Source organism: Halichoeres trimaculatus, unplaced genomic scaffold (assembly GCF_033239565.1).
Source record: "Halichoeres trimaculatus isolate MK-OKI-2021-1 unplaced genomic scaffold, fHalTri1.1 fHalTri1_scaffold_7, whole genome shotgun sequence".
In the NCBI taxonomy this organism is placed as follows: domain Eukaryota; kingdom Metazoa; phylum Chordata; class Actinopteri; order Labriformes; family Labridae; genus Halichoeres; species Halichoeres trimaculatus.
Window position 1 is genome coordinate 15758597 of NW_027437185.1, and position 144179 is coordinate 15902775.

Consider the following 144179-nt stretch of genomic DNA (forward strand, 5'->3'; position numbering starts at 1 on the left):
GTCATTGCAAGCATGAAGTCTTCACACATCAGAGAAAATGTAGTGAGAGAAAACGATGCTCCTTCAAGTCTGACATTGATTCTTTCGGATGCAAGGACTCCTGGTGGGTAGGGTGTCACTAGTGTTCCCATTTATTTGCGGTTTTCATGTTGAGCTCTTGTCACTCACTCATTATTTTAATAGATAATGAGACCTAGAAGTGCAGGGGAAAGTTTTTTTAGTGGCACCTGATTGTAGGAGAATGCATCTTCCACCCTTAAGGGCTTTAAAATTCAAGAGACATTTCTTTCAAAAATAGCTGTGGTTTGAATAATGGATACGACATTGAAGAAAAGCTGATCCACTGATATGCAAAAATCTTGTACGAAATAAAAAATACACAAACTACAAGTGCGACTGAAGTGATGATCCACTTCCCATTACCCTCACGGTAAACAGCACTTTTTTCTCCTCTAAGAGTTCTTGCAAACCTAGAGGGAATTCAGGAAACTGTTGATCAAAGTGTGATGGGTAATTACCCATTAATTATCCAGACTCCCTCTGTACCTGCGAGAGAAAACATCAGTGTGAAAGCCGGTAATGCTTACTTGGATGTGTGTATTCGCTGTGATGCTGCTTGTTGATGTCTCTGAGGAGTGAGATACAACGTTGAAATACTGCAGGACCAGACAGCAATAAACGCCCAGTCGTTGCCAGGGTCCACCACAGTAAACAATCGCCGGGATCTGTCAGCTGGATGTCCAATCAATCATGGGGATGTGTCCACTTTAATGCACTGTCAAGAGAGGTTTATGGATTTCTATTTTGACACGCCAGTGTTGCCAATAACAGGGAATCCCATGCGTCTATTATCAAAATTTCACAATATTTCATGAGCGGGGATATACTCTGGTGAAGGATAAAATCAATGGGTGATATATTCAACTGCATTTTTAATTCACTGATTTTAAAAACAAGCTTCCTCTATTAAAGGAAAGTTGTAGGGTCTTGCATTATTTTTCTTCTCCTCTTTAACAATTATCTCTTAAAGTAAAACATTTTCTTGATTAAATTTCCAGTTTATGCAGCTAAAAGCAAAAACTGCCCATAAAAAACCGGAGAGCCTTTGATGATGTTCTAAATCTTAAAGGTGTCATGAATCTGAGGTGAAAGATCATTTTAAACCTGTATCTCTTGTTTTGCATAATCATTGCAAAACCCCGGCTCTTTAATTTATTATCATAAGAGTTAATTTTTCTTGTTGAAGACACTTGTGAAATTTCGCTAGTATAGCCTCTGTAATGTAACTGCATCATATACTGATTATGAAAGAAGCTGATAAACCACCCCTACTGATTAATTTCTTATAGTCCTGCATACATAGGGGAATCTAAGTTTTCCAGCCCATGACTTCAAAGATAGCTGTGGAAGAGACTGATGACCTTCACTGTCCCTCAACATGGTCAAATGTTCCTCACTGCCTTGAGAATACATCTCTTGTCCAATCCAAAAAATATTAACAGACAAAAATGGAACAAAATAAAAGCCTAAGATACTTTATCTAACCACTGAGAAGTAAATTAGACCATCTGCCCCCATCTAGAGGTGGCCAACCGGTCAGAGACCAAGAGCCACAAAAACTACCGTGGTATTACAAAGAGCCGAAGAGCAGAAAAGACAAAGTTCCATTCATCTATATATCTATCTAGATAGCTATGTGCACATGTGCAATGTAGAGAAAAGAAAATGAAACTTAAGTTTCATTCTCTTCACCCAAGTATTTATCAACACTGATCACAACATCAATATATCAAAAATTTGGATTGATTGGCTCACCACTACTCATTACAATAATGAATGGATCAGAGAACCGCACACCGAAAGACAAAGAGCCGCAGGTTGGCCACCCCTGCTCTATTGTGTACTCAGCTGCCTGGACGTGTGGAAAACAGACTTAAAGCTAGCTATACTGGCCAGTGTTACATCCTGTTTTAGCTCACTGTTAGCTGTCTGCAGGAGAGTGTCCTTTGGCAAACAGCCCATCATAGTTAGAATCTTGGGTGGCACCAAGAGGGACAATCGGATTATATATATATATATATATATATATATATATATATATATATATATATATATATATATATATATGTGTGTGTGTGTGTGTGTGTGTGTGTGTGTGTGTGTGTATATATATATATATATATATATATATATATATATATATACACACACACACACACACCAGTGTTACTATATATATATATATATATATATATATATATATATATATATATATATATATATATATATATATATATATATATATATATATATATATATATATATATATATATATATATGTATATGCACACCTGATTTATACTTGTTCTGCTCTGTAACGGCATATGCCATTGTATGCACTACATAGGTTTATGTTGCTTTGTAATTGTCCACCCACATGCTTTTGGCAGATTTACATGTTCGTCATATCCTGGGTTCCAGGTTTTGCTACATACTCTGCTTGTTGTGCCAAACCAAAAGAACTGAATATGGCTGTTTTTTAGAGGAGCTGGAGCTGAAAAATGTTAAGCAGCAGATTGCACTTATTGCAGAGATTAAAAAGAGGAGACATTGAAAAAGATGGAATGTACAACCACTGAATCAGGAAAATTATGAAAACTCACTCATCCAGTGAGCAGTATCTCAAGGCTTTTGGTCTGAATTGCTTTGACCCATGGCTACATTTTTTATAAACACAAATAATTTCTGAAAGAGTTTGCACCTAAAACTGAAATAGAGTTAATAATCCTGATAAACTGATGACTGACAGAGCTCTCTTCATCAGCTGAAAGGTGTTGATGTGTCAGTGCTTGTTCAAATCTTGTATAACTGGATACACACTCCAGATGAAGAGGAATCATCCATCCGTCCATGAGCAATGCTTGTTAAATAACAAAAAGTTTTAGAAACAGTGGTCAGATATGCAACTTGTATTGTTTAAACTTGAACACAATACATTTAGGTTCAGTGTGGAGGTCCTAACATCAGTTTCTGTCATAAGCTGCCCAGTAATAGAGGTTGCTGCAGAGTGACATTTCATTGAAGGATCTTTACCAGAAAAGTGGTTTAATTACACTTGGATGTGTGTAAATGGCCCAAACTGAAAGACATGGATCTATGTCCAGAAAAGCTGATCACAGCCTGTCAGTTTACATTAAGTGTGACAGAGCTGACATCCACTCTGTTACATCACATCCACAGCAGGACCCGGTACATGGCAGCAAAAACTAATCCCAGGGTTGGACTACAGCTGACTCTGACATGTCTGTGAAGACTGACAAAGACGAGACAATTTGATAACAACAGACATCGTCAGCTTCATCTGTAAAAGAGCTCCTGTTTCTTCATTTTACATGCCAAGGTTATCTCATGACAGGAGACAAGAGTGAAATATACAGCCAGCCTATGACAGATATGACGCAGCTTATCCAAAAAAGTGTCTTGATGTTCTCTTAAGTGTAATGAAACCATTCATCATGAGGCATGGGAAGGTGAGGAGGAACAGTGGAATGAGAAGAATGACCCAGCTGTGTGTGTGAGAGTTTTTTTTTATTATTTAACAGAATCATGGAGAGGAAATGGGTTTGGAGGTGCAGAATAAAAGAAAAACACAATGTGAGAAATGGACCTGCAAAGATTTCAGCGATCAAAGCACAGGAATAAAAAATCTGTTGCCAGGCCGGGTGTTGCAGCGTCAGATCTCTCATTGCATGTGTCAAAGAGCTGTGGTCGGCCCTTTTTTCACATGTAAGACCATGGAGTGCACCTTCAACTCATTTCTTGCTGATTGCTCAGCTTCATTTCACTGATTATGGTAAATTTTTCATACAGTATTGGAGGGGGTATGCCCACAAGGAGGGCTTCCTTATGAAAAATTTATCCCGACAGATGTCTAGGTCTGCCTCCCATGCCATGTAACGCACATCTAAGCCAACAGAGAATTGATTAGAAAGCTATCTTTCTCTTACATAGAGTTGCATTTGAAGAATATGACACTGATTGTCACAAAATGGCTCAATTTTAAGTCAAAAGGATCAAAACTATCCAGCTCTCAATAAAACTGAAATGCAATTTTAAACATGGTGGATTAGAGACTCTCCTTAAATTTCCTTAAACTTTATGAAAGAATACATATTTATGATATTTTCAATGAGGTTTTAAAGGTTTCACCATTGAGTGGTCTTTAATACTAAACTCCTCAGCTCCTAAGTTTTTATGCCACAAAAACTTCAAACCTTACAGAGTGTCTAGTCAAGATACCTCATTAGACTTAACAGAAGCCACTGTGATCTCACAAGTCCAAGGATAAAGCTTATTTTAAGGTTTCACAGCCCAAATGTAGGAAGTTTCTTCAGAGAATTTTCAAGATATAAATGTTATGTGTTGCTTCAAATTCTGTATAAAAGTTGTTTTCATCTGTCTGTTTGATTTTAGGATAATATACTTCTTAATAAGGAAAATGTGCACATTTCAGCCATTGACAAAATTCACAAAACATGAACTCCAATAACGACACCTGTATGATGTGAGTTTGCTCTTGTGTGTGTATATGTGTCTCTGTGTGTGGGCGGGCTTGTGTGGGTGTCTTGAGCTGGTAGTTTGATTTAACACATTTTTCACAATAAGTGCCCTTCATGCTGCAGCAGATGCTGTTTCATATCCAAAGATGAGCTGCTTCCAAATCTCCTGTTGAAGAAAAGCAGAAGGACACTTAATACTCTTGACAGATTATTTATTAACTTCAGCAGTTTTGTCCTTCAAACAACATCTTGAACTTCTGATCATGACATAAACCATGGGAATAGTTCCAAAAGCTTTAAGCATGTTGGTTTTAATCATTTTAACAGCAAGGTGTTATGTTAAGTGAATCAAATACCCTCGTAGTGTCGCAAACTCCTGCTTTACCTTCAATGAATCATTCTGTAAATATCACAGAGATCAGCTCCAATATGGGGCAAAAGTGAGCCATATGGCAAGCAGGATTTTCAGGGTAATTCTTCCTTTGTGGTACATTTATTCACTCACAAAAAAGATCTGTGAGGCACAGAGCCAATTATACACTCACCGGCCACTTTATTAGACACACCTGTCCAACTGCTTGTGAACACAAATGTCTAATCAGCCAATCACATGGCAGCAACTCAATGCACTTAGGCATTTAGACATGGTCAAGACGATCCACTGCAGTTCAAACCGAGCATCAGAATGGGGAAGAAAAGTGATTAAAGTGACTTTGAACGTGGCATGGTTGTTGGTGCCAGATGGGCTGGTCTGAGTATTTCAGAAACTACTGATCTACTGGGATTTTCACGCATAACCATCTCTAGGGTTTACAGAGAATGGCCCAAAAAGAGAAAATATCCAGTGAGCGGCAGTTCTGTGGGCCAAAAAGTGTTTTTTTTGTGTTTTTGTTTTTTTTTGCCAGAGGTCAGAGGAGTATGGACAGACTGGTTCAAGCTGATAGAAAGACAACAAAAACTCAAATAACCACTGGTTACAACCGAGGTCTGCAGAAGAGCAACTCTGATTGCACAACACGTCCAACCTTGGGGCAGATGGGCTACAGCAGCAGAAGACCACACTGGGTGACCCTCCTGTCAGCTAAGAACAGGAAACTGAGGCTACAATTCACACAGCAACACCAAAACTGGACAATAGAAGATTGGAAAAACGTTGCCTGGTCTGATGAGTCTGGATTTCTGCTCCACATTCAGATGGTAGGGTCAGAATTTAGCGTTAAAAACATGAAAGCATGGATCCATCCTGCCCTGTATCAAAGGATCAGGCTGCTGCTGGTGGTGTAATGATGTGGGGGATATTTTCTTGGCACACTTTGGGCCCCTTAGTACCAACTGAGCATGGTTCAAAGTCCACAGTCTACCTGAGTATTGTTGCTGACCATGTCCATCCCTTTATGAGCACAGTGTACCCATCTTCTGATGGCTACTTCCAGCAGGATAACGCTCCATGTCATAAAGCTGGAATCATCTCAGACTGGTTTCTTCAACATGACAATGAATTCCCTGTACTCAAATGGCCTCCACAGTCCCCAGATTCGCAATCCAATAGAGCACCTTTGGGGTGTGGTGGAACGGGAGATTCTCATCATGGACGTTTAGCCGACAAATCTGCATGCTATCATGTCAATATGGACCAAACTCTTTGAGGAATGTTTCCAGTACCTTGTTGAATCTATGCCAAGAAGGATTAAGGCAGCTCTGAAGGCAAAAGGGGGTCCTACCCGGTACTAGCAAGGTGTACCTAATAAAGTGGTCATTGAGTGTATATCACACAGAGAAAACTTTCTATGAAAGGCAGTTTTCACACACAATAGCACAAGTGTTGTGTCATTGAACAGCTATGGAGGTAATGGTATAACTAGGCAGTGAGTTAGACTAGGTCCGATCTAAAGACAGAGTGAACCTCTGTTACATACTGGTTTCAGCCTTTAATCCATACTTTGAGAAATCATTCTTAGATTTCACATCTCGAGTGCTGATGACTCTTGACTTAGTATTCACATTAAGGTGAAGTGTGTCATTGCAACCTCTTCCCTCTGATTTAAGCAAAAGAGATCTAACTAACAGGTTCACAAATATTACACATTTTTCTCTCTGGAAGATTTCTGTGCAGACAGTTTGAATCCCCTCTGGGTGTGTTTTTCTTTAAGATGCCTCCTCCTTTCTTACAAATCAAAAGCACAAAGGTTAGCTTGATACAACGGTGGTGACGTGTCCAGGGGCCTTATGTACAATCCCTGTCTGGAGGTGACATTTAGTTGGAGCATATGACATATAAGGATTTACACCACACTGTGTTACAGATCTCATCCGTGTACTTTGCTATGAATCATGATTGGTGTCAATCAATGCCAGCAGGAAGAGCCTTGCATTAATGTGAAGAATCTGTTGAGATTTAAGAGGCCAGTGCTGCAGATCTCCTCTAAGCCTGGTTAATAATTTCAGCATTTCCACTCTAATGTGGTCAGCTTTCCACAGTTGCTAAGTGTCTCAGTTGCTCATAGTTAGCATAAGGTCAGGTTCCCGCTGATTGGAATCGATTTTGCCTTTTCCTCTTTTCCACTTCTGTGTGTTTCTGTTGATTCAAATTAATGCATGTGGTTGAGTGTGAAAGTGAGTAAAGCAGGAGGCTAAACACGCTGTGTGTGTGTGTGTGTTTGTCTACAAACTCATCATCTATTAATTATGCTGCAATGCTATTAACTTGGGTAGTGTTGTTGGGAACAATGCATAATTAAAAATACATGTTGTAATGATTGAGTAAACTGAAGTAATGCACTTACAGGGTTGCATTAAGCCCTGGAACATTAAATTTAATGTGTAATAAGTAAGTTCTCTTATAAATAGACTTACTATCTGGACTTTTGAACTCTGGACTGCATCTACGCTCTGTTATCTGAGTATTTAATTAACATGTCTGCAGGATTTAATCCTATGAATTTAACACTTTGATTTTTTTATTCATGCAAAACTGGACCATATTCAGTATAATTAAAAGGCAGATAAGCCCGAGCCGCTGCAGAAATCCTGGTTGGCTCTCTGATACACTTGCAGTATGTTCTTGCGCTGACCTTCCTACCTTCACCGCGCTGTAATGCAAAGTTGTCACAGGCAGAGTGGTCAGGAATGTTGAGTAGCAGTGGACCAGAGTTCAATTACAGATACAATAGCCAGAGGTATGAGTGGGAGACAGCATTGCCAATGTCAGCGCTTGTTTGTCAGAAGTGTTAGGACAACAAGTTTTCTGCTTAAGGACTGAAATGATGTGATGCTTGGCAGGAAGTTGATAGACTGCACAAGAAGATAGGTAAATTGTCAATCGGCAAAAAAATAAAAATAAGTCATGACAGGATGTATTTTTTAATAATGGAATCCATCATGTTATGCAAGTGTTACATAAATGTGAAAAACTATTACTGGGGTTTCAGTCAGCAGTTGGCAGGTTGGAAATCTGTCTGGAGCCTGGTATAAAAGTGCTATATTCATCCCACTGTAAAATGTGGCCTGTGAAAATGCTGCAGATCTGATCTGTATGTGTTCTAGCAGAGGAAAGTTTCAGGACATCCTTATTTGCAGCTTCTTTTCACCGCATGGTCACCGCACTTTTAAATGGATTATATCTGAATTTCTTTTTTCAGTCTGAAAATAAATTGAACCTCTTCGCTGGATGTTACATTCAACATCAACACTTGCAAGATCCCACCCCTGAGCAGCAATGCATCAGCAGAGGATCACATATTGCTCAAAAAGGAGTCTCATGACTGCTCACAGCCCTGATTCGCAGTTTGTTTTGCACGTTAGCTGCTGTTTGCCCCTCAACACTGACCAACCTGCAGCGTTAAATGCAACTGAGCAAATCTGTCATCAAAAGGTATTTTGATGGCAAGTCGTCCATCATGCTTGGACACGGAGCTATTGTACTGCAATCATGAATGTGTTTACTGTGCCCCATTGACAGTGGTAGTGAGTTAATGCCAATTGTATATCATGTGCTGCTGTACCTGGAGGTCGTAAATGCATAGGCAATGGGCTGTGCTCATTCGATGAAAGGCAGAGGACATCAGCCGGTTTCAGTTGTGCCATTTACAGTGATGTGCTGGGTTATTAGAAATAAATGACTAGCCTTAGGTGTATGAAACCATTTGGACACAAAGACAAAGAGCACAGGTAAAAGCAATCAGCCAAATGGGTAGAGCTTTGTCTCCCCCTTTTTTCTCCCCCAGTCTTGTTTTCTCACAAACAACTCCGGGATTTGATTGTAATGTTCTGGCTCAACAAAGTAAAGATTGGGATTTATTTCTTTTTCCATTATCTGCCCCTTGATAACAGCTAGGTAAATTATTTGGTGATTATGGTGGATGGGGAAGCTGTGAATCAATCAGCTTCCAAATGGAAAGTGGAGCACACAAACACAAATTGAATATGGAGGATTTGTCTCTGGGGAAGGAGGAGAAAGACAGATGCCTGCTTAACAACTTTTGGATGATTCTAATTCCCCGCTAACCGTCCAATTCAGCTGATGGTATAAATAGCAAAGGTTAAAGCCATACTATACCCTGTGAACCAAAATAGCTGGGGAGAATTCTCATTAAAAAAAAGGAAGAGAAAGCTCACCACTTTGCATGGACCCCGGCTATAGTCGTGGTTGAAATTCCCTCACAAAGCTTTCATCACAATGCTCCACTGACTTTGATAAATTTCATTCCACCCAATGATGCCCCGCCATACTCCACCTCCCCACCCACCCACACACACACATAAAAGTGTAGCATGCATGATAAACACTAAACAGAAAAGGGAAGGAGAGAAATTGAGGCATGAATTCAGTGCCTTTAGGAAGGGGAAAAAGAAAAGGCTTTTTCTCCTCACCATCTCACCGGCAGAGAAACACACTTTCCTGTGGCTTTTTAACGCCACCCTTGGGGACCAGTGTTCCCCTTGTGCTGAATCTCTTCTGTCCTATATTACAGCTTTGTCATATCTGCTAAGTATCTAGGAGGACTGCACTGGGGGATGTGATAAGTTTTCACAATTAGCGTTTTCTTGGGTGAAATCCTACCTTTCATCCAATTTTTCCCCACAAACGAGATTCCTGCATGCCATAACTCACACAGCCATCCATGCTTTGCAGCCGAGCCCAGCAGCTTCCTAGGGAGATTAAAGAAGGAAATTCTGAACGCATGGAGGAACAACCACTACTCCTAACACTCATCTCCAGCGTCAAAGGAAAACACATGCACAATGAAACATCGAGGAGGAGGAATTTGTTCACATGCACGCAAAAGAAAAACACAAATATTGAGCTCTCTGATGCAGTCATCTCTGATGTTGCTAACTGCAGATTTTTGAGACAAAATAAAATACTAAACTTGCAATTTTAGTACATTTCTGATCCATCAACTCTGCTGTTGTGAAGCTACTTCTCCCCATCAGCTTTCACAGTGGAGACAGAGGCCTGCTAAATTAAATCGAGCCAGTTGAGAATAAAGCTATTTTTACCAGCATCATGAGACTGAGAGTCAATCCGAGCTGGAGCTGCCTATAAAAAGGAGAGGCAATCTTGGTTCTGAATGGGTCTGAACGCTCAATCAGCAATACACTGCACTCCAAAGGAAATAAGGAAACCACTTCAATCCTGACATTGATTTCTTTCTCGCCCCTCTTAAACATTGTCTACATGATCACAGACGCTCACATAGCACCACATGGTGCACAGGAAAATGATTGTCTGGGGCATTTTGCTCTGATGAAACACACCGTGCTGTCCATGCACAGACATTTTTGTAACAAATTGCAGATTCTGAAGGATCTCTCAAACCACAATAAGGTTATCAAACCTCTAATGAGCAGGCACAGTTAAGAGCTGCATCTGCACACCAATGTAATAATGCATCAAACCACAAGAGGGGGAGGCACCACCTATTTTATTCCCAGAACATCAGAGCAGATTTAGATGACAGACTTTATGTAAAATGCACAACAAGAACTGCTGGCATGCTTTGTCATGCTTTTGCGACAGAGGAAATTGGCAGCATGGATGAAGGGACACACTGGACTGAATTACACGCGGGACTACCTGAGAACAGAGACACAAATCAATGCAGGCCTGAACCAGTCTGTTTGATAACAGCTATAAACCCCAGAGGCTGCCAGTGATATGCTCCACCGGCTGCAATCTATTCTATAAATATGCTCAAATTTTACATGCATGTCAAGTATCTGCCCAAATCTCTATTATGCAGCAGTAATTTAGATTTGTATCATAAACTAGGAAATAAAAGTGTGAGGGTGATGTGCAGTGTTATCACTTGACCAGTAGGTGGAAATACTTGCATATTAAGTGGCTGAGTCAGTGCCAGACAGCTTTTACTGCAGTGCCAGGGACAAGAAGGCCAAACAGATACTTAAGATTACAGCTCATGTTAACTATTATCAAAATCACAGTTAATTCACAAGATAAAGTAAAAGATACAGTAAAAGATGTAGTAAAAGATGCACCGTTCCTTAACACACATTAAGCTTTTTGACGCTGTGAATGGAGGACTGGATTCTGCTGCACTTAGGTTTTATTTTTTCATTGTTTTGTAAAATGTTTGTTCTGTGACAAAAAACAATGCAAGAGATTTTATCCGGATCACATGTTTTCTTTTCATTTTCTTACAAGTTTCCATGATCTTTGAATTCTTTCATCCGTTTCGACAAAAACAGTGAGCCTGCCCTTGGTTTAAAAAAAAAACAAAAACAAAAAAAACAAACTCAGGGTCCAAATACACAGATCTGGACCCACACCTATCCTCCTACCATTATTCAAAGTGCAGTTATTTGAATTATGTGTAGGCCTACCTCTGTGTTGTGGCTTATTTGTTTTGCAGGATGTATTTTTGAATGTTAAAATCAGTGGAATGGGGAAGTACAGATGCATATTTCATGAAATAACACAAAAGATGGCAGTGAGAATAGAAACTATGGTTCTGAGGGACAGGCTCATAGAATAAACTTGTTAACTTGACCTCTGATTCACCGTCTGTCCGCAAAAATACAAAGTAATTCCCATAGATATCTTGGAGCAGGGGCGATCATTTCAAGGAACTCATATCTTTATTTACGTTTTTAACCAATGTTTTCCCCTGAATTTAACTTCATTTCATCTCCCCATTGGTAAACTTTGCTTTTCATTTTGTCTTCGTGGTGTTCACTCATTTATTTCCTCAGGATGAGGAGCGAGTGGTGCTCTGGTTATTGCAGCTCTAGCAGAGGATGAAGGGCCCGCCTGGGAACAGCAGCCTTGTATGCACGTGTGGGTTTGTTGGCCATAGATTACCTGAAGGTGTGAGTCTGAGCGTGTTTGGCTGTTTGTCTCTGTGTGTCAGCTCAGTGATTGACCGGTGACTAGTCCAGTTTGTACCTCGCCTCTTGCTCGTTGACAGCTGGGATTGGCTCGGGCTCTTAACGTCCCCAGCGGGCCATGTGGTATAAGAAATGTATGGATTGATGGAGGGATGTTACCATATAATCCAGTCACAAGTTGCTACTAAACCCACTCACACACAAGCTTCTGTGCTTTCTATGAAACATCTTCCTCGTTTTCTTTTGCATAAATCAGTAGAAAATTAACATATTTTTGGAATAAACAGAAAAATCTATACACCGGATCTTCAAAGATGAAAATCAGAGGAAACAACAGTAGGAATACCTGAGTGTCAGCCCTGAACAGTCTACCTTCACTCAGAATGATAAAATCAGATGTGCTCTTGATCCTCGGTTCCTCGCTGTAATAATTAAAACTTGTAGACTTAATTCCACACAAGAACTCCTTCACTTCTCTGTGCAGATTTCTCCTCAAATGACTAAAACTCAGCCTGAGTCACATACTGAGTTGAATGAATGAATATCTAACAGAAGATTGTCATTTGTCAGATATAAACCCTTCCCTGCGGGCGTAAAAAAATCTATTATTGATCTCTGCTGCTCCTTAGGCTGAGTGTTTGATTGTGTCTCCGTGGTGGAATCGTTGAGTCCACAGAGCTTTATAACAGCTGCAGGTCAATCTCGCCTGTGACCATTTACACTCAGGCGTACATATCTCTGAAGAGTCATGTTATCCAGGATCACAAGTTATGTGGCATGCTCATTTTTTATCTTAATAGCTTACAGGTAATTTGGGCAGATTTACAAGATTTAATCCTTTGTTCATAAAAACCAAACATGGAGTCGTGTTGCACAGCAAATCAGATAAACCCACTTGACCAGCAGCTCCGTCTGCATCAGCATCTATTCAAATTATTCATTAAATTTTATGACTGGCGGGGAAAAATTTTTGCACAGCCCCTGGTTGATTGGAACGACTGTGTTGGAGCCTGAGTATTACTCGTAAATTTAGCAATAAAGTATAGATCAACAAATGGGCTGGATGTTGAGGTGGGGTGGGCAGGTGGGTGGAGGATACGCCATGAAGTTATTTGCAGACCTGCAGGCATGCATGCTGCATACTGATAATGCTGAGCGCCCTCAGACACTGTGTGAATCCTCAGATGCTGCACAGGGGTGAGAGCTCTGGCTGGGCCGGTGGTGAGCACTAATTCATAAAGCCCAGCAGGCTCGGCAGTCGGCACGATCAATACTGAATACAGGTTCTCTTTTTTTAACACTTTCAAGGTGAGAGTGAGCTGTTTTGTTTATTTTTGGAGAGTAGACTGATGGGCACTTACACACTTTACAAAACCACCAGAAGACCTGCTGCAGATAAACTGCGAGGAGACATTTTAGACGTTGGAGGAAAAACACTTTGGAGAAAACATTCATGCCAACCCTGCAGCTTGGAAAACAGAACAGTTATGCCTTTAAAACCTTAAAATGACATTAAAATTACAGCTCAAAACACAGGCTAGAACAAATCTGTATTTTGCACTCAACATGTGAGAAAAGAACACACAGGCATGGCAGGGAGGCTAATTCATCTTTGCGCTCAGATTGTGTTGACAAGCAAAACAATCGCAGCAAAGACCAGAAAAAACTTTTGCAAACAAGTTAATGGATATAGTTTTGGAGAGTTGAAAAGGCTACCAGTCACAGTTTGCTGCATCAGTGTGGAGTCAACAGACAGACAATCATAAAAGCTCAGACAGGAGGCTTCACAATAAATAGATGAAAGAGGGTTGTTCAGAAGAATAGACATCTGATGTCTCCATCAGGAGCGGCTGCGACACAGCTGTTATTACACAGAGAGTAAAAAAAGTCAAGAGAGACTTCAATGCATATTTCTATTTATCAAAGCAGCTATTTCCCTCAATGCTGACCCATTAGTACTACAGTTATTTAAGTTTGCTTTATGCATCTTTGTGAAAAGACAGTAGCTCAACAACACTGACTGTATGGATATCTAATCCCCTGTAACAACCATAGACTGTACATTTACCATTGTACAGTTATGAAGCCAAAATTCCCCCGTCACAGACGCTGCCATTGAAGCAGCTGTGCAGCCAGAGTCTGTGCAGAAGAGACTGTGAGGGATGCTGGGAGAATCTGAGTGGAGCCAGGAGACAAAAAACAATTATTTTTCATCTTTTGAGAATTTAATCACTTCTTGATTCTACCTCCAGACATAATTTATAATCCCCGAAAAAAATACACAAGAACTGCAGCTGTCAATCATCATTAAACGTGACGTAAAACCTCATTTTTAACTTTGTATAACTAATGAAAACAAAACTTTTCAGAAAAAAGAGGACTTGAATATAGCCGCCAAAATAATATTTTTTATATTTTTTAAAGCCACCTCAACAATCGGTTGGTAGAAACATTTCTATGAGGTGTATTAATTTTTTTAAAGTTTGACCACAGCCCATCTGGAATGGCTGGAGAGCCAGATTTTTTTTTTTTTTTTACCTAAACTGCAGCCAGCCACCAGGGGGAGCAGTTTTCCTGGTGACCTCACTTTGAGCTGAGCAAGATGACCTCCATTTTTTTTTTTTTTTTTTTTTTCTTTTTTACAGTTTATGGTTACAACCCACTCACCAGCATTTTACTATACATTAAGGTCAATGATATATCAGTATGGAGGATTTGTTTTGTTTTGTATTTTGTTGTCTTTTGTTGTTGTTTTTGTTTTTCTTTGTTTCTCTTTTCATGTATCAGTCAACTCTGATTCCCAGCAAAAATGGTCAAAGATTCAACATTAGTAGACTTTGCTGTGCAGAAAGCAACCTGGCTGCCAGATAGATAGTAATCCATTCATTTTCTGTTGAGGGTGGCAGGGCTAGAAAAATATAATATTATTATTATTATTATTATTATTATTATTATTATTATTATTATTATTATTATTATTAATAATAATAATAATAATAATAATAATAATAATAATAATAAAAAACTTTAATTATATGGCACTTAAAAAAAAAAGTTATACAATGGTAATGTGATAATGAACTAAGTTGGAGAACAGACCAATTATAGTAACATCAGCTCAACATACACGTGTGTCTTTTTAAACAGCCGTCATTTGGAAAATTAGCTACCCTGGTTTAAGCTTCCATGCGAAACAAGTTTTTTTTGTTTGTTTATTTATTATCTGACTCTTTCTATTTAATCTTGTCAAAAGAACAACTCAGCCTTTACTCAAACCCATTTCTTTATCCATTTATCTTGGTGAAACATGTTTCTATGGATTTCTTTCATGTTAATTAGGATTCATTTCTTGCATGTTTAGGCAACAAACAAGCACAGCCTGGCCACTGCATAGACAGACATAGATATAAGTTTAATGTGCACAACCTCATATCCTGTATTTCCTTCTGAGTGATCATGCACACAGGTCTGGCTCCTATATTACATCTTGAGCACCAGGCAGAAGACCCTGCAGTCCTGCTTATCTTCACATTTGGTATTCTTCATGGTCTCTCAGTTTATGCAGTGGAAATCTGAGTAAAAGGTTTTTTTTTTATAAAGAAAAAACAGCGGTACGGAGTCAGATCATGCTAATTTGCAAAGGCTTAACTAGTCTCTTGTTTTCCATCCTGTTCTCTATCCTATAGCTGTTATTGAACCTCAAGATTTTTTTTCAGGTCATAATCAACCTAGTGTACTCTGAAACTAACATATCCGCCGAGGTTCATCCATGTGGAATCCCAATCACACCAAAACTGAACACTGGTCACCACAACTGAGCACAGCAGGTAAGTGCGATGCAGGACAGCCACCCTGAACACACAGCTTTGGGTCCAGGTCTGTGTTTCAAAGAAACTACATCTAAATACCACCGGGTTGGATCATCTTGAACTGCACAGCTATTCCTCAATGGTGTAAATGATGTTCATTACCTCAGTGTCTACAATTTGCAACATTGGCTTTCTTCATTATAATCAAGTGGAATAAAGTGTCAGGACTGTCACTAGAGCTCACATTAACTCAGCAGGGGGGTTGGGCCAAAGCAGGAAAAATTAGCTCTAAATATCACTGCATATTATTCTGTCAGTAATACAGTTATTTCTTTACTCCTGTGTAATTGCATCAAACCTCTCATCCTGTAAGGATCAGTTTGTTTCTTTAGTTATTGTGTAGTTGATGTTCTTGTTTTTTGTACAGTATCATTGGAAATACCTGGCACCAGTTTCCCTTTAGATAAACTTGGCATAGTATGTGGTCATCCAAAAGCTGACAGCCAAGTACCCTCTGCACTTACTTTTTCTCCAGAAAACCATTATCATGTTTATTGTCAGGGTGCTTGCTCTGTTTTATATGTGTCTGTCTTTGCTTCTGCTGCTCTCCCTGCATTGGCTTTGTCTGCACGTGGTTTTGATTGGAGGTGTGCTCAGCCTGCCTCAGGCTTTTGCATTTCACATATGCTTGTGGAAGGGCAGGGAGCTCTAAGAACAGAGCCATTTGGAAAGAGCAGTCCTGAATAAGTTAAAATTCTAGTATACTGTACCTCTAGTGTGGCAATCCCTGGTGAAGTTTTTCTAACAAGAAACAAAGCAAAATATAACTTAATACTTTTACTCATATTGGTGTGATTGAGAAGCTTCTTATAACACAAGTAGTTTTTGAAACATACACTGTGGGAATTATTGTACTTCACTTCATTTTGCATCAATGCCAGCGATGTGAAAAAAGTAGGGCTGGGCAACGATTAAAACTTTTAATTGTAATTAATCACATGATTTCCCTGATTAATCATAATTAATCGCATTGTGAAAGTGCCATAACATCTGTCATGCAAACACTAAATCAGTACTTGTTATACAGTAATAGTTAAATCACATATTTAGTGCAAATCAAATTTACAAAATGTAAATACAAAATTAAAGCTTATTGCCACTGTCAGGGCATTAAAGTGATACTCCGGGATGGAACAAGTTGGGTCCTATCACAAGGTTCAGGGCAGAAATTACCCCTACAGCAGTGTTTTTGTGCAGCAGAAGCCCAGGGCGCACGCACCAAACACCCCCTCCCTGCTCGTCAGCCGGTTTCCTCTGCACTCAGACGGGGCCATATTTTACTTGACCAAAAACAGAAATAAACGGACTCCCACCGAAAAACTCTGATATCAGTCTGCATTCACGCTTTATTTAGAGAATTTTCAGCGTGTTACTTTCTCACAAAAACACCGCTAAATAAGGCTCTAGTTCTCATCGTGTCTCCTCGTCCTGGCAGACTACCTGCGTTTGTTTACACCTGGCACGCCGTGCGCACGGACTGATACACCAAGCGGCGGCGCCTTTAAGTTCCGTGGCGTTGCCCCTCTTCTCCATGCTTGTTTTGGTTACTCATCGCGTTTTTCCGGCAATTTCACTTCCGGTTCCACCGCGGTCAACAACAAACATTTACAAAATAAAAGCATGTGAGCAACATGCACTAATGTGCGATAAAATATTCAACGGCGTTAATAGATTGACGGGTTAACGCGAAAATAACGCATTAACTTGCCCAGCACTAGAAAAAAGCTTTGCTCTCGCATGACCACCAGCTGAATGGCCAGTGTCTACACTTGCTTTTTTCCCCTCCCTTCTCTTTGTGAATGCATTGTTTTTTCATGTTTTTCTACTGATTTTGTTGCCAAATGTCTGTGATCCCTGCCACACCCTAATTTCCCAACTGGGACAAATTAGCTCAACTAACTAACTTGACTGTCAGCTGAACTAACAGGGAACAGTGGTGAGGAAAATTAATTTTCATGCTGAAAGAAAGACTTTAGAAACTCAAGAGACATATTTACAGATTTGTCATTCCTGGGTCATCAGCACATCAGAGGAACTGACCCCTCTGTCCACTGGGTTGTCAAGGACAGTTACAGTGACCCCTGCACAAAGCAACTCCAGAAGGGCGGTCTTTGAAGTGCAATCTGAAAAAGGGCTTAATGAAATTATTCAATAACTTCAAAAAGTGCCTCAGACATGAATGGTTCATAGTTAACACAATCTGAGTGTTATTTATTTCTCTTCCCAGAGGCTTAAAGTAAATACTAAGGACTTAAAATACGTTTTGCTTTTAGTTGAGTAAATCCACGTGGTAGTTATTTCTACCAAAGCAGAATTGAATCAAACAAACAACCAGAATAGAACACAAGTCCAAAAAATAGTTACCAAAACAAAGAAGAAGAATACAATTATTACAAGATCTCAGCAAGCAGACAGAGAGTCTCTCTTTTTCTTCTTTGAGCTTTGATTTCTTGTTCAACAAGTAATTTCACCGTGGGAAACCATTATTGAGAAAAGCTGCCTGAGTGAGTTTGCACTGAAAGTTCAAAGGTTAATTTTATGAACGCATGGGTGCCCCCACTCTTCAAACTTCATCCATTATCTGTACTTTTGTCTCTTTCAGATACGCAGAGTAGATAATGGATGGGGAGGGTGAATATGGCACATCCCAGTTATCAAAGGGTGAGATGAGGGGTCCAGCCTGGACAGGCTGCCAACCAATAGACAATTCACACTCACAGTCACATTTAGGGGCAATCAGGTGTCACCTACTATTCTAATGAGCATGTCTCTGCAATGTGGCTATGGAGGAAGGTGAGGTGAGCCAGCAGCCAACAGTCAAACAGAGAGGTTACTGTATGGCTATGGGTTTTTAACCAGGATCATTCACATTGTGATCTCTCTGGGCCATGCAGCCTCTTTGTTGACTTTGAGAAAAAATATTTTATCAATAGTTACATTTTAGTTTTTATGTGCCACTACTTTAATGAAGTTGAGCACTTCTGTTTTTGTTTTTTGTTTTTTGTTGTTTTTTTTTTTCAAAATGGGACATGTTATAAAACTTAGTGGCAAGAGACAGGGTGTCATCAGCCAAACTAGAGATACTTACAAGGTATGAAGTTTTTCTTGTTGTCACACTCTCATTGTCAGTCTGTATTATTCAGGAGGATCAGTGCAAACAATTTATACTTTTACTTTTCTCACTGACTAAGACCGGGGTTGGCTCCAGCTTTGCATCAGCTTAGAGGTTACCAATCATCCATACCACAGCCTTTTTTCTAATTGACACTAACATTGATGGAGGCATTCTGTGCATTATCTACAATGATGCAGATTTATTTTAAGCCACACAGAGCAGCTTTTGACAAGTTTCTCTCTGTCTCTGCTTGCAGGGTTGTTACATGAAGAGCTGACACTGACAGGAAGATATTACATGTTCTTTGGTTTTGTGCTTCCACGCAGAAGTGCAATATTTCACTGTTTAAGAAAAACACAAAAGTCCTCAGAGAAGATACTTTGAAAATAAAGTTAGAAAAAATATTTTTAGGGCTGTCAAAATTGACACGTTAACACCGCGTTAATTCAATTTTGTTTAAAACTCCTCTAACTTATTTGACACGCGATTAACGCGCACGTATCTGACCCGTCCCGTAAGTCGAGAAATCAGGAATCAGTACAGCACTAACAGAACACTGAGGATGACAAGCAGAAATGAGTAAAGGTGGTGTTTTGAAAGGGAAATTTACCTCCAAAGCTCTGCCAGATGGCACATTGGCATTTCCCCACTGGAAAGTACAGCCAGTGGTCATACTACTCCAATATGAACCAGACTTTAGCGGGTATCACCATAGACTGTAAAAAAAAATGGACATCCGCTTGCTCGGCTCGGAATGAGGTCTCCACAAAAAACTGCTCCCCCTGGTGGCTGGCTGCAGTATATGTCTAAAAATCCATTTCTCCAGCCATTCCAGATGGGCTGTGGTCAAACTTTAAAAGAATACTACACCTCGTAGAAATGTTTCTCGGATCCAGTTGTTGTGGTGATTTGAAGATATCATTAGGCTGTGTTGTATTCAAGTCCTCTTTTTTTCTGAAGAGTTTCGTTTTCATTAGTTACATGAGGTTAAAAAATAGGTTTTACATAACGTTTAATGATGATTGACAGCTGACGTTCTTGTGTATTTTTTTGGGGATTGTAAAATATGTCCGGAGGAAGAGTCAAGAAGTGATTAGACTCTCGAAAGAAAAAAAACAGCTATTTTAGTTCCACAAACAGCCAAGACGCTGTTTGTTTAAGTTGCAGAGGATTGTTGCTGTTGGAGTAGTTCAAATTATTAGATATGGTTATGAAACAAGTAAAACAAATACAGGCTTCAATAAATAGCTGCATGAGATTGTTTGAAGTAATAATTTGTGTATCAAAAACAAAAGCAAAAAAAAAGAAGCCAAGATTAATTTAGGTATGTCCTCTAAAAATGTACAACCTGTCTAATTAGTTTTAACTGTAGAAAAATTAGTTTAAGATGTAGGTATTTACAAACTTGTGCAATCAATGTGGCATTTATTTGATTCATTAAATATTATTTATTTCAATTTAGTGATAAGATTAAAAGGGCATTCATAGGTTGTTTTTTTAGATTTACCACATCAAATGTATTTACACAAAGTATCATGGGTTGGTATTGGTGATGCCCGCCTGATTTTTACTCAGTATCAGATCGGGAAGGAAATTGGTGGTATCGAACATCATTACCTCTAAAACCCTGCTATTGTTCAAAATGATTGTTGAGAGGTGCGCTCACAGCAATCATACCTCATGGACCATGGCTGTCTACATGCTTGTGCTTGTGCATGAAGTGAGGTGTGTTGAAGCCCACCTCTGCAAAGCGTGACAAAGCAGGCACACTTGCACTCACACACTTGCCAAACAAGCTGGGCTTTAGGGTTAACTCGTGCCAGTGTGACTATGTCCTTAAATACCACTTGCTGGCCACTGGCCAAGCAAACAGGGGCTGCAGAGAGACACACTGTGAGATGATTTTCTTAAGTGTGAAGTGTCCCGGGAATTATCTTTTTTTTTCCCCACCAAAAGTACTTGTTGGACAATGCGTCTGTTGTTGTGATGCATGAGCTCTAACAGTTTGTGTTGAACTGCCTAAAAAAAAAGTCTGTTAAGTGTAAAAACTTGAAAACTTTCCCCTTTAGGTACACTTGAAAAAACAAAAAAAATGTGCAATCCACTTGAGATTAATCGCCAGTTAACTGAGAACAATCATACATTTAATTGCGATCAAATATTCTAATCGATTAACAGCTCTAATTATTATTTTAAAGTTAGCAACAACCAAAGAGGTTTAGTCAGATATTTATTTAGGAGCTATAGGCTCACTTGCTCAGATTTAAACTGTGTATTATTCAGATCAATTTCTGTCAAGTCAGGTCAAGCCAAATTTGTGTTTTAGAAAACAGCATAAGCTGACCAAAGCTTTGCAAAAAAAGACAAAATGTCAAAATGGAACGGTTAAAAAGAAAAACATGAGGCAGGAACAAAGAAAACAACGTTTAAAAATGAAAAAAAGCTGCTTTTTAGAAACAACAGGACTCAAATAATTTAAAAAGTGAGTTAGAAGGCGAGCCTTGAAAGAGTCAACAGATGGGGACGGACCTGATTGAGGTTGGGAGGCTGTTCCACAGCCGAGGGGCCTGTGGGCAAAAACTGTCAGTGTATAATTCGATCTGGGGACTGCTAGGAGACCCATGTTAGGGGATCTCAGAGGCCTGGAGGTTGTATAACAGCTCAGGAGGTCAGTTATATACAAGAGAGCCAGGCAATTCAGGGCTTGGAAAACAAATAGCAGAACCTTAAAATCAATTCTTAAGCGAAGTGGAAGGAAGCTGGGACTGATGTGATCGCTCTTCCTGGAACCAGTGAGCAGCTTGGCTGCAGCGTTTTGGACCAGCTTCAGACAGGACAAGGGTGTGTGACTGATCCCAGAATACAGCGAGTTATCTATGAAATCATTCTGAGCTGAAAGAAGCTGTTTATCACAAATGTTTTCACCAGTGAGGCAAAGTATCTTTTTCTTATAAGACAAATGAGAGGACGAGATTTCCTGTAATACGAGTAAGTTAAATATATATTATTCTTCAAACTAAAATGTTAAAGCCTATTTAAAGAGTTTGATATTGAAAAACATGCAACAAAACAAGAGTCACAGCAAAACAAAAGAGGGGAATGCAGATAACCTTAAAGTTTATTTTTTCTCTCGTCATAGTGTGTTCAACAAAATACCCTCATCCCCCAAGCCTTACTTTTAAAGTCCTTGTGTCAGTAAGAAGCCAGATCATGTCAAAGCAGTACACTCTGGCCTTTTTTATAGTCATGGTACCAGTTTGTCATAAAAACTCACAAGGCTAACCACCATATTCCATAAAATGTCCTCAATTAACACTACTGTTAAATTTATTATGTCACAAGGGATTACGTTGTCTGATTAAAAATGTGAAACATGTTCACATTTTTCCAGAAATGAATTTTTGGATGGTTGCTAAGGCACTGATTTGGGCAAATGTAATCGATTCTTGTTTCAAGCCAAATCTATGATTAGATAAACATCACAGAAAAACTTTGCTTTCATCTTCTCCGAACAAAATATCCCTTATCAAACAAAGTCCACATCATTCAACTGTCAAATCTGTGTACTTGGAAGCAGAGCACACTACACTGTGTACTCAGCCCTGAATCAATATGCCACACACATGAAAGCATAACAGGGACTAAAAAACACGAATTCAGGACCTCTAAAGCTAAAAACAGACTAGGGAAGAGGAAGCACGGCAAATCTTGCTGTCTCGTGTCAAAACATGCCAGTATGAGGGAAAATGAATGACATACACACCGTAAATTCATTTCAATACATGCACACTACTTACCACGCGCATGAAATCCACACATATCAATACTTAATTGTGCTAAGGGCTAATAAAAGTAACAGTACAGTATACAAATATGTGGGAAATTTAATTCATGGACTCAAGGCAAGATTATTCTTCAATCTTGCATGCTAATGAAGAGCTCCGACCTGAAATGGATGCAACATAACCCATCTTTAAGTCAAGAATTCATCTGGAGCCTGGAGGAGGAAAAACAGCTGTTTTGATCTTTAGTTCACAGAATGATTCACTTGTATAGGGAGACATTGTAACATCTGAGGCGATGTGTGGTTACTTTCATAAAGGACTCAAGTCATTCATTGTTTGAATTAGTCCTGCTCAATCCCCCTTCGGGTAGGTGCAGAGAGAGATCATATGATCATCCAAAGATCCACAAGACCTGTGTCATCCAGCAGCGGCCGGCCAAGAACAAAACAAGCATGTGGGGACAAACGCTACGGCCAGGCTCAATTCAGGGGAGTGCCTGTCAGAGCGCGTGCTGTTTTTGATTGAAATAAACATAAATCTAACTTGAACTGAGTTTCCAATCTGATAATAAACATGATTGGATTAAAAGTTTTTCTGACCTATTGCCAGTTTACATTATACTGGGAGGACTGTAATGCCAGGAGAACGTCGTAATCTGATCAGCCACTGAATCTCATGAAATTATAAATTAGAGAGACAACTTGCATGAGAAGGTAGATACAAAGGATTCAATATCTGTGTTATGAAAGAAGAAAAAACCTAAATACCGTGGTGGTGTTCTGGATTTTTGGACAGAGTACAGGAATTACATTTTGTTCTTTTTTTTTTCTTTGTTTTGTTTTCCTGTGACGCTATCACAATTTCTAACCCAAGAGGACACCAGACAAAAGATGTCCTCTCAGCAAGCAGCATTCCACGGTCAATAAACTGGATGTACTGTACATGTGAGGAGTTACAGGAGTTTTTATGATCAAATAAAAGAAGAGAAGTGAAATAAGGTTCGTACTGAAATACATAGCCGGAGGAGGGATGAGGAAAAAGCTGCAAACCAGAAGAAATCCTTTCTTTGACAGAAAAACACTGCAGGACAAAGTCACCACATCAAACTTCACACAGGGGCTTGGCTTGTTGCGTTCATCCTCAGCCCTCACACTGTTCACACTTTCTTTTCTGGCATTCAATTTAAACTTGACTCTGACTATCCAGTGCAGTTAGCTTTAACATTTCCAAAAGCTCAGAGCATTTACTGAGATGCTAATCTAATCACAACATAGCATCATGTGACACTTCAGACATTTAGTATGAAGTGAGAACCAGGCAGAGCAGGCTCTTGTTTGATTTTTGTTGCTTTATGTTTTCTCTCTGAATTCTTTAACAACAAAAGATGATTTTATCGTGACTCATCTAAACATGCAGCAAACTCAAATATAATCCCTTTAATTGACTGTAACAATGCTCCAATAACATGTCTAGACTTGTCGAAGAAATACTTATTACTTAGATATTTTAATGAGGTCCCATCCTATACTGCACGCAGACACTGTGACAACAGTGACATCTCAGTTCCCATTTTCATAATTTAATCACGGCCCTCAGGCAGACCAGCATCTTTTCAATTAAAGATGGTCTTAGAGAAGTTGGTTAAGCGCTCTTCTATGACCCTATTTGCAGGCAGAACATGGCACTCTCTCTTCTTTTTTTAACACCCATGGTTGAAGAGTGAATTCATGAATGTAAAGCACTGGATGTTCTCTAAACAGGGCTTTCTGATGTTAAAGTATTGATTTGCTGTTGTGAGCCACCCAGCAGTTTTCATGTCTGTCAGTTAAAAATAACCAATCAGTGTTACTCAGTTGGTTAATGGTCCTTCTGTTTACATGATGTCTCGTCTTGAGTTTTTTTAAATTTGAGATTGAATCCTACCTTAACCACACATTTCACACTGTACCTGTTTTGCTCTCCCCCTTTAGTTCCAACGGTGTGATGACCTGCTTGCCATAATATTTTTCACCTCAGTATGTGAGTAGTTAAATCATGCATCACATACTCGTCTGAATACCTTCAGACTGGAATGGATAAATGCCAATTTGGGAAAGGATGCAATCATCCAGCCCCCAGGTAAAGAGTGGCTAAACTGAAGTAGCATTTGACAAAGTTTGCAAATATGAACAAGGCTAGCAAGGAGGTAAATGTTAACATCCTAACATATTTTACTTATACAATATTTTACTTGACCAAAAACACAAATAAACGGACTCCCACCGAAAAACTCTGATATCAGTCTGCATTCACGCTTTATTTAGAGAATTTTCAGCGCCTTACTTTCACACAAAAACACCGCTAAATAAGGCTCTAGTTCTCATCGTGTCTCTTCATCCTGGCAGACTACCTGCGTTTGTTTATATCTGGCACGCCGTGCGCGCGGACTGATACACTAAGAGGCGGGCGCCTTAAAGTTCCATGGCGTTGCTCCTCCCCTCCATGCTTGTTTTGGTTACTCATCGTGTTTTTGTGTGCAATTTCACTTCCGGTCAGCAACAGACATTTACAAAATAAAAGCATGTGAGCAACATGCACTAATGTGCGATAAAATATTCAATGGCGTTAATAGATTGACGGGTTAATGTGAAAATAACTCGTTAACTTGCCCAGTACATACACACACACACACACACATATATATATATACATATATATATAAGTGTGTGTGTGTGTGTGTGTGTGTGTGTGTGTGTAGACTATTGGTAGCGTGCTTTACAATTTACACTTAATAAAGAAAAAAAAGGATTAAGTGGAAAAAAAAAACACAAGCATACTGAAGGGTGACTTTTCTGAGTCTTAAAAGCACATGTGGATTCAGTGATTCAATCCTCGGCCACTTTTCAAGATTGGATCATTTTGTTCTCTGTGAGTTTATTGTGAGTTTCTATTCCAGTACATTTATCCAGAGGTCTTAGAATCCACTGACGTAATTCTGATGATTTAATTGCCTTCAAGGCCTTTCTTTGTGCTTCTGGTGTGGCAAACAGGCAGCCTCATGTTTCAACCCAAGACTCTGTAACATTTGTTGTCCTCATATTGCAGTCCAAGTGGCAAGATGAAAGAGAATTTAGTTTAAGTTTGGAGGTGACGTATCAAAGCAGATCATCAGCTGAACTTGCAGATATTTACTCATACTCTTTGGTTAGCCAGTAAACTGTTATTGGGTTTTATCAGGTGAGGGTTACCAGGGTTCTGGGTTTTCCATACAGCCTGTTTTGCTCTGTATGTGGACTGTTTTCCCACTAACAAGTTTGCACTGACCACAAATAGTAACTGCTTGAATCTAAAATCTAAATTTCATGCCTATATTCTGTAGTTTTGGACAGACCCTAGCTGTGGAGGTCAGACAATAAAAACACTCAAAGGAGCCATATTGTTAAAAGCAGTAACGCTGGATGGATAATGATCCTTCCACAAATCTGTGCAAACTCTTCTATGATCCAGTCAAACACACTATCTCAAGCCTTCATCAGGACTGAGAGGAGAAAAATACAGAGGAGTGGGATGTTCAGTCAGTAAGTGACACAGTCAGAGACGAGCATTTTGACCCTCCGTGGAGAGATGGTGTATTCTCCACACAGAACATCTTTTCTTACATTTGTTGACATTTCTGCTTCATTGAATCAACACTGGATTACTCACTCTGCAAAGCTTGGAGAGGATTTATTTTGGCCTGGAGTGTGTTTATTTGTACAAATGTAAAGGGTAGATGGACAGGTTGGGAACTTCTGTTGCTGCTGGGAAAATTGTTACAGCATGTCACATAGATACGGAGGTTAAGTGATGGAAATGATATGCACTATGTATCACCAGAATACCTTAAAATTTGTTAATCTGAGTCCATACTTCTCTCACCTCTTTCCACACCGATCATTTGATGAAGAAGGATGAGCAGGAGGTGTCCTGGTTCTGAGGTGAATTTAAATTTATTAAGAATAAGTCAAGAATGTGCAGTTACAGAGTCTCTGGGTTCAGTTACGCTTCCCTGACCATAAACATGTGCTGGGTCAGTTCACAAAGCCTTACACCCTTCCTCTCCCTCTAAACCCACATATATAAGGGATAAAATGGTTAACTAAGGGTGGGATGAGTCTCTCTGGGTGTCTGGTCTTTGTCATTAGCTGTTGGCATCCTTCTCTGCCTCCCAGCAGCCTGAGACCTGCATTCCTCTTCTGTTTATCCAGCCCCTCCATGCATCACTGTCTGCAGAGAAACTGTTAAAACCACATCTCCCTCACCTCTATTCATTTCTTCCTACGCCCACTATACACAAGTAAATTCCTGAGCAAAGTTTCTACAATTAAACACAATTAAGTCTTTTCATTATTTGGCATTACCTTCAACTGTGGTCACTTTTCATCCTTTTACTGGGTGATCCTACCAGGAGCTTCTAACCTCTCAACAGGTGTACAAATTTTTTTTTTACTGCTGTAGTCCCTGTAATATCACTCGTCTGAAGCCTTTGATCACAGGGGCCACCTTGGAATAACTGACTCAGGGGGTGGGCTTTGAGCCTCCTCTCTAACAGCTACAGGATGCCAGACCTGTCAGTCATGTTAACTGTGCCTCGATTTAGTAAAATCATGATCTTAATATCTTCCTAAGTGCCAGGTTCAGGGATCTTCAACTCCTACCCTGGAGGGCTGAGAGAGTGCAGGATTTCCTTCCAACTAAAAACACCACCGGCTGATTTCACTGATTAGTCCCTGCTCTGCTTGAAGGTGAGGTGATCAGTGAAATCACCTACTGATTTTGGTTGGAAAGAAAACCACAACCTCTTGGCCAGTGGCGGCTACTGGTCAGTCAAGGAGGGGAAGCTCATTTTTTTACGGCCTACATCATAAATTTGTTTATTTAAATGTAAATTCTACCCTCCATTTCTTTTCGAGTAAATGATCTGTGACCCTGTTGTGCCAACCAGGTGTTTTTCCCAGGGATTTTACCAGTGTTATCTCAACGCTCGTCATTTTTAAGAAAGGTAAACTCGCTGGGGATCGATAAAGCCTCCGGATCAGTCCAGAACAACTCAGAAGGTGCTCCAATGGAGGGTTATACTTCAAGATCGCTGACTGGCTCATTTCACTGTCAATCATAAAGGGATTCAGCCTCAGACAGATCATCCAATCATCATGCAGAAGCCCAGCGTCCAGGCCAGCCCACTGTTTCATAGACCCTCAGAGACGCTGAGCGTCTGAGGGCGGGAAAAAGCCCAGCGTTTATCCAACAACCGTCCAGTTTCCACAGTGGAACAACCCACTCTACGCTTCCCCGCTGAAGTCAGAAGACGCTCAGCGTCAGACTGTGTTGAAGCGCTGAGATGCTGCGAGGATGAATGAGAAGGAGGTGGAGCCAGTTACCTGTGATAGGTAGCTGATTCTGAACAGAAGATGAAGGAATTCTAGTGCATACTTTGTCAATGAAATGTACACACAGCAGTACATATCACCACTTCATGACATTTTAGGGGAAGCTGAGCTTCCCTTGCAGTCTTAGAGCAATTGCCACTACTCTCGGCCCTCCAGGGTAGGAGATGGAGAACCCTGGCCAAGGTCATCCCCTATACAGTGTGTGCTGATGGAGACTTTTTTGTCTCTCTTTTTTTTTTTTTTTTTTTTTTTTTTTTGTGTGTGTGTGTGTGATTTCTGGTCTCTATTTCTGCTGCCAGACTCAAGCAGACACTCATAGCACTACTTTTTAGCACTTCCACAACGGCTTCATATTTTTTAGACCAGAGCTTTCAACTTAAGGAAAACTAGTATCTTATGAGTTTAGATATGTAGTGAGTGGCCACTGGAAATGGGCTGGTTAGAAGATGAAGAATAAAAATTAGACCATGGCTGCGTCTCAAGTCATGATCTTCCGCAGTGCACTTACATGAGGTGCACTGCCAACGTATTGCACTCACTATTGCAGTATTGAAATCTAACGGGGTAGTGTTATCCCAAATCAAACACTTCGAACCGTTCACAGGTGTTTTTCTACTTTTCACTGATTACAACCATCAACCATCCTTTGATCCTTTCTCACCCCTTTCTCTAGTCAATATGGCAGCCATTGAGATGTACAGTGTCCCGTGTTCCTCACTCAACTTTTTTGAACATTTTAAGTGCACCAGCTGAGAAATCAAAGTGCACTAAGAGTCAGGAAAGGATAGTCCAAACACGTGGGTCTGAGAGCTGAGCAAAACAGCTGGGTGTATATGTATCAACAAAGAAGGCAGGTGATAATCAGGGGCTTATGCTGCATTCCAGATAACTCAGAGATTGGGATTTTCTAAATTGAAAACCCTGTCCTCCAACTTCAGAGCATTCCAGACGTACGGTGTGCGGTGCACTTTTCAAGTAGGAAGTTGGGAATTATGAAGGAAAACGGAGTGAGCATGAGGAGACACAGGTGCACAACCCACAACTCAGGAGGGGCTCGCTGATTCACACACACACACACACACACACACACACACACACACACACACACACACACACACACACACACACACACACACACACACACACACACACCTTTTATATTAAGTTTTGCTAACTGGCTACTTGCTGTAGCTACATCACGTCAAGAAATTGATTTTGATCTCCTCATTACCCTCACCCTGGGAGAAATTAACGAGCCAATTCCCAAAAGTAAAAATCTCTGCTTGTAATAAATGTACTTCAGAAAATTCTAATTTGAAGCTAAGAGAGAATATGAGATGAGGGACAGTTTCAGAACAATATTTCAACAGCATCCAAAATTAGACAGTAATTGCACCGTTTCCTTCAAGGACAAAATCTGTTTCAGATCCTTAGTCTATAATGAATGCTTTCAGCGAGCTCAAAACACTTCAAGTTCTCGTCTGCGTCATGAGTGAAAACATGTGAAGGATTCAATAGAGTACAGTTATTCAAAAACTAAGAGCGCCTGAAGTGTGACGTCTTTAAAACTTTAAGTACACTAAGTGAAGCAAATGCAGGTAGGGACTTGTCTATGAACACATCCAGCTCAAACCTGTTTCTTAAAGACTGTTCTGAACAAAGGCTACTGGTGTCCCTGTGCACCATTCATGTTTCCGTTGTCAGAAACAACAGGTTTAAATTCAGGATGAAGCTACTTTTCCTCTGCACGTAAATTTCAACAGTACACCCCATGTCTGTTCTCATTCACAGGATGAAGTCACGTAATTACAAGGCTGAAATTATGTTCCAGCTCAATTTTCACTAACAGGTAGTAAATGCTATTGACATGGTCCCTAACATAAAAAGCCAATTTTCCCTTTTCCTTTGCATCTTTTTAAATATATTCACTCTGTGGCGCTTTTGTCTGCTCTTTTTATGTGTCCTTTTTCTCTCCTCTGATGCCAACATATTGTGCAGCTTCACATAGTTGTTTTCAGTTCTGAAAGCCGCCTCAGGCCAGTCTGCTGTGTCTTTTATCTTGCTAATGAACACTAACAAATAGTCTGTGTTTTTAATTAGGCGGTCTAGGACACCATGTCAAGAAGTGAGTAATCCACCAAAGCTGTCATTCTTTTTCTCCTCTTATTTTGGGGAGCTTGATTGAGAAAATACTCATTCTTGTTTTGTAACGTTGTCCTGCTTCACATTGGCACAGGTGGATACCATCACTATCTGGAGATGACCGAGGTGAGCGTAGTCCTCCGCTGTCTGCCACTGAGCAGATGGGAGATTCAACCCTGCTCACCCGGTCCTGCAGCAGGACTCACTGTGGCAGGTTTTGCAGGAAAGAAAAGATGCATCTCGCATGATCAGACATTTAAAGTGACATAAAGTCCAGTTTTTGAAGGCTTGTGCAACTGCAGTTTAACACATCTCCAACGATAACCACCAGTAGCCTCATAAAGAGATACTAGAGATACTACTTTCATACACAGTATGTAGTAGGCGAATTCGAAAACAGCCTGCGTAGTCCTTGTGACATCACTCATATGTCTTTGCACCAGCGGTTTCCATGTTGATGGTAAATCTCCTTTCATTTAAATGGGAGTGAAATAAAGGAAACTTTTCTTTTCCATTGGTCTGAAACTGCAGAATTTAATAAAGCCAAAAAAATTGTCATAGACCTGAAAAGTCATTTATGCATTGTCCTTTTGAATGGGAAATGGTCAATTAACAAGTGTTGTTGGCGCATAAACATCCACTTTATTGACTTCAGATGTTATCTCTGTGAACTTCAACTGAATATTATTCAATTCATCATGAGCAGAGCTTCCATTTTAACCTTATAGAGACTCTGTAACAAAACAGAAAAAAAATGCCCCAGAAAAGGCAAAAACTACCTCCAAAAAACCCTAAAAAACACCAAAAGTGGCGGCTATCTTGAATTTGAAGGTTGAAATAAGGTCAAATCATTATGTAACCCTCAAATATGTATTACAAAAATAAGGTCTGAAAACATGTATTGTCCATCATTGTAGGTAAAGCTTTTAAAAAGATCATTTCCATACCAGCCATTTTGGATTTTGGACTCCAAAAAATGTTCCCTGTCATTTTAAAAAATACACCCTGGCTAAATTTGTTTTTTAGCTCTTCTAGATGACAAATCCATTGAGAAATGGACCTTCGCTCACCGTGGTCACGTTGGTCCAAAATGCCCCAACTACTATAATGCCTTTCAAACCTGTTTACTCTTTTGTCTTTTTTATGTATGGACTCTCAACAGCCAATGTCTTGCAGCCTCTGAGAAACAGTGGATCACATGCAGTGGGTCAGATCTGCAGCTCTGAAGTTCTCTGAATAAGAGCAAACTCTACTAATAGGAAGACATACAACACTAACTTTAAAATGGTAATGCTATCATTAAGAGTATCAGCATATTAACTGGAGACACGAAGACCTTTAACTAATGACTTTAGCCGATGATAAACATCAGTAGAAAGAAAGAAATAAAGCAAATCTTTTCTGAGTAAAGTCTCGACTTTACTATGTGAAATTATGCCACATTTTCCAGTTAACAGGCTACTGAGGGTGTAAGCTTGTAATAAGTGTGAGTGTGACAGCCTGAGTGTTGTGCACCAGAGACAGTTTAATCTGCTGTCAATGGAGTTCAACATTTGACTACTTTGGCAACCGTCTGAACCCCTTTGGGAGTTTGCATCATTATTCCATCACTTTCTTCTCTGCACTTCACTGAGAAATCTGCATGAACCCTTCCAGGACACGACAGGATGAAAACACCACACGCTGGGCTGTCATTTGTTCCCACAAATTAAACCAAAAACATGGCTGCTCTGGAGAAGTAATAAGCTGCTGACTTCATCTACTTATCATCGTCAGTTTCTACAGAAATAGACTCCCAGGAGTTTGATTACTGTATTAGCTTCACCTGACAGTCGACAATCAATCTTTTATATTTGTTGGTTTGAGAAATATGAACTGAAATAAAAGCTGCAGACTGTGTGCTAAAAGTTTAAGTTGATTTCCATAAATCAGAAAATAATTAAGCATGTCTAATGAATTTAAAACGCCTCACATCCTGGTCTGTTTCGATGATGTCCCCAGGAGCTGTTTCACTATAGTGCTCATACTTTGAAGCTTGTTTTTCACATGCTAACTCATGTGCTGACCATTTAGAAAGGATCCACTTTTATGAGATTTCAAAGTTTGCTGGACACAGTCTGCTTGATGGAAACACACAGTCCTCCAGATGAAGCAGTGCCAAGGTGAAAAGGTTTATTTGAGGACATTTTAGGTGGATTTCTACTATCAGCAGAGTCATACATCAAAGTCTGAAACATGTACTGTATTTTCCTATGACTAGTTGTTGATGCAATGGCAATTATTTTCTAGGGCCTGTTTCCACAAACAGTATTTTTTTTTTTTTTTTAATGGTAGTGCCCATGACCTCGGTTTCAGTGCTATGGACGTTGTTTGGCAACAATTCAAAAGTACAGGCTGTGAAGTCATTTTATTATTCCACTCTATAAGCTTAATATTCTCTATCATTCATGACAGCCATACATTTGAAACAAAAATCCTAGATGTATTAGATAAACTATGAGTAGCTTCATAACTCGAGCTCAGGGGTAGGCAACGTTTCCCATGACTCATGTCACTTTTAAATACACCCATGCCCAAAGTGCCAAGACTTTGTTCTTTCATGAAATCATCGACAGTCTATAGGAAAGTCTCTTTAAATGGTTTCCATGCTTAGTTATGCACTGAGAAATGGTAAAACTTTCTTCTGTTTCCTGGTTTTTAACAGAACAGAAAGTTTTGAATGTGTTGCTTTGTTTCGCTTCCTTTGCTAACACTGTTGCTCAGTGACAGAAACTGAACAATTTCTTCAATAAAGATGTCACAATCTGGCTGTTTGTTAAGTAAAATAAAGGTGAAGTTGATGAGCTATGAAAGCAAAAATTGGCATAGAGAATGATTATTGAAAAAAAGGGTACAGCAAAAAAGTCATGCATCAAAAAGGTACTATAAGGTACATCCTACAGGGGACACCAAAACCCACGCAAATCAAGAGTTGTGCACAGACCCCGAAAATCTTGATTTGCTGGCAACATTTGAATATAGCACTTAGAAAAAAAAACTCTCGGTGTAAGTATGACATTGAAAATGTCACAAACAAACCAACAAGTAAATAAATAACTAAATGTAAGGAGGAAGACAGGTAATGTAGAACTTTCTGTTGGTTCTCACTCATCTGGATTTTGTGGAGAATGCCAACCACACTGATGTATCTGCGCAGGCCATTGGCTTTTATATCTGGGCTCCAACAACTTTAATGTAAGGACAGGACAGAGGATTGAGGAGGAAGCTGGGGGGGGGGGGGGGGGGGGGGGGCACTGGGGAATGAAATGGAGAAAAAAAAAAGCAGTGGGTTTGAACTGAACCAAGTTAGCATGTCAACATTCTGACAGTTGCAATAGTTACATGCACAACTTTTCAACCCCATTCAAAAGACAAGAACAGGGTCATACTGTTCACATCGCCGATAGTGTAAGTGACTTCATTAAAGGGGCTGTGAGGAGCTTGAAAGTGATCTCGAAAAAGTCTCCCTGATTGTAATCTAAAGCTTTAAAATAAAATCAGCGCTAACAAAGGTTATTTCAAAATGCTACTTTGCTTTCTGATCAGGTTGGGTAGGACTGGGTTGTTTCACGACATGTCCAAGTCTCTATGACAACACCACACCAGTTGATGCAGTTTAGAAGTGAGAAGAAAGATCTGTGTTTTTCTCTGCTGAAAATGATTTCTTGGATTAATTTTGTAGTGATGGTGGATACTGGAGCTAGACTGTTCAAAAGAAACAGGATAGAAGAGCAGAAGAAAGTTAAATGGGAGATTGATCAAGCATGAGCTAAAACAGCACAAGGCTAAACTGCTTGTGATCATGTTCATTCCAACCCACAGTCAGCAGTTATTCTGCAGTGGTCTGTTCAAACTTGAGAGACTATCAATAAAATGAAGAGTGAGGTTACGTTAGCTCTGCTTGGTAGATGACTGGCAGGACATAACCAGGATTTACAAAAGCTACACATTACATGTCTCAGGGCACCGGAGTTTCAGCGGTACATGTGGACAGCTACAAAACTACTGTACAACCTGACAGTTTGTTTGTTGTCATGTTAGCCTACAGATTCTTTGTAGCACCAGGATGCTAGTAGTGCTACATGGAGCCGCCTACTGACATACAGTACTAACTCACAACGCTTGCTTGTTGCCATGTGTCATTCAACAGTGCTACACATCTGTACTGATAAATACTTTTCATTGCCACGTTGTATCCAGTAAAAATTTATCTTATACAAAGAAAATGTGTAAGTGGCAACTAAAATACATCCTCCTCACTGTATATTTAAGTATCAAATTTTAATAAAAACATATTATGATGCACAGATTTGTTCCACTGAGCTGGAAATAGCCGTGGAAGTTGTTCCTTTAGCTTGTCCCTGTTGTTAACTGATATTATTGTAATTGTACATGACATCTTCCACATACATATGAAGCAAGGCCTCAGGCAGGTGGCTGGAGCCTGTCCCAGCTGTCTTTTGCCGAGAGGCAGGATACACCCAGGACTGGTCGCCAGTCAATCACAGGACTGACACACAGAGACCGACAACCTTTCACATGAACACTCACGCGTACGGACAATTTATAACCACTGCCCAACAGGCAATGGTGTCAACTGTTGTGCCACTGTGCAGCCGTAATGTGTACATGTTTCTAAGATTGGAGAAGCACTGAAGGGATAACAACCCTGTGCAACATCATCCAACAATCTTTCAAATAGCTGTTAGGGTTCAACAAATATGACCCTAAAGGCAGCATCTGAAAAAGAAAATATGAGGAGAACAGATCTAAAACCCTGACCTGTGTGTGATTTCACAAAATTCATGTTTGAGGCATTCTTTGTGTAAAGCCTTGACCAGTTTTCAAAGCCTGATGGTGAACCAGTTGTGGTGAGAGAATCTCATGATGCTTGATGAATGAAGCTTTGCTGAATAACATTTGTTCTCTGTCATGTGGAAATAAATGATGGTGTTTGAGTTGAAGTATGGTCCCTTTATTCCTCTCCTGTCCTTGAATTCACCATGTCAAAGAAATAAAAACTCAAGGGTGGGGCTGTTTTGGCCTTGCTGGCCTTATTTTCTCTGTCTCTATAGCTGAGAGAGGTTAACAGGAAAATCTTTAGGTCGGGGTGTCCAAACTAAAACATACACTGATCATTTGCACCCCTGAGGAGCTTCAGATCTGCTTGGTGTTCTGAACAGGAGATGTTTCTAAAAGCCACACTGAGTATTTTGTATGTGAAAATAAATATATAATGGTCTGCTGTGAGCTGCAGCTGGAACAGAAAGAAAGGATCACAGGAAATGAAGAAAGGTTGAAGCCAGCAGGAGGAGAGCTCACATTATTCTCCTGCTGACCTGCGGTCAGATCCCAGCAGAGGTCTGTCTGCTGAGCAGCCTCAGATCTCGGATCAGCTGCTGTCCTTAAAGCTGACTGTGGATGACGTCAGAGCTCTGAAGAAAAGAACTTTGGTGTGATGGTTTCAGCCCTCAGGGAGGACTATCTCTGAAAACATTTAACTTTGTCTGATGAACTGGGACAAATGACGATCCAGGAGGATTTAAGGCTTATTGGAAATGTCTGTTTTGACTAAGATAAATCTTTGACATATAATATGGTCCTAAACATTTCAGAAGTACCCTCTAATGAAAAAATCCACCTTCAGTGGTATTTTCTGTCATTTTGGCACATTCTTATTATAGCTTGTCTCCTCTGTGTTTCTGGAAAACAAACATCAAAACAGATTAATAACGGATTGATGTTTTAGGTCGTCGCGTATTGCATACCAAATTCGGTTTCAAGTGTCTTTTTCAGATTTGTTTGTCGTCGGCGAATGATCTTTGGAGGGAGGGAACCCGTCCCCTGAGGCGTGCTCTGCCTTTGCTTAAGCGCGCAACGGAAGCGCACGACAAATAATCACATCATAGTTTGCTCTGGAGATAAATATGCTGCAGAGAGCAGCACAGCTCATGGATTTTTGACTTCGTTAGATTTTCTGTAGTTTGTTTATTTTCTCCTTCAATCGTATCAAGAGTTTATAGGAACCCAGGTCTGGTAGGAGCGCAGTAAACGCGCTTTTGGGCAGCTCCGTGCCTGAAGTTTGGAAAGCTGTCGCCGGCTGGAGCGCGCTCTGTGCGCGCTGAGATCACAACCTCACCGAAGAGCAAGACCAGAAGATGAATGACACGGACACGTATTGCAAAGGCAACCGAACGGGTAACTCTTCTGACCCGTCTTGCCAGAGCTCACCACCTTACAGCTACATCGACATCACCACTTTTATGCACATTTTCCCCACCATCTATGGCATCTTGTGCTCGGTCGGAGTTCTCGCCAACGCGCTGGTCATCTACGCGGTGAAAGCATGCAAGAAGAAAATGGTTTCAGACATCTACGTGCTGAACTTGGCGATAGCAGACATGCTGTTCCTGCTTGTGATGCCCTTTAACATCCACCAGCTGGTCAGAGACAGGCAGTGGGTGTTCGGAAACTTTATGTGTAAGGCGGTCGTGGTGGTGGATGTCAGCAACCAGTTCACCACAGTGGGGATTGTTACTGTGCTCTGCATCGATAGGTAAGTTCTGCACTTATCAGTATCACAGAATTCAAGCTAAGTCTTTCCAATCTTGTTTTTATTTTTATTTTTTAATTTATATAAAACCATGTTGATTGCTTAAAAAACGACCACATTAAGATGACCATACTGGATTGATCTCGGTATTTTAAGTAATAATTTCAGTGGAAATTTAATAAATTCTTTTTTTTTTTTTTTTAATACAAATGTCCTTATTTGAACAGTTTAGAAAAAAAGGTAAAGGTTGGATAACCATCTGTGTGCAACAGCCCATAAAGACAAAATGTTCCCTGCATACATCATATATGTTCCAACTTTATGATCTGAACACAATGAGAACATCTAAATAGGTCTTTAAACCGAGAGTCAGACCATTACACAGCTCCATTTGAAAGTAATCAGAGCTGTGGTACATTCAGAGAATAATATCCATAAAGATGTCTGGAGGGCAGCTCAAGTATAAAACCAAGCTCTGATAAGCTGGAACACCTGAGCAGAAAGAAAGTCCTTCACTGGATTGATAAATCTGCTTTTCTATTTTTCCTTTTTGTTCTGAATAACTAACCTTCATCATCTCCCCCTGATCTAATTAGCGAGCACCGTTTAGAAGACAAAGTTTCTGTAGTTAACAGTTCAATAGTACCTCTACACTCTGCACTTCTGAATACCTAACAGTTGGGTGGTATGAGAAAAAATCCCATCATATTTTTTTTTCACATCAATGGGTATTGATATTTATCAGGATATAAATCAAACTACTATTTTGTCAAGCTTAAATGCTCCATTACTCATGAGTGAGTTGTGAAGACATCAGAAGGTTATTCTTGACTTGGTTTATTTATTTGTCAAAGGCTGAATATGATAGGTGCACCGAAGAACATCATACAACTACTTTACTTTTCTTATTGGTGGGCGTGTTGCAGGTGATCTACTAAGACTGCATGTGCAGTTGATAACAGGTGCAAACCGCCCTCTTAAAATGAGGATTTGAAATGCGCTACCTGCTGTTACCATGGAGAGTGTGGGAGAGCAGAGTGGCCATAAACGAAAAATGAAGTTTGAAGCCATGGAGTTGGAGAACTCAGAAGTATGGGTCAAAGGCTGCTGCACAGGAGGTGAGAGCTGTGTCCAGTGTGGCGCGTCCTCTGTCGTGACCCTTGGGCCTTCGCTGTGCACACGAAGCAGCTGGTCGGTGCTGTGTCTGGTCTGACATTGATCGTAAATGCCCTGGCAACAGTCCAGAGGTCATTCAGTGGCAGTGGTCCTTTAACTGAATGTTTATTACATATGGGCGGAGACCGGCAAAAACACAAAGCCTCAGAAATGGCATTGTTGGATAGACAATATGTCTTCATTATTTTATTTTTAAAAGTCCAACTGTGTTGATATGCACATGGAAGATTTTCCTTCTCCCTCGTCTTTAATGGCACCTCTGCACCGCAATGACCTCAGCACATAGACAGTATAAAACATGGACGTCACCCGTCTGTTCCTGAAACCGTGAAATGAAGCCAATCTGTGGATGCAGCCACATTCTCTATGACGCCAGCTGTAAGTTTCTCTTCGAACAGCGACAGGGTGCCCCCCAGTCACATTACCTGAGCTGTGCCTCTGATTGGAAAATAAAACAATCCCAATAACTTCCAAACTGCTGAGTTAGCAAAAAAAACACACTCACTGTACAGTGTGTGCTGACAGTGAAATCAGTGTTTTAGACCAAAGCCATATTTTGATCCAGGCTGTAAATATGCTTTTTAATGCTGTAAAAGTGTTTTTATAGCTGGGTGTGTACGTGGTCTGGTCTTTCAGCAGCCAGCCTCAAGCGGAGTCTCGATGAACATCAACTTTTAGCACTTTTGCATAGGCTTCTTTGTTCCCCTTTGCCTCAGCTGTTTGTGTGTAACGCTATGCGAGTTTCCACCTGCCTTTCAAATGTTATAAATATAGATGCAAAAACAGTGACTGCTCACAGTTCTACATTTTACAAATCACTCTGTGAGCGCTAAATGATAATATTTGCATCTCCTCCTCCCAGATATGACTGGCTAATCATATGTCTGTCAAAACATGAATGAATGAATTCTGTCAGAATTTCTATTGACCATGTCTCTTTGTGATATTTATCTTTATCGTTCTATCGCCCAGGCCAACCAAACAGCAAACTCTTTCAAACAGACAATTAGATGCTGTCTCCCATACTGGTTTAAAGACTTAACAAACAAACTCACATTACAGACAGGCTGTCTGCTTTCTCCACAACCCTATCTCAGGGCTGATTAAACGTCTCATTAGCCGACCTAATTCAATGAAAAGTTGTGATTAGGATTTCCAATTTGACAACTCCTGTCCCGCCTGTCCTGTGTAATGAAAGCATCACTTACTGTTGAGTCATTCATCAAGGTAATACGGAGCGTTGACCCAGGGAAAAAGTTAACTTCTAAAATCAATCTCAACAAGTTATACCTTTGAACAACGCGTCATATCACAAACTGTGAACAACTTGCTGAGCAAACAAAGATGCGACTGTTGAGTCAGAACAGAGAAATGTTATTCTACTGGTCTCACTTAATTCCAGAGAGCTGCCATATAATTTCATTGCAGTTTTGTGGATATTAAGTCTATCTATAACAGAGGAGTTTGATAAGGTTTAAAACGTATCTCTTTAGAGGGCAAATACACAGAGACCCTTTCAAAAACGCTGCCCAAACAAACTTTTATTGGCTGACTCTGGGTTTTCCCTTCGCCTACAGCAAGCCCCCCAAAATAGTTAATGTGTACAAATCCTGGCATTTTGTAACTGTAGATCTCTTACTTGTCTAATTGGGTCAGTATAAGGCCATGTCCACACATAACAGATATTTGGGAAACCGCATATATTTTTATACATATACGTCTGTTGTCCACATGAAACTGCAATTTTATGTCACTGAAAATTATGTTTTCTGAAAACTCTGGCCAAAGTGAAGATTTTGTAAAACTCAGGTTTCATGGCTTCGTGTGGACACCGGTAAACAGTTTTTGGTTCTCAAATGTCACAGCTGAATGACAGGGGCTCATTTTGATTTGCTGGCATGGGTTTTACATCAGGAAGACACCATAGACTGTATACAGAGTGGCTCAGCCATTTACCATTGTATGGATTTGAAGCCAAAACATGCCTGTCACAGGCGCAGCCATTGGCAGCTGTTGTGCAGCCTGAGTCAGGGCTGTAGAGACTGTGAGGGATTCTGGGAGAATCTGAGTGGAGCCGGGTGACAAAAATGATGTTTTTTTTCTTTTATCCTTTGAGAGTCCAATCACTTTTCACCCTACTCCCTGACATAATTTACAATCCCCGAAAAAAATACACAAGGCAGCTGTCAATCATGGTTAAACATTACGTAAAGCCTCATTTTTAACCTCTTATAACTAATGAAAACAAAACTTTTCAGAGAAAAGAGGACTTGAATACAAAGCAGCCAAATGATATCTTCAAGTAACCACAACAATCGAACGTGAGAAACATTTCTACGAGGTATATTATTTTTTTTTAAGTTTGACAACAGCCCATGTGGAATGACTGGAGGGATGGATTTTTTGACCTATACCTCAGCCAGTCACCAAGAGGAGCAGTTTTTGTGCCAACCTCACTTCAAGCCAAGCAAGATGACGTCCATTTTTTTTTACAGTCTATGGAAAACACTGACAAATATGGGTTTGGCATGCCTCCAGCCACACTTGTTGGTAGATTTGCCTAAGCCTGAGTATTTATTAGGGGTGTAATGATCCATCGATATACATCGATACATCGATTGGTTAAGCAATGATCCAATCACATCGATGGAAAGTCTAAACATCGATCATCATCGTGGTCTTTAATGTACGCCTTTATTTTGAAATCCCGACCGGACACACATGTCCGTCTCCGTCCAACCGCGAGTCGTTCTGAAGTTTCCTCTCAAGCCTCACGCACTCAGCATATGTGACACACATTTGAACCTTTTCACTCTCTGACACGCCACGCCTGATATTTATCACGCTGTAAAATGTACTGTTTAGCGCCCACCGGGTCACACCGCTGTAGGCGAACGTGTAGCAAGACGCTGTTAGCATCAAAGAGCTAAAAGGGAGCCAGACATATCGGCCAATCATAAAATAGCTCTCCTGTATCCGGGTAAGATACGGTCGACCTGACGGCAGAGGATGCATGCTGCACACATGACAGGAGGTCATCATCACACGACTGCAGTGAGTTATCTCATAATTTGATTTTGTAGTGCACTGATTCATGAAATTTCATAAAGTTAAAAAGTAAAACAGTGAGAGCTTAGTGTCATTCCTCCTCCACATTGACTATTACACAGTGAAACAAAGTCTGATCACACTGACATACAAACTGTGGTTATCAGGCACCACAGTAAAAAAAAAAAACTATCCATGTTAAGTTAGTTAAGTTGATAGTTCTAATTTTGAACAATAGAAATGTTTGGGTTTAATTAAAATCAAAGCTTCAAATTTTTGATTTGATAGAAAATGGTCAAATGTTGGAGGTCAATAATAAAGTTTATGTAATCAGTAATTTTTAATTGTAGTGTTGCATCATTACTTGATATAATAATCAAACGTTACAGTATAACAGTAAGTCCCATAAGGTAATTGTGGGGGCAAAAAAGCACCTTACCTGAATTTAACCAGTTTTAATTTTAAAACATAATTAGATCATACAGATGGCTTTAATCCTCTACAAACTGTCATACCCAAAGGTCAGCACATCGTTCCACATTTCAGTAATAAAACTATCAAAATAGTTTTGTATTTCTTTCTTGCCTCAGGTGAAATGTTGCTGATTGTGTTCAGTGAGGACATTATATCGTCTTAAATTGATCGAAGGCTACTGAATCGTATCGTATCGTATCGTATCGTATCGTATCGTATTGTGACAGACTTTGTGATATCGGCAAATATCATGTCGTTGTCCAAAGAATCGATATCGTATCGTATCGTCATGAAACTGGTGATTTACACCCCTAGTATTTATCTGTGCCCAGTTATTTAATTATCAGATAAAAATTAAATGTATTTTAATCCATTCTCTTTTTTTAAATAAGCACATAACTTCATGGTTTACAGTTTAAGGTGCAAATTGTAATTTAGCCAGATGTCCATGAAAACAACAAGGAATACCAGCATCTCTGCAGCTTAAGTAATTGTCAAATGTCAGAAGATGAGGCTGGCTGGACCAAAGATTATATCATTATCATTTTCATGGAGACGTCAGCTAGAAATATTGTATTTGCTCCACTAAACAAACACAAAGTATAATCAGTTAGGAAGAGTTTATTTATTTAGTTTTTGTTGTTTTTCCAAACTCAGCCAATTGGTTAACTCTTTGAAACCACCAAATTTCAACTGTTATTTCAACTTGTCTAAACTACATGGTACATCATTTATCTGTTAAAAAAATGTACTGTGAGTCTATCTGTACTCAGTTTTATCATCAGTTTGTCTGATTTGATCCTGTGAACATGAGAAATGATTAGAGGTAATCTCTGAACGTGATGCTGATTTTCTCTACATGCAACGATGCACAAAACTTCAACTTCCTTCCATTGTCCCAAAATGAGGAAATAAGATGCGATGTGTAACCCTTTCCATCTCATGCATTTATGTAATTGAAAACTGCCAAACATCCCTCAGGTCAGTGCAGCCTGCTGCACAAACCCCTGGTTATGAAACAAGTTATGAAAAGTTCAATGTCTCTTTTGTTTTCTTTCATCATTCCTTGTTTACTTCAACGGTGCACAAAGTGCTACAGGAGCCACATTCATCAACAGAAATGTCATTTGTGGCATCCCACTGTTTGTGTAGCATCAACTTACCGCCAAATGCTAACTGTGTTATAGCAGAAATAGTGTGAAGGAAAGAATGATGCAGCTCCAGAAGCTTTAGTGTCAGACATCTCCCAGTCTTAGTTTTAGTCCAGTACTCCTGCTCTTACACTCTTTCACTTCTTCCTTCAGGTACATTGCGATCGTCCACCCCACCTCAGAGCGGAGGACCATCCAGTGGACCATCATCATCAACCTGCTGGTGTGGCTTGGCAGCTTCCTCCTCACGGTTCCCGTCATGATCTATGCCAAAGTTGTGCGACGACAGCACATGGAGGTGTGTATGATGGACCTGGCCGGACCAGAGGACATGTACTGGTACACTCTCTACCAGTCCATCCTGGGCTTCATCATCCCCCTCATCATCATCTGCACCTTCTACTCACTCACCCTCTACCACGTTTTCAGCTCCATCCGCCGCGTCAAACGCAAGCAGTCTGTTTGGGCCAAAAGAGCCACAAAGATGGTGCTCATGGTTATCGCATTGTTCCTGATCTGCTGGTCACCCTACCACGTCATCCAGGTGATCAACCTGACCAACAACACCCCCACCATCGCCTTCATTTACGCCTACAACATCAGCATCTGTCTCAGCTACTCTCACAGCTGCATCAACCCGCTCATGCTGCTCATCTTTGCGCAGAATTACCGCGAGCGTCTCTGCCACAGAAACATGCTACAAAGCTCCCAGCAGTCGTCCAAGACCACGGTGGTCAAAGCGGACGGCTCGAGCACAACCAATGAACCCAACTACCGCATCACTGTCATCTGATCAGGGAGACGTTTCTCTATGTTTATACATGTGTACATTTTTGATCCTTGCTGAATATGGAAGGTTTTTCCTGAGGGGTATCTTCTCCAGATTTTTCAAATGATTGAGTCGGAAATTGAAACCTCAAAATCCGGAGATGGAGCGTGAGCAACAAAATGAGAAACAACTGAAAACAATTACAGGAAATGCCACAGATTTCAAAAGTACTAACCTTCAGTCTTTGCTGGTTTTGTTCCCCCTCTTTTGTATTTTTTTTTTCTGTTCAACTGTATTTTTTTCCATTACTAACAGCTGCAATCAAAGAAAGTCGTGATTTTAATCTTTCTATTTTTCATTCATTGCAGTAAAACTGAGCACATCTACTTAAGTTTCACCTTCTTGCTCATGGTTCATGTCAAAACATAACCTCCCTTTTTGCTCTTCTGATTATTTCATTTTTTTTCTTTTCATTCAAGACTTACTCTGCCCTCTCACAAAAACAACAACAACAATGCAGAGTCACTCAGCAGCACGCAAAGCTGCAAATCCTGAACAGTTAATGAATTGTGAGCACAATCATCCGAAGATCAAGACAATCAGACAAAACGCCGACAATCACATTATGTTTTCTGATTATTGGGAGCAAAAGTCAGATGTGTCTCGGGAAGGAACAATCATCAGCATAATCAAAACAGCAGAAAATCGACATCTGGAAACGGCTTCTTTAGAGGAAAGTGTGACACTTTACTCTGAGTTTCGCTGAAGCTGAATAACTGGTGTGTTAAACTCCTCATGTGTAACTGAATACCCAAGAAAAATGAATCGAGAGCATGAAAATGAAAAACAGAATCACTAAGGGAATCATACAGAAAGAGTTTCAAAATCCACACACAGGGTCCTGGGTTTTACTGGGGTCAAACTAAGGCACTTTGTTTGTACAAAATTTAATCCTTAAACTGAATGTAGAGATTAGATTAAAAGTACTCTGACAACCTCTGAATATTTCTTTGGTGTTTTAGATGTTGTGATACTTGAGATATTGCACCTTATCTCCTGTGTTGCACATGGAGCCGCTGAGATGCGAAAACCAGTTGTTAGACTTTTTCTGACTATCAAATCAATCAGTCAGCCTGTAAATCAGTCAGTTTTTGTATTGTATAAAACCTGTCATGAGAATTAACTATCACAAGCCTCACCCAAAACTCAGATGACTCAACCTAACTTTGGACAGTGGAGGTGGGGTTGAGATGTGCCTTTAGCCTCCTTTAGAATAGACTTTATTCCATATCTATTCTAAAAGGCTTTAGAATAGAATAGAATAGAATAGAATAGAATAGAATAGAATAGAATAGAATAGAATAGAATAGAAATGTATTGTCAGTGTAACAAGTACAATGAAATTGAAGTCATAGCAGCAATCAAGAAAACAAAAGTAAGAAAGTGTATAGAAAGTGCAAAAAGGTCCATAAGAAAATAGATGATGACAGCTTGTCCATCATTGTCTAGTTCAGCCAGCCTCCACCTCCACAGGGTCCAGGACTGAGCTTCAGTCATGCTCCATCTCTGTCTCCTGGATCCTGTCTGCTCACAGCAGGTGAAGTTCTCCCAATGTGGTGTTGGTGTCTGATGTTAGCTCTGTTAGCCATATCTGTGAATAGCATGATGTTACTCTGCTTCATGGTATTCCCTCTGTTGCTGGGTTAGCACAGCTAACTCGTCCATCTTATTGGAGATAGATCTTATGTTCCCAATAACGATGGATGGAAGGACAGGTCCATGTCATCACTTCTTAGCTCACACCTGAGAACCAGCACATCGTCCTCACCTCCTACTCTTCACCTTGTGGGAAGACATCAGGCCTTACACCAGTTAGCATTGACATGCTACAGGCTGCTAACAGCTGACTTCACATGTAAACAATGCAGCCATGGTTACATGTAGGATCTCCAGACAAACACAGGAGAAAAAGTAGTAAAAATATCGCTGAAGCCACAAAAAGTTTGGTGTCCATGACCAACAAATGAACCATACAAAGTAATGATCTACTCCAAATACAAAGATTATGAAAAAGAGACGAAACAATCACAAGAAACAGACGAAAAAGAGAGAACTGCTGCGAAAGGCAGTCATAACCAAAGGGCAGTGCCCAGCAAACAGCTAGAAAAAGCAGAAAGCTGCCACTTGGTGACCAAAGCTTAGGCAGAGATCAGCTGGTTTGGGCTCACTAATGACACAATTTGTATGTTTCTCAAAACTACTAATTAAATGTCCTTCGTATGTCTGTGTTAATTCCTAGTTGAAAGAAAAGTTTCGGAACGCATTTCCTGTCCCTCTGTGTATTTTCATGGTTTGTCATGATCCCCTCATTTGGTTGTAGATATTACTGAATGTATTGGTTGTTGACTTCATCCCCTCCATCCTTCAGCTTACGTAATTGTTACCTCTGCCCTGTTTGTGTCTGTGTCAGTGTGTTGGCACCAAGATTAAAAATACAACAAAGGTTTTCAAAGAATATCTCAGCAGAAAGAAACAGATTATCGGATTGGAGAAAGGTGAGCTGGGTGGAGTCTTTGTAAGAGTCACTGCTGATACTTCCTGCAAGCCGTGCACAAAGACTCACGGAGGAGAAAGGCACAGAGGAGCGCCTCAGCCAGGCTCTGTTTTGCTTTCAGACTCATTAACCTTTATTAACAAGAGGCTTTGAGCACCACCATGCTGGTGCGCAACAATGCTGCAGTGTGGCCTCTGAGGTCTGTCCAACATAAGTCTTTGAGCCACTTTCCTCAAGGCTCAAGATGAAGTTTGCTCTGTAGTTGAAGATTGTTTGATGGAAAATCCAAGCTCTGCACAGAGCGACACGACACCGTTCATTATACGCAAAAACCGAAAAAACTAAACAAAGAATTATTCAATGCTGAAGTAATTTATCACAGAATGGTTTTTATTGTTTCTCTCTGCAAATGTAAATAAGTGGGAGAAAAGATTTATGTCCCGTTTGTGGTAACGAGTCAATAAAATCTGTTCTCATGGCTCATGACTGATCCATAAAGCCTTTATTAGCCATTAATAACAAAATAACTGTTAATGTCGCATTCATAGCTGTGTAATGAACAGTTCCTCTGTTAGGGTTGTCTTTCTTTTTTTTTATAATGCAACATTAATCAGATTACTGTGGACATTTTGAGACCCTGGCGTTTTTCAATTCTTTTTTTTTTATTTTTTATTTTTTTGTTGTTTATTTTTTTTTCATGATGGACTCAGTTGAGACAGCACAGGTAATGTTCCTGCATCTATGTCAACTCATTTTCCTGGTTACACATTTTCGTAATTGCGAGTCAATGTACGGGAAAATTATGTATGTTTTATGGTTTGTTGTCAGTGTTATTAAGTATGTTGACAGTGTTAGTGGAGCATTAAATGTGATATAATGTGTTTCCTGTGGATAAATCACTGCACTATTTGTCCTGGCATGATGCATCACTCAGACATACTGCAGATGGTTTGTCCTTGTGCTGTGTACAATGATTGTTATTATTTTATTGTGATTAAATGATGTATGCTGATTTTTTAAGAGGGTATCATATATCCATCTAATTTTTAGATTGTTTCTGTAACATGCACATAGCAGAAAAATGTGTTTTTTTAAGCAGCCTCATTTTGATCCACTGTTTCACTACACTAAGACTCACAAGATACTGAATAAATAAAAATGAATAAAGATAAAGAAGACTAAATGAAATAAATTGATGTGGTAGATGTTTAAAAATGTTTTTTGTTTCATCAGTCGAGTTCAAAGATGTTTTCTTTGAGCAGCTCTGTAATTTACAGGAATGAGACTCACTGGAAACATAGTTGTGTAGTGTATGGTATGTCTGCCTCCTCTGCCTTCTGTGTGTGTTTTAATACACTTCATACATTATTATTATTATTGTTATTATGAAGTAGAAAGAGTTATGGGAACTTCTGACAGAAAATATTAATAACTGTTAAAAACTACAACAAAATAAAAAGATGAGGAGCTTTGTATTCTGACAGCTGTAGTAGATGTCCTTCCCTACACTGCAACAAAAAAGGGAAATCTTATCAAGTGTTTTTGTCTTATTTTCAGTGGAAAATGTCTTTTTAGACTTAATATGAGCCACATTTAAGTGACCAGTCCAGAAAAAATGTCTTATTTCAGGTAATTTAAGGTCAAAAATGAGGTCTGAATTGCTTGAAACAAGTAAAAAAAAAAATCTGCCAATGGAGCAAGAGAAAATTTACTTGTATTGAGACACAATTCAAGTTTCAAGCAAATGTCTCTTGTTCCATTGGCAGATTTTTCTTTACTTGTTACAAGCAATTCAGACCTCATTTTTGTCTTTAAATGACTTGAAATAAGACATTTTTCTGGACTGGTCAGTTGAATGTGGCTTATATCAGGTGTAAAAACACATTTTCTTCTGAAAATAAGACAAAATCACTTGATAGGATTTCACTTTTTGCAGTGTAAAAGCTTTTCAGACTCTGATAGTTGCAGCAGCTCCTTAGAACAGCAGTCTCCCCGACTCAAGTCCTGTTATTGAACAAGTTGGGAAGTTTGGCTGGTAGTTGGAGAGATGCCAGATCATTTTCTGAACACCAAACCTCTAACTGTGCTCTGACTTCTCTCTATCGATAAATGCCATAGGATTGTTTTTGCCTCATACACAGAGGCTTCAGTCTCCTCCCAGCCTTGACCCCTTTGCTGACTGTCGTACCCCATCCTCCAGTCCCCACATGCCTTCTCTAAAATGTCCCTAAACTTAATTTTCTTTTCTTTCTTTTTTTATCTGACCAAAGTAAATCAGGATATCAGCTCCGTACTCGTAAACGGCATGTTTTAAGACAAAAGTTTAGTCTTCTCTTTTTTGTCTAAAAACAAACTACTCATTGTAATCAGTTTGGTTTCACACGCAGCTGCACCCTGAAGCAGCAATAGATCAAATAAGTGAGCCACTACTTTCTGTAAAACTTTCCCACTGACGTGTTTAAACGTTGCTTTTAAGAGAGCTGCTTTGTAACCCCTTGGTGGGATCACTATTACATCATCAAGGTTATTTCACAAAATTGACAACGCAAAGCGAGAGGATGAAACAGAAAAAAACATGGTGTTATAAAGATTCTCTTCATAATCAGGTTTGTGAGGTGCAGGGGAGGACACGGCTCATTTTTTGACATGTGAAGTGTTGTGATGTGTTTATTCTGATGTGATCTCTCTCAGTGTTTGTTGTTGTTCTGGTCTTGATAAGTGTCCACTCACTGTGTTGTTATTATAGTCTATGTGTAGCCTTAACATTAGATATAACTAAATGTACATGTGTTAAAGAGATGCTGTTTGTTACTTTTCTACTGTCTGTTGTATCCAAATGTTTTTAATGAAATAAATTCAAAAAATGAGTCCATATAGTTTTAATTTGATAGTCATCACACAAATTGTTGTCAAGAGGCTGCTTTCAGTTTTATTTGATCAACCACTGCTCTTTTTTCTTATCTAACCAACCATAAAGAATATGTGGATAAGATTTGGGCTTTAATCAGTGATTGGTGCAGTGGCAGTATTCAAGATTTATAGTTGATTTCCCCACACACAGCGAACAAAAACACTTGACTTTGCTGTTTACAGTGTTTTTCATAAGCTCTTCATAAGTTATTTACTGCTGTAGCGGGCTGCTGGGGGATGCCAAGTGAGGCAGTGGGAGCAGACTACAAGAAAATAAGAAGTGCTGTCTTTTATGGTGCTGTGGAGGTCTGTTTATCACAACCTGATGTTGTGGGAGATGTGACCTTTACAAAGTAAAAGTCAGGGACAGAAAAACAATCATCCACTTAAGTGACCCTGGTGGGACCCCGAACCAGACCCCGGCTCTTGTTGTTGGCTCATGTCGGCGTCTGCAGACTCAGGCTGCAGAGGATTTCATAATAAACTGTATTGAAATTTCTCTGAAATTGTCATCACAGCACTTTTATGAATGATTGAAACTTTAATTCCCACCATGAAGCCAAATGTCCTGAGAATTATAGATCCTCAGTACGATTTTATCTGACAGTTTTGGACACAGTTGAGCTAAATTATTACAGCAGTGGCCTAAATGGTACCTTTGCAGTCTTTTTTCACACAGTTTTATGAGAAGCTTCTTAAACAGATCTTTGATATTTCTGACTTTTCAGACTCAGTGAGTCTCAGAGAGTATTTGATTCCTTTAGACAGAGAACAGAAAGAACTGAGTGTTTAAATATGATTGTTTTGCTTTTCAACCCAGTTGGTTTGATGTGAGGTCAACTCAGCAGTGTCTTGATCTGGGAATTTTGGGAAGAGTTTGGTTATTTTCTGTGTCTTACAAATCATGTAAGTGTGAAATCGTTGTACACCACAGTGAGGCAAATGACGGGTCTCAACCTAAGAATGTCCCTTAAGCTACGGTCTTCTGCGTTATGTACTGGCCTTCAGTCTTTTTCCAACCACTTGACGAGCACTAGGATTATTTTCTTTGATTTAGTTTTATCGACATGTCTGTGACAATTTGCACACTCTAAAATATGCCCTGCTGACAGCTTTTCATCAGTCAACTGATCTGTGTCTCAATTAAAATGCTCTATTCAGAAGTTCAGTGGTATGGTTTGTTTTGCATCTCAGCAGCAGCAGCAGGAAGCAGGAAGACTGCGGCAGCTGAAGTATGGTTTTCCAAAAGCAAATTATACTGGTCTATACTGTTATTATACTACATTTTAAGATTGTTTAACACTATAACTGTCGTAATGGTCATTTTGACTGTTGTGAGATTTTGGTCATAACATTTCTATACAACCTTGATAGTGCCTGACTTTTCCTGAAAGAGCCTATATTTTAATGTGCAACTGACACTATAGAGATTACACATAAGGAGCATAAAATATCACCCAGTCTTACTATTTTTACCAAAGGTGGTCATAATGACTACACAGTTTTCCCGTGGTTATAGCTTAAAAAATGTAGCTTTTGGTACATTCTCTGAAACTCCTTTAAACGCAGCACATTTCTTTCATGTGACTCTGTTAAGTTTCTAGTTTAAGCTAACGCCGGAGGCCAGGCACATGTTAAGTAATCCCACGAAGACCAGCACTGTTCAAGACCATTTGCTGGGGCTTTTTGACTTTTGAGACAGGAAAGCTCAAGGGGAAGGCAGAAATGCCACATCTCAGTTAGACTGGGACTTAAATCTACAACCAGTAAGACCAGAACTATCGTCTCTGTACATGGGCCGCCAGCTCTGCCAGCTGAGCTGTAACAAGTTATTTTATACATGTTTTTGAGGGTTAGTGTCAGTTTTAGCTTGGCCTCATGACTGCATAATCAAACTAACCACAGGTTACATCTGTCCCCACATCACACTGGTTTCAACTTCCCATCTACTGGCAAGAAAGTGAAGCCTCAGCACTCCTAAAGTGTCCACTTTTACCATCACATAACTTCTGATATGAAAGGCAATTTAATTGAATTGGCAGGATGAGATCAGACGACCAAGGTCCTGCCTCAGTCTTTGGACATCTGTCAGGCTGTACTTTTAAAACACTGTTCAAAACTTTTTTTGTCATCTCTGACTCAGATTACAAAGAATCCACATCCAAACAGCATGTGAGGGGAAATCCAAGCTGTTTCGAGTCCATTCAATGTTTTGATACAAGTGGCGTTCCTGAGAAGATGTGCTCTGAATATGTGAGTTTTCTGTTATGTACTGAAAATGTGTGTAGACAGTCCATTATTTATCTGTTCATTAGTAATTGTTGAACATGTCATCCAGTTTCTTGTCCTCATTCACGGGTACATGCGGCACCTGCTTGGCACCAAAAACCCATTCCAGTCCTGACTCAATAAAAGGTTAGACAGCAGCCTCTTTATAATCCTGAGAAACACATAAATCACATGATTTTCTCCTCACCTTTTCTTCTGTCTGACTTCTTTTTCCTATCTCAGTGAAGCAGATCCCTCGACTGCAGACAACATAAATCAAATCACAGATTCCTTACACTCACGTCTGGAGCCTGGAGAAAAGGAGCTGAACTTATTTTTTCTCTGCACTACAGGAAGAGTCATCATCATGAGATCTTGAAAGATGCTCATGTGACAAATCCTCAGCGTAGCTGATAACACATTAAAAAGATCGCTTCATGTTGAGTAAGTGGGCTGGTTTTACAGCTCCTCACAGGTGCTCAGGTGGAGAGTTATGGCTGGTGAACGGACGATAAACACTTCACTTGTTAAAACTTAAATGCTGCTGCTGCATTGTGCTGCCTGTTGCTGTGGCACTGATATTAGACATAGAGATATATTGCCTTGGAGAGAAAGAGTGGCCTTTTCATTAAATTAAGGAAAGCTGCTCTTTTTTTTCTCAACCCAAATTTCACCCAAATTTCGCATGCCCTCCCCACAACACTGCTATTTCTGTGTCAAATGCGTTACCGAAGATGTCCGCAGGCTTAGTAAAACCACAATGAGATATACTTTGTTCAGAAATAGAATGGCATGGCAGCTAAGTGTGAACTTTTCTCTATATATTTTTTTTCCAATGAATTACAAATGGGAAAAGAAAATCCACTACTGAGTAATGTCTGTAGGCATATGTCTGGTGCATGGGATGACTTCCCCTGAATTACCAAAGAATGGGTCCCAGATTAGGAAGTTACACTTGTACAGATTATTCTGCTGCTCTAAAATCAATGGAAGATCAAAATGAGTCTGATTAACAGCTTATGTGTATCATGAGGTTTGGATTTATGTCATACAGAATCCAAACAGGGTGAGAAAGGACCCCTCTGCTTCTTGTCTGGGGTTTTGTCATGTAAGCATACACTAACCATAAGTTCAGCTGCTTATTAACTACTACGAATGTGCAAAATAAGTAAAAAATAGAATGAAATAAAGATGTTGAGCCTGGATCACGCTACAGGACTTTAAAAAGCTTAAAAAAAGATTGTGAAATCAGGTTGCATCACACACAAAAAATAATCTTTACAATTTATCTTCTCTTAAATCTTTAACACACACTAACCAAAAGTTTGAAACTGATGAAAAGCACACACTACAGGAGTTCATCAAGATTATCGGAGCAGAGATCTGCCCTGTTTAACGCACCCACACACTTTTGATTGGCTGATTGGCTATTGTCATCCTCGGCAAAAGTAAGCAGCATAATCATCCCGATAAATATCAAACATGTTTGGTAATTGATGGAGCAAGTCTGAGTCTGTAAGCCATTCATGGAGTTTAAAGGCTGGTACACTTTACAGGATTCTCCAAAACTTCACATCTTACAGTGTGTGGTCTGCACTCCGACACCACACACTAACAGATTCTTCAGCAGAGCTTCAGCTTCTTCATGCTGAATATTCAAAAACTTGTGTAGTAGAATGTGACTTCAGTGTAAACAAACATGATGGACATACAGGAAAAAGCAAAGATGTTTGTTTTCAGACTCTAGAATTTAAGAAAAAACACAAAAAAGAAAAGGGATGATGGGAAAGGTTGTGGAGACCGCAGGGATATGGGCTGTATGAATAACAATGAGAGTTGAAGGTGAGTAAAGTCGTTTTAAGCATTACAGATAGATTTCTCACTTCCTCTTTGGTCAGTCAGCTGAGTCAGCTCGCGTCTTGATTGGCTTTGCTCCGCGTGACATTACAAGCTGTACCTGCCCAGCTCCTCTCAGAGCACACCACACACTACAGGATTTTTAGTAGCTGATATTAAACATGCTCATTATCTATGATCTCAGAATAAGAGGCCTACCAAGCGGTTCTGACCAGAAGACATCACTCTTGACACACCCCACATCACAGGAAAATCACACATGATATCATCACACTGGCTTTGATTGTAAAGGGTAGATCAGGTGGAAAATCAGCCTGATTATCCTGTAGTGTTTACCCGCCTTAAGACATCTGCTCACACCAGAAATAGAATCTAAGCCAAACATCGAAGCTGACCTGGACCTTGGTCCTGGACCAGAATTCTCTGCCATTTGTCATGACTGAATGAGGGTAAAATCAGCCCGAATATCCTCAGGATTCTTGGGCTGATTGTGATTTGTAGTTGTCAACAGATGAGGTGAGATGATCCGGAGAACGTGTTCGGTTACTGATCTGAAACTCTGGTTTCTGGCAGTGGCATGTGTTTAAAGCCCTTTTCTTGTAACTTTTCTGTTGATGTTTTCTTCTCACTCAACCAGTTCTGTAACATAACCACAAACCATGCTATGGAGGGTTTTGTGGTTGTTTCTTGTCTGTTATCTTTGGCTTCTTGTGTGTTTTCTTTTTTCCATTGTTGACTGGACTGCCATTCACATCATATCTTAAGCTCTGTTTCCTGTCATCATTGGTGTTAAAGCTAAGTCCTGCTCGCTGGTCCTAACTCTACTTCTGTCAATCTAGTGTGTATAACAAAGTCAGGCGCTGACCCTTTTGTGATTGGTTGTCTCTCAACCAGATCACAACCACATGACGTCTGAACCTTGCCAAGATATCCTGAATATCAGTGATAAAGTATGAGTCATGATGTTTCAAACACCTCAGTTGTTTTGTTTGTTTTCATCAGGCCTCTGCAGGCATTAATCAGTGTATTGTGCTGTTATAAATTCAGGCTTACGAAGAAGTTAACATATGTGAATTGCTGAGAGTTCATTGGTTAGTTCATGCTTTTTCATGCTGAAATTCAAGACAATTCCTGTTTTGTTTGTTTGTTTGTTTATTTGTTTTTGCTTGTTTATACAGTGGTTTTTGGGTGGTTTACAGATAGAAGCACCGAGGGCTAAGGCCCACCCTCCACTCGTTGGGCTCTCTGCTTTCCATTGATCAAAGAAACAGTCTGTCAGGTCTTTTGAGCCAAAACAAACTTTTCCTTTGGTTAAATGACACTGATTGGCCAATGGTCAATAAAGTAGGTTGAGGGAGGGCCCAGGCCCACCTCTACTTGCTGTGCCCCTCGACTGTCAGTCAATCAGCTCATCACTCAAATGACCACTGACTGTAAATAAGACAGAGAAGAAATAGACAAGGAGTGTGGAGAAACCTTGTGGAAACCTCTTGGAAAAAAAGAATAGCCCTTCAGGCTGATTCTTGAAATATGCAGAGCTCCCTGACATATTTAGCGCAGCAGCATCCAGACCTTCCTCTTCAGCACAGCCTGGGGCCACACATGGCGTCAGGTGACGATGGAGTTGGCCGTGAGGAGGATGAGGCAAGGCCAGTGATGAGTGGACTTTGGTAAATGAACAAGCGACCAGGACGGAGCGTGTCATTGTTTCTTATCATGATTTTTATTTCTGCAGCAACAAACATGCTGTGCCCAGGTTCAAAACACCCGGCACTTCCTGTTTGATCCGATAAACTCCTTACAAACTGATTATGCTTCACTCCAGGATCTGGTCAAGGTTCCTCTTTGTTCAGCCACCCATGATCCCCAGGGAGTCAGCCAGGAATGAATGAGTTTAGAATCGGAATTCGGAAATATTGATCCCCGAGGGGAAAATACAGTTTAGTTTTATTCCTTCCAAGAGACATAGAAAGGCATTCCACTCGTCCAAAACACTACTCTGCTTTGTAGTGGTTTGGGGAAAAAGTATCATCTCAAAGGGGGCCGCAAGAAAGGTGTACCAATGGGTGGTGTTCAACCAATTGGGAGCTGGTCTGAGCAAAAAAATACAATAAATAATATTAAACAAAAAAAAAAACAGGGGTGTTTTTTTTTTTTTGTGACTAGTTTAAGCACATTGAGCAGTCAGTAGACCTGAGACAGTGTTGTACACACTCCATATATTTGTCCCATTCAGTATTAAAAAGTGTTTTTTGTTTTTTAGCTCTTCTTGGCTTACCAGACCATTCCTTAAGTCTACAAAGAGATTTCTTACACCACACAAAGAAAAAAAAAAAAGAACAGCACTGGGCAACAGTAAAGAGGTTCATGGCAGTGACACCTTCGTTCACTTCTACACCCAGGTACTATGCTCGTTACCAAAGAGGAAGCCTCTTTCCGTGGGCAATTAAGACAAAAAGTGTGATTTTACTACAGCGTCTACTCACACAACCCTTTCCCTCTCTCTTTTCCATGGACCAGACTGGAACAGGGAGGCAGCAGGATGTGTTCAGGCAGACCAGCATGCAGCTTCAGCTGAGGGGAAGTTGCCTGCTGCTCTGGAGATGAGAGGAGAGGGGCTTGCAGAGGCTGCGCAGCGGTTTGTAAAACATAGTGTTGTTGAGGATACGAGGAGGAGCTTTGACAAACATGAGAATGGCTCAATCTCAGAGTTGTGTTTTGTGACATGTAAATTCTGAGAGAAGATAATTGGTCGCAAAGTCCTTTGGCATACTGCGAATGCTCAATGTATCACAAATAATGACAGGATTCCTGTCATTATTTGGATCATACTACACTGCTGAAATCCACCCACATGGCCGGGTGCATGAGATGAGTATCATGAAGCTGGTACAAAACATCAAGTTTGGTATAAGTGCAAATGGAGACATCCCAGATGCAGCCTTGTTGAAAGGACATCAGCACTTCAAGAAAAACAAAAAGGCTCAATTTGAAGTGTTCTGGAAAATAATATAAAAAAGAAAATGACAAGGTCCAACAAAACATGTGAACATCACCAGTAAAGCCAGAAGGTATGTTCATCTCCTTGAGGAGCAAGGGTTGGGAAAAAAAATCAGGCACAGAAGCATTCGAGAAATGACAAACGCTGTATTTGAAACTGCTTACTACATACTACCTACAGGTTTAGTATTTAGTACATACAGCATAAATATATACATACTGCATACATAAAGCATCATGGCACATGGGCAAAACATATGATGGCTATGTGAAAGTTTGTCAGTGTTGCCCTATTTCTTTGTTTGTAGCCATCATGAAAGGTGTGACTAGTAAACACATCTGTTTCCTGTGACCCAAAACTTCATTCTCATGTGAACCCAAATGGCCAAAATGGAAACATTTTGTCTCAAAATTATCTGCATACATGTGGAAAGGACATATAAGAAATTAGAGCAATCAAGGAGCGGCTTGAGCAATCAGCTGAAAGGAACCAATCATGCGGTGGGAGAAGAAGTAGGAATTTAAAGCTTACCACCCAACGACCAACTGAAGCCAAAAAAAAAAAAAAAAAAAAAACAAACAGGAGTGTCTGTGTCCAAGTGGCATGTTGCTCCACAGATGACTCTTATGAAACCACAGCCACAGCAAGGAGACTTTAAGGTTATTATCACTGCGGGGAGATGTACTTTATGACCAACACTATTGATTTTGTAGGAACAGGACAACTTCAATAGTGCTCACAGATTTAGTAGAACAAATAACTATTGCCGTTGAAAATAAAGAATTTTCTGTGGGTGTTTTTCTGGACTTAAAAAAAGCATTTGACACAGTCAACTATGAAATACTGATATCAAAACTACAGAGGTATGGAATAAGAGGACTATCACTCACTTGGCTCACAAGTTATCTAAATAACAGATATCAGTATTTTCAAATCAACCAGGAGTTTAAATCTGAAATGAAGAAGATAAATTGAGGAGTTCCACGGGGATCAGTGTTAGGCCCAATATTGTTTATTCTGTACATTAATGATATCTGTGAAGTCCCTTGCAAACTTAGGACAATTTTGTTTGCTGATTATACAACTTTGCTATGCTGTGGGGACAACTTGGAAGAACTTCTGAACACAGTCCGAGGTGAACTGGCAAAAATGAAATGCTGGTTTGATTCTAATAAACTCACACCATACCTCACTAAACTAAATTCATACTATTTGGGAACCGACCAAATCAAACTAATGCTACAATTATGATCAGTGATGTAGGAATTGATCAATCTTCAGAAATCAAATTTCTTGGAGTGCTGATTGATGAAAAACCAGATTGGAAATCTCATATTGATCATGTTAAGTAAGAAAAAAAAAACGAGATAAACATAAAATGAACAACTGAAACTAGAACATTTTTTTGGGCATAACACAGATTCACTTTTGGTCTTTTGATGTTATTTTTTGATTATATTTGGAGGGTAAATGGTTAATGGACATCGCAGGTGACATTTAGCCATTCACACCCATTCGCCCTCACATTCACTCACCGATGGTTCAGAATTTCTATGTTACTTATCGATCAGTATCTCTAACACATTAACACCCTTTCATGTCCATTTACACACCACTGACACAGCAGCGGGAGCAGCTTGGGGTTAAGAGTCTTGCCCAAGGACACATCGTCATGTGTCACCCAGGGCTTGAACCTGCAATCTCCCAGCACTGACCAAGCGCACTATCCAATTGCACCACCGACGCCCCATGAATATGAAATTGAAATACAGCAGACTTATTTTTTAGAAACTTCTTAGAAACACTCAGCAAATGTGCAGGTGCACTTAAGGACAGCTCTGTCTGTCAGAATAAACGGTGAAAACATTCCTTCCTTTGCTGTATATCACATCGCCAACCTGGGCAAAGAAAGAATTTCTGAGTTTAGAGTATGTGGTGCTTATTTTTGGCGCCTGGCTCCAACCTCAGAAGGGAAGTAGACTCAGCACCTCCAGGTGGATGTTGGAGTGGAGGCGAAGCTTTTAAAATGATGGCAGCAGCCGCGGGTGATATCACGCATTCAGGGGAGCAGTATGGTGACAGGTATGGCAGCAAAAGCAAGCAGGGCACCGCTAGCTGTGTACATCAACATGGCTTAATAAGGGGTTTTGATTTACTGCAGTGAGAGAAGTATGCAGTGTGGAGCGTGGCAGCTTATATTGAAGGCATCTCCTCCCGCCTGGTGTGTGAATATTTCGCTGATTTTTTTGAGCTTGGAGTTAAAAGCAGGGTTTCTTCTTCTTGAGGTGCATGGGGCAGCTGCTCTTGTGTGATTGATTTTCAACAACTGTTTCTGCTCATGTACAAATCAAACATAAGAGCACTCAGGGACTTCAGGGCATGAGCTTAATAACCCTTAGCCCCACACACTGCCAGAAAATAATGAACCAAGTGACTTAAAACACACGGAAGCAAGCTTTGACTCAGGTGCTTATAAAGATTAAGCTCTGAGAGGAAATCAAAGCTGGTGATGTGGAGAGCAAATTAGCAACACTGTTTGTGTGTATGCACAGAAGAGAAAAGACTTCTCATAAAATGAGTTTGAAAACTTTGACAAAAGTACTAACATGCTCTGTGCTTATCCAATCACGTCATTCTAAAACCAAGACGGTAACGGCTGGATTATGCTTAATGCGTCTGCGGGGTCTGCGTGGCTTTGTGCGGATGAATGATGTCATTTTCGCCTCTTGTGTCGTCCCTTTCACACATGCCACGCACGCTCGAAAATTTCTAAACTGCTTGATGGAGACGCACGGACACAATGGTGGATGATGGGGATCTCCTGGTAGTCGAAATTCAGAAATACAGGCACCTGTATGACTCGTCACACAGATATTACCACAATAACCGAGTGGTAAATGATTCATGGCGTGAAATTTCAGCCACTCTCGGCAAAGAAGAGGAATCAGTTTAAAAAACCTGGAAAACTCTCCGTGACACATAAGTCATGTTGTACACAAAGGCAAAATTCTTTGACTCTCGTTTACTACTCTGGTAGACGTATGTTTGTGATACACCGCCCCCTGCAGTTAGGGAATGAACTCCAATGGACGCCGAGGGGGCTGTTAAAAAGCACAAAAGCCTCACGCGTTCTCTCATGCAGATCTTATACGTCTCATTTCTGCGTGGAAAGCATAACAGCCTTCAGTCACCTCAGGGGTATAAAACAAATGAATATAGAAAACATGCAGGGATTTAAAGAAACATTTAAAGGGTCTTTGAGGAGTTTCTAAGTGATCTGGTTAAGTCTCACAACAATTTCTTCAATTCAATTTTGTCGTAATGGTGGATACAGGAGCCTAACTTTCAGACAGAAAAAGGACAGAAGAGCAGAAGAAAGCAGGAGAGTGATACAACCCAAGTGTGATACGTTCCTCGGCTATTGTATGGGAAAGCGTAGGCGTGGTTTAGGGTTAGTGACAGGGACAGACATACATACATGCATACAAATATAAGGTGGGACGTGGTGCAAGGGCTAATTATCAAGGGGATGCACCTGAGGAGAGAAGCCTTGGGCATCAGCATTTTGGCGCTGGCTGGAGAGAAGACACGTTACGGCAGAAGAAACGGAAAAGGAAAACAGAAGCACAGTTGACAACACCCACATACAACAAACTATGCATAACTATGTAAATCTTTTAGAAATCTGAACAAGGATGGTTGAACAGAGCAGGCTGGCCGGTCAAAGGACAGACAAGGCGGCAATGGCGATGGCAACGGCCAGATAGAGACTGGACTGGTTGTGTGAGAGGACGTTAGCTGGGGTGAGTGTCAACACACTCCACCAACACAAATGACTGCACACATTTAGGGAAAGGGAGTCATCACGTTCACTTCCTTTGCAACACAAAGGGAAAAAAAGAGGAGCAGGTAAGGTTATCTGCTTGGCTAGCTGTAGGCTTGTCAGGTTGGGTAAGGCGTGTAGCTTTGGCGATGTTACACCAAGCTAAAGGCAACAAGGGCTAAGCTGTTTACAGCTCATTCCAACCCACAGTCAGCAGTTATTCTGCAGTGGTCTGTTCAAACTTGAGAGTCTATCAATAAAATGGAGAGTGAGGTTACATCAGCTGCTTGGTGGATGACTGGCAGGACATAACTAACCACTATTTACTGATGTTACACATTACGAACATGTCTCACAGCACCAGGCTGCCAGTAGCATTACATATGGATGGTTACTTAAATACTGTACAAACTGACAAAGTTTGCTTGTTGTCACGTTAGCCTAAAGATACAATGTGGTACCAGGCTACTAGCAGCGCTTTACATGGATGGTTACTGACATACAGTACAAATTTACATTTGCTTGTGATCACGTTTAAAACCGTAGCACTACATAACTTAAAGATACCGTACCTTGTTGTATCCAGTAAAAAGTTGTCTTGAACAAAGAAATTTTGTTCCAAAACAAACACTGTTTCAAAGGCACAACAACGTATACATATGAGACTCTGGGCCAGAAGGTGGCGAGGCAGTCCAATTCAAGCTTGGATCAGCCTGGCTTGATTAAGCGTCTCTGAAAATCAGCTGAGCCTCGTTAGTGGAACGAGTTGCAGCTAAGATTAAAGTGGCCGCTTATTCAAGCCACGCTTACCGGGGATTGCCCAACCTTCTTTAGCCACCTTCGTGGAATACCCCCCAGGTCCCAGCAGCTCTGATGATATTGCCCTCCTAACGGCCACCAATGAGGAATATCCACCCCTTCTCTGTAGTCCGAGGTGCTTTAAGCGTGATTTGAGGGTTCCAATAGACATGTGTATGTCTTGATATGTGGAAAGCATTTGTAGAATCACACTATATGTATGTCCCTTATTAAAGTAATGTTCTATCAATGTAACCTCCTCTTCCATCCTGGAAAACACCTGAATTTTCGCAGTGGCTGAGCTTAAACGATAATCCAGCGTAAACAGAAAGTAATGTAAGATCGATTCCTGATGGGCTTCAGTTAAGCCAGTCAGAGACACGTAGCATGGTCCTACCCTTTCCGGTTTCTCGAAATGTTTTTCATGATTCCTCAAATGTATTGCATGATCCCTCAAATGTTTTTGCGCATTGTGAAATGTTTTTGTGCATTCATAAATATTTTTCAGATTGTGAAATGTTTTTTTTTCAGATTGTGAAATGTTTTTCAGATAATGAAATGTTTTTGTGTATTCATAAATGTTTTTTCAGATCATGAAATGTTTTTGCGCATTCATAAATGTTTTTGAGCATTCATAAATGTTTTTGTGTATTTTGAAATGTTTTTTTCGTATTGACCTTCAGGGCCACCATAGTTTTTAAGACCTGCATAATACCATAATACTGCTATAAAAGCATAATACCACGTCTTTAAAATGTTCAATATAGCCTACTGGGAATTTGACTCAAGGTTGCATTAAGTGTTGAAATGCTAAGCAACTTATGTGCCAGACTGAACCCTTCTGCTCCATCTAAAACCAATAAATGGTTAAAAAAAATAAAAATTCTGTGCTATGGGGTACTTTGACTTCACTTTTGTACAGCAGGAGGGGGTAAAGATGCACCATCAATCTTTATTCTCTGTTGACAGTTTCTGCATATTTTGTTCTCAGGTGACAGAGTTTGCTGCTGTCATCTCCAGCTCTATTTTTGTGGTCAGTGGAGGTGAATGTGCTACATCTTGGTTTAAGCTGCAGAACTTTCTGTGAAGGTTTTAATGCTTCCTCACCAAGGTCAGCAGCTTTATTGTGGTCCTTCAAATAAAAATAACACTGCTTTAGACTCTTTGGTGCATCATCACCTTGAAGACACACAATAGAAACAAACAAGCCGAATAGAAAAAAACTTGCTTGCATTTAAAGAAAGGTTAATTGGAACTGTGGAGCCATTCTGTACTCACTCCTATTATTTGTTAACGGCATCTGGTTTACAGTTTTTAGAGCCAACTCTCACATTCATTCGCTTCTTCTGTCATATTTGAATCCCCACATTCCAGCTCTTTCCAGAACATCCCAGAGATGGTCTTGTGATGGTTGATTTTTTTTTCCATCCCAAATACTTCTAAAGAAGTGTAAAGGGGGGTTAAGATCTTGTGACTGTTGATGGAGGGCATAGTGTGTACACATTTGTTGCCATTTCTTGGACTGATCAAATGCATAGAGGGGAGCTCTGTTGGAAGTCAGTTTCCTGGAATACAAATCCTCAGCACGATTTTCAGTCAGGCGTGACTCTGCTGCATGATCCTGCGGGACAGAGCTGTACTATTCTGGTTGGTACAGAGATGCTGCTTGGCAAAACATCAACTCTAAATACCACTTATCAGCCGTTCCCCATAAATACTTCACGTCACGTTACTTGATCTGCAGTCAAACACTGAAAAAACACTCACATTAACCCCAGGGTCAAACAATTTACTCTGGTGGTTTCTTCATATGCTCCATCAAGGCAGTTTTCTCTTTGTTAGCACTTCTTAAGTAGATATGATCACTCTGTTTTTATCTACAGGCTGTTTAATACAGCTCTTTAAAATTGCTGTGACTCTATTTTGTACATCTAATCTTGATTTCAAGTCCTTAGAAAGAAAAAAAAAAGCAGACATGAAAAACCTTCCCTCTAGTTATTTCTGACATGACAGAAATTAATTACTGACTGAATTTTCTTTTGTTGGAATTTGGAGTCCTCAGAGACTAAAAATATACATAATCTTTTTTTATGTTGATTCAGACTGAGAGCTGTTGATTCCTGTATTGTAAAATCTCCAGTGTATATGTGTCCACAAACAGAGCAGTAACAGTCTGGTGGCGAGGTAAAGGGCTGAAAAATGTACAAACTACGGCCACTTGTCAGCTGAAAGTGAGGAATGGCAAATGTGGATGTAGAGCTTGTTGAAATGTCTGCCTGAACTAGCTCACAAGAATCACTCCCTCGAGTTTGCTTTGTTCTTAAAACTCATTACATATTCTTTAAAAGAGGATAAAGTATTCATAGAAAATAAAGACGACAACGGGATTCAAATCACAGTGATAAAAAGGTAGATTATGTTCCAGAAAATGTAGAACAAGAAGAACTTTTACCTTCACAGAGTTTTTTCCCCCAGACCCTATTTTCAGTATTTTAAAAGAAACCTTCATCTCTACATTTGCTTCTTGTAAAACTTTAAAGCTATGGTCTACGATTTGGAAGTTTGGTAATTATTGTTAACACCGTTCACAAGGCCATTATGGTCCGGTGGTAAGAACTGCACAATATAAAAACCAAAAAGAACGGAAAAAAATCCATGCACTCCATCAGCTACAAAATGGCATATTATTTGACCAATCCGAAACCGCCGTTCCCCTCATTTCGGGTTGGTGCGTAAATTCATCCAATCCTCTGTCACCCCTGCTCAGCAGCGTCCTGCCCATTGTCCTGCCTCGTCCTTTCCCATTCCCTCTTACAACAGCTAGCTGTTCAGCTACTGAAGCGTCATGGAGATGGAGAAGACGGAAACCAGGAAGCTGTTACTGTTACCCTTCACAGTGAAGGGGAGAAAACAAGAAAGTTTTGAAGAAAAGGCTGAAGCAAGGAAGAATTATGAGCGATACAGGTGCCGACAGAGGCTGAATATTGGAGAAATGTACGACTGGTGGAAAAAGCTGCAGAGGGATTTGGGACTGACGACTGACGCTGAGACAGCTGAGTTTCTGTTGAACAGGTAATGACTTTGTTTACCACAGTGGGAGATGTCAGCTGAATAACCCTGGTTGGTCTGAGCTAATACTGGTTAATGACTAAGGGTTTCTGGTTGGAACGGGTCAGCTCTGTCAATAGATTTTAGCATAAGTTTGCCACACATCTTTAGCATTGTAAACTGAATTGGTGAAGACACGCCGAGAAAGGTAAAGCCTCACCCAGAGTCAGCTCTGCTCTGATCAGCTGGTAGTGGCAACGCCAGACACTCTTCACCCCACTAATTTATGGTTTTGGGGGGCAGGTTGCATTTTTCCAATGTGTCTCAGCCAAACTGGGTTTCAGATCGTAGGCCATTGCTTTAAATGATGAAATCCTTCTTCCTACTTTCTAAGCCCTTAAAGGCTATCCCCTTGAAAGACTTCAAAAATAAAACAAGGTTTATTTATAAAGCACCTTTAAGAACAGATGTTGATGATGTGCCTACACAATAAAGCAAGGGGGAAAAAAAATCACACACAGAAAAGTCATAAAACTGAATTATGAAGAGGACAAAAAGCTCAACAACAAGGCAATCCAAGCAGCAGGTAAGAAGTCCAACTTAAGAGCCTCATCACAGGAGGACCAAAGCAGCATAATGGATTTAAATGTAAACAATATGATGAAACACAAACCCAAGTGTAAAGAAAACTAGTAGAGTTTTCAAAAAGAATGATCTCAAACTGGCACTAATGGGGCTCAAAGTTTCCAAGATAAGTATGAGAGGCCGTTTTTAAAGGTAGGGTCAGCAGGATTTCCTGAAAAATTAAATGTCAACTTTTAAAGGAATAATCCTGCTCAATCGCCACCCTTGGACCTCCATACAGGTGTGTCAGTGTCTGCCTCAAACCCTCTCCTCGGCCTGTATGTTGATGTTTTGGTTGTATCAGATCATTTCTGGGATGAAAGTAAGCATGATTGGCTGAGGTTACTCAGCAAATCACAGTGCACAAGTGATTTTGTGTGTTAATGATAGGGAGTGGAGAAACTATCCCGAGCGGCTACGATGGTGGAAGTCAGTGACGGCTGCTGGTCAGTCAAGGAGGGGAAGCTCATTTATTCCAGCCTACATCATTAATTTTGAATGTTTATTTAAATGAAAATTCTACCCTCCGTTCCTTTTCAAGAAAAAGATCTGTGACCCTGTCGTACCAACCATGTGTTTTTTCCAGGGATTTTATTGATGTTCTCTCAATGGCCAGCAGAGCGAGACTGCTTAAACGGCCTTGGCCCTTTGTATTGGGGACGAAAGACTTGAGCTGCTTTAAACAGGAGAAGCTCCTCTCTTCACCTGCAGGCTGTAAGTGTGAGTGACGGGGGGAGAAGCTCCGCAGCTGTAGCTGTAGCTGCTTATTGGTGAAAAGAGAGAGAATCTTTAAAAACACCTTTTGTTGTTTTTAAGAAAGGTAAACTTGCTGTGGATCAATAAAGCCTCAGGATCAGTCCAGCACAAGGAAATGTAGAACTCAGAAGTTGCTACGGTGGAGGGTTATACTTCAAGATCACTGACTGGCTCATTTCACTGTCACTCAAAAAGGGATTTGGCCTCAGACAGATCATCCAATCATCATGCAGAAGCCCAACATCCAGGCCAGCCCACTGCCTCATAGACCCCCAGAGACGCTGAGCGTCCAATGGGCGGGACAAAGCCCAGCGTTTATCCAGTGACCGTCCAGTTTCCACAGTGGAACAACCCACTCCATGCTTCCCCACTGAAGTCAGAAGCCGCTCAGCGTCCGACTGTGTTAAAGCGCTGAGACGCTGTGGGGATGAATAAGAAGGAGGTGGAGCCAGTTACCTGTGATAGGAGCTGATTCTGAACAAAACATGAAGGAATTGTAGCGCATATTTTGTCAATGAAATGTACACACAGCAGAACATATCACCACTTTTTTAGGGACACTTTCGGGGAAACTGAGCTTCCCTTGCAGTCTCAGAGCAATCCCAACTGGTGGATGTAGCACAGAGAACGACAAACATAACCAAAGTGAAACAAAACACCAAACAGACAAAGCTATTTCCTAAATGAGGGTAAAGCTTGACTTGACTTTTTACTCACTTTTGGGCACTTGGGGAGCAGCACGGGATGAGAGTTTGCTTTCTGTTGACTCATTCACTGCCAGCCGTTTTAGCGCATTTTGACCTATCTTTCAAGACCCACAGAATATTGAGATCTATGACTCTTTAAACACAGAAACTACAAAATAAAGAGAAGGCTCCCTTCTTTCATCAGAAAAAAAATCTACCCTTTTCTGTTCTTTAGCGGGCAACGTTCCGCACTGAAATGACATCCATTTACGTCAATGGCAGTGAAAGAGGTATGTGTCAAATACCAGTGCGCTTGTGTGAGCGTAGAAACACAATGCTACAGGTGGTTTCTGGACTGGTGAATGTGTTTACGCAGTCACAGTCAGAGGCTGTGGGTGTCTGCTGCAGCTGGCACTGAGCCAAGGAGAAGAAGTCCTGTTTGAATTTATGTTTACTAACAAATAACAAACATTTCTGCAGACCCTACCTTTACAAAAAAGCCTGGTCTTCCTTTTTATTAACAAAGTTTGAAGCTTGGTCTTGCTTGAATAATAAAGCCATCAAGAAGTGTAAACTCTAACAGCACAGAGCTTCTCTCCCCCTCCTCCTCCTGTCTCCCTCATTGTCTCCATGCTTTCGTCTGTCCATGAATCCCACTTTCTATCGTTCACTCTTCACAGATCAATGTAACGGATAATCTTAGAGACCTCTTCTCCTTGAATTTTCTGACTGTGAAATTCATGTTTGTCCTTGCATGTGTCAAGTGCTTGTTCATGGCTGAACTGTTTTTGAATAGCAGTCTGAACCTTCTTCATGTGAAAAAGTCATGAGATATCTTGGGGCTGTTTATATATAAAAGATGATTTATTTCTTTGTCCCTGTAATAAAAGTGTCCTTCCATTAGGCTTTCGCTAAAAGGAGCCTGCTTCAAAGCCAGCCGACCTTGTGACTCTGAGTATTTCAGGTGAATCTTTCATGCAGATGCAGTTCAAGCATCTAACCTAAAAGTTTTGTGCCTTGTACATCAGTATAACCCTCAAACACACTTCGCTCAAATTGATATTGTCTCGTGTTAGCTTTTTGTTGAGTGTTCCTGTGTTTCTTTCTTTTTCAGGATTTATCTGGTGTCTCTGTGTCCTTTGTCTTGTTCTGAGTGATTATTGTCAAAGCCAACCAAAGCCAAAAACAGCCAAAAACATTATTTTTAATTCAGACAGTATTTAGGCTGACACTGCTACTCATCTCCCTCTTGACTCTTGCTTGCTGTGATGTCACTTGCAAACCCTCTTTACATCAGGAAGAGTTTTTGGTTGTAAAAGTCACAGCTGAATGACTAGGGTTTATTGTGATTGGCTGGCATGGGTTTCATATTTGAAAAACACAGCCAAATGTGAGTTTGGCATGCAGAGATCCCACTTGAGATGTTTTCTACACAGCACAGTGAAGAGGTGCCTCATGATCTGGGGCCTTTTTCCTCTAATGGAACAATGAAGCTTCAGGTTGTGCAGGGGTTTCAAACAGTGGCTGGCTGTGGAGATCATGCAGGGGAAATCCCTCATGACTGAGGGCCCTGGTCTGTGTAGTAATGACTGTTTTTTTTTTTTTATGACACAACGCTGCAGGTCACAATGCCCGCCTGACAAAGGACTTCTTCTAGAGGAGTAGTGTCGCTCTTTGGGACCATCCTGCGTGTTCCTCTGATCTAAATCCAGTTAAGAACATTTGATGATGATGGAGAGAGAAGTTTATAAAATGGACCTCTGTTCCAGACAGTGGATGCCCACAATGATGGCATCTTCTCCACTTGGAGCAATGTTCCCACTTATCTTGTATCAAGCATGTAATCATTAAGAACTGTGGAGCTCCCCATTACTGAGTCATTTTTCATTAATTCATTCATTCATTCGCTTTCTGAACCGCGTACCTTGTTCAGGGTCACGGGTAGCTGGAGTCTATACCAGATGTCATTGGGTGAGAGGCGGGGTACACCCTGGACTGATCGCCAGCCAGTCACAGGGCTGACACATAGACATACAACCATTCACACATTCAGACCTAGGGACAATTTGGAGTGCTCAATTAACTTGATGAGCATGTTTTTGGACTGTGGGAGGAAGCCAGAGGACCCGGAGAGAACCCACGCATGCACGAGGAGAACATGCAAACTCCACACAGAAAGGCTCATTGGCCAAGCTGGGATTCGAACCAGTGACCTTCTTGCTGTGAGGCAATAACCGTTAGACACCGTGCAGCAGTCCGTTTCTCACTTCTATTCTATTTATTTCATTTCATTTTATTTAGTATTTGTTTTTTGTTTTGTTTTGTTGTGAACATCCTATTTCAAATTGATTCCATTTTTTTTTAAATTGCTCACTTATGTTTATTTAGGTTTTAATTTATCCATTGATCTCACATTTCCTCTTTTAGCATTTTGAAGCTCTGCTTAGGACATGCTTGATATCTATAAATAAAAAATGAATATTTATGCAATTTTTCAACTGGACTTGATATTTTAATCAGGTGTGTATTTCTGTTAATCTGCACGGTGGGTTCTCAAGATGTTGTGTGTTATTACCAAACTATCACAGGTTTTAAAACAGTGTAAAAGCAATGAAAATCTTGTCAAATGGTAATTCCTTTGTGCCATAACTGGAATTATGACTTTATTTTGTTCTATCATTTTCTTATTGTTATTAGTGAAATTCCTCGAATAAGATGTGTTTATCTATTTTAAGACAAATTATCGATACTGTTTAATCTCTCTCTCTTTCTTAATTGTTTCCTAATATTTGGTAATACAGACATGCTCTTGTGATTTTATTCTGTGTGTGTGTGTGTGTGTGTGTGTGTGTGTGTGTGTGTGTGTGTGTGTGTGTGTGTGTGTGTGTGTGTGTGTGTGATCTGAAACTGTAATATTTAATTTTGAAGTTCAGTAACTCCAACAAGAAGAATGTCTCTGTGTGCACTAAATGATAAAAAGGGGTAAACAGTCTTTTTTGGTGTACGCTGATCTGAGAGCACCAAAGCACCCCCGGAGCAAATGTGTGATCGTTTCCATGAAGTTTATTAAAAACATTATTCTGTGATCAGATATGAAACTTACAAAGCTGCCACTATGATCACCAGCTCACATCCATGATCCACACTGAGAGCAGCACTATGCTTATGAACTGAAAAGCATAACTCATGCCTTTCATTGATTCAGGCATAATGAGTGTCGTTGTACTGATGAACACTCTCCTCCAGGTCATGCCAAAAATCACTCTGCTGTACGGGGAAAAGCCTGTATTCAGATTACACGCTCTCTCAAACAAAAGAATAAATATAGAAACACCATGAAAGAGGGTTTTGTATAGTTACCACATGACTTGAAGATCAATAAAGATGACTTCTGTGTTATAAAGACTTTCACTAAAAAACATACTAAGAGGTGGAACTCCATGCGTCTTACAGAGACACTGTGGAGTCAGCCAAAGTCAACAGAAAGCTGCTGAGCTGTGTTTGCAGCAGAGGTCAGGTGAACAAGAAAACTCTGTGAACCATGGTTGAGAATAAAACCACAAAGTAAACGTAATATGAAACTATTTTGATGCACCTTTTTTTCTTTGCTACACAAACTTTATCCTTCGAAAACTTTCACTATGAAACTTTCATCCTGATTCATGACCACTACACTTTTTGATACAATCTCGAAATCTTTTTTTTTTGTGCCACATCTGCCTTTCCATGGAAGCTGAGCTGAACAGACTCTCAATAAACTAATAAAGAATGAAGAATGATGTAATCTCATGCCACAGAAAATAGTTGAAGAGGGAACATTAGGAAGAAATTTGGTTGAACAACAAATCTTATTTCTCTCTTTTTTTTCCATGGAAAATCTCATTGCAGACAAATTCACCAATTTGAAGTCCCTGTGAGGACTTCATGTCTGGTTTTGAATCAGACTGAAAGTACCACTGTAGTTTCTTTATGGGTCAGAGAAGCAAAGAAGACAACCAGCTATAAGACTGGATAGTTTAAACCATTTTTTATTTTGTTGGTTTCTATCAAACTCAAAAATATAAACTTTGCATATTTAAGGAGCCAATCCAAATTGTCACTATTCCTCTCCCCCTTAGCCCTCTGTTTTATGGGACAAGGGGAACAAAAACACGTCTTAGAAATGAGAAGCCAAAAGTAGTGAAAATATAACTGACGCCACAAAAAGTTTAGTGTCCATGACCAACAAATGAGCCATACAAAGTAATAGTCCACTCCAAATACAAAGATTACGTAAAAGGGACGAAAAAGTTACAAGAAACGGACAAAGAAGAGAGAGCTGCTGTAAAAGGCAGCCATAGCACAACAGGGCGGCGCCTAGCCTATTAGCTATAACTGTCGCTAGCAGAGTTAGGTAGATTGTTTTAATGAGCAATTTCAAATTAATAATTGGAACACCCTCTTTACTAGACGTGCATGTGCAAAACCAAGGGCAAGGAGTAAAACAAGGGCTTAGAAGTAGAATTGGGACTGGCCCTTAGTTTTCTCACTAATGACTCTCACTTACTACATACTTGATTCTGATTTCGAAAAAATAAAAAATTATAATAAAAAACAACATGACCATGGTGATGAGTCACATTGACTGTAAAGGTTTTGAACTCACAGGCTTTATTATCTTTACGTGGTTTCTGAGTCGAAAACATATCAGAGACTCAGACACTTGATGTTTCGAACACTACTTATGGCCCAGCTGATTTTACCATCCTCTTTCCTTTTATCAAAAATAACAATGTTAATTTGATTCTATTTCAGGGATAAGTTAGTTTCATCAGACTACCTCTCAAGTTTAACCAAGTCACTCACCATACGTGGTATCTATTTCACCTCAAATGAGTGTCATTCACAAACAAAAGAAATCCCAGAATGCCTGTAACATTGCATGTATCACAGGCTGGTCTGAATCATTAATGATGGTCAGTCAGCACAGATTTGAGAGCAGCTTAAAAAAACTTACAGGACCCCTACAATCTCTGATAGGGAAATTTAGAGCAAATCAAGACTGTACTTCAGGCTACAGCAGCAGAGCTGGTGAGCACGACTCAAACATGTTGATTGCATGGAGGTTTAAACCTTAAAAGGTAGTCTGGGTGGAAAAGGTTCAAAGTTTCTACATTTGAGTTTTATAAAAAGTTGTTACCTGTAAAGCTCTGAGATGGAAAGCTAAATGAGGACAGAAATGTTAAACCTATTATCCCTGCAGGAGTCCTCTACCTTATCAAATGTGAATTATTGTATATAAGCAGGCTGAACGATAAGAATCTGATCGTGGAACAACAGGAACTATCTTTTAGCGAATTAAATCAATATTTGTGTGGTTTCTTTCTCATGGTGAACAGGTGATCGTGGCCTGTGAACAACGGCTAAGTCCCACCCTCAAAGGAGATGAGCAATCACAGTGCAAAACAGCCATTTTCATACACTAAGACATCTCTGCACATTAATATGTTCAAATGCATAGCACGAAGTCAGTCCTAGGTTTTATGAGTTTTTTTGAGATTTTAAGAGAATGGTCAAACAATGTTTATTTGGTACATGCAAGTCCAGCACAAGGTATCCTGAGGGGCTGGGTGAGAGGGTGTATTTTTAACCCACTTTTCAACAGAGAAAAGGTTTTTTTTTGGATAAATTTGTGCAGTAAACAATATCAATTTAACCTGAATAAAATGAACCAGGATGTCTACATGTGGTCCGTTGTAAAGTTTTCTTTAACATCTCTAACATTAGCTCAGGAGGATAATGTTAGCTAACATTAGGCTAACATTAGCTCCTAGCTGTGTTGTTGATCATGTCTCTTTGTTCATTGGGAGTTCATTGGCTTATAATGCTCTAGCCTTTTCTAGTTTTCGTTCCTTGGTGACAGTATATCATTGTTTGCCGTTGTCCAAAGGGCTCTAGTTAAACTATCGTTAACTTGTGGAGCTAAGCTTCATCAGTTTATCTGTAATAGTAATCTGTTGCTAGGCGCTGCCCTGTTGGCTATGGCTGCCTTTTGCCGCAGTTCTCTCTTCTTTGTCTGTTTCTTGTAATTTTTTCATCTCTTTTTTCGTAATTTTTGCATTTGGAGTGGATCATTACTTTGTTTGGCTCTTTTGTCATGGACACCAAACTTTTTGTGGCTTCAGTGATATTTTTACTACTTTTTCTCCTGTGTTTGTCTGGAGATCCTACATGTAACCATGGCTGCATGGTTTACATGTGAACTCAGCTGTTGGCAGCCTGTAGCATGTCAATGCTAACTGGTGTAAGGCCTGATGTCTTCCCACAAGATGAGGAGAAGGAGGCGAGGACAACGTGCTGGTTGTCAGGTTTGAGCTTAAAAGTGACAATATCGACCTGTCCTTCCATCCATTGTTATTGGGAACGTAAGATCTATCTCCAATAAGATGGATGAGCTAGCTGTGCTAACCCAGCAACAGAGGGAATACCAGAGAGGAGAGTAACATCATGCTATTCATAGACATGGCTAACAGAGCTAACACCAGACACCAACGCCACATTGGAAGAGCTTCACCTGCTGTGAGCAGACAGGATCTAGGAGACAGAGATGGAGCATGACTGAAGAAGCTCAGTCCTGGACCCTGTGGAGGTGGAGGCTGGCTGAACTGGAGAATGATGGACAAGCTGTCATCATCTGTTTTCTTATGGACCTTTTTGCACTGTACACTTTCTTGCTTTCTTACTTTTGTTGTCTTGTTTGCTGCTGTGACTTTAATTTCGTTGTACTTGTTACAATGACAATACATTTCTACTCTATTCTATTCTAATAGCTGAGATAATAAAGGTTGGAAAATGTTAAACTGAATGATTCAGTGAAAATACTGTAGCACCATACTAACAGAGACACACTTTTGACAAAGGTGGTAAAAAAAAGACATTTTAATGTCTCATGACCAATGCTGATCCTCTATCTAGTTGTCTGAGATGGTGGTGATGAGATTTGGTTAAACTTGATAACTTTTGCTGGTAACTGAGGCTTCTTATCGACTCAACATATATCCCTTTAATGCATCATTTAGACTCTTTTGGTGACTTATAAATAATATGTGATCTTTCTGTCTCCAAAAATCATCAATGGCCAGCAAAATGTGTCCTACTTTGACACCTCAAAAGGCCTGTCAGTGAATGTTAAGTGATTGTCTGAGTATGTGGATGGAGGCGTGACTTAGCCATAGCATCCAGATTTAAATCACCTATTTATTTCACATTGTCTCAGATGATTGGAGTTCAAAAGAAAATCTTTAACACCCATCACTGAGTCAGATGGGGAAGTTGACAAAAATCAGCAGAGGCAGGAGGGACTGTTTTGTTCACAGGGTAAGCAAATGTTCACGCAATTTAGAAATTCTTCATGGGAGCTTTTAGATTATTTATGTAAACTCAGGTGTATCTAATACTAAAAAATGACTGATTGCAAGACTTTTGAAGTATTTTATGGTTTATTAAAGACTATGGCCTGTATGCATGACAAGCCATTAGCAGGGAAAACGGACTGTTTGTACTAATGGCAAAAAAAATGATGGGTAAGCTGTGTGCATGAGCCAGGTTAAAGGGCCAAAAGAGCGTTAGATTCAAGATCACCAAACTTTCTCTTTCTCTTTATGTTCATGATTGACTCACGGATAACAGCTGTTCGCCTGTGTGTATCCTTGACATGAAATGCCCATTTCTTCCTCTGTAAAATATTTTTCCTGATCTTATCTCAGTCACACCATCACCGCTCACCAGGTTTATCACCGTTTATGGGTGGTAGACATGCGCAGTTCGACTTTGTTGGATGTTTTTTTCAGCAGGTTCCCCTCAATTATGATGTAATTTTCACCTGAGTCTCTTTCAAGGTGTAAGTTGAAGGTCCCATATTCTGCTCCTTTTCTGCAGTTTAATATTGATCATTGATGTCTTCATGAAATGGCAGTAACATGTTTTGTTCCAAAAAGCCAGTAAATCAAGCACAGCAGCATTGTTTCCAGGCTCTCATAGCCCCTCTGTTCAGAACGCTCTGATTTAGTGGGCGTGACCTTCATATGTAAATGAGCCACCGCTGATCCCGCCCCACTCTTCCGCATCGCTGAGAGCGGTGTCACGAGCTCTGAGTGCACAATGTTTAGAAAACAGCTAAGCTCGTTTACCGTAACATTACAGGCTAAAACAACAGGATAACCATAGCTAAAGTTAGCATCCTGAAGGTAACAAAGAGACAGGGGGGGCACTGAGGAAAAGCTCTTACATCTGCTCCACAGCACACAGCATTTAAAATACTCACATTTCCAGGGTCCGAGGTTTGTTGGTGGATGGTTGGTGATGTGCCTGGATTCAGGACCAGTCTATTCACTAGCCCTCTGTTGTACTGTCCAAAGTTGGAAAAGCAGTCTGCTGTGAAGTGACTAGCACACACATGCACAGTTTTACTGAGTGTAGCTGGCACATTTCCTTGATAAATGAACTCTAGCCACTTAGTCTTGTCTTCTTCTGAGATCGGAAGCTTGTGCATGATGGAGCTATGTGACTGTTTACAGCCTAAAACAGCAACACTCCTCTCTCCAGCAGGAGAAAGGAGTGGGTGGGGAAGGGGTTCGGGGGTATCTGCTCCGGTGGACCAATCAGGTCTGACAGGGAATCGCTGACGTCAGCAAATCCCCAAAATCCCAACAGCTCATTTTAGGTCAGGATTTTACAGGAATGTTAGGACTAATGGTATTGTTTGTTTAATGACTGAACATGAATACAGGCCAATGTTTTTAACCCTAAGTTGTCTTGTCTCCGATGTTTATCATGATGAAGAAACTATCTGTGTCTTCCATCCAACCCTCTATCGACTAAACTTATCTGAAAACCAGCTAACAGCTCTCTGATGTATTATTACACATCCACCCCTATAAACAAACACTGGCACATCCACTGAAAATGATTTGCCTCATGTCCCTGAGGTGCTGGAGGAGTCCTCGTCAATTTGTCATCCAGCTTCAAAGGCTCACCAGAATATCTCCACCTGCTTTAAACACATTAGCTTACATGCACGTATTGATGCTGCTGAATCTAGTTACTCTCTCTGATTGAGTGATTCACAGACTTAGGGAGCAGCGGTGGGCCTTCCAGTCATCAAGCAGCCCTGTGTGGGATGGAAATGTGGGGTGAAATAACTGAGATTGAATATTGATTAGGTGCCTGTGTACAGCCCTGAGGCACCTCGATATAATCACTTCCACACTTGTTCGGTCTCCTTCTGAGCGCGGCTGATGGAGTGATGACAGTGGATGCAACTTCGCTGTACAAGGTGTGATTTGTCATAATGCAGTGGACACACACACAAACACGGACTCACAGAGAGCGGTAATGAGAGTGTGATTAGGTTACACTCAAGTGCTGATCCTGATGCATCATAACTTAATAGTTTTGATCATCAGTTTTAAGAAAGTACGAGACGTAGATTAAATAGGAAGGAGGGAAAAGTTTGAGTGCTCTGAAATTTAAATGAGTTAGACCCAGTTCCTTCCACTCAACCCAGACTTTTTTTCTCTGCGGTACAAGTTTAATTGAACTGTGTCAGCAGTGTTGGGAAAGAAAAAAAAAGTGGTGCTTGGGCTGAAAAAGAGTGTGTCTGTGAGGCATATTGATTAGCTGCTCCTGGAGGAAAGGATCCTTCTCATCACACTTCCTTTGCAACACCTCCCACAGGGCATCCATCTAAATGTGATATGACAACCCTCTGCCATATCAAAACTAAATCTGGACATCGATTTCGACATTCAATTCCAGTACTGAAAAACACTTTTCCGCTTTCATACGCACAGCCGGGCGCTGAGGTGTTTGTTTTGCTGAGAGGGACTCCTGCTGAGGCCTTACACAGTCCCACACTAGAGGAAGAGGCCTTGCAGGCCAATAAATGTGTTGTTTTTTTAAGTTTCCTGTTGCTGCTTTTTGAATGCTATTTTTCAATTAACTCTGACCAACACACAGAGCCGAAATAGATTCAGACAAACATACTTTTAAAAGTGCAACAATGAAAAGGTCGACTTCTACTGTCCTCTAGAGCCACCGTGCATACGTGATTAACATTTTTCATGTCCAATTTGAACAATGTTTACCTCATGCAGTATGCTTATCTGCATGAAAAAGCCTAAAGTTGCCTTGGTTGCAGTTGCCAAGAAGCAAACTGTTTGCATTGTGGTGCTTAAAGGTTAGAATATTGTAGCATATAAAACGTTTGGCTCACAGTTCAGGAGGCCATAAAGGCCAGGAGACGAGAGTTTTGGCAGCCATAATCAGCAGACCGGTTTAACAAGTGCAGACCCACAAATCTGCCCCGAAGTTTAAAGGATAAATACATCCAACAGTAATGACACCACCAAGGCTGCTGCACTCATATGGATTACAGTACATCATTTTGTACACAGGTTGTTAAGCACATGTCATTCAGACAGTCCTGGCAAGCTGAGGGTAAGTGTGTGTTGGTTGAGCTGTGTTGAATGTCAGATGCATTTCACATCAGTGGGCGTATTACTCTCATGATGTTTCAGAGACAATTTGAAAGGATTTATGTTTCAACTTTGCACTTTTGAAAGGCCAGCTTTTAAGAGATTTATCTTAAAATGAATGCCAAAAAATCACTCCATCACAACCTGAGAAATGTTGTGAGGTTCAAAGCAGAGGCCACAAGGCTTTGTGAAATCAGGAGGGGTACGTCCAGGCTGTTTTTGAGAAAGGTGGCCAGGCTGGGACATGAAGGGGCCGTTGACATGACAACGGTTTCAGGGTGAAACGCAAAAGTATCATTGTATTTTAGCCTCTCGTTTACACGGAAACAGTGTTTCAGGGCGCGGTCACACTGGCCATCCAAACCGTCCTGTGCTTAGGCGTGATTGCTCCCCAGCAGAGCTGTTTCCCAGTGGTCACACTACCCCTTTATGAACCATACTTTAGCAGGTATCACACACACACATGGCCCGCCTCCGTGGGATCACATCAAAGTTAGCACGGTGAGACGCACTGTGCGCGAGTGCAATTCCAAAAACCGCTCTCTCTATTACAACATGGTAACATCCCACTTCTTGTCATTAAAATAATAAACAAAACAATACAACCAAGGCAAACCGGACCTAAGCGAGAACTCAACTACCCATGAGCGCTGGCACGTGCATACTGCCGTAAAGGTACAGATCTGCTGGTCGCGTGCATTTGTTTTGTAGGCGAATCACAGAAGCCAGGACTTCACTCAAAAGTATTCTTCTGTCTTCAGCGGCTGTTTGCAGGATGGATAGCGACGAGGTAATTTATTTAATTTTGACATAATGACGATGTTTAAAATCGCTAAGTCCAACTGGTTTTATTACCGTGAAGTCGCCCCCTGTGCTCGTCCTGTTAATAAAAGTAAAGACAACCACAAGCTGGCGATATCACCTAGGCAACCTAGGCAGCCGCCTATAGGTCGCCTTTGCCAAGGGCCGGCCCTGCTCAACAGTACCAATTTTTGGTACTTTTTGGTGTTTATGTGGTAAAAAAAATATCAATTTGTTTAATAAAGTCTAAATGTTTAGACACACACAGACATGCAGAAGGTCTTACACAGTCAGCTCAGGGCTCCTACAGTCAGTCGAGTCAAACGGCAGTCGTTCTTTTTGTATGAAATAATGATATTCATAACTTGAAGTAACCCCTATCGTCTAGTTTGGGAATGTTGTTTGAAAGAGTAGAAGTGTGTATGTGTGTGTGTGTGTGTGTGTCTGTGTGTGTGTGTGTGTGTGTCTGTCTGTGTGTGTGTGTGTGTGCAGTACTACATGTGCTTTTTCATCCCCCTCTCTCATTTCTCACACCAACAAAGGTCTCATTCAACAAGGTAGCTTCAGTGTTAGGCTGTCTGTCCAACACAAAGAAAGGGTGATTCAGCGTGCCGCCCTCAGCCCCAAGAGGTTATCAGTGCACAACTTCAGTGAAACACAGCTGAAAAGAAATCTAATCGTCTCTTTGTGAAATAATGTGTGGAACAAACAAATGAGACTGATAAGGAGTTCAAGTCTGGAAGAATCTGCTTTTGTCTAATGGGATCATGTTTGACTCTTTGGCAGCTGTTCACATTATGAAAGCCTGTCCTGACGATTTGTAGTAAAACCATGTGATTATGCACATGAAGCTTTAAGGGTAGAAGTACATATTTCATGTTTAGTAAAACCTGAGCTCTCTTGAACATGGAAAGAAACTCTTATTGTTCTTCCTTGACTGTGAGCTGGTTGCGGGGGGCCATTAGCTGATTTCATGGCGGGTTTTTGAGATGATTAATATTCTTGAAAGGCAGCCATTAGCTTGTTAATTAACACATTTCAAGGCCTTCAGAAAGCTTTACTTTTACTCTTTCATTCCTTTGTGTTACTAAAAGGAAAAAAAGTCTTTTGGGGGGCTCAAAGGGAAGATCTTAATTCCTGTGAGGGATGAGGGCAACCTCTTCAAAGGGACCATCATTCAGAGGTCTAAATGAAGGAACAGTGCCTTTCTTGTTCTTCGTGGAGTGCTTGAATGTCTACATTTGTCACCTTAAATGCACAGACACTTTGGACTGTGTACTTGTATGATTTTTTTTCTTCTCCTGATCTCTGTAACATGCCTCCAGTGATTAAAAGAATAAGGTCAAGGATCTGCTGTGTCGCTAAAATCTGGGTTATGCACCTGAAAATTGAATGTTGCATTGATGAGAAAACTGTCATTAATTAGTAACAGAACTGGATGTAATCTGACCTGTTTTATCACTTTCAAAGAAGTAGTTTTCTTAGACAGACTTAGCACCAAGGACATCCTTCTGTTCGTGCAGAAAACATGAGGGCCGAGCTAGCATGTTGTGAGTTTATGGCAAAAAAAGACTGATAATAGTGAAACGGCGAGCTTCACTCAAGTCACTTAAAGAGTAGATTGGCTCTAATGATGCTAAAAAATCTATAACGCTAGCCATGAGTTCAGGCTGTGCTTGCTAACATCTAAACTACAAATTTACCAACACACTTATGATGGGTAGGACTTATGTTTTCAGTGCATACAACTCCACCCCAGTTGAACCAACAAACAAACATTCTCTACCAGACAGTGCATGAGACCAAGGGTGAAAACTTAAAGTAAACTATTTTAAACCTTCTGTAATAAGTTAAGAAGGTTATGAAACAGCTGTTGCTTGTACTAACGTCTTTTTACGACCAGCAAACCAGAGCAGGATGAGTCCATAGAGCTGTACTTAATGACCTTCATCACTGTAAACGGGTCCATTAGGAAGAAGCAAACACTGACATGCAGATTGAAGGGCCTCTTTTTATGTTTCCAGTGCAGAGTGCAATAAGTGCAAGTTTGCCAAATTAAAAGAAGCAGAAGGAGATTTCTCTTTTGAAAACAGGACAAATACACAAAGCCGAGGACTAGCAACAGAAAAATAGAAAAATAATGACATGGCGATATGGAGAGTTGAAAACACAAGACAGAAATGGACAGAGCCTGAGGGGAGGCTGTGTTTCATGGATCAATGCAGTTCTTTTTTAAAGAAGGGTACTTAATACCCGCGGACTAGAACATAATATTCATGTTTGCCTCACCCAGCAACACACATGATTTTTGTCGTTAAGACAAAATGCTACTGTGATTTGTTTCAAATGTTGCCAACAAAATTTAAATGACTGATAAACTCCTTCACTAGATCTTTGACTTGAAACGCTGTTCATGTGTTTCTCAAACTAAAGTTCATAAAATCCTTGTTTTTATTACTATTATTATTTAGCACTGAGCCATCATGAAAAATTTAATTCAAAAAGAACTATAAAACCAAATTGTCTTTTAGCCCCACTAAAAAAACACAAATGCTTGGAAGGCCAGATTTTAATCTTTACAACTCACAGTCATCTGCTTTAGGGCACAAACACAGCCAAAAGCAGACACAGAGCCAAAGGTCTCCGCTGCTGATGGAACCAAACATCAGTCATTTTTATAACAACTTCCCCAGCCCAATGTTTTGGATTAATTTGACTTGCTCAGAGAATTTCTTCAAAAATCAGGGCCAAGTAGGCTCAGTTTGTAGCTCACCGCATCAGAGTCAGGACTTCATCACTATATTCAGATCTATCAGTCAAAGATAATGACTTCACGTTAGACCAGGGCTCTCAAACTTGGGGCCCATATGACTCACCCCTTGATATCAGTGTATAGTAAAATGCAGCGTACTGCTCATTGCCTGGTCCCTGTTGGGACCTAGGAAGAAATATCTGATTTCAGAGTTGACCTTGAATGCACCCAAACATGTTAAAGTAAAATGTCTCTTTTGAAGGCCAAAGAAAGGTTGATGTTAGGCAAAGAGTTTTTCAGGAAAAGTGAGAGAATGGTTATTCCTGTGGAGTTTAAGGGTAATCACACCTCATCATCTGACATCCAAAGAGAAAGTTACCACCCTTAAAGATGCTATGAGGAGGATCTGTAATAGTTACACTTTCTCGCCACCTTGTGGCCTGGAGTCTCACGCACACTGTTGTAAATTACTTTTAAGTGAGGCCTGTGTTTGTTTTGAAATGAAATGGAGATTGGATTAAAAAAGAAGTTCATTGTTTAAGACAACTTTTTACTGGATACAACCCACCAAGGTAAGAGACTTATCAGTACAGTTACGTAACGCTACCATCTAAAACGTCAACATCAAGCAAATGTTGTAGCTGGATGTACATAGTGTCATCTGCAGCCTGGAGCTCTGACGTATCTGTAAGCTAAAGTGACAACAAGTAAACACTGTCAGTTTGTGAGTAGTTTAATAGCAGTTTATATTTAGCGCAGCTGGCAGCCTGGTGCTCCAAGACATGTCTGTAATGTGTAACATTAGTGAATCCTGGTTTTGTCCCAACAGTCATCTACCAAGCAGAGCTAACGTAACCTCACTCTTCATTTTATTGATGGACTCTAAAGTTTGAACAGACCACTGCAGAATAACTGCTGACTGTGGGTTGGAATGAACATCATCAAAAACAGTTTAGCCCCTGTGTTGTGAAATGATACAGCCCGAGCTAAAGGCTAATTAGCCTCTAGCTCCAGCATCACTCTCCCATTTAGCTTTCTTCTGCTCTTCTGTCCTTTTTCTGTCCGACAGTTAGGCTCCTGTGTCCACCATCACAACAAAATTAGTCACAGAAAATCATTTTCAGCAGAGAAAAACACAGATCTCTCTTATCACTACTAAACTTCATCAGCAGGCGTGGTGTTGTCATAGAGACCTAGACATGCTGTAAATTAATCCGGTCCTAGTCAACCCAAACTGGAAGCTAAGAAATGCAATTTAAAATAACATGTAACCAGCAATATTGGTGCTGATAATCTTATTTTAAAGTGTGGATTATGATCAGGCATATATCTAGAAGGGAGACTTTTTCGATATCACTTTCAAACTCCTCACAGCCCCTTTAAGGAGTGTAACCTCACGCAGCATTATTCAGCTAAACACGAGGAGCAGTATGCAAAGTACCAGGGAGATGAGCGCACACAATGAGCTGCACAGCTAAAGAGGGAGCTGTCAGTGCCACAAAATATATTCTAGAGAGTGAGAAATGAGGCAAATCAATGAACAGGCCCAGACTTAGAAGAAACGTTCTCAGGCGTCTGGCAGCAAGAAAAGCCAAATATGACTGAAATAGTTATGTTGAGAAGTACTGATGTTCAAACATTTTTTTTTTTTTTGTGAGTGGCCTCTTTGTGACAAGACTTTGAGTTTGAGACCCCTGACTTATTTTCCAACCACCTTGTAGCTAGTAGGTTTAACTTCCACCAACAAGGAACCCTGAAGCTCACAGTTTGACAAAATGTCTTTAATTTGTTTTATTCACACCCAACCAAACTGTGAAACCATCACATTTTGGTTTCACAGGGAGTTGTAAGTCTACGGATTCCAGGATATCAGAAAAAGAAAGAAAGAAAATAAGAGAAACTATTCATCATTACGATTCAGTTTGGAGCCTAAACTTTACCAATATGAGTTCACGCAACTCTTTAACCATCGCTTTAACATTAACAAAAGTCTTTGAGTAAACAAATGCTTTTTTAAAACTACTTTCTGGTTTATGTTACTGTTTTTAAGAGTCAGACTCAACAGCTCACTTTGTCCAATTAAAAAGACAAAATGTGTCCCCATAAAGGGCCTTATTCTCTCACACACACACACACACACACACACACACACACACACACACACACACACACACACACATACACACACACACACACACACACACACACACACACACACACACACAAACACACACACACACACACACGTACATCCTGTTCTTCTCGTGGGCTCCCAGAAAGCACTATTAATATATATAGTGCAGATAAATATTCCGGCTAAAAATAGGTGACATGCAATTAGCTCTTGTGCGATTCTGTCTTTAAAGCAGAGCCACTGGGGTGAATTATCGCAGGCTCTCTCTCAACCTAACCCCAAGGCACGCTCCTGTGGTGGAGGTGCCGGCAGATTAAGAGCAGTGCCATGAGTTTTGTGCTTCGGCCATTATCCTTCTTGCCATTAATTAAATTGGGCTCTGATTCGATCACTGTTTTACAGGTAATTACAGAAAGTCATTCGATTACAGCATCAACCAATCAGGGCCTGTAAGGCCACAACAAACAGCACACAGTTCAAACATGACCTCATTTGATGTCTGAGTCCATTTGTCTTGTCTAGGAGGAGACAATCACCTGCTAATGTGGTGATGCTGATCACGTGGAGGTCCACACTTAAGGATTAAAGACAGAAATCACATTGTGTCCTGATGGAAAATAAGTTTGATACGGCATGTGACTTTAAAGATTAAACAAATTGATAGATTTCCAAATGCTTAGATTTATCTTTCCAAGGATTATCTAAATGTCAGTAGCTTCTTCACAGCCCTGTCTCTCTGCCTCAGCTGCCGTGAAAGAGACCTTTTTAACACGCTACAAAAAAAGCAGAAGAGTCATGTGATGTCTGTTTCTCCTAGTTAGCTGACGCAGATGTGACGTCATCTGCTACTGAATGGTCGCCTTTGACTGTTAGCTGAGCATAGTTTGCAACCCAGAACACATCAATAAAATCAATTGCTGCCTTGGCCTGCAGGACTTAAAGCCTGATCTGGAAGCTAATATGGTACATTCTGGTGGAGAGTAGGAAAAAAGTTTTCCCACTGCTCCTCAATAGGTCACTGTTCTCAGACGACTGATGCTTGTAAAAATTGGTGAAATGTTGTGGGTTATTGCATATTTGAACACAAAGCTGAGGGTTTTGCTGGAATGTGAAACCAGCAGGAATCATTTCTCAGCTTCTGGTGATGACCTTTTCAGTGTTATGATGCACTTTGATTTATCAGCAAAAGAAAAAGGGGGAGGGGCTTGGATGTTTCTGTTACAGCATGGATAGATTAATATCAATCAATCTTTATTTATATAGCGCCAAATCATAACAAATGTTATTTCAAGACACTTTACAAAAACATTTACAGGTCTAGACCCGTAAATGTTAATAAAATTTTATTAGCAGAAACCCAACATCAAGACAAGATAAGGAGTCTTATCTTATCTTAATCCACCATGAGTACAGGACTTTGCAGCATTTAGCAAGTTACAATGGCAAGGAAAAACTTCCCTTTAACGGGCAGAAACCTCGGACAGAACCAGACTCATGTTAGACAGACATCTGTCTCGACTGTGTTGGGGTTAGAGAGAGACAGATAGAGGAGAGAGAGTGGGAGAGAGGGGGGGGGGAGAAAAAAGGAGGGGGGGGGTAGGGATACACACACACGCACACAGACACACACACACACACACAAACACACACACACACACACACACACACACACACAGAAAGGGAGAGAGAGAGAAACAGACGCAATAATAGATCATTGAAATGTGTTAGTCATCCATACATAAAAAAAAAGATTAAAAGAAGAAGATGTAATCCTGGTTTTTCCTTTCAATTTTGGAATCAGTCTCAGTGTCCATTAACTGATGGCTGTTGAATTTCTCTCGACTTTCCTCACTTTACCTCAGTGAACCCAGGCTGAGCTGTGAGCGACACACCATTAGGGGAAAAAAAAGGCGTTTTTTCTTTGCGGTGTCAAAGTGGGGCCAGGCAGCTCCTGGAGATAGCAAACAGTGACCTGGCTGTGCTCTTTATTGGGCTAATTACAAACTGTGTGGATTTGACTCAGCTGCTCAGCCAAGGATTAAAACAACTCAGTGAAATCCTGAACACCGGCGTACCAGCTCCTGGGCTCTGGACTGAGTCAGACACTGTAGGCCTGCGAGGAGACGTAACCAGGGCCAATCTCCCGCTGTCATTGGCATGGTCATATCTGGAGAGCAATGAAGTGTGGAATCTCACTAATAATTCTGCAGAGAAAAAAAAAACTCCACAGACTTTAAAAATGTCCAAAGGGACCCAGGATTAAACCCTCCCTGGCAGAGCTGCTAAGTGTTTGCAGGTAGGTAAAAGCTGAGATTCAAAACTTTTTGCATAACAGCAAAAGAAAGTTTGACTCTCTTTCTGGACAGCAAAATAAATCTGTTTCTGATGTTTTATCAAATGTTTGTCAAGCCTGCTTATATTTAAGAAACAAATGGGAAGTTTATGAGGCAGCGCTGGGGTTATTTTGTTAATATTATTATTATTGTTGTTGTTGTTAAGGTGGGTGTCACTGTGCAGATACAACACATGTAAAGATAGTAAAGAGGGATTATTTGTTTATCAACAACAACAGATGCGCACGCAACTTGGGTGCAGAAGCACTGCGGAGTATAATGTGGAGGAGTTAACCACCAAAAAACAAATTTCTAACTCACTGTCGGCACTTTGACAGACGGCAAAATGCTCCCACGTTTGTGAAATAGCAGTGAGTGGACAGAAGAGATCAGCAAGTGGACAGATATCAGGTAGACAGACGTTTTTAGCAGAGAAACCTAGCGTGCACCCAGAGAGAAAACACAACTCTCACTCGATGCTCATGACTGCATTATCTGTGGACACTTATCAGACTGTGACAGACCAGGACATAAACATTGTTTCATAATATTCCCTAATTTTACTTTGGTCATAAAACCATAAGCCTATAGGTTCACTCATTAGGCCTGTTTACTGTCCATATTGAGTCCATGTTTGGTCAGAACCTCAGCCTCAAACCAACTTTATCATTAAATAAGCAAAGTCAAATCTATATTTTGACTATCAGCAGTTATTATTGCTTGTTTGCAGTCAAACCTGGTTAACCGAGGTTGGATAATGAATACACATTTGATTACCCACACACAGAGGTCGCTGGTGTATCAGTGTAAAGTGAGACCCTGTTAACTGGTGACTCTCGGCCGTTAATCAAGGCTGCCGTCGGCTGAAAGTCACCAGTTAGCATGGTCGCTATTAACGGCGAAACACCGGTTGCGCTGTACCGATCGAAACTTGACAGAAGTTGCCTCTATTGTGTAGTATAGCTTTTGACAGCTGTCCACAGAAAAACCGTACATTTTGATGCTTCTAACAGGTTGAATTAAGTGTTTAAAAAACGCTAATTCGTCTCAATGCTAAATGCTGCTTCTTCGGTCGAGATGCGTGCGCATTTTTGTGATGACGTAGACGGATAATCCCTCAATGATTTGTTGGAAAAACTTCAGAAAAGGCCCTGATACAAAAGGAAATACCAACAACTTCATTTATATTCGAATATTCCTAAATCCCGGACACGGGTCACTTCAGAAACATTGCCTTCAAACATTATTTTCAATGTCCTGTAAACAGTCCTCGAAGCAAAATGAAAACCAGCAGTATCAAAATAAGAAAAACTGTTATCTGAAGGATGGTGTGTGATGTGAAAGAGAACGTGTGTAGGAGAGAATGTAAAGCACTTGCGTTTTGAAGCTGTCAGGAGGGAAACATCCAGTGGACACACAGGCTACTCCTCATAGTGGTCGACAGTCCAGGTTATCAACATTTAACCTCTCATGTGAAGCTAATGTGAGGATGAAGGGGTTATTTTCAGCCCGGATGTCCAAAGTGTAAAGAAACTACACTTGTAAAAAGCAAAACTAAAGAAGAAAAAAGAAAGGGCTTGAAAAAAACCTCAGCCCACTCCAGTTACTTAGGCTAACTTTCTTCTTTATTAACTTCTCCACTGAATCTCTTTGTCCTCCACTCCACACACAGGTCACAGGTGTCAGTAATCACCTCAACACACCCACTCCCTGCAGCAGAGTAAAGGAGCCTTCTGACTCTATTTTGGATGACTGCAACAAAAGCAGGCTACATTTCTGCTCTTATAACACCTTCAGGCAGCTAAACCACTTTTTGACCTTGTCTTCTTATAGATGCTTACAAAAACTGTGTCCTGCAGAAAGCTCACCATTCTGTGCACGGGAGAAACATTCAGGATGCAGTAGTTTACTATCTGAAAACTATTGCATCTGGAGAAAAAAATCACAAGGCTACTATTTCAATCAAATGTCAAACAATGTGGGTTGATGATCACATTCAAAAATGTGTGAATACAGTAACATTTCATAAAAGACACAAAGTAACCAGCATAAACAGAAGACCCAGAAGTTGAATTTGAGAAAATTGTAAGGGAACTTCTCTTTCTCAGAAGCTCTGTGATGTATAAGTGATCACCTGAACTGCAGTAACAGCTAAAAAAATGTATTTCATACACTCTGAAAATTTATATGGAGGATTTTAACTCACTGTAAAATCACAGAGTGATTTACAATTCTTCCATGAAGATGCTGTAAGTCATGACTATTACTCGAGATCAACCAGACACCGTGTCACATGGCTGGCAGCCCGCTCTCCATCATGACTGCACTTCATGTTTTAAATTCCCAGACTAAACAGCAATTGTTTTCTAATGGCATATCATGTTAACCTAATCTCCCAGGGAAGACCAGAATGTCTGACTCCAGGATGCAGATAGGAAGGGAAGATACATCAAAGCTGTATTAAAGATGCAGCTTTAAAGTGAGTGATGCTCTCCAGCTGAAAAAAAAGATACGGAAACTGAAAATGTGTACAGGTTAATCTGTCATTCAGTTCATGAATAATCAAAAATAGTTTTCACTTTATGCCATTTTATTTTCATTCATCTTTGTAAGTTAAACTGGATTTCAGAATAAGAGTTCATATCAGAGCCAGGGTACAAAAATATACTGCACCCAAAAAAAGAAGAAAAAAAAACTAGCTACATCAGTGTTTCCATGGCCAGGACTGTACTGTGTCTGACATTAGACTGAGCCCAGAAAATCACATGAGCTGAGGCTTTTGGTCAGCAGGTAAAGCAATACATCAGATTCCTTTGCAGAGCATGTAGTCACATATATTTCACCTCCACTGCACCACCCAGTTCTCTTTGGCAATACTCTCAGAGCATCCGTTTGGCTACCTGTTGCCTATGTGAGGGTATGAAAGACCTACAAGTATCATCATCAGAGACCCAGTTGGGGACTTTTTGATAAGGATTAGCCATTTCAAAGCCAGGAATGAATATTGTTGTGTGTTAATATTTGAAGAACTCATGACGTGTATGTTGTTGTTGTTTGATCTTAGAAAGCCTGACCTGCCGATATCGTTTTTATTTATTTTTTTTATTTTTTTTCTGACAGCATATACCTCCAATGATCCTGTTTTATTGAAAATCATTCAACAATACCTGTGAAACAATAACATCTTTATGTTTTAACTTAAACAACCAATAAAGTGTCCTGAGTTGTAGCTCCCAGAGCAAAAAGCAAAAATGGCTGGCTGTCAGACCTTCCCGGAGGTATTTAAGATCAGTTTCATATGTAAGGATAGGCCGATCACCAGTCCCCCAATATTAAGTAAATCGGCATCAATCGGCCTACTGATCGATCAGTGCATGTCTACGTTTATTGTTTGTTTTTGTTTTGTTTTTGGCTGACAGTGTGTGATTAAAATAACAGTGTATTCCTTAACTTAAATGTCTCATCTTTTCTTAGTTTAACTATTTGTATATTTAAGAAAATTCTCAATTTCCTCAATGGCATTTTATTTCACTTCATTATTCCCTTCTTGAAAGGAAGGAAAAAGTGGTGACCAGAAATTAGTCTAAGATTGTAAATATTAAGACAACTAGATCCTTTCTACCACTGCCTTTTGGTTATCTTATATTATAATTAAACTTGTCCAGTAAACAATTTAACTGTATTTTCTAACGATGATTTGTCAACCATTTATAAAGTCAAGTTCTTATGATGCTGCGGTCGCTTAATCCACATGCTGTGACCACAGAGCTGATTTCAGATAACTGCTGACATTTACCCGTCAGCTCTCCAGCTCAGAGTACATCCTGACTGTGGAACACACTTTTCACTCTGCCTTCAAACTTGTGTCAGACTTCCCTACAATCGCACAGATCTACAAATCCCAGGAAGGCTTTAGATAAAGTGATTTTACAGATGCTGCTGCCATCTCAAAGTACACTGCATTAAATCAACACAATCTCATGTGACATTATTTCTGTCTGTGCATGTAAAGTCAGGAGGTGAACGCATCAGCTGAGCTTTGCAACAAAACACGGTAAGAACTCAGCAGGAGAAGTTCAGCAGCTGTAGATCCAGACGGTCTTTGCAGATCAAAGACGTGATTAAATTTTAAACTTAAAAAGGTAATGGAGTGTGTTTGAGGTAGGGATATAACTTACTGCATACTTTAGATAATTCAAAGGTCTAGTTTGAGTGATGAACTCCTGTGCAGGTCAGTGAAAGCTGATTACTTCCACATATTGCACACAATGTTTCCTGTGCAGCTGCAAAGACAAGGGCGGCCTTTTAACCATGGACAAATAACACAAAGGGTAGCAGCTATTTTCAGTCAGATTCAATTAGAGAGAATCTCAGATGAAGCAGCTGTCCTTGTGGCCGTGAAGCTTAATGTAAACAGATACCACACAACATACGGATAAATTTTCTAAAAGAGCTGTGTTTACAAACTATACAAACTCCAAAAAAGAGGCCACATGGGGGATGGAGCTCAAGTTCAAAAAGACACTAATTCAGGGTCCGTGGAGCACTTTCACATTGTACATCCTGCGGCGGTGGAGGGTTTCATCCCAGGGATGCATAGTAGAAGAAAATGTCAACAGTTTCTGAAGGGGGATTAATTTGATGAATAGTTCCTCTCTTTGATCTGAGCATCTTCAGGCAGAGCAGTAATGGCAGGTAACTGAATGGATTGGGAAAGCTTCAAGCTGTTTTTCCACAAACTACTAACAGCAAGAACATAACTCCCATGCTGCTGCTGTCTGCATGCTTTGTTTTTCATATCTTTTTAATTTTCCTCAGCAGTTTTGGCACCAACTCCGCACTGCCTTACGGGGATCAGGAGATGAAGTCACAGCAGAAGTGTGTCAGCGTCTCCGAGTTTGTCGTCACTGTTTGTCTCCCTCTGTTGGCTGCCTCATCCATCATCTGGTCAATTAGACTATCTTCTAATCAGATGAAACCTCCCAAACAACACTGCATACTTAATGGGGTGATTAGTGCTGCAGTCATCCTTAATTTTAACAGTGCAAAGTTGCTTGATGAGTTTCCCCACAGTTTGGGAGAGGAAGAAGTACTGCCTAGAAAAGTGAGTAAACCAAAGTGTGAAATCATGCTGCCTCAAGTTTGGGTTGTACGTGGGAAATGTAAATGAAAACAATGATATCATCAGCAAAATGTACACAGAAACAAAACTGATACCAGTCAGAGGTGGTATTTTGATACTTCACTTTTACTGGTTGAAATCTGATTAACACAACTGAGAGCCAACCTGATCACTCACTCTTGGATATATTGAGCTACAAAAAGAACATCAGGCCCATTTCACCTTCACCTGTTGACGCTACTATCTTCCTAAATTGGGAGACACTGTGGCCTCAATTTTAGTCTCTGTGTCAAGCTGGTTTTGAAATCTGTGACGGTTTGTGGGCACAGATGTGAAAGCAGTTCTGAAAAGTTGATCACCTCAAAGAGAGAAGAACCACTGCTGATGTTAATGATAATCCGTTCATGTTTCAAGCCCCATCAACTGCTTAGCTCCAAGAAGGAGAGCTGAATGAAAACTAAAATGCTAATGTAAAATAGTGACTGAGGCAGCAGTAGCTCTGACTGAGGTCTTGGCTTTGGACCCTGAAGGCCCTTGGTTCAAGTCCAAGTAGACCAAAGTATGAAGACTGAGCTAGTAGTTGAAGAGAAGTCAGTTCACTTCCAGGGCACTGCAGGTGAGTCCCCTTATTAAGGCACCAAACTCCTAGCTGCTCAGAACACTTGTCTGACACTTCACTCCAACACCTCTGTGCACCTTGACATTACCTTACAGAGATGTTAAGTTTAATGTGAATAATAAGAAGTAGCAGACTAGTGTTTCAACTTGATTGTAAATGGAAACTTCCAGTTTAGCTTTGTTGCTTCTGCAGATCAGATGCCCTGAAAGTACCAATGAGCAAGGAATCAGAGGGACTTTTCTTTAGTTTTATAAGTTAACCATTTTTAAACCAATGAAATCATTTTTATTCAATTCTTTCTCATGTCTTCACTTAGTAATAAGGTAGATAGGCGCCATCCTGTTGGCTATGGCTGCCTTTTGCAGCAGCTCTCTCTTCTTTGTCCGTTTCTTGTAATTTTTTCATCTCTTTTTCGTAATCTTAGTATTTAGAGTGGATCATTACTTTGTATGGCTCATTTGTTGGTCATGGACACCAAACTTTTTGTGGCTTCAGTGAAACTTTTACTACTTTTTGCTCCTGTGCTTGTCTGGAGATCCTACATGTAACCATGGCTGCATTGTTTACATATGAACTCAGCTGTTAGCAGCCTGTAGCATGTCAATGCTAACTGGTGTAAGGCCTGATGTCTTCCCACAAGGTGAGGAGAAGGAGGTGAGGAAGACATGCTGGTTCTCAGGTGTGAGCTAAGAAGTGATGACATTGACCTGATGGACAAGCTGTCATCATCTATTTACTTATGGACCTTTTTGCACTTTCTATACACTTCCTTACTTTGCTTTTCTTGATTGCTGCTGTGACTTCAATTTCAATGTACTTGTTACAATGACAATACATTTCTATTCTATTCTATTCTATTCTATTCTATTCTAGTGAACAGGTGTTTATGCGAGTTAGAATCCCCTTTTGCATCGGCTCCTGCTCACCAGGTTAGTATTCTAATTGGCCTGTTTACATGACCTCATATATTGACACGTGACTGTTATGGCAGGTGTTGATGAGCTGTATGAATAAGCTGACCATGTGGGGATCTTGGAAATAAATAGTTGATAAAGAAAGTTTATCTACTCGTGCTTTATCAGTGATTGTGAGGAAGAAAAACACCAGAAACCCAAGAAAAAAACCAGCCCTCTGTAATCGTAAACCCTTTAATATATGAAAGAGGCATATTTCAACACAATATACAGTGTAACAGACCATGTCCCACAGTTTTCATATACAACATTTCTTTACAAGGCTACCCATCTGAGCAGACAGGTCCAAGCTGAGAGAATGGATAGATAATAAAGTTTTGACTTTTGAGTTCTGCTGCAACAGGAATAAAACAACATACAAACATGAAGTAAATCTAAAAAGAACATCATAATAATATATATCTGTAGTGGTTCCAGCCTGGCCAAAAGATGAGTGTGACCAGGTTCTTCTACTGCAATTAAAACTGTTAAAACCATCTGCAACAGCTCCATGTCAAATCACGTCAGTTTTTCAATTGAATTCCCCCGTTAAGTTGGGAAAATACAGCTCTAAAAGCGTTATATTGCTCTTAATATGTTCACAAACGAGTCAATTCTGCTGCTTGTCTGTGCTCTGATGTGACCTGCGTCTGCACACCATGAGGTAAAACTTGTGAAAGTCTGATGTGCTGAGATATATCAACAAACATGCCTCAAGACATAAACTGACTTCAAAAACAGGGAGAGTATCACAGGACAGATAAACAGTCACGTTGACAGTCAGCTTCGAGTATATGCATAAAGGAATTATTAAAATCTTCAGTCAGATCATTTGTATATGCATATGTCGCAAAGGAATAAACAGATGATCAAACCCTGGAGAAAGTGGATGACTTTAATCTTTTAGGATCATCCACATTGTTTATAGCTACAGAAGAAAGACATCATTGAACTGGTTGCGTCTGGTGATTAAAATGCTTAGTGATTGCATATAAAATGTCCGTGTTGGTCTGCACACGCGCCAGGAAACAGAAAGAAATGGAATGCTCATCTGCTTTCACACTCACTTAAACACATTTAAAAATGTAAATCCAGAATAACATCTTAAAAGCATCACTAAAGACAATTTGTTATTTCACATTCCTTAAGTTCATTTGTCTTGTGCATTGCGTTGCATGAGGGTAACTAGATTTTCTAACAGAGCGTGGAGCTCCGGGTCCATGCTGATAAAGACGTGTACATTCATGGTATGCATAAGGCTCCTCCTCGGGAATGATTTGACTGCCCACGGGGAAAACAGAGAAATTAAGAGGGTGTTTCATGATGCAAGGCCATTATGATAAAGGACAAAGCTAATTAGCATTGTTTTCTCCCTCCTCTTTTCCTCCTAAATTAAAGGAATACAGCCCAGAATAACCCAAAGCTGCTAAAACAAACATGCTCCTTGAGGTCACCTCTATAGAGTCTGCATATTAAAACCCTGCGATGCTGATTAAAATGGTATTATTGTCCTTATTACCAAGGTGACTGTCTGATTTTTGGCATATCAGCAGAGGCTGCAGAACAAGTGAGAGATAGAGAGAGCAGAGGGGCTTTTTATTTAAGAGCTGCAGCTCTGTACTGCAGCAGAACTGACACCCATGGCCTCCATGTGCTGTCAGACAGATCACCAGCATCACTCAAAAGAAACCAGCTCTCCACCTCGCCACATACTACACGCGAATGCAGAGGAGTTCCATCAGCGGCAGGGGTGTTTCATACCCTGAGCAAACACTTCCTATTAAGGGTGATTGAAAAAAAAGTGAAAACTTCAAAGATCTGTTAATTAGTTACACATTATCTCCTTCAACACACTTTATAAAAGATTAAACCAGAAAGTTGTGGAGGGCGGAGAGAAACGGCACTAGTTTGACTCTGATCTTCCAAACTCGAGTAGGATGGATTGATTTACGGCAGAAAGTGAAATCAAAGAAGCCCACACACATTTAGAAAAACAGGATGAAACAAAGTAAAATAAACATAAAAATTATCCCACATCATGGGAACGTGGCAACTTTGGGTGAGGATTTACCAGAGCGCTGTGTTTTTTTCTTCCTGTAAATCTTTTTATATTTGATCCAAAGGGTGGGAAGAAAAACATATGTTCTCTGTGATTGCTCCAGGCTCTCACTCTTTGATTATACCTCGAGAGCTGAAATGAAAAAGCTCCTCCTATGGAGGCTTAGCCATTTTAACTGAGAGAAGTCATTAAGTGCAGATGTGTGATGTGCTGATGGATCTATTCCACTCATGATGCCTCAATTCAAAGATGGTTGTTTGTCTTGCACTTCACCTTTTTTCCCAAATGAGCCCAGAGTATAAAAATACATCTAGAAGTCAGACATAAGAACAGGTGCAGTCAGATCAGGTAGTTTTTGAAGATGGAGCGTGTGGGTGAAAGCAGCATGTGACATGTACGCATATTCAGAGATCATAGGGTGCTGCTGCACAATGATGACTTATGTATATGTATATATATCCAGACTCTGAAGCAGGAAAAGTTTGGTTTCCTGTTCACAGAATATTAATGTTACTCATCTTTCAACCTCTGTGCGCTGCGATTACAAAGATGTTTTTCTTGGCTGTGCATGTATATGCGTATATGAGGCTGTGTGTGGTCAAGTAAATCCCATCCAAAGCCTGCCTGTGCTATACATTTGATGTATGATTTAATAAAGGGAATACCGCTTTAACGCAAAAACATTTTGTGAAGATCATGGACAAGATGAAAAGCTGGGAGAGCTACACGTAATATGTTGAGGGTGTTACATGATGGACATGAAAAGAGAAACATAAGCAAAGTGTAAACTTTGAATATGAACTGAGCCTGGGAACAATAACAACATGAAGAGCTGTTCTAATGCCATAAAGTGAGACTCGTGTTACACAGGTTATTGTTCTATACATCAATTATCTAGTCATTGTTAAAGCAGCATTCATGTTATACTGAGCTGATGCTAATTCAAACAAAGAAAACAGCTTGTATTAACTATTCTATTTTCAAAAAGAGTCCAAACAAAAGACACAACAATGAAATAAAGATACAAAGAGTGTAACATTTTTAATTTTTTGTTGGATTTCTCATCTTAACTGGCACTTCCAACATTAAAGGACGATAAATTCACATTTTGGCTAGCTAGAGATGCTATTTGTACGTCCTAGGCATTCCCAATAAAATCAGAATTGTAGCCAGACAAAACCTTGGCAGTTAGCTGGTGGTCAGCTGATAAATTGGTCTCCATGTGGGACTCCTAACCAAATCAACAATAGGAGGCTTTGTCCCAGCTGACTGATGGGTCAGAGGTAGGAACAGCCGCCTGCTTAAGTCTAACAATATACCAGAATAAAAATCTGTATTTAAAAGGACCAGAAGTATAAGGATGAACAAAGGATATTTCTGACAGAAAAAAAATATTTTAATATGTAAAGGACAAAATATAAGACAAATGTGGTAACATAGTCAAGTAAAAAAGGCCCCAAACCGGCAATCCCATGTGCCTGAGGGATGCTCAGAGGTTAAAACAATCTCAACTATCATTTAACCCTTTTTCCCTGTATAGCATACACCTAGCATCTGAACCACACCAGGCTTTTCCATATACAATATCCTTCAGTAAATCAACAGATAATACAATCACTGCAGGGCAAACAGGACCTCAACTGAGGAACTGTCTGCATTAAGTTAGTCTATCTAAATTCAACAGATAAGGATGGAAATAAAAATATAAATATGCTTTTAACCCAGGGCAGAAAGCATATATCTTTGGGAGGCCCTGAGGTATTGTGGGGGCAGGCTGCAGAAATTCCATGTTAAGAACAAGAAGAATAATGTCACTGGAAATTAATGGCACTTTTTACATTTTGAGTCAAATCTTCTGAAATGATCTGCAACTGCAGATTTGACCAGATGGTATAGGGAGTCTTTTCAGCGGTCGTAAAAAAAGGTCACAATGGAGATATATTACACGCAGAGAATTTGTAGTGTTTGTCCCTCGGCTGTCCAGCCACCCACGCTGCCCTGCAGCAGCGAGTAGGGATAGGAACGCTTTAAAGAAGCTGTTTGTAGGAGGAGATGTTCAACTCCTCTCTGTGTGAAACGAGGTTCTGTGACAATGTAATGCTTGACCTAAACAAGGAGACCTGTTGTCCCTTTTGCTTTGTTTCTTTGTTGTCTCTGATTTTCGTCCATGGCTTCCAATCTCCTGGCTGACAGGAGTCCGTGTGCAACTGCGCCCCCGATAAATACGCTTGTCCAACAACAAATTGAAAGGAAACCGAAATAAAAAAAAAGGACCTAAGTGTAGTAGGCAGGATCGTCCTCGGTATATTTGGGTTAAAATCCCAGCTGAGTGGTAAACATAGAGTCGACTGTTTGGTTTGAGTGGGATTTTGTTCTCCCTCTTCAAGTGTCACTGATCACCAGGCAGGTAAACTCTCTGAGTCTGTGTGTACAAGTGAAAGAGTGTGTGTGCTGCTTAGCTCAGTGGGAAAAAGGTTGAGGGTTTTTCAGCTCTCCATCTCACCCAGACAGAACTTTTAGTGTGCTGTAGTGACCTGGCTGGTCCTTAGGGAACAGCCTCCCTCGCTTCACTCCCTCTCCTGTCACCAGTTGGCTTTGACAGCTTTAACATCGCTCACCAGGTTTTGAGCAAGGCAGATACCAAAAATCTAAAGAGGAAACAATGCAGGAAATTCAACATTAGGTTACAGAAAATTACATCACACTACAGCGTGTTACAGCAGACTTCAGGGATTTGCTTGATGTGGCCTATTGTCACCACTAGATGGCAGAGATGATGCAAAACCAGATCACAGACATTTGTGAGCAAGAGGTAAACATCTCATTTCATATGCAACAGTGGTCCTCAGGTAAATGACTGCAACAAAAAACAGTCTATAAATATTTTTTCCTACCTGTAAAAGTGCAATACCGACAAAGATTCCAGCAACAATGATCAGGTTGTCCTGAAGCCACCTCTCAAACTGTCCCACACAGCCCTTGGTATAGATGTATTTCTGCCGGTCCAGCTCCTTTTAAAAACAAAAGCACATTACAGGCAAATCAAATAAAGAGGGAGTACAATGTTTATTTAGAGTGGGATCAAAAGTGTACTGATCACAGAGCAGTCATTCCTCTTTTGCAAAATGCATCAAATAACCAAACTGTGCCCCATGACTAATGCTGGACAAAACAAACAAAACACAGATAACATTTTGCCTTTTGACTTTTCACCACAGAGGAGGGCATGAGGAGTGAGTGATAGCTGTGTCACTTTGAGATTACAACATGTCAGTGTGTGGACATGATGGAGCATATCAAGGCAGCGTGTTCAGTTTCTCAGAGGACCATGTCAGGACTGAACAAACAGGGAAAAGCTGTTTCCTGTTACCGGACAGATGGCTGTTTGTGTTGTCAGATTCAGCCAATAATGTATGTGCTCCTTTCAGGAGGAAAAAGAGGTGAAATCTAGAGCTGTAGTGACACTAAAAATGGGGGGTGAGAATGGGCGTGAACAGGACTCTTTACAATGCTCTCTTTGTTGCTCTTCAAGACGAGTCAAGCAGTCAAGCCCTTTGTTCTCCTCTGAAACCTGAAAGCCAGCTTTCAACCAATGGGATGTCAAAGGAGCCCTTTGGCAGCCAATAAAATAGCAGGAAACACTCTGTTGTTCTGGCTGTGAACTTCCTCTGAAGCTATTTCAGCACCCCTGCTTTTGTTGTTCTCTGGTCCTCCTCGTGTCTCCTGCTCTTCCTCTTTTCCAGTCCCCACCTCACTAACAAGCTGCACAGGAATTGTGCACGTTGCTGATAGTTTCAGGAAAATGTCAAAGTCTGGGGCATTAGCAGGAGAGCATACAGGGAAAATTAATTCATACCATCTCGGTGGCAGGTGGTTCACTGTATTGCAGTGCGCCTAGCAACAGCAATCTTTCTGACTGCAGTGCAGTGAGTTGTAACCACCACACCCACACACAGAGGAAAAGGGAACGGACTGGCATAACCCACTGAGTCGCCAATTACAGAGTGTAGCATGGCTTCTCTTGGGGCTATAACTGGAACCTAATTATCCCCGTTAGAAGAACAATCTGTTATTAAGGCAAGAGGCATGCAGAGGACCCTGTGTGCTTTTTAACCCTTTGAATCTCCATTTACTCCCTGTGTGTAAAGTGCCACAGCACAGTCATGGGGGGGTTGTTTAAACTGGCAGCATTTTCTCATTGTTGCTAATTAAAACAGTAAAGCAACACACTGTTGAAAATATGAATGGTTTCATTTAAAGTTATTTAAACCAATTGGTAATTAAATTTTAATGAGGGTTAAGACCAGTGATGAAGCTCAATAATAACAGAGGTTACCACACCAACCTCAAACAGCAGCTTGGATTGTTTCAATCAATCTGCTCTGCAGTGTCAATCAGAACGTCCTCAGGAGTAACTCCACTCAGCAGCTTTGTGTCATTTCATCCAGAAGGCTCCCTGTCTTTCTCTGACTCTACGAAATGGTTCTGCTAAAACTGAATTAAACCTTTTTCCCTTTTTTTTCAAAGATTTATCAAGAAGATACTTGTGAGAGCATTGTCCTCTTCCTATCTTGAAGAGAACAACCTGAGAGTGGAGTAAATCATATTCAGGGCTACATCGACATGCAGAGATCATCAGAGGGGGTAAAAATGTGTCGAGAGATACGAACCCCTTGAAGTCGAACATCATAACCGCACTGCGTATTGATGACATCCTCCTGCAAGAGCAACACAAACATGTGAGATTCTCTTCATTTCAGCTTCTCGTCTCAGTTTTTAAAATGTTGAAGGAGTTTGGACTTCTGAAAGAATTTAGAACAAATAAACAGAACTGGCAGCTATGAAGCATTTTTAAGAAGTTACTTACACATTAGGAGTGTTGATAAGTTAAAAAAAGGATTGCAAGATATCATGTTCTTATGTATCTAAACCACTTGAAATGCAGAGAGAAAGAGATCCTTCACTATCTAACCTGCATTATTACCATTAAATAACTTACTGCAGGGTCTTTGACACAGCAGGAGAAGGGGACTCCACAGCGCTCCCTGCTGGGGTTCAGCTCAGTGCAGTTGAAGTAAATGTTTAGGTTCCAATCATCAGGCCCATGAGCTCCACAGCACGACCACTGAGACAGGAGCAATAACAGAGAGAGATTAAACAGCCAACTCCAGTTTAAGAGACAGATTTATTTCCTGTGATCCGGTCTTGAATCAGCTCTTTAGAGCCTGACTCAGGTCAGCTTGGGTGGGCAGCCAGCTTACTGTGTCAGTTAGCAGCGACAGATAGTGAGACACAAATGGCCAGACAACAGCGGATGTAATCGCCTTTACAGTACATCGTGGCAAAGCCTGGTGTTTACACACGGGAGTCAATTATCTAAACCGCTTCATTCATATAATTGGATAATCATTTGAGGGGACTACAATCACATTAATCAAGAGATTTACAACACAATGGCAGAGGATGACTCACTCTCCTGTCTGCCCAGAACTGTGCTGAATTTGAGATCAGTGTTTAGACCCTCTAAAAACACAACCACAAAAGAAGGGAGTGACACCCTCTGGCTGCAAAACAGGGGAATTAGATTAGCTTTAACTGTTAGTGTTACAAAAATTTGAGTCATTAGGGTGGACTCACATATTCTTGGGCAAAGTCAATGAGGTTCTGCAAGTCGATGTCATCGCGGTAGGCTTTGACGTTGTTGTTGATGAAAAAGTTGAGCTGGTCTTTGATCCAGTCTTTGAAGACGAAGGCGAGGATCCCCGCAGTCAGCTCCAAGAAGAAGATCAAACCCAGGAACACAGAAAACTGGGGAGTACATGACGCACACAAACAGAAGACAATAAATCAGTCACTTCAGAGAAGCCGGGCGTGTCAAAGAGAATCCTGTTTGAATCTTATTTTAGGCATTAACAAGAGCCGTGACATAATTTCCCAGTGCAAGTCTGCTGGTAAGGCCACTCCTGATCTGCTGAGTGAATGTGTGGCAACAAAAGCCGCAGTCCCAGAGGTGCTGTTACATCTTCCTTTTACAGTAAATGCAGGAGGAGACGGGGCTAATGATAAATGCACGACAGCCACATTAGCTCCTCCGTCTGACGCCTGACTTACTGCTGCTAATGGACATCGGCTGGAGTTAATAGCTACTCAGAATCACAGCCAGCAACAAGGCGAGTTTGTCTCCATCAGTCACATGCTGTTATCAATAAAGCTGAGCACAAATAAACCTCCCAAAATAGTGCTGGGCTTTGGAGTAACTTAAAGTGAAGAAATAGAGCTACTGGGAAAATCTAACTTGAAAAGGATTTTTCTGATTACTTGAAAAGCATGGATCTGATCATAACATGATGAAACAGAGCCTGGTTCAGTGTTTGTGACACATGTTTGTGACATGCAATTTCCCTTAGCATCAGGTGTCACATTGACTTGCTCTTGCCAAGAGTGAGTCAATGTGACACCTGCTGCATCAACAGCCCCAGCTCCGGTGTGAACTGCAGATCTAAGAGGCGTGAAGTGGTTAAAACAGCGTCTGATCTCGGTGTATGCACTCTGACTCACAAATTTAAGCAGGAAGGTGTTCTCTCTGAGCGCGCCGATGCAGCCGGCAAAGCCCAGGATGAACATGACCCCTCCGACGACAATAAAGAGCCATACTGGATCGAAGCCCCCGAGGTCAGTGATGGATGACAGATTGGACAGCACACCCTGAGGGAGAGGAAGACAGACAAAAGAGAGGGGTTAATTCTGACAATAATACTTCAAAAATCAATCCTTGCTGTCTCTCCTGCAGGCTCTCAGCAACATTTCTCACTCTTCAAAAACACAGCTAACCTTGAAAAGAGCTTTATGCCACAAAGTGAGACTTGAACTAATAACACAGCTGACAGGCCAGCTGGGGCTGCCCTTTTCAGAGATACAAAGTACATGAGAAACACCAACTCAGAGACAATACTGTTCTTTTATTTGTATTGTCTAATCTAATCAGCCTGTTGCTTTCCAGAGAGCCCTGCTTGTTTTTTAACACAACACCAGGCTCTAACACAAATCACGTCTATCAGACCAGGCACCGCTCGGAGGCTTCTACAAACATTCCCAAACAGACATCTGCCCTTCCTCTGTGCATATCCTGCCCTCACAGCCCCGGGCCACAGTGCATCCAACATATTTTCCTGTCAGTCTCTCTTCTGCATGATGCAACGCGCCGACAAATTCATTCACCTCATATTACAGCTTGACGGCAGATAGTTTGCTTGAAGAGGAGTTCATTTCAAAAGATAGGCGCATAACAGGCGTGTGGAATGTGTGAGTTCAAAAGCCCGTCAAACTACAACGCGTGTTCAGCTTCACGCATGATCTCCCATCATGTCTCTCTATGTTTCTGACCATCTTGAGAGGGCTCCCACCAGTGTTTTCATCTGTAAGTGTGGCTGTACAGTCTCAGACCTGTCAGGCTGTTAGACTGTCACGTTCAGTGCACATGTCAAACACTTGCAGCTAAAGCCCAGAAGCCGGGATCTCACCCTGCTTAAGTTAAGCTCCCACTGCGCCGTGCTGAAGGACGTCTATAGGACAGACTTATAGCTGCTTTCTTCTGTTTTTTTTACGGCGCAGAATAAAGTGCCTTCATTTGAATTTAAGCACAAGGCCCTGAAACAATAAACAAGTCTGGCTCAGCAGCCGGCAAGAAACTAATCATCTTAGTCACTGAGACCCAAACTCACCATTATGCCTTTCCAGTACCCGCTATTCATCACAGGGCCTAATCCCTTTAAATTATTCACGCTGTTCCACTGAGGTACTCTGGTGCAGGCCTATTTGCACAGAGTTCAAGACCAAGACGTTACTAATCAGTACATGTTTCCATGCAGGAGCAGCATTTGTAAAACTGACTGGTACAACTTCTTGATAATTAATGAACAAATTGACTTCATATGCAGCTAGAGGGAGTTTTAATAATGGCTGCTGCAAAGAGGCTGGTGGCACCACCTGACCTTTACAGCTAGTATACCGGAAGATTAACAATGACCGGTTACCATGCAAATCTGAGGCATTTATTGTGCCACAGCAGTGGGGTAAATGAGTGGTGGCCCTGTGGCTCTCCATTTGTTGTTGTGCCCATTTTAAGCTGACTTAAAAGAAAAAAAGACCTCCACAGTCGTCTCACATCTTAGCTAGAGCTGCCTCAACATGATTCATTTTCCGAGATGTGTTTACCTGATTCATTACCTGCTAGCAGGTCTTTAAGCGCTTCAGAGTCTTTCATGAATGGTGCCTTTATTTTCCGTGCACAGCTCACCCTAAAGCTCTGTTTTCATCTACATTTCTCCTGCAAATTGTACTCCCAGCTCATGCCTGTGAGAGTACAGAGAAGAATCTGAACTATGCTGTGACAGTCTGTGTTTGTGTGCATCTGTTTATACTTACCTTCTCCGCCCATGCCCACAGGCCGATGCCCAAGAATGCTGCTCCGAGTAACTGTAAAAGAAGCAGACAGAGGAGACTTCACTGTCAGACTGAATGGAAGAGCGAAATAATGAGGCTATCAAATCTTGGAGAATGAATCATTTAATCCAAGTCTGAGACAATAAAAAGCATTTCTGAGTGACAAATTTACAGGAGGCAACAGACCAGGGAATCATAGGTGTTGTTTCACAACTTACAGTGGCCTCCAAGACAACAAGAGTACACAACACAACAACTGTACTTTGATTTTCATATTTATTCTGTAATGTTTAACTATGTTACATATCTATGAAATCACCTTTTCTTTTTTGCAACACCAAACAGCAAAAAGAAAGAGGGGAGATCAATCAAGCACAAACACAAATAAACAACATTAAAGGGATAGTTCAGTTTTTTTGAAGTGGGGTTGTATGAGCTCTATGTGACCACTAAGGAAATTAGATACAGAAGAAAGGTGTCTCCTCTCCCTCAGTAAGACACAAACTGTAATCGATGGTGATGAAGAAATAGGTGCTAACAGGGAGAGACGGTACCAAATTCAAAGGCTATTTTCTCTGCCTACAAGGACTAAAATCAAAAAGTAATACCACAGTTTAAGAGTACGCTACATAAAATATTTTTTAAGTGCATTAAGTCTTAAGAAATACAAATATTTATCCGGACCTAACTAACTGATCATGTATCCTTCAGCGCAGCGCTAGCATTTCAGTCCTTGTAGGCAGAGGAAATAGCCTTTGAATTTGGTATGGTATTTCCATGTTAGCGCCTATTTCCTCGTCACCATCGATTACAGTCTGTGTCTTACTGAGGGAGAGGAGACAACTTTCTACTGTATCTAATGTCCTTAGTGGTCACATAGAGCTCATACAACCCCACTTCAAAAAAAAACTGAACTATCCCTTTAACCAGCAGAATGGACATAAACATGTACCCTAAGTTTTTGAACTTGCTGCTGATGGAGTGAATGACTACAACTTCTGGTAACTACAGGTGAGAGCCGTTGCTCTGAGCTGCTTAAGAGGTTTGAGGATTTGATATCCTGAGAGTTAAGGAAAATCCCTCCTGCATTAGCATCCTGCCCCGTGGAGGATGGATGTCTGGCTCACAGTTCAAAACATGCAGAAAGAAGAGGACTTAGAAGAGTCTCTGGGTGAGGGCTTGAGTTGGCTGTGAGACTTGACTACCTGATAGAAAATGTATTTTTTTAAAAACACACTAAGCCTTTAGGATTACCGAACTCACACATTACAGGGCAGCTTTGTTTTGCTGTCTAACACAATGCTCAGCTAACACAAAATGTCATTCCTCAGAGATTTGAGTGGGTAATGAACTTTACCCAGGCACTCTATAATGGCACAGCCTGAAATATAATAGCTCCATTGAATGGAGGCTAAATCATATCATTGGGAAGCTGATTAAATCTGGGGAAACAGGTAAACTGATGGCAATCCCTCAGCCTGAATAACAAGCCCAACAATGTGACAGTATGCCAAACAACAACAGCTGCTGTTAGGGGACGATGCAGGGATAGCCTGCGTTACGTAAGCGGTTGTAGTGAAGCGTGCGGTGGCTTCAGCTGGGAAAGTGACGCACAGGAAGAGTCACGGTATGCAGCCAGGTGGAGATCAGGTAGAGGAGATTACACTATTAGAGTATTAACCCATTTATCCCCTGACTCTAAATAATCCACGGGATATAAAAGGCAGAGCACGAAAACTCAAACAGAGAAAGTAACTCTCACTTTAGTGAACAGAACTACTGCAGCTAAAATACAAAATCTTAAATCATTCATTCACATTCAAAAAGAACTGACATTTAAAACCAAAGAAAACCTCCTGTTTGACTTGAGAGCTCAATAATTCACTGCAGAATCTACATTGTAGTCACACTTGTGTTGCAAATAGGCAGTTAATCAGCAGAATGCAGTTACACATTCAGCAGTTTAACTTCAATCTGAAGGAAAAATAAATTAGGTCTGGATGCCACAGCATCAGGCGCCCCATATCCTCTCGGGACAACACAACACCTGCGTGTTATATAACAGGGTGCAACTTTTTGGCAGCAGTATCTCACTCTCACTACTTTCAATCCAGAGACTGGAGAGCTGTGAACACAGCTCACAAAGGAGTGTCCTTGAGAGAAACCTGAAGGCCAAGCTGAACCTGCATCTTCTTTCAAAATAAGATGCACAGTGCCAAAAAAGTAATGTTGCATTGAAGCAGCCCTTTGGCATTGAAATTCCCCAGAGGTTATCACCAGGAAGCTGCCCTCTAATGGGCAACAAAGTGGCCTGAACTTTGAAAACATGGTGCCAAGTAATCACTCAGCATGACTGTCACGAGGACTGCATAATAATTACCGTTTACAACAGACATAGACATTAAAAAGCTGGAATAAGGAGAAACTGCAGCATCTATCGGTGAGGGTTTGATTTACACAGCAGGTTCGGCTCTAATGCTACAAATGCTGAGGCATGACTTTCTCACTTGTCTCTATTATTACATGTTGTTTCTAGATAGGCCTGTCACGATAATCAAAAAATCAATTAACCTAACGATAAATAAAAACGTCCTCGGTAAGTTTGCCAGCCTCGATAAACTGACATGTGCATGCATGTTTGTTTTCCTCCTCTCTTTCGACCAAAGAGGCTGAATGAGAAGATGGCTCACTACGTCTATCTTTCCTAACATCAGGGTGCATAGGTTCTATAGCAGATTTAGTATATTTATAGCGGAGTGAGCATCTGTCAAAAATGCTATCTTTGGGGTGAAGACGGGGCTGCTCGCGCATACACACGGAGAGAGCTGAAGCGAGCGTCCTGAGGGGTAAGGAGGAAACACCCTAATATGAGTGATGGCACGAAAGATACGGTTCTTAAGCCGCCTGCCACAGTCCCAGTGTGGGAATATTTTGTTTTTTATCAGAATGAACAAATTGTGAGCTCATGAACACCAACGAGCTGATATGTCGCATTTGTTTGAAAGTAGTGGCGACGAAGAAGAAGAAGAGGGAGGTGCAGCGGAGCCTTGTTCTTTGACAATCCGCTCTTACTGAGGCTTTTGGTCTGCAAAGTAAAAAGAAATAAAAGCGCCAAATGGTGGGCGCTCAAAGACAGCTACATTGCCAGAGAAATGCAGCCTTTCGATACGGTTGAAAGCCAGAAATGTTAAAAATGTTTGACAGACAGTACGGATTGACTGGAAAAAAGTACATGTTACAAAGAAACCAGGAACTGTATAAACTCCCTTTTATTAAGGCTATAGTTTTTATTGTTGTTTTTTTTTGGAGTTTTGTTTTTTCTTTAGAGACAGGGTCTATGTTTTATTGTTTTTGATTGGTATTAATTATTTTCATTGACATGTATTTTTTCTAAAAGAGAGTCCATTTCATTTTCATTGTATTTTTTTCTCTTTCTTGCTTGTTAAATTTATTATATTTTTTGTTTAATTTATATTATTTAAAAGATCCTGACCTTTTAATTACAGTTAAATACTCTTAAGAAATTAAAGTTTCTTGCTTTTGATATGGTGTACTCACTTTATTATCCCACTTATCATAATTACATCAATGAAAAAATTGAAAAAAAAAAAACCTCAAAATAATATTGACAATAATATCGTTTATCGACAATAATATTTTGGAAAATTATCGTCTAGCAAAATTTGTTATCATGACAGGCCTATTTCTAGATATCAAAAAGACCAAAAGTTTGATTTGATTCAGAGGTGCCAGATGTCACTTCATCCATTCATTTTATTCCGCCTATTCTGTTCGGGGTCGCTGGTGGCTGGAGACTATCCCAGCTGTCTTTGGGCAAGAGGTGGAATACATCCTGGACTGGTCACTGTTTAATCACAGGGCTGACACATTGAGACAGACAACCTTGTCATTTATTTATAAAATCAAAATTCTGAAAGCAGTCATCAAACAGGGATTGGACCATTCCTAACCTAAGCTAATGTTTGAGATAATGATATTGATAGATTGGCACCAGAATTAATGGTTGATTTAACGACTAATATTTTTATAACTGGGGGCCTGAAATGCTGATCACTTGTTGTATCTGAATTGTAGCACAGCCACAGGGTGTGCCTCTGGCTGGAGCCACTGTCATAATGTAAAAATGCTGTACTTAGAATTAAACAAGCACATAGACAGATGGCTCCTTGTAGCCTGGTTTGGCTCTGGAAATGAGATGAAGTCATAGCTGTGTCTGTTTAAAAGGGCTTATAACCAGTAAACCGTCACAGGTTTGATAACAGGACTATACCTGCCATACCTGGACAAACCCTTTACAGTTTGTCTGTGCCTTGCACAGTTAGCCTGTATGTTCTGTGCTGACCTACAAACCTCACAAAATGCATATTTACTATCTACATGGCTCACAGCAAGAGAAGGAAATGACTCACACCGAGCTGAATTGAATTTGGAAGCATAGCTCTTCTTCTTTGGACCAGATTCAGACACCTTTGACAGCAACCTCGAAAGAGTGATGCTGGGTGATTCTGAATGGAGAACCACTTCAGTGAGGATCAGGTAGTGATTTGCGTATGCTTGTCGCTGCCCATTTGGGTTGCCAGGTCTGACTACACACGTCCTACGCAGTTCTCATGAACGAGCCTCTAACTGGTCTCCCTATGATTGCTTGGTGGATAATCAGGATAATTTACTAATCAGGAGGTCAGCAGGAAAACGGGTTAAAAAGTGGGAGACTCCTGCAGAAACCAGGAGTGTTGGCAAGTATGGAGAGAACTGAAGGATAGGGATGCTCCTGTGGAAACTGTTTGACATCGCTGATCCGCAGGCTCAATGATTTCATGTTTAGCTCATTTTTTTCTTCTCTCAGAGAGTTTTCAGAGTTGTCAGAATTAAATTTCTGTTCAAGGATTTGAAATGTGTCCTATGAACATCCCTAACCACAATACTCATTGTCATACTGACTCATGACATACTCATACTGCTAACCACTGTTAGTTTCAACAACTATAAATTCAGGATGCCCTGGCAGTTCACTGAGGACACTACCCACTGCTGCCTTTCCATCTTTCCTGTTTCCACTCTTGTGTGAACTGTCCAGTAAACTTGGTGGAGAAAAAAAAGATTACTCTCTTCACTTCGGTACTTCTAAAATAAAAACTCTGGCCTGACACTGAACCAGAAAAGTACCTCTGTTATATTTTCTTGTTATTTTCGGTCAAAAGAACTTCAATGTGTGTCAAGTTGCATTTCCTACTGTCACAGCTTGAGGCGACCTCGGAGGCAGCATTAAAAGTGAGACAGCTTTGAGGCATCCATGCCTGATAGCCTGTCATTTTGATTTACTATTTCTTCCAGCATTTCTGAATCTCTCTCAGGCAATACTTCCACCAACTTTGTTTTGGAAACAAATAACTTTTCTCCTTCATGAGGACAAATTCTGATCATAAGTTCACGTGAAAATAAAAAGTGAAATGATTTGATTTAAGGAAAATACTTGGTTTTACAGTGGAGTTGGATTTTGTTGTAAAAGCTTTACACTGTTTAACACTTAAGTTTGTAAGCATGCACTTTATCAGTTTATGAGCCTTTTCAAAGCCATTCTTTAAAACCAAACTTTCTTTTTGAACAATAAAGTTAGGACCGATATGGATGTGACAGAGTGAGCTCTTTGAAACTGAACTGAACCTGACTTTGAACAAAGTCTTCATCGGATCCTTTCATCTAACTTCTCCCAGTGTGGGCGGCAAAAGTGAAATCTAGGTCAATCAGTGGCATTTCAACACACTGGTACCTGTGCTAAATGTCATCCTTTTCCATTCTGAGACAAAACTATTCCCCAAATAATAATATCTTCTTCTTTTTTTTTTGACTGAGCTGTAGACAAAAACTCAAACATCATATCACACGGAGAGCCTCATTAATCTTCTAGTGTTTTCAACAATTAAGCAACAAAAGCAAAATAAAAATTATATTTTCCCCAGGGGATTAATAAAGTAAATCTTTTTCTTGAAAACACAATATTGTGTCCTTGTTTGTTCCTGTTAAGTTTATACCTCATTGAGTCTGTTTGTTTTGAGGCAAGATGTTTTAAAAGCCCCCTCAGGATGTGCTTCTTTAAATCTCACCTGCTTTAGTAAATAATTTGTTTTTCTTGCCTCTGTGTATTTTTATCACCCTATCTAATCCCCATGCTTTTATCCCTGTACGTCTGTTTTATCACTGAGCACATAAACAAAGTCTGAAACCAGATGTCCTTGTATATGCCTTCATTATTCAAATCAGGGGGTTCAGGTTACTTCTCTGTCAAGTGCTGCTGAAGACGTGTGAATCCCAGGAGGAGGGGGAAGAGAAGGAGGAGGCTGAGAGGAGGTGAATTCTCTCCATGTGGACAGACAGATTATCAACACTTGAGGAGATGCCTCCCTAAGCCAGCTGATCCCATTAACCTCAACTAACTAGCAGACAAACCAAGCCCCACACTGCATGGTCACACACACGCACACAGCGAGTATAGACTTACTCAAGTGTGATGACTGCCCTTTGGGTGACTCCCTGAAAAACCTGAATTTCTAATGAGACCGGCCCAGCCGTGTGAAGGCTTGATGATATGATATCAGTGGCATGGCCAACAGCTCCTCTGGTACCTCAGCTAGAAAACACTCCTGCGTCTTTTGCAGTCACACTTCTCTCCACAGGAGACTGAGAAATCAATGTATTAATTTGTCTGATGAAGTGCAGCAGATGTAACTAAAACAAGGTGAAAGAAACAAGTCAGGCTGAATTGGACTTTGAGCGTTTGAGCACGAGTCTGTAATCCAAAGAAGTTTAAAGCTTGTTAAAAGCTTTTTCCTTGTAGCCAGATTTGTATCGAGATAGTGTGTAGACCCCGGTTGAGACTCGCTGCAGTTGACACAGACTATCAGAACACAAATCAGATAAATGAGAAAAGTGAAGTCCCTCTGTGAGTGGACTTTGCCTCCCTGTTCACATTTGATTTTATCTGTGGGTAGCAGCAAATAGAACTGAAAGCATTCACATTTGCCCTCAGAGAGAAGACAGGAAAGCAGCTGTTATTTGAAACAGGGTTTAGGAGGATACTGTGATGCACCATAGGTGCAACTAACAATTACTCATAAACCTGCTGAGAGCTTCAGCTTACCGGATTACTCATTTTGTGAAAATGTGGTGCTAAACTGTGAATATGCCCATTACTGATTTCCAGCATGGATGGTGTCATTTCAAATTTCTCGTTTTCATATTGGCGAAACCCAGCTATTCTTTCCTCCTGTGCAATCAGAGCAGCACACTGCATTCATAAAGTAAGCTGAGCCATGAATCTCCAACTATCTCTAAATGTGGCTTGACTGAAAGGTGGTCAAATATCTGCATTCACACTTGGCTGTTCCACAGCTATCTACCTGTGATGTGATCACCCAAAGTACGCCCGGGTGCCAAATGTGAGCAGACACTCTGATCTGTAGCTGGCTAATAATACACTGCCTGCATCCAACCAACTCAGCAACTGGGTTACAGCTTAACAAGCTCTTAATTACAGCATGCAGAGCCTCCAAACATTTCAGCAGCTCAGGCAGAAAATATGATTAATTAAGTGGCTGTGATGAATGTGTGTATTGTACGGGTGAGTGAAGGTGTGTTGTCGTTGTTGTTGGGTGAAACTGTTTGGGTGTCTATAGCAAGTTTGAGCACTGGAGGCTTTCACACAGAAGGGGACACTTGGTTTATTGCTGCATTTTGTTCACAATATTTAGAGTCCAACCAGCATTCTGTCTCAATTTGGGCCGCATTTTCGGGCCTGACAAGATCACTGTAGGAAAGACAAATGGGCTGATTTGTGGAGAATATACCTCATCTCTCTCCATTTCGGCAATGTACCAGCTTGTCTGTCAAATGTAGTTTGGGAGCACACAGACAAGAGGAGAACATCTTCTTGTGATTATTAACGGAAACAGCCAGCGAGCTGGAACTTGTTCAGCAGTCTCACAAAGAGACCAGACACAGGCCTGTTAGCTTGGCCTGAGTGTCAAAACAGTCTGAACGAGCACAATGTGAGTCAGACAAAACACTATTACCCTATGACTCAGTATTTCCTTGTTGATTGCTCCATCCAATCAAATTCCAGAGCACTTTTCATTTAAGATGCCTATAGAAGAATGTGTATATGCAGCGGTCTCTGAAAGATATCTCGCTTTGTTCATGTTGGCCATTATATCATCTCAGTTTCATAAGAGAGGAAAACGTGACAGTCATACAGCGTAAGCGTAATACTCCTACATTTTTGAGGAGGAGTGTGGTGGAATGAGGAGGTGGCGACTGAAGGAGGAAGAGCCAGTTCATGTGGATCCCATGTGCGGTTAGCACAAACGTGCAAGTGGAAGAAAATATAGAATCACACCCAATCCTCCTCCAGTCTTTGTTATCACCAACTCTCTTTGTGCGTTTCTGGGTGTGTGAGTGGGGAAACAATGCTTTCCCGCAGAGCCCCAGCACTATGGTAGTGGAGGGAGTGAAAAGGGTGCTTTGAAAAGAGGAGGGCTGGGTGGTATTCAGGCCCGTGTGGCCTTTTCCTTCCAACACTGTGTGGGAAGACCCTCAGGGGCCCACAGACACGCCATTCCTTCACCCACAGACACTATATTACGCCAGGCGCACAGAGGCAAAGCAGGAGGGTAAGGAGGGAGGGGTAAGGCAGACTGAACAGAGGAACTTTTCAGACTGAGGAGGGATAAAGATTGATGAGAGGGGGGGGTCGTAGGGGAGATGTGGGCTCAATTGCAACTGGTCAAACAATACAGATGAGACTTCTATTTCTCAAACTCAAACACAATGGTACTAATCCTTATTGCCAATTCAAGCCAAGGCAGCAAGAGGAACTACAATCAGACCGCTTTTATCTCAATCTTCCTCCACCAGGTTTTCTTACAGTAATAGAGAACACCACAGTTCCCTTTTTTATCTAGAAACGTAACCAGTTTAGGTTTTGAAATGACAGAGATTTGCTCTGAACTGTTGAGCAAGAGCTTATTAATGAAAGAAGAGATACAGCCTCCCGGCAGACACCAAAAGAAAACTTTGGTATAAGAATGAAACTTATATCACTTTTTAAAAGTCATGTTAGAAATTCAACTTTTCAAAAGTATTTAAGTGCCCCATCTCATTGATTTCATTTCTAGACACTTTTTTGTCAACTCTTTTTAGAATAAACAAGTTATAAGGGTTTAATCACAAACATTTCAACACACTAACAACTACACAACAGAGTAACAGAGATAACAGCAACAAACGATTGTAACAACACATAAGATAATTTTTTTATGATTTAAATGGACCGTTTAAATTTACATCACACCAAAAAACAGGCAAGTAAAGTGCCAAAATGAATACAAAGTCTTAGGATAAACATTATTAGCATGTTTCTTCATTATATCGAAAGATTAAGAAAAGAGGAGTGTTTTTACTTACCCAGAATAAAATGTTGAACCCAAATAAGAAGTATTTGACGCAGCAGCTGACTTCAGCCCCTTTAAAATGATGGTGTTTTCTACTCATTCTTCACAGAGTTGTGGTGGCTAACTGAAGAGCTAGCTCGGTAACAAACGTTACTACGGTTGGTACTTTAAAAGCTTAGCCAAAGCTGTAGTTACTGAACGACTGAAGCCGGCATTTACTGGCTCCATCAGCTACACAACACCGAGTGTACTCGTCGGACACTATTGAGTAAACAATACATAAAGCTAATTTTCTTCTCGCTACAAACATTAGCGTGCTAGGCCAGCTAGCTCGCAACTTCTATGGCTAGCATTTGCAGCTAACAACAACAAATCCAGGGACACTTAAGGCACAGACATTCATCTGCAGTGCAGTCGATATTTACGTCTACTAGTGTTTATTTTGAATCCCGCAGCGGACGGGAGAGATAAACTTGCTGGTCTTTCAGCTACCTAAACGTCCCCTCGGTTATCTCTGTTACCGCATCGTCGCTTGAAATCTTCATCCTTGTTATTTAGTGCTGTAAAACAAGCCCCTTCTGTCAAACGAGGAGAAACACTGCGCTCCCCTCGCCATAGTCACCTCAAGAGCGGCCTCTTGTGTCTCAGTAAAGATCCTCTGTCTGAGCTGCAAAGTATGTGATGGGTAAATATTTAAATAAAAATCCCCCAAAAGCATACCATAGTAAGGATAGGTGTAGTACTTCAGGCCAAGGACAGCACCTGTAACGTGACTAAAATCAAGTGAATTTGAGGAAAAAACACAAATAACAGCATATTAGGTACATGGTTTGAAGATGTCTACTTGTTATTTGTATGAATCAATTTTGCAATGAATGCCATCCCAAAACAGATTTCAGAATGGTTTTCTTTGAAATATTACTTGAAAGAGACCAAAATATATCCACCAGCAGCACTTAGCCACATTTATGAAAAATCAATGGCAACAAAATATCCCCTTAACAACAAAACGAGGCTTAATTTGCAGTGACCTGACATGACTGCTTGTTGGGCTTATGGTTGGATGACAGTGAATATGTTATATTTAACAGTAAAGGGATGCTGTAATTTATAGTATGGTGTCAATCGTGTTTGATCCCACAAATCTGTGAAAACTACAATGACTATGGAGGAGAAACTGCACTGCTCCAACATGCTATACTATACTACATAAATGGCAGCTCATTTGCAGTACACTTCAGACTCCCCACTTTCTGATTTGTATGATATGTGTGACATGTAACACAGAGATATCACCCTTTTTTTCCCTGGCAGTAATGCAGCTGTGCCAGAATCACAGGAGTTGTAATCCTGGCATGTGTGGATCAGAGGACCATTGAAGAACAAGACAGAATGCACACAGTGTAAGTCAAACTGGTAAGTTTATGTAAGTATTGGTAAACAGATATGGGAGAGGGTTGAGTTGCTGCACAACACAGATGAATACTTTTCAAGGTAGGAAGAAAAAATTACACTATATCAACTTCAATGAGGAAAAAGAGGGTGTAGCAAGGATTAGATATAAGTACACTAAAGCATAAACATGTAGTAATCATTAATGGAGTTATTCAACCTTTTGTTTTTCCTTCTATGACAAATTAGAAAGATTTGCTGTATAAAACAAATACCCTAAGTGGAAAGAATTCACGACTTGAAAACAGATACCAAAGCAAAATGTATGTTAGTTTGTTTATTTATCATATTTTCACTTGAAGAAGAAAATGCTCAAGTCTGATCTTGTGATAAAAAGAAACAGTAAGAATAAGAGATTATCTGAAATGAGAATAAAGCTGTTACATGTAAACAACCAGTTCTAACAGTCTTCCTCTATTTGAACTTCTTTCTGGAGTCCTACAGATGGCACTCTATGAACTGTGATAAATATGGCTTTCGTTTTCTTTTTACCTTGAGGGGCTGCTGCTGGGGACATGTCAATCTCCCACCTATTGCCTGAGATACTATATCGAGTATGCTGCACTGACAGTGACTGCAAAACCATGGATATGAAATCTAGAAATATGGTGGGTGGTTCTTCGCATATCATGTTATGTCATCACTGCTCTGCACATTTGAAAGGTAAGCAGCAAAACAACCTGGGTCAAATATACATTCTTAAGGGGATGCGTAAAGTAATGTGAATTATAAACATATGCATCTGTATATGTTGTTAAAGGTTGTAAAAAGTCGATAAGCATTTGTTTGCATGACTGAAAAAGACAACTCAATACATCTTAATTGATGCACAAATGAATGCAGAGGCTGTTGAAGGTGTTAGAAAAGAGCCAGATGAAACACGAGTCTGGTCGAGTTGTTGAGGTGAAGCAGTACAGGATTACAGCAGTCATAAATTTGGCACATACTTTAGCCCTCCATATCAAACAAGGGTAGTTTAATAAATCAGTCCTGATATATAACAGTAAACACTATACGTGCAAGGATCCATTTAGTATATCAGCTTAGTTATTTAAATGGAACCATCACACAGTATTAGATTTTGTCATTATAGCTTTGTTCAGAGTAGTGTGTTATCAAGCATAGAAATAAAGGGATCAAAGAAAAAAACTACTTAAGTTGCTGTGTCATCATTTTTATTTTGTTTCACTTTCAGACATCATACACTTCAGACACGAGTGAAATATTAAGTGTAATGAAAAATGCATGCATGCAATTACAGAACCACTTGCAAAATCTGCTCGCAAAGCTCAAAAGGTGATGATAATTTTCTGTGTTTGAGGATGTCAGCAGTGTTTGGTTTGTCCAGACATGACCCAGGTGGAAACCAATCCATGACAGCGATAGGCTCAAATCCTGCTGAAGAGCCAGGTCACCATGTAGCAGGTGTCGCTGTCACTCAACAGAGACACAGGAGTAAATATTTAGAAATGTGCTGATCCTGTTGGCCTGACATGTCAGGGTGAGAGGGAATGATGTGTTGTGTGTGCTGTTACAGAGCTGGGATGGAAGGGAACAGTGTTTAAAGGCTTTTAACACTTGTTAGAGGAAGACAGGTGTGCGGTGAAGGCAGGAATCAGGTTAACTTCTAATTCCATCATGTCACCATGCCCAATTATGCAGGAATGTTCTAAAGATTCAGACATGAACAACAATGGTTTTCAAATCAAGTTTTAAACAACGAACATATTGAAACAGAATGAACAGAAGTGCAAATCAAGTACAAGAAACTTTAAAAGTTAAAATGAATGTACAAAAGATGCATGTATTTAAAATACAAATCATCCCTCTTTTCATTTTCTCACAAACATTTCACGGCACACAACATTCATTGACCTTTTCTCCCACTTTGTTGCACTCTCTCTGCTTTGTTTTACTAACACATCTCCTTCTAAATAATCCAAAGAGGCACTAGTACGATAAGTGAACAAATTATTTTTAGTTGTTCCTCAAATATTACTGGCACACAAAACAGAAGAGCTGTTCATGGTCAGTGAAAGTCAAAACTTGTGAATACATACATTGCCAATTACTTCTTCATATGAATTTTACAATCAATTCGCCATTATATCTGCAGGTTAGCAGCTAACATTTGTCAAATACACTCTTTGTTATCAATTTTAATCCGTAACACAAAGCCTCTTACCTGGAGCCTTTTAAACAACCATGCCAATGTCCCAGTCGCCCTCACAACCCTTTTCATGCACAGCAATCCCTTTTTTTGTCATCCTCTGTCAGTTTGACTGTAAAGCTTACATTCATTTTAGCAAATGCAGTACATAAAGCAACAAATATACTGTGCTACATTGCCTATTGCACTGTGATAATGATGCAGAGATTTAGTTTGCATTGATCAGAGTGGTGAATGCTTGCACAATGTAATGCAATAAGCAAAGGTCTAACTGACCACTGTTACTTTGCATAGTATAAACTGCTAAAGTGTTCGTTGTAAAGGTGAATTTAATCTTTTTACCAACAAAACAGAACGACAATGCCTTTAAAGGCAATGAGTTAAATATATACACATCACTCATCTTATAAGTCCCTTCTTTACCTCTAAATTGTAAGTCTCTTCCCATTGACTTGTGTCACAACAGCATGTAAAACAATAATTCATTTATAATTATTGCTGTGAAAGTGTAAAAAAATCAGACCATTAATTACATTAGAATTACAACATCTTTGGTAGTTTGTGTCTGGACTTTTTGGTTTAGAATAAGAAAAAACTAGAGAAACTGGGTCATTTAAAAAGCATGTTCTTGTCCCTATTATGAATGTACATGATATATGAAATACTACAGCTACCTTCATACATTATTTACCAATTTACATGATTGGTATTCAAAGTTACGGAATGGTAACTTGTTTAATATCAGTCTGATGAAATGCCACCAGAAATGCTTTGCTGGTGAGTTCAATGCCACAAAGGTCCAGAAGACTGAAATCAAACTTTGATCTCAAGTCAATGAGTCCCTCACAGGTCAGTGGAGACGGTGCTTCGCTTTACCCTGAGGCTCCCCCCCCAGCCACGGGGACAGGTGTTGTACGAATGGAAGCCAGGTGATCGTAGGCCTGAGTCTTCAGACTCGATGGAGGCATCTGAATCAGTGAGGGAGCGAGTGTTGTATAGCCTCACAGGAGAGCAGATCCTCTGTGTTGGGGTTGCAGGAGGGCTGGTAAATGTGGGGGACTGGGCCCCTAAAGATCGTGACTGGAAGGGGCTGATGGGTGGTTTATGACAGTCATAACCATGGTGAGAATTCCCCAGAGGGGAGATTGGAAGACTGTGACCACTCAGTGCTCCAGGAGAAGGGCTGTTTTTACGTTTGGCTGCATTGATGATGTTCTTGGCTAGGAGACGATGGCTGGCTTTAGAGTCTAAGCTATTAACATTTGGGGACATGCAGCGGCTGTCTTTAGGTGCTGAAACAGAAGATGTGTACACAGGCTTTGTAGCAGAGAAAGATAAACTGGTCTGGGAGAGTGCAGGAGACTGCGAACGAGAGCCCCATGGAGGAGAGACTGGAGATGTGGCTGATGATGTTTGGGAAGGTCTGGTTGTGGAACTATTATGGCCTACCATGGGAGACTGGCATCTTGATCCCCATGGAGAGGTGGTGGTACCAGTTTGGAGAGATCTGGAATTAGGAACTGTAGAAGACTGGGTGTTTTGGCTCACCATGGGAGACTGGCTTCTTGATCCCCAAGGGGGAGAGCGGGGGGATGTAACTGTGGATGGTCTGGATGTGGGGAAAGAGGGGACAGTGGAAGACTGTGTTTGCTGGTTAACCATTGGAGACTGACATCTTGAACCCCAAGGAGGAGAGACAGGAGAACTGATTGCAGAAGTTTGGGTTGGTCTGAAACCAGTAATGGATGAACTGTTGGTGGACTGGGTGTTCTGGTTCACCATTGGAGAATGACATCTTGAACCCCAAGGTGGGTTAATGGAGCGTGGAGAGGTGGATGTAGACATTTGGGATGAGCTCACCGTGGAAACAGCAAGGCTCTGACTGGTCATAGGGGACTGGCATCTTGAGCCCCTTGGTGATAAAACAGGTGAAGTAAATGGGCGACTTGAAATGGTGGTGGAGGGTTGATTGGTTTGATGGCTGGGAGTCCAGGTTCTGGTAAGTGGACCATCAGGGCTGCTGAACCGTCTGGCAAGGCTCGGAGTGCTGGTTGGTGTGAGAGTCCCAGTCTGAGTTTCAAGTGTGGAGGGTTCCTTTGGTGTCTGTTGGACCATGAGAAATGCTTTTTAGGCTTTTGTCAAAAAACAACAAAAAACATCTAACTCATTCAGCATTACCATTATTTTACACATTCTGGGAAATATAAGTCTTATCAGTACCTCTCAGGGTTTTCGTTTAAACTTGGGAAAAATTGCAATGCATAACCCACAATAGACAATCACATTAGAGTGAAAGACATATCATCATATTCAGCAGGACAAATTGAAGTTAGAATTAACGAGTCTATTTTGATAAATGAGCCCCTGGGACATTTGGGTCATCACTGTGTTTCTTCAGTAAGCCCAAACACCAACACGCATGTGCCTGATCTTCAGTGTCTCTCTCATGTTACTGTCATCTGGCCCTCTGAGCTGGTTAACCTTTATGGGGATATGAGGTTACTTAAGCCAAGCAAGGGAAGCCTTACATCTTGTACACATACTAATATAGGGCACATCATCACCGCATGATAATATGAAGTCTGTTTTTAAATCACAGATTAAACTTCTGGGATTGAAGAATGATAAAGGTTACTGGTAACATCCAAAAAAATTGTAGCATCGGTGAAAGAAACATGGCCAAGCCAAGGGTCACCTAGTCAGTCTGGATGCCCCTTGGGACCATCAAAGCCAATGGTCTGGTCTTAGCACCGATACACACAATTCAAATTCCCATGAAAGCGTGAAACATCTTGTTAGTGGAAGCTCATCTAATTAATTCTGAACTTTAAATGTCACATACTGTTCCTAACAGGATCTGTCTCCTATTGCAAATTATATGTGTACTCTGTAACATTAATTAGTGTGTTCAAGTGTTTGCAGTGACTGCAGGAGAAGCAGGAGAGTGAAATTACACTGAGTGGTGGAGTTAATGGTTGGAAAAAGTGGGAAAAGTCAGGAAAAGAGAAAAATAAGAAGGAGGTCACAGCAGAGTGTTAGCACAAAGCTTTAATCAGAGAAACGAAGATTCACTTCAGAACAAAGAGTTGATTATTAAAGACAGAATAATAGTAGGAAAAAAGCAGTGAATAAGAGTTTATATAATAAAACAGACAGCCTAAAAAGCAGTAAAGTCTGAAATAACAGTAACTGATGAAAAAGTGTAGAAATGTCTGTCTAAAATACTTCTTAAAGTCACTAACTCAATGTATATGTAGTTCCATTAGGCAAACTAGTGCACAGCCTGTAGATTTCAAACATCAAAGTATCCAAGTACACACCATATATTTTGGTAGAAAATGCTGGAAAGCAGAGTAAATTACCCTGAAGACATAAAGACATAAAAGCAGTTCTTTCTCTCTAGTCAGTGAGCAGCATTAAGTTGCAAATCGTAGATCATAAAGCAGATGCAAGACCATCTGTTAAAGTGCTTTGTGAAGCAGTATCACCCTGGTGCCCACAGAAATGAGTCTCAAAGTGGAAAAAGTGTGAGGTTGTCAGTCATATCACTGAAAGGCCTCAAAGGTTGAGTTTTTTAGCACTGATGTTCTTTGCAGCTTTAAATATCCAATTACACTAAGGCACATTTAATTTCACTTTAATAAAGGGTTAGTATGGCTGTTTTGGTGTTTGTTACCATGGAAATAATCCAATCATATATTTCTTGAACTGTGAAGGTATAATTCCTTCGAGATTTTTTTCAACACAAGGTCTGGCTCCAGCTATTACTCAAAGTTTTTTTTTTCAATCCAAAGGGATCGAAACATTTAACACATAAAAAACCTCCTATCTATACCTATAATCAAAATGCTATAATTGAATAAAGCACAAGTATTTTTAAAAAGTGCATTGAGCTGTCAATTTTAGCGCTACGTGGATCAGTTTAGAGCTAACCATGTGTATAATCTCTGCAACAGAAAACCCCCCTGATGTAAACAAATCTTCTAAAAGTAGTACAGAGAGGGTTTCCACACCTGCGGTGCAATCCCTGCCTTCTTGGCAGAAAATGTTGGCCTGGGTGCCTGGACCCCCGAGCGCGGAGAAGACACCCGCTCTGGTGAGAAGGCAGACATTGGAGAACTGATCCTCTGCTGCCCAGACGCTGGATCTGACAGATACTCAGCTCTTCCTGTTTGGCTGAGCGGCAGCTGTGGAGACAAACACTGGGTTCTGAAATTAGATGGAGGGTTGAGAGGCAACGAAGTCTGTCTGGAGAAGGGCTGGGAGGACATCATGTTCTTAGAGTGTGGTGCTCCTCTGGGTAGGGTGCTGAGAGGGTCCTTCGTTGGGTTAAAAGTGAAGAGAGCAGAGTTAAGCTGGTAGGGCTGGTGCCTTGATAAGTCCATTTCTATCTTTGAGCAGCCGTTTTCTAAAGCAGGCGGCTCTGGGACTGGCACTGGTGCCTTCGGCTTTGCTTTCTGTCTGATTGCCTGTTGGGCCTTCAGGTTTTGTGAAAGCTCAGCGCTCAAGTCAGAGTTTTTAGCCATGGCCTTCACCCTGCCAGGCATGTTTGATGGGTACACCCATGATGGTGGCAGAGACATTGTAGGAGAAGGAGACCTTCTTTGTCCGGCAGTTTTGTTTTCTAGGACATACTTCTCCATCCTGGACTGCCGCTTGGCGAACAGCTCTGCTCCCTTTCCTGAAACATTTGTGAGGTTCTGCTCTAGTCTGTGCTCTGTCTTTGGTCGGGTCCTGGAGCTCTTGAGGCAGGAGGCCCACTCTGGAGCTCTTGCCTCCTCAGCTTGGACTTCCTCCTTGGCAAGGAAGTTGGAGGCCTCTGCTCCTAGTGCCAGCAGTTCTTCCTCTGATGCTGGTTCAGGTACGGATCTGAGTCCATGTTTCTTCTTTTCATCCGCCCCTTGCACTAATGAGAGCAGCTCAGGGTTGGGAGCCACAACTGGCTTTTCCTTGAACGTGAACATTGACTTCCTATTTGCCCGTCTAGCAGCACCATCCTCGAGTATTCCTGTTTTGATCTGGACAGTCTGCTTCCTTTCTCCGGCAGGCTGGGGAACAAAGGTGCTGGGCTTCGGGGCAGTTGGAGGGCCATAATGGGGCATGGATGGATACTGTGGTATAGAGGGGAGCTGGACTGGAGGAGGGGAGGAAGGAGACATGACAGGCGACATTGGAGGAGGACTGGAGTAGTAATTCTGCGGGGGTTGGTTTGTAAAAGCCGGTAGTGGAGGAGTGGGGTATGACGGAGGAGGAGGAAGAGGAGGCGAGAAAGCAACTGGCTGAGAGGGGAGAGGAGGAGTAGCGTAGGAAGGAGGAGGAGGGATGTCCATGACAGGGCGAGTGGTCTCTACTGTCTGTACTGTCGGTGGTGAGAAAAAGGGTCTGGCAGTTCGATTGATGATGCTTGTCTGCTTGGATGCGACAACAGACGTCCTGTCAGGTCCAGAATTACCGTGGCAACCATTAAGAAGCTTCCCAGGGAGAACTGGCCCTGAGTGGCCCCCATTTATCTCTACAGGTTTCATCAGAACTGGATCGGTATTATTAGCTCCAGGGGGAATCTCATTCTTTACTTTGTCTTCAAGCTCCTCATTGATTTTATCTCTTCCTTCATCCTCATCCTCCTGCTCTTCCTTGACAGGGAGGAAATGTCTCTCTTGGATAACTTGCTCTTCTGTGTCCTTCTCCTTGGGAAAATCTTTACCTGGGTCCTCCATCAAATCATCAGCTGAAAGTACCCTCCCAGGTGGTGTGAGATTGTTAGTGCTATTTTTAAAGTTCAGGTCTCTATCCTTCTCCTCACTGCTCCTCTCTGCCCATGTTAGTTTGTTGGATGAGGAGTCGGTTTTCACATTCTCAGCTCTGTCCTCCTCTGAACCCTCACCACAGCTTTCCAGTGTAAAGGCGTTCACCCTCTGCTTGCGCCGGTTGAAGAGCTGCACGCCTCTGGAGCTGGAGTTGGAAGGGATTGTGAGCTGAGCAGCAATAATCTGACTCCTGACGCGGGCCTCCTTTAACTCCTTCTCTGATAAACTGGCGCTGCGCGTCAGATCTGGAGTGAAAGAAAAAGAAAGAAAGAGAAATACGATTAATTAATCAAAATGACAAACAAAGGTTTTTGTTTGATAAATGATAAATAAGACTCTTACTTTAGGGAGGCATAACAATGTGCTACAGCCTAGAGTTCAATCAGAAATAACTCCCTCAGCATCAAATTAAATCTCACTAGCCACTTTCATGTACAAATAGAGAGAGCTAACAAGGACAAATTTTTAACAAGTCTGGCTCGGATTTAATCTTCCTTTAAAAACCCACATAATTGTTTCAGCGACAGATGGTTTTGGTTGTTCTTTTTAGTTCTTTTAACTTTGCGGATATGCGACCAAGCAGATTCAAGCTAAGAACTAGCAGACATTGATGGTGAAACATCACTTATTTTCACAGAAGACATAACAGTGAAAGTCATTACAATGTCTAGGTCACTGTCTCCTGCAAAGCCCCAAAAACGGGTGTGATTACGGAGTTGCAGATTTGCTGATTACCTTGAAATTATGAGCTGAGACATGTCTCTGTTAAAATTGACAGTTTGTTTTCTGAGCTTAAGAGCTCAATTCCAGGCAGTGGAGCTATTTCCTCTGCCATCTGTAGTCGTCCCACCCTGAGCATTCCTGCACCGCTCAGAAAAACTCCCTGCTTCAGCTTCCAACATGCCTTTGGTTTCTCTCTGTAGTTAATTTGTGCAATACTGCAGCTGAGACCTTTAAAAGACCATTTTAACGATATGAAGCTTCCAAAAACGACATCTTTCCACTGCTGTCTATAAACACACTATACAATCAAGTGTTCCCATCTCATCTATAGACACTACATCATGCTTTAAAGTTTAAGAGAGGGAAATAAAAGAGACCCTCTGATGGACATTTTAACAGAGAAACTCTCTTTGTGGTGGTACATCTGTTAGATTATTCATCATTCATTTAGCTGTGACTGGAGGAAGATATGAAATGTCTCTTTGGGAGTCTTCTCAGACAGCTGCTTCAGCCACAACTCTTTCCTCATTTAATTGGGTGATGATCTAGACAACTACATTATTTGATGTAATCATGTGCCAATTGCAATAATCATGCATAAATCAATCACTCGTTCAGCTTGTGCAGCTCACTCTGTGTGCAGTTTTTCCTGGCACAGTATATTAGGCTAACATGATCCCTCCCTTAGTATAAAGGAATAATATGCATCTGCCATTGATTTTACAGACTCTAAGTCAGCCCTCATGGTAATTGAGTTAACTCTTTGTAGTGAACCTTTGAGTTTTACGTTACCTATCTTAAGATCAATAACACATGCTGATTACATCCTGTTTAACATAATGATTCTATACAAGCAACAGACCTATTTTGCTCATGTTGGCTATAAACATTTGCGATGCATTTACTTACATAAATTACACCCCTATAAAAACATCTGCAGGAAGATAAGTCAGCTAGGTCAAATAACCTGACAGAGGAAAGACACTGTAACAATACATATTTATGACACACTATAACTGGGATAAAAGCATGATCACACAATCCTTCAAATAAGCAGATCTTTCAGCCCAATTTGAGAAAGCATAAATCGGCTTCCTTTAGGCTGTTGCAGGGAAATGGGCTCACCTATCCCACAGGTACTTACTGTGTGATCAGTGTCTGCTATCCAGGTACTCAATACGGATCTCACTTACTTTTTTATGACCTATTTAATTTTTTAACAATCGAAGCTACCAAGATGTACTGGAGGCAAGGCAATGGAGCTTGAAATGAAGTCTCCTCCAAGCAGACACCTCACCTCTAGCGGGAGCTAGACTGGTTATCAAGTGACACGCAGGTGCAAATCTCATGATTGATACCATGACCAAAACGGTTGGCCTCTTTTTGAAAAAGAACGACAACTAAGGTAAACGTTTTCTTTCTTTCTTTCTTTTTTTAAGTTTAAGTATTTCAATGACCATGACTGTTACAACATTTAAATAAGTAACATAAGTAAATTCCTCTACATTAACGGTTAAGCCACGGATGTGTCGTCACTAAAATGTGTTCAATTAACCGTTAAAAATCCGAAATCAAACTATACTTAAAATTTTTACTTGACTATATCAAAGTTCTCAGCTAGCAAGCTTCATGAGCTGGAGCTAACAGTGTTAAAAGAGTAGCTCAACTTTATTTTGAACGGAAGCCGATGATTTCAGATAGTAAACAACTCAAGGTTACCCTAAAGTTGTACTTCTGAATCTTCACAGAGCTCTCAATTTGTTGTCATAATGCAAGCCTGACGACTGTCACAATTATTTACGAGTTAGCTGGAAGTTTAGCTTCTCCTCTTCAAACCACGTTATACCCTAATCTCTTACCTTTCACACGTCAAACTCTGAGCCCCGCTGTTTAGTTGTACTTCCACAAGAGTTTTCAATCTGACTGCGTCTGATAGCTTCACACCCCCTTTCTGCACCAAGACACGGGATCGGATTACTTTTCCTCCGCAGTTAAGCTCAGCACACTCACTCTCACAGGGACACGGGGAGGGAGGAGGCTGTAGCTGGAAGCTGTGCTGTCTGTCATCCAGCTTCCAGTACTGTTTCACTTTTCCAAAATCTGCACCACCTCCTGGCACACTTTATACTAATTAGAAAAAACGGAGACAGGCCTCTGAGGGAAGAGCTTGGGGCTTCTCAAGCGAAAAGTATTGACGTTTTGGCACTTGATCATAGGGTTTCACTTTGTTCTGACACTTCTGGAGAGGTGTCCGATCAATGGAGAGTATCGAGCTGCTTATCTCTGTCTAATGTCCTCTGGATGACAGGAAGTGTCTCACTCTTGTTGCAGTCTTTGAAGTGGAAACAGAGACCAGATACTCCAGTTTATGTGTGCATGGATTGGACCAGTGAGACACCACTCATCCAGCATCTGACCCCTCTTGCCCCTTTATGTCTGTCTGGATGTGTGTGTGTGTGTGTGTGTGTGTGTGTGTGTGTGTGTGTGTGTGTGTGTGTGTGTGTGTGTGTGTGTGTGCCTGCCCTCTCTCAGCCCCTCAGGGCCTTGAGCTCCAACCTGCAAGGGCAGGATAGGAATTTCCTGTCCTCCAGCAGAGACAAAACTCAGCCCCTCAGCAGTGATGCGAGGGCCTAACTCTGTCTACCTCTGTCCCATCCCAACCCATCCCTGCGTGGGCGAAAGCACATGCCAAACTCCCCCACAGCAGGAGGATTTAAGTCAGGGGGGCCGACGCTGCATTTGTGTATCAAAGGTCAGATTACCCTGTCGGATGTTATCTTTTCCGAGCGATGGCTGTGGGGTGAGCGGGATGACAGCACCGGCCCCCGTGGGTGATGTGTGAAGCAGGACGGAGAGACAAGGATTAACAGAGGTCCTGGGATCTAACTGACTGAATGTGACCTAAACCCTGCGTGGATCCCATGGGAAAAATAAAAGATGGGATCATAGGTGGAAAACTGAGCCCTGCGGCTCATATTTTTACTTTTGTGTGTTGAGAAAAGCCTCTGCAGAGGTGTAGCTTGCTCTGAGTGCTTTTGTGTTGTTTTTGGTGATCTTTGCTGCATTTGAGGAAACCAATTAGGAGGTAATGAGAGATGGGAACAGTGTAGGAGGTTCAGAGGCGGTAGATCTATATCAGGCACAATTATCTGATGGCCATGACCTTTCTGTTATGCTTCCTTGCAGCACTTCAGTTTTTTTTAAATACAGCATTGACTGACTTGTCACAGCACAAGCGTTAATTATCTTTCAAGTTGAGTTTCGTTGTTTTACAGTTTTTCCATATCTCCATTTTAACCGCCCACTGTCTTGTCTCCTTGTTGTAAAGTATGAACTCCTTCCTTAAAATGTGTCTGGGATTTGGCAGCCATGAAAGAAAAAAAAAAAAAGAAAACTTTCAGAGAAGTTTCCATGCCGCTCTTGCCACAACTTTACCCATTATTGGCAAAGCCTGCGTTGTATATTAAGACTGCCCTTAAAAGATGCCTGATTGCATTTCCATTGCTGTTGGGGCAGCCTGTATTTTTACTGTGTGGAAACAGATGTTTCATGGAGAACCTCTCTGTGTGTAAGCTGCTCTGAGGCAGGGCTGCCTGTTTTCTCTATCTACTCCCTTCACTCAAAGGTTTTTTAATGTGATGATATACTGCAGTTGAGGCCAAACTGTAACATTAAGGCGGAACCCAAAACAAACCACAGGAAATGTATTTACAACTGCATTTCAATGCAATGAAGTAAGAGAGTGATCATACACGTTGTCCCTGCTGCTTGGACCTGAAATAAAAGGAGAAACTCCACACAAACAAACACTCACTTGTTTTCCGGCTCATCTGTTCTGAGTTGAATCCCGTCTTCTCCCATGATGCATCGCACTCTGTCCCAGGAGTGTGCATGTTTTGCGTTGCCTGAAGAGGTTTTCTCAATCCTCCTGGACTCCAGCTCACCCCTCTCCTGATAGGCATATGTCCCTTTTCCATCTCCATCCCCACTCCTGGTGAAATACTTCAGCTGCAGCAGAAACAAAAGCTCTCAGCAGGGGGATAAGTGAAGGCTTTCGTTCCAGTCGGCTTAATCTCCTCTCTTGATCAGACGAAACCGTAGTCCAATAGGAAAATGGAAGTTTCCGTCCTTATTGGCAGGCAGTGAATATGTTTAGAAATACAAGAAAGCCCAGAGAAAGGGATGAGTTGTTCGGCTTTCCAGGTTTCTGCTTCCGGTCATGGCTCCTCTTTCTGCAGTGTTCCTTCCAAATGTTGTCCTGTAGTCAGCAGAAGAAGGAGTGTGCTCTAACTTTGGTCTTTATGGAGTACTATTATTCTCTGTCTAACAGGACCTCCCTGGAGGGTCAGCTCCGATGTGCTTTGGACGAGTTCCCATGGACAACTGCCACAAAAATTGCACAAGTTTGTTGTGCTCTGTTTGAAATCTGGCAAAGTGTGCTGAGGAACAGTCCAGTCCTCTCTTTTTGCATCCCTCTAATACTCCTTTTTTCGTTCCCAGACGTAGCTTTTCCTCCTCTGCTATTTCTGTCACCAAAACATGCTTTTCGTCTCCAGTCCAATCTCCAGCCAGCAGATTATTTTTCTTTCAGAGAAAAGGATCTGCCCTTTATCTTGGAGATCATAACTCTGCAGTGACGTGAAAGGGAACTGTGTACATATACAGCTTCCTGCTGTTAGGTGCATGAGAGGAATAACATTTCAGTCTGGAAAGGTCATTCCTCAGGCTGCTTTGTATTCAGCGCTCCGATGTATTCTATTAAAGTTGCTTTAATCTAGTTTCCTGGTTTATTTCTTATACATTAAAGCCAGATACAGTCTCTGTAGGCAGGGTAATCAGTTTCTTTCTTTTGTTTATTCTCAGAACCACAATTGAGAGGCAAAGTTCACTTTCTTCTGGTAGGTTTGATTAACTCTGAAATTATGCAAACCAAGAAATCATCATGAATACATTACATCTGTGGACAGCAGCTTCAGACTTTCTGGTTTGGTTTGCTCTTTGTAGAAATATGATGTCTGTGTCCTGACTGTTCAGCCTGCCCGCACTGGGTGAACCAGGCTTGAACTGCAGATAACACTCCAGCTCAGGGGATGAAGGGTCAGTGAGCTTCAGCTACGCCCTCATGTCTGATGTTACATCCAGCACCACCTGCAAAAAAAGAGAAATGAATGGATTAAAATTTAGCTCTGAAAAATTTTGATTCAGGTATGTTTTTCAATGTGACATTTGCAAACCCAGCCCGCTCTGGCACATTGCAGATTTGGCAAAGAGCCTGTACTAGAAACCTGCTCGATGTTCCATCATCGCCCTTTGTGTAATGCCACAAGTTCAACCAGACTGATTTGTACAAGATGTAAAGTATTATCTGTAATGGTTTTAAGAGAGCCGTCCAAAAGATTTGACCTTTATGGAGACACAAAGGGGCTGTAGTTTATACACAAATTGAGGAAATGGCTTGAAGAACATTTTAATTTACTCTGCTTGGCTCATGTTAGGTTTTAATGGACATTGGTTTACTTCCAAAAAGCATAAAACTCAACCTTTGTCATTTTAAAAGACAAAGAAAGTAAAATCCTGTTATTAAAAATGAAAATCAGCCATGCCTCTTTGAACTCTGGTCTGGATAAAAGGGTTGAAAAAGAAAAGAGGGTGCACCTTTTAAAAACTCAAATTTGATTTACTTATGTTCTCTGAAGACACTTGTATTATCAAAGTGACGAAGACTCAACGTGAAGGTGTGTGCGTATTTATTTTAGAAACAGCTGTCAGTCTCAGGGTCTGTGAAAGGATACAGACCACTGAGAGAGTGAAGATTTCCATGCAGCGTGAAGTGAAAAGACGTGTCCTGCAGTGACATCCCCCCTCTTATCCGATGAAGCATTTCATTAGATGAGCGGTGTCATGTTCACCCTTTACAGGCAATCAGACCCAGCATCAAAGTTTGTAATGGTAAACCAGTGTTTGCACGTCCTCGTCCTTGATGGGACTTGTCTCCCCTTGACGCTGATCCATGATTGCTTTTGTTTCTGCACAAGAATCGACGCTGTAGCACTCAGGGGTGGGAGGTCTGTGCATAGAAACACACACACACACACAGCCATTATTTTTGAAACGCATCTTCCAGGCATAACACCCCAGCTCACATTCATCTTTCCCTCCAAGAATGTGTTATGTGCAGACGCTCTCAGACATGACAGCTGAGTCATGACAATCCGAGGGAGGGTTCAGTCGTTCATCGGCCCCTGAGCACAATCATCCCAAACAAAACACGGCCCCACCTCCCTGCAGCAACAGCATCAAAAATCCTCCTCTACTGGTGCGATTGTGTCAAGTGAGGAGAGATGAAGGCCGGTATTGTTTGGATGCTCTGACAACAGCTCTTTGATTCCCCCAGATGTGTTTGGATCGATCTGGAGGCTGACATTGTCCTTTTAGATTAGCACCTCATTGCTGTATTTTCTTTCCTTGTTGTTCCACGATCATGTTTACTTTAATCAATGAGAACACAACACATGTTGAGTCCTCACACTGACTGATTTAATTTAACCAAGTCTGCACATATTTAATAGCTTCTGAGCAAAGAACAGATGTAGGATGCTTAATAGTGACCAAACAGGGCTGCAGAATGAACTCTGGCTCACAAAACAGCCACATATGGACTCTTGAAATCTTCATCTGCCACAATCTGTTTCATTTTCTTTTCATTGGACCCAGCTTGTAAAATCAAGCTTGGGTGTTGTATTTCTTCCAAACTAACTTGTGATGTCTCCCCCTCTTCAGTGTATCCTCTCTGTTTTTCATTCCTGAGATCTGATGTCATCCTTCCTCCTCCCTCTACCCTCCAATTACCTTCAAGTTCAAAAGGTATTTTATGGTGCCCACCTGTCCTGCTCGGCTTCCACCCCGCACAGTTTCGCTACGCCACCCATTGACCTCCAAGATTGCAGCCAAGGATATCATTTACGGTCTGGCCCGGAGGTCACTTTAGTGTGTAATCACGGAGTTCCTGTACATCGTCAATGTATGATGGATTCAGACTCAGACAGCAAATCTATCCCACAGCGCTCTCTTTCTCTTTCTGCAGCAAAGTGATGATGCAGAAAAGAAACAGCTCTGGCAGCCATGCTAACTGTAATCATTCATTTGTCCCTCATGGCCGTTTTCTCGCACATTCATTAGACATCTGCATCAATAGCTGACTTGTAGAGGGCATGTCAGCCACCCAATAACTCAGACCTTGCATGCGTTTTCACCTCAGGTATGGCATCTGTACATCATCAGCTCCTCTGGGCACACATGTGCGGAGGTATGTGAGATGTGAGGTTGTCAGGTGAGCGTGCATTCAGCTCTACTGTAAGACCTTAAGACTTGTATCGGTTACCAGGCTTATAATAAGGCATCTGGTCCCACATTGACTGGCAAGCTTTTATGTCTGAATTCCTTAAGGGCAGAGCTGCTGTGTGTCTGCTTGCTTTCTGCCTGGATCCTTTTCAGAGTCCCAGGCAGAAATCATTCATCTGTAAATGCTAAAGGCTCAAGCAGGCACATTTCCTCCCCTTCTCTTTCTCCTTCCTTCCCTCACTGCTCAGACAAAGAGCCTTTTAAAGGTCTTCACAGCATTATGAAATAATTTTAGGTAGTGCTCGAAAATTGTCATTCTTCTTCATAATTCCTCTGGAGGTCAACATGCCTCGGCTTGTGCTGGCTGATGAGTGACATCGAAAATGTCGCAGGGCACAGGCTCGAGAGAAAGTCACAGATGTCTGTTGCCTCTCTTCCTCTTTTCACTTTTAAGGAATCATGCATGTGCACTCATAAATCATGCAGAGGAAGAGGAGAAGCTTGTAATGAAGTGTCAGCTCTGTGTGCAGCTATACTCTCACAGGTGGGAAACATCAAGAGGCAAAGATAAATACTTGAAGAAGGTGTGTATGATCTGGTGCCAAGTGGGAGGAGCCTTCTAAAACAATCAGAGTCATAATCTGAAAACTGTTAGACATCAAACAGGGGAGAGACTAGCAAGTTTTTAAAAAGAAGAACATGTGCAAACTAACATTTCTGTTGAAATAACTCATGAATACCATGTTCAAGTATTGTTATCTTTGACAAATAAGGACCAAAAAGTTGTTAAACAATGCATTAAAGGGTCACATTTAGGATATGTGGTAGCATATGGCAGAACAGAACCCAAAGTCGCCCCCCTGTAAAGCATTAATGGGCCTCACCTGTTGTGTTAACAGGAAGCAATTACTTATACGTAAGTCAATACAGCTCAAGCCGGGTCTTTAATTGGATACACCCTCTTAAGTTACACAGTGCAGTTCAAGTCTATAACCTGGCTACACAGCAGGCTCCACACAGCCAGGACAATAGGCTCGAATATCAGTGACCACAATGCTAATGTAGCCACCCAAACCCCCTCTGCAAGCCTGTAAGCCAGCACCCAGGGAAAAACAGCGGCCACAGATGTTTGTCATCTACTCAGACAAAGACTTTCAAAGTTTCCCTCCTCTTCTCTCTTCCCGCAGTCCCCTCTGCGCTCTCCTTCTCTCCAAACAAAGATAGAGTCTTACCCTGTAGAGATAAATGTAATAGTCTGCAGGTGACAAAGTCTGCAGCCACAGATAAAATTCCAGAGCTCTGTGTATCCTTCCTGTTTGGTGTGTGTGGGTTAGGTCATGCTGCTCACCTGTGCTCCGGTGGGTCTGTCAGTGTGAGGCGGCGAGTGTGTGTACTGCCCCTTTTCAGTTCTTACACACCTCCCCCTTTTACCTCTCTCCTCTCTCTCCGTCTCTCTCCCTCACCCTGAACTGAAGCAGACGAAGGATCGGGGTGGAAGGGTGAGGGGGGGAGGAGGGGGGAGGAGGGGGGTCAGCTGGAACACAGTAAGCTCTTTGTCTGGGATCTTTTCATATGGTTTTTCTTCAAGCTTGCATACTGAACACATTATGCTATAATATATTTTCATATTCAACACAGGGATGTGGACGGGACCAGTGGGCCCCTCTCTGTTTTCTCCCCCGGTGTCTTTTCCTTCCTTGACCCATTTTCCCGCCATGCACGTCGGACAGAGAAGTCCAAATAAAGAGAGAGAGGTATGCAGGGGAAAAATGTCGACTAAGTTCCTGCTAAACCCACAGAATTTGTTGATGTAGTGCCTGAATATTTTAGAGTAATAAAACTCAAACACAGAAAATCGTTTCCTCTCAAGACTCAAAACGAGAAACCTCCAACGTAAAGATCCTACGAGGTGTCTTACCATAGGCTAGGAATGCTTAGCACAGAGGCTGTGTCCACTTACGCCCTTTTGTGTGCAAGCAGTGGCTATATTCAATCAGACCACAGGAAGTCGATCACCAATCACAAGGCGGGACTTCTTTCTTACTCTCAACTACAGCGGCGAAGGTCCATATGGGAAAGAAACTGACCACACTATTTTAGTAAAAGTAAAAGTACCTCATTACCTTGCTTAAGAAAAAACTTCAGGTATCTGAACTTTACATGAATAGTTATTTTTCTGCCAACTTTTTACTTCTACTCCTTACATTTTCAGGCAAATATCTGTACTTTCTACTCTACACATTTTAAAATTAGTCTCGCTACTCCTGTTTCATTTCAGCTTGTCATCGTTCAAAAAGACACATATCAAAATGTAAAAACTTATCCTAAAATCGCGCCATCCAGAAAGAGTCGATTTGATGGTGGATGGATGAGATGCATAAACGTAATAGCATTCCAACACCCTATTGGTTTGTACATGATACATTGCACCTGCACTTGACACAAATCACACAACACTTCAGCAAGGACACAACAGACGTATGTAGCATAGTTTGAAGATGTCCATGGCAGAAACTCAGGAGGGGCATAAACTATATGAACTACAGGCCCCTGTGGCACAGTCTAAGCTTTTGACTTTAATGGCATTTTCCACTTTTATACTTTAAGTAGTTTCGAAACCAGTACTTTTACACTTTTGTTCAAGCAAAAAGCTTGAGTTGATACTTAAACTTCTACAAAAGTCTTTTTAACTCTAGTATCTTCTACTAGAGTATCTAGTATCTTCTACTTGAGTAATGAATGGTTTCAGGGGTACAATTTCCAGATCTAGAGCTGCAACCAATGCTCCTGTACCGTTTCTCAGTTATTTATGTTTTCTCTGTAAAATGCAATTTAACAAAAGCATACATGAAGAATACACAATGTTTAAATATCTGAATAATCACCTCTGAGACAAATAGAAGTGCAGCAACTTAAGTAACCTTGCAACAGGAAGCACTATAGAGAAACGCTCTGAATATGAGACTGTGGGCACTTCTAGCGCCCCCTAAAAGAAGAGCGTTGAAGGACACAGACCCTACCTCTAGTACAGTTCATATTTGCTTCACAGAACAGATCTGTTGCTCTCTGTGCAGGCATGTTAACCCTAAGACATTAATCCTCACCAGTATCTCTTCATATGTTTGAATGCTGATTTACTCATAAGACCTCACAAAGCTATAAAACATGAGGAACATCTGGTTCACTCCATCGTGTCGGAGTCTCAGAAAGTATTTGATGTTTAAATTTATGGAGCAGCAGTGAAACATTTGGATGTATTTCACTTATCTTTTCAATCCTCTGCACTGAATCCTGCAGTGAGATGAGGCCGCGGATCGGGTACTTGGTGGTTGGATACACAGTGGAGACAGCATGACTGAGCTATGAGGTCAAAAAAGTGTATCTTGAACTGCTGCCAGGCTTTAGGAGTAACGTCTTAATCTTTTTTCCTCCATAGGATAATCTAACTTTACTTAACAGTGGAGTCATTTTGTTTGTGGTTCACTGCTCTATCAAACAGCAGGTCATGCAAAGTTTACCGACAAGCAAACCTCTAATTTTCACATTAGATTTTTTCAAGGATCATATCATGTTTACAGATATTTGAGGTGTTTGAGCTGGTGATTTTGGTAGGCTTCTCTTTTCACCACCTCTCCACACCTGATGGATGAGCCTGCCAAACTTCCCAGACAATCCATCACCTCGAGGCTACACTAAGTAACATCTCAGCGCTGCCTCCTCTCCTCCTTCAACACCTCCCGCTCCCACTCCCTCTCCACATTCCCTGATCATTTCACCTCTCTCCTTGCACATCTCTCTGGACAGATTGATTTTCCTTCTCCTTATCTCTCTGTTCCCTTTCTTTACGGTCCCACTTCAAGCTCCTTACTCCTATATTCCACTTAAATCCCCCTCTCTTCATCACCAGCCCTGTGTTTTGTCTCCTCTGTCCCAGCCTCTCTTGGCATGTTTATATATGTAGGACCCCATGAAGCTGGGAGAGCAGCCATTAGCCGCCATGTCTGTCGTTCTTTCTGTGTCTCCAGTGGCCGGCCTGGCTGTGCTCCTTGGCGTGACTCTCTGAAGGGCAGCTGTGTGTGTGGGAGACGAGGGGAAATGTTAGCACACATTCTTTTAAAAGAGGGGCTTTTTGCTGCAAAGAGAGCGTGGTGGAATTTCCAAAGTGATCTGGTTTGCATTCCCTCTCAAGTCGGATCTATCTACAGAGGCTATTAAAGAGTGTCGGCTGTGGCTGAAGCCTGAATTGATTAGAATCATACACAGGCGGTCTCTGCTTGCTTGCTCACCATACCAACCGTCAGCTCATCCCTCTGGATGTAATAGGATACAGGCGGCCATGGGGCTGTTCAAAGGCACAGCTTCAGTGTAAACACAAAGAGTCAGAGGGAGAATATTCACCATGCTTGTGGATGTTTTGATGGGTAGATGCTCCTTGATGATTATGCGGCATGAGTTCACAGCTCATGGTGAGCATGAGAGTACTGCTCTATATTATACCGACTGTGTTGATGGCCCGTCTTCAACGGTATGTATGTGGGACTAATTCAGTTAAGGCACACTCAGGTTTCAGCACTGCCTCTGTTTATTTTCCCTCAGCAGACATCTGTATTTCTCATAAACTACCTCAGAGGGTGTTGTGGTTTGAAGCAGGGATGTATAAAGCTGGGTAAAATCAGGGTGTGTCCACTTGTGGTTTGATGATGTGTACTACTGTAGGGGTACTTTTAAAAGGAAGCAGCTAAATCTCTCACTCCCTCAGAATCACTCCTCAGAGGTGCCTACCAAAGTGTATGCACTACATATACTCTGAGGCACAAATCCCAATAAGAATATTTTGGCAGTCTAAATTACTTCTGAGCTAAGCTGCTGACAGAGTGCTTTGTTTTCTCTGTCTTTAAATGTGTTCATTTATGAACTCTATGCATATGGTAGGAGCCCTTTGCACTAATTCACTGACAGAGACTGAATCTAAACCACAACCACTGGGCTAATGCTTTCACTCTGTCAGTCTGGGAAATGTTTACACATACACTGAGCCAGTCATGCTACTTACACATATCATTACAAAGTAAAAAAAAAAAACACACACACACACAAATGGGCTACACTGCACCATCGCCTCCTGCCTAATATGTTCTTGGCAACAGTTTTGCTTAGACATGGGGGAATTAGGAATAATTGCAAATGAATCTCAGGGGTTTGCCCTGCACACAATCACTGTTTCCTTTGCTGCCAGCTTGTCTGGTTCTGATTTTAATGCAATAAAATTCTGGCGTTTTTCAGTCTAAAATCACACTCAGCAGCGTTCACATGACTCCAAGAGCCAAAACAAACAAACACAGGATGTTTGAAAGAGAAAATAAACCTTGATCAGTGTGATATAATCTAACTTCATTAGAAAAGGAGCAAACAGGCAGAATGATTCCTTGTTTCCATGCAAGGACAGTGTACCATCAAATAGACCTAATGTGTCCTGCTGGTACAGCTCAACACGTATCCTCTGAGAGGATATAATTACAAGTCTGCATGATAAATGTGGAGTTTGGGTGTGAGTGGCACTAAAAAACAAGAACTTCCAGGCCTTTCACATTTAGTCCTTGTTTTAATCTATACAGGACATTACTTGATTCAATGGAATGCCATAAAACACTTTACTTCTTATTATTCATGCTATCGCCGTGTTAAAGAATAACTGGAAGTGGGTGGAAGCTTAAGGAATAAAAAAAAGCCTGTGCTGCAGTTTGTCACTTTGCTGCAGCCAGACTTAATCTTTTGTGAACTGCTTCCTTTCACAAGTCAACTTCAAGCAGAAAAATATTAAAACTGGCTTTTTATCTGCCTAATGGACACACTGCACTGTATGCACAAACATATGGATCAATTGAAGTGACACTTCCGTCTGATTCTGTTCAGCACATTTCCATCTAAATGCCTTTCTGCTTAGTAGCCTGGCCTCGCTGCAGATGGGAGAGGAACAAGGAAGGAATTATTCTCCCAACAAGAAGCTCGCTCTTTGTTTGGATCAACGCTCTGCTGAATGTAATCAAAATTTACCAGGAGACAAAAACAAAATGCCAAACACTGATCTGGTTGGCTGCCGCGCAAGCTGCCTAGAACTTAATCCATGTCACACAAAGCGTGGTCCTGGCAATATATTTGTGCGCTTTCCCTCCTGCAAATGACATTAGTGTGTGAGCCCAAAATATCTGCTGCAGCCATTGTGGATGTGTGATGTAGTGAGATGCCAGGAAATCAGAGGCTCCAGTGTGTGTGAGAAAGTAAGCGAGGAGTCAGAGTAACAGAGAAGAAAAGGAAAGAACAAAGGGAATGTGAAAGAAATCAGCACATTTATTATAATCTTATTTCCAACTCCAACTCTTTGAAGCTCCAACTTAGCCTAGTTACAACAATAGTGTTCTTTTTTTTTCATTGTGGAATTACACATCACTAAAGTATGATGCATTCCACCTCACTGTCTGGTTTTTATGTAGATTAGAGTTTACTGAATATTAACACGTGGAAACTGACCTAACTGCTACATATCTTATTGAAAGCTGCCCTGACAAAGCTAACTGTAGTTAGCTTGTATGAGAGATGTGCTGTAAAATATGGTTCAGACACCTGGCAATTTATAAAGTGTTTAATAGTGATTTAAACTAAGAGGATCTTAAATGACTTGTATAAGACTAGCACCACATACAAAATTACAAATTGTCACACTTCAACACATACTCATCCAGAACGCCCTTCTCCCTACTGAGGAAATGTCTGAGGACAATGCATTGGATGCATGATGCACTAATGGAGACATTTTTATAGCAGGCCTTAAAGGTAGGGTTTGCAGGTTTTCCTTAAAAGAAAAACAAATCAGCTTTTGTTGGAAAACTCCTGCTCAATCGTCTCCTACAGGCCTCTATATGTGTGTCAGCATCTGTGTCTGCCTCAACTTCTTCCTCAGCCTGTATGTTGATGTTTTGTTTGTATCGGGCCATTTCTGGGTGGAAAGTAATTGTAGTTATCTCAGCCAACCACAGAGCGTCCAGTGCACAATTGGCAATGTGTGCTGATGATGGCAAGTGGAAGCTAATCAGAGCTGCTACGATAGTGGATGTAGCACGGAGGAAGAAAAGCAACCAAAGTGAAATGAAAAGCCAAGCAGATAAAACGAAATACGAAAATACCCTGATTAGTTCGTGCTAATATGCCAAGTAAGGTGCATGGCTTTTGAGTCTCATTCACGCAGAAACGCGATGCTACAGGTGGTTACTGGGCTAGTGAGTGTGTCCATGTAGTCATGGTCGGAGGCTGTGGTGCGCTGCTGCTGGCACTGAGCCAAGAAGGAGGAGCCCAGTTTGATTATGTGTTTACAAACAAGTAATGAAAATTCCTGCAGACCCTACCTCTACATGTGAACCGCAATACCAAAGATCAGTGATTAATAACTTAATTTCCCCAGTGATTAGACATTATATACTCAGTTTCACAAAACAATAAAATAGTACAAGTTCATGTATAGAATGCAGTATTTTTTGATAATAATTTAGCAACAAGTTGACACAACTTATTTAGTCTCATCTTTATAGACTATGACCTTGTATCTTCAAAAGGAAAGACGAAAAATACTCCATTGCAAACACTTTACTCTCAGTCAAACAGCATCTAATTTTTTTGGTGTATGTTGCTTGGTTAGTGACGATGCATGGTAGTATCCACTATAAAAGGTCAAATATTCTGGTTCATAAGTCTGACAGCAGACCAGTATTCTTTTTTTTAAGTGTTTTTTTTTTTTTTTTTTGCCATGAAGCAACCATCAAATCTGAAGCACAATTATTTTACAGTTGTATCGATAAATCATTTTCAAATCGAGTGGATCATCTCCAGATCATCACATAGATTTGTTTGTATCTTTAGTTTGAAGTCTTGGTGTAGTACGATAATGCATAGTGAACAGTTGGTATTGACAGGGTCAGTCCATTTTTGTAACAGTGTCTTGTCTCAACCTGACAGGATTCTGGTAGGCACCCATTGGTTCCTGTTTAGGTCATTAAAGGCTTTGGATTGGGTGTCATTACAGATGTTTCATAATAACTATTTAATACATAGGATGCACGCTTTGCAAGCTAAGACATATTTTAGTTTAATGAAGCAACCCGGTGTTTTGAATCCATTTTTTGCATCTTGTTAGAATTAGAACTTAGGAGGAACATGATACTCAAACCAGAAATAGATGGTGAGTGAAATACTGTGCTGTTGTTTATCATTGACCAAGTCAGTAGCTGTTGTCGTGCTGTCAGTATGTTGTTAGTTGCTCTAATTTGTACAAGAATCATTCCGAAAACAACTTTGAGTTTAATCTGACTTTGTCTGAGCCGAATTTGAACATTAATCTCTCTTTAGTGCAGATCATTGGTCAGAGCTGAGCAAGTAGGCGTCCCTCTCATCACCGCCAAACGTAATTTCAGTCATTCCGGACGTAATGACTTGCAATAATATTCATCGCCATCATAAGTGTCTTGGGGTGTGTTTATGTTGTTACTGTACCCTGTTACCCCCTCTGTTTTTATCATGTCTGGAAGCAATCACATCTATACCTTCATACCTCCTGCCATCTGGGCCCTCCCTGGACTTTTCCCCGTTTAACTCCTGAATTAAGAGACGATGTTGAATCATTTTCCATCCCGTGGATTCATATTTAGTCTTAAGACACTTAAGGCTTTGTGTGTTCAACTTTTTCTGTGCTACGTTCTACATTTCCCCGTGAAAATAAGCCACTGGAAAAAGCTCCAGTGTCTCACCTGGGAATCACTCACTGTAACAAGATTTGCTGACTTAATGTACAAATAACGCAGCTGCAAAAACATTCATGCTAAATGATGTTGTCAGATGGTTTTTAGTGAGCTTAAGTCTGTTGAATGATTTCATTCATGATGCAAAAATCAGTTTATAGGGCTTATTCAGAGAGCACTGTGATCAAAGGGCACCATAAAGAAGCACAGAGTGATTTGACTTGCCATAGAAAACCTTCAGTTTCTGCCAGATTGGTGAATCAGACTGTGAGACATATTGCTGCTGTCCACACTGAAGCAGAGTCTCTGCTGTGCGCTCAGCTCATCACCGTCACTCCACGGGTTCAACCGTCTTTCACAGGCCTGCAGTGGATCCCATTACTCTGAGCTCAGTGAAGATACTGGCAAAGACATGACTTTTCCGTTAAAGAGAAGGTGCTAAGAGAGTCCATGAAGTCTGATGGACGGGTCATGGGGAAACTGCTTTACCAGAGGATGGTGGTAGTCATTTATCCTCCTTGGTCAGGCTGGAGATATGTGGTGCCTGAGAGGTGCCACTGAGCATTTCACCTGACAGATTAGAGCAGCAGCAACAGAGGCAGCTTTACCTGTGTCCTGGAAAAACTTGCAGATCTCTCCAGGTCCCCCCTGTATGAATATGAACAATAACAGTCGTAAAACCACTTCTTTAACCCTTACCCAAACAACTCGCCTCAGCCATAACAAGAAGAGTTGCCAAATCCTACTCTTTTGATTTCCTAAGATGTTTTACGTAATTCTCTGTACGAGTAGAAAGTTTTGCATCCATGTAGACATATTTAATAATGAGCAGTCCTGTAAGTGTCAAAGAACTGAACCACAAGCAGCCGGAGCTCCTTAGTTCACTGTTTTTATGTCTCTCAGTGATTGGTCTGTCTCACCACAATGACTTATGGAGGTTCACTCAATGGAGGTTAAGCGCCAGAAGAGATGCAAAAATCCCCGAGACAAACCCCAAGAAACTGTAGGAAAGTATTATCTCAGTAAAAGTTACAGGCAACTTGATCACAGTTGGGAAAGTTTTGACACACTGATGAGAGTTCACAAAGTAAATCTGTGGGACTAATAGTTTTACAAAGAGAGAGATTTCCAGGTTTTACTGGAGTTCAACAAAATATGAAAAAACTGGTGCTCATTGTGTAAATGGTGGGCAACCGCACTGTTAAAATGTAGCCATCACTTTGAGGTTTGGAGTTCATGTGCGAGGGTATGTGCCTTTGGATGAAGTTCGGTGGACAAACCCTCTTTTACTTTTAAATGTTCTACAGGGTTTAAAAATGAGGATAATCCACAGTAGTGACCCAAAGTCTCCAGTCGGGTTTAACTGGACTTGTTTTTGACTTTTGTCAGTGGAGATGGAGGTAAGGAGAAAATAAGTTGGTATTTGAAATAGTAGAGCATGCATTAAAACGCAGCCTGTTCAGCGCAGGATGTGAATAAAATGCCGGGAGTTTCACTTGTTTAAGTTTAATCTTTACACATTCATTTATGTGACACATTGTCATATTTGTGCATTGTCTGCACAGTGATTAAGATGCTTATTTTTAACACTCTTTGCCAAGTGGAGTTAAAAAGAACTGTTCAGTCAGATTTAGTCCAGTTTGTTACTTAACCAAAAGTTTTTCCACTCTTTAGGTGATCATGTCCAATGCAGCCTCAGTTTTACTCAGACTGAAACTTTTCTCCGGTCTGTGTTCAAGATGATGTCAGTCATAACCTTAAAACAAGAAAACGACCCCTTATTTAAGAGTGGGGTATTACTGCTGGTAAAATAAAGCGCAAAGAATAAAATCTGGTTCCATGGAGTTAAAAATATATTTGAAATGTCATAATTAGGTGTAATATTGTAATTTGCAATTCCTTAAATTTTACGGTAGCTCATAGATTCATCAGATGTCATTGTAAATAAACTTATTTTAAGGGCTCACACCGGTCGTATAAACTCTTCACATGATAAAGAGTGGCTGACAGCTCACTATACTCTAAATTTGGTTGGTAAAGAATGAGGTTGTTCTCTGCATACCTAAGAGGATAAAGGTTCAAGGGCTTTTGGCATAGGAGGGCCAAGGCCGGCCTGTCAACAGGAGCAAATATAGCTCATCATGAGTCTTACTTCTTTCTTTTTATGAAGTCAGATAAGACTGACTTATGCTTGTTTGATGTTGGGTCTATCAAATTAGATGTCAGTACTCGTGTCGATATTTGTTTATGTCACCAACATTCAGCTTTTATTAACACTGGGATGCAAAGGTGCAGTTTAGTCATTTTAGAGGATCCAGAAGGAATTAATGTAGACATTTTACACCATCTTTAAAGCAGAGACGAACATAATCAGGGGTGGTTATCATAGACAGATTATTGTTTTTTCTTATTATAATCTACATTCAAACTAAATCTAAAATCATGAGCAGATAACATTTGGAGCTGCCAGGTAATGAATAGGACTGCACTTGTTTCCACTGAGCTTGACTTCCCCTAAAAAGGCTTTCCACGTCCCCAGCAGAAGAGGGATGTATTATAATGATGGTGATTATCCGTGTGTGTATCTGTTGGCTCTGGGTGTATTATTTCACCCCAGACCCTCTGTTGGGTTAATCAGATTTATTAGTTCACTAATCAGCTTTACATGCCTCAGTGTTTTGGGAGGCGTTATTACACTGGGCTCCTGCTGAGAGGACTCAGCTTCTGGTGTGTTCGGTGTCCTCTCTGAACTCCTGTACGTGCCAGTCACTGCTCGGAGGTCGTGTAAACACTGGAGGAATAATTGTTTCTGAGGATACAGCTTGTGATTTATTTCTCTGTGTTTGAGCTGTTCCAGTATTGTGTCTTACACTGTCAGTGTCTGTGTAAACTAAAGGTGTGCCATTGAGCTCTTTTTTTAATGCTAGCTATGATTGTGAAAGAAAAGAGCCAAAGCCAAAGATAGCTCAAGAAGGTTAGAGTTTGGGTCTTAGTAGTGTTTTATTGCATGTTATTGCTGTGTTACAATATTTGCAAAGCATTAGTATAACTTTAAAAATCTAGACTGCATAAAATCATCATTTGAAATGCATTTTTTCTGTCCTATACACACAGGTGACGCAAAACATCTGCGTGTTATTTTTGAAATCTCTGTTGCAACTGATAAGCTGTCGGTGTCGACAATGACAAGAAAACTCCCATCAAAACTTGCAATCTGCTAAAAAAAAAAACAGCAATTAGTTGGACTAAAGTTTCTGCACACAGCCATGTGCAATAAACCAATACAAGCAACAGTCTCCTCATGTGGAAGTCGGTCTCTACCTCTCTGTTCTCTCAGGGCATCGGTTCTCATGGTGCTGCCTCACTGTTTACAGTCTACTGCAAGAGTCTGCAACCTTCACCATGAAAAAAGACATTTTGCCTTATCTCATCTGGATTAAAGTAATTTAAATCCAGGCCACAGAATCGACTTTACCTTCACAACAAAAACAATACTGTGCATAAAATTAATTAGTTAAAATATATTGAATAATTATCTAAACAAGAAGTTTTCTAAATTTATGAAATTGCAATTTTGTGGTACTTGTTGACAAATAAAGTTGTATTCTAAATTTTACAACTATGAAAAGGAGACTGATAGCATTTGATAATGTTGCTCAACCAATCTTTTTATTTATTTTTTTATTTTTTTATTTTGCTTATTTCTTGGCACATATGAAGCGTATAAATCAGACTGGCGCCTTGGCAGTTAAACCAATCCTTAACCGAATTCAAATTTCTATTTTCTTCCAGACTTGTCTTTTTGTAGATTTAGTTATCTTAGGGGTGTGAAACTTAAGGTTAGCTACAGCTGCAAGGAAAGTTGAGCCCTGTTTCCACCAAGCACTTCACTTCAGTCCGTCTCAGCACAGCACACATTTTACAGCATTTCCACTGACTAATCCCAGGACAGAATAACTGAGACGAGGCGTCCCACTTTTTGGGACTCCTCCATAGGGGTGCGAGACTATACTGATCCGATCCCTGAAGGTGGAGCTACAACACTGCAGACCACTGATTGGTTGAAAGAATCGTCTCTTACGTGCGTTGCGTTTTTCTTCTTCTTTGGATTTGTCAGCGGGGTATACTGTGTCGCGCTGCTATGGTGTCACGCTATTATCTAACTGATGGGGCTGGACACGTGCTTCGGTGGATTGTCGATGTTGTAGGAGGTGATACAGAGCAATGGCGGGCTGTATTCCAACATGTGAAACATATTTAGTTCAACAAAATGTGACACATGGGCTTATTTGGTGTCAGTGTTGTTAATCATTATTACCCTCTGTGAGAAAAATAAAAATTCTTCATTTCGATGTTTTAAAAGCTACAAAAAGCCACTGTAAAAGAGTCAAAGTGCTGCAGGTTGCAGACCCCTGGTCAACTGGTATCTGCACTGTTATACTATCTGTGCTGAATAGTGCTTATACACCAGCCTATAACAGCAACCAGTCAAGGAAATAAAAATAAAACTGAATTATGGCATTAATGCCACCCAGGATGACAGTGAATGGTACCACACTCCTGTAACACCTCCTCCTCATTTTACAGCACTGGTACAGTAGAGTGGTGAGGTTTCTGTATATGATCACACCGCAAGGGACTGGTGTGGTTTGATGGTTCCTTCTCAGGGCTGAACTTTGGTTTGACTCTTTATTTGGGCTGACGTGGTGACTTATCTGCATTCAGGTACATTTAAGGATGCTTAAGCTGAGAACAGAGCAGAGCCTAGAGGCAGTAGAGGCTTACAAAGCACAGTTTTGGCTCAGTTAGAGAAAGTCTTTAAGCCCGACAAGCAGTATTTAAGAGATGCACTACAATGAGCACTGTATACAGGATAATCCAGTGGAACTGTCTACATTTATTTAATTCCCTCACTTCCATTTCCAACTATTTCTCTGAACTAAAAATTGCTCCAACAAAAAGGTTCAAACTCAAGTAATCATGCAGTAAAAGATATAAAAAGTTAACATTTATTCCATTTCACACAGATCTGTTTTAGGAGTGAAGCTGGAAACAGGTTTGTGATGTTGGTCTGATGCCCTCACATCAGTAGAATTTGAAGCACACACATAGTCACAGGTATGAAGGTTTAGTGAAGACCTCCATCCATTTACTGTTATTAAATGCATACAATGGCAGGTAGGAGGAGATGAGAAATACCTTTAGTTCTTCTCAACTGTGTGTTCACACCAAGAGGCAAAAACGGCAAGCACGCCAGAGAAAGCGACAAAGCAGCCAAAGTTGCACAATATTTTAGCCTCTTTGGCCGCTCGTCACGTGACTGACATCAAAGTAAGCACAGCGGATTTCTTCACAGCAGCAGCTGCTTGCTGTTGTTCATCTTCATTTTAAAGCATAGCATGAACATAATGTAAAATCACCATCTAACCAGTCACAGGCGGAGCAAGTGAAAACCAGGTCACCAGCGTGCGTTCAGATCCTGGTGCACAGTCCGGTATGAAGCCATCCATGGAAGGAGACTGTTTGATACTTTCAAGAAAGAAGACTGTTTGATAATAAAAGTAACCTGCACCCACAGCGTAAACCTCAGATCGTTGCTGAAAAAAGTTAGTCTGGAGCCCTGGTGTCATCTAATTCAGATGAAGCAAGAAATGCTTGCTTGCATGCTAGGCTAGGCTATGTCTTTGCCACAGACTAAGCTTCACTTCGCTATTTTCTGCTATTACTGCACATTTTTTTGAACTCACCAGAACAATCTACCACCTTTTGCCTCTGTCCTAGCACTGAGCCCTGATGGATCTATTTGAGTCTGTAGATCTCAATAATTCGTTTGATTTGTACAATGTTACCCCAGCTGATGGGACACATGGCACCAGCTATGAAAAGAAAACAGAGGCTCTTATCGACTGTATTTTCTTTTAATTTAGGAAAGACCCAGGCCTGTTGTATAAATACCTGGAAAACCTCATGCAGAAAAGTTGTAGGAACATAAACTTGGTGGTTTTTACCCCTCCAGCCCTCTTCCTTTTTTGGGCTTTTAATGAGGCTCACAGAGCCTCCTGCATGATGACAGATATTAAGTCTGATTTTTTTTTTGTTGCTTCATGTGTAAGAAGCTGAAGCTCCTCGTTGGTTTGTCTCTGTCAGCCGAGACTGTTAATGACACATGACTCGTTAAACTGCTCGCTGGGGAAACTGGAAACCAGACAGGACTGAAAACATCATCTAATCCCACTGGTGGCTGTTTCAGTCTATGAAGGTACAAAGTGGAGGAGCATTAACTCTTCCACACAGCATCTTGTTAAACTCTTGCCAAAGTGATTCAGATGACTGGAGCTTCACTCCTCACTCTGTGTGCGTGGGTGTGGGAATACGTGTACACACACCTTTACTGGAACCGTTAATCTGTCTCAGGTGTGTTCAGTCTGACGGCAGACATGGACTCATCTGGGTGTCTGGAGAGGATGCTGCAGCCTCGACATCATTGTCTCCTCCTGTTAATAGCACAGTCTCCAACAAGCTTATTCCACCACCTGACCCCTGACAGAGGCTGGGCGATGTGGAATCAATACCCAAATTATTCACCCAGCGTGTAGAGGAAGTGTCCTACTCAATTTAGAGTCAACTCATTTGTTATGGAAAAGACGAGGCTGCACCTCAGGCCTTCCCAGTTGTTTATGTATAACTGCATGAGAACGCTGCTTTGGTTTAATCCCATCTGCTCAGCACATGCCTTAAAGAGGGAAAAACTCTTCACTCTTCACAAAGAACAATTAAGAAAACATGTTTTTTCACCTGATACAATTTGTAATGGAAAACCTATTTTCGCCTCAAGAAAAAACCTCTCCTCCACTACTGTTACCACCAACCACCCGCCTGGATGATAACCCTGTGGTGTTTTTCGTGCTTGGAAATGCAGCGTGCTAAATAAAAACAGACATCTC

General features: G+C 40.8%; 3 protein-coding genes and 1 long non-coding RNA gene across 5 annotated transcripts; 1 reads left to right on the forward strand and 3 right to left on the reverse strand.

Annotated features, from left to right (window-relative positions):
• Positions 1-3575: 3575 nt before the first annotated feature.
• On the reverse strand, positions 3576-85980 carry LOC141793728 (uncharacterized). The gene is made up of 3 exons (XR_012598428.1): positions 85673-85980; positions 9619-9707; positions 3576-4725 (listed from the first exon to the last, which is right to left on the reverse strand). It is a non-coding gene; the product is annotated as an uncharacterized LOC141793728 (long non-coding RNA).
• Positions 36253-45039, forward strand: mchr2b (melanin concentrating hormone receptor 2b). The gene is made up of 2 exons (XM_074674414.1): positions 36253-36820; positions 42820-45039. The coding sequence occupies exons 1-2, from the start codon at positions 36423-36425 to the stop codon at positions 43457-43459; spliced, it is 1038 nt and encodes a 345-aa protein (XP_074530515.1). The 5' UTR covers positions 36253-36422; the 3' UTR covers positions 43460-45039.
• Positions 85981-95352: 9372 nt separating the features above from the next.
• tspan17 (tetraspanin 17) lies at positions 95353-111595 on the reverse strand. Its single transcript, XM_074674025.1, has 8 exons — positions 110970-111595; positions 101472-101522; positions 99606-99752; positions 98685-98855; positions 98047-98172; positions 97718-97765; positions 95942-96058; positions 95353-95695 (listed from the first exon to the last, which is right to left on the reverse strand). The coding sequence occupies exons 1-8, from the start codon at positions 111054-111056 to the stop codon at positions 95630-95632; spliced, it is 813 nt and encodes a 270-aa protein (XP_074530126.1). The 5' UTR covers positions 111057-111595; the 3' UTR covers positions 95353-95629.
• Positions 111596-113574: 1979 nt separating this feature from the next.
• Positions 113575-129908, reverse strand: synpo (synaptopodin). 2 transcript variants are annotated; one of them, XM_074674120.1, is made up of 4 exons: positions 129798-129908; positions 124923-126256; positions 118592-120630; positions 113575-116681 (listed from the first exon to the last, which is right to left on the reverse strand). In XM_074674120.1, exons 2-4 carry the CDS (start codon positions 125089-125091, stop codon positions 115422-115424), a joined length of 3468 nt encoding a protein of 1155 aa, XP_074530221.1. In that variant the 5' UTR covers positions 125092-126256; positions 129798-129908; the 3' UTR covers positions 113575-115421. The 2 variants fall into 2 exon arrangements, with proteins under 2 accessions (XP_074530221.1, XP_074530222.1); XM_074674121.1 differs by lacking the exon at positions 129798-129908 and adding an exon at positions 126905-127092.
• Positions 129909-144179: the final 14271 nt, after the last annotated feature.

Bases quoted from the DNA above. Each gene is read 5' to 3' on its own strand.
- mchr2b (XM_074674414.1), top strand. From the start codon at position 36,423: ATGAATGACACGGACACGTATTGCAAAGGCAACCGAACGGGTAACTCT. The intron at 36,821-42,819 runs GTAAGTTCTGCA...TTCTTCCTTCAG, and splicing joins ACTGTGCTCTGCATCGATAG to GTACATTGCGATCGTCCACC.
- tspan17 (XM_074674025.1), bottom strand. From the start codon at position 111,056: ATGAGTAGAAAACACCATCATTTTAAAGGGGCTGAAGTCAGCTGCTGC. The intron at 101,523-110,969 runs GTAAGTAAAAAC...CTTCTTTTACAG, and splicing joins GGTTCAACATTTTATTCTGG to TTACTCGGAGCAGCATTCTT. The intron at 95,696-95,941 runs GTAGGAAAAAAT...TTTCCTCTTTAG, and splicing joins TCGGTATTGCACTTTTACAG to ATTTTTGGTATCTGCCTTGC.
- synpo (XM_074674120.1), bottom strand. From the start codon at position 125,091: ATGGAGATGGAAAAGGGACATATGCCTATCAGGAGAGGGGTGAGCTGG. The intron at 120,631-124,922 runs GTGAGTGTTTGT...CTTTCACTCCAG, and splicing joins ACAGATGAGCCGGAAAACAA to ATCTGACGCGCAGCGCCAGT. The intron at 116,682-118,591 runs GTGTGGAAACCC...ATGGTCCAACAG, and splicing joins AGGCAGGGATTGCACCGCAG to ACACCAAAGGAACCCTCCAC.